This window comes from Bombyx mandarina, chromosome A1, assembly GCF_030267445.1.
Source record: "Bombyx mandarina strain Sakado chromosome A1, ASM3026744v2".
In the NCBI taxonomy this organism is placed as follows: Eukaryota; Metazoa; Arthropoda; class Insecta; order Lepidoptera; family Bombycidae; genus Bombyx; species Bombyx mandarina.
The window spans coordinates 8,691,604-8,806,842 of NC_143234.1; the positions used below are offsets into that span (position 1 = coordinate 8,691,604).

The 115,239-nt window shown below is 39.1% G+C and overlaps 2 protein-coding genes and 4 non-coding genes across 8 annotated transcripts; 3 read left to right on the forward strand and 3 right to left on the reverse strand.

Moving 5' to 3' along the window:
* Positions 1-22,235: 22,235 nt before the first annotated feature.
* Positions 22,236-34,355, forward strand: daw (activin beta chain dawdle). Its single transcript, XM_028188458.2, has 5 exons — positions 22,236-22,666; positions 30,474-30,580; positions 31,337-31,555; positions 32,402-32,677; positions 33,284-34,355. Exons 1-5 carry the CDS (start codon positions 22,342-22,344, stop codon positions 33,440-33,442), a joined length of 1,086 nt encoding a protein of 361 aa, XP_028044259.2. The 5' UTR covers positions 22,236-22,341; the 3' UTR covers positions 33,443-34,355.
* Positions 34,356-38,480: 4,125 nt separating this feature from the next.
* On the reverse strand, positions 38,481-114,129 carry ClC-a (chloride channel protein 2). 3 transcript variants are annotated; one of them, XM_089739552.1, is made up of 23 exons: positions 113,751-114,129; positions 64,663-64,825; positions 63,560-63,682; positions 62,561-62,689; positions 61,738-61,871; positions 60,701-60,857; positions 60,058-60,146; positions 58,731-58,852; positions 57,669-57,770; positions 56,547-56,649; positions 55,778-55,906; positions 54,223-54,385; positions 53,269-53,360; positions 51,807-51,945; positions 49,124-49,227; positions 47,851-48,045; positions 46,780-46,873; positions 46,073-46,229; positions 44,560-44,686; positions 41,981-42,097; positions 41,532-41,627; positions 40,990-41,076; positions 38,481-40,632 (listed from the first exon to the last, which is right to left on the reverse strand). In XM_089739552.1, the coding sequence occupies exons 1-23, from the start codon at positions 113,817-113,819 to the stop codon at positions 40,468-40,470; spliced, it is 2,856 nt and encodes a 951-aa protein (XP_089595678.1). In that variant the 5' UTR covers positions 113,820-114,129; the 3' UTR covers positions 38,481-40,467. The 3 variants fall into 3 exon arrangements, with proteins under 3 accessions (XP_089595678.1, XP_089595677.1, XP_089595679.1); XM_089739551.1 differs by lacking the exon at positions 113,751-114,129 and adding an exon at positions 90,195-90,410; XM_089739553.1 differs by lacking the exon at positions 113,751-114,129 and adding an exon at positions 74,438-74,577.
* Positions 43,869-43,950, forward strand: TRNAS-GCU (transfer RNA serine (anticodon GCU)). The gene has a single exon. It is a non-coding gene; the product is annotated as a tRNA-Ser (tRNA).
* TRNAS-GCU (transfer RNA serine (anticodon GCU)) lies at positions 50,424-50,505 on the forward strand. Its single transcript has one exon. It is a non-coding gene; the product is annotated as a tRNA-Ser (tRNA).
* Positions 51,142-51,223, reverse strand: TRNAS-GCU (transfer RNA serine (anticodon GCU)). The gene has a single exon. It is a non-coding gene; the product is annotated as a tRNA-Ser (tRNA).
* TRNAS-GCU (transfer RNA serine (anticodon GCU)) lies at positions 55,048-55,129 on the reverse strand. Its single transcript has one exon. It is a non-coding gene; the product is annotated as a tRNA-Ser (tRNA).
* Positions 114,130-115,239: the final 1,110 nt, after the last annotated feature.

Below are 115,239 nucleotides of genomic sequence, written 5' to 3' on the forward strand. Positions count from 1 at the left end.
GAAAGAGCTTTTGAAAAATTAAAACAGATTTTGTGTGGTTCACCAGTTTTACGCATTTACGATTCGAATCTCGAAACAGAGTTACATACAGATGCAAGCATAGATGGCTACGGAGCCGTTTTATTGCAGAGAAACCCAAAAGATAACCAGCTGCACCCGATATACTACATGAGCAAAAAGACTACTCCTGCAGAAAAGAAATATCACATAAAATATAAATATAAATACCCTGTTAGCCTGATACTTACCGAAACTACTGCACGCCTGAAAAGAGCACAAGATGATGACCTGAAAATAAAACTATTAAAGAAGTTGTTAGAAAGAGAACCTTATGAAGATTTTGTACTAGAAAATGGAATATTGTGTAAAGTTAAAGATGGTACTAGACTTATTGTTGTACCTAAGAGGATGATAAATGAGATAATAAGAAAATGTCACGAGAAAGGCCATTTCGGAATTATAAAGACGGAAGAATTACTAAACCGAGACTACTACATTGAAAATAGCAAAGAGAAGATACGATCAATTATTGATAATTGCGTGGAATGCATATTAATTTCGCATAAAAAAGGAAGGAAAGAAGGATATTTACATCCGCTTGATAAAGGGGACACTCCATTGTCTACTTACCATGTTGATCATCTTGGTCCTTTGACATCTACGAATAAGAATTACAAATACATTTTTACTGTTGTAGATGGTTTCACGAAATTTACGTGGATCTACCCAACCAAAACTTTATCGACGGAAGAAGTACTACAAAAACTCAGATTGCAACAGGAAACTTTCGGTTCTCCAGAGCGAATTATAACAGATCGTAATGCTGCTTTTACTTCTAATGATTTCAAAACATACTGTAACGAAGAAAACATAACACATTATGTAATAACTACCGGTCAGCCGAGAGGAAACGGTCAAGTTGAGAGAATACACCAAATAATAATAAACGTGCTGAGTAAACTCACATCAGACGACCCTGCAAAATGGTACCGACAGATTGGCAAAGTGCAACGTTGTTTAAATGGGACTTACCAAAGAAGTATTGGGATGACACCCTTTGAACTGCTTACTGGAATCAAAATGAGAGACAAAAGTGATGATATTCTAAAGTTGATAGAAAAGGAGAATTTAGTATACTTTCAAGACAAAAGATCAGAACTTAGAGACAGAGCAAAGCAAAATATTCAGAAAATTCAAGAAGAAAATCGAAAAGTTTACAATCGCAAAAGACGAGAAGCTATACAGTATGAGATCGGAGACCTAGTAGCGATTAAGAGAACACAATTCGTTCAAGGCTATAAGCTACATCCGAAGTATTTAGGACCATATCAAATTATACAGAAAAAAAGGAATGACAGATACACCGTGAAGAAGATAGGAGACGGTGAAGGACCTATTAACACCACTAGCTCCGCTGACATGATGAAACCATGGTCTAATGGTGATGACGAACAAGAATCGCATTCATCCGGGCCAGATGAATAATGCAGGATAGCCGTGTGGGATTCTGATTGTTCTTATTTTCTTTTTATGTCACTTTTATAATGTTGATAGATGTCAATGTGAAGTAAAATGAGATGATGGGGAAGTTGTCAAAAGAAGGAGTAAAGAATCGTACGACGTTAAGATTGTTTTAATTATTTTGTGTGAATTTCTGCGGTAATCTGCACCCTGCGATTCATAAATCCCACATATATATATTAAATTAAGACGATTATAATATATTTAACGATCGCTAGGAAAAATCATTAGCACAAATACGTCATATCATGCTAAGTTCGTTAATAAGTTAAATAAATAAAAAAAACTTGTGAAAATTTGCATTGCGGTTTCCTGTTCGCATCTGACGCAATACAAAGTTAACGAAAATAATAATTTTATTATGTCAAAATTATAAATTAGCTTTAATTAAATTTTAATTAGGGATTCGAGCGATTACATTGTATGAATGTTTTCGGCATTATTGTTTCAATCACACGGACCGCTTGATGTTAAGCTGTTAGTTCATAAAAACTAATACGTAAATAGACATCGTCGTGGCCTAAAGGATAAGACGTCCGGTGCATTCGTATGTAGCGATGCAACGGTGTTCGAATCCCGCAGGCGGGTACCAATTTTTCAAATGAAATACGTACTCAACAAATGTGCACGATTGACTTCCACGGTGAAGGAATAACATCGTGTAATAAAAATCAAACCCGCAAAATTATAATTTGCGTAATTTTACTGGTGGTAGGACCTCTTGTGAGTCCGCACGGGTAGGTACCACCATCCTGGATATTTCTGCCGTGAAGCAGTAATGCGTTTCGGTTTGAAGGGCGGGGCAGCCGTTATAACTATACTGTCTATTAGAACTCATGTCTCAAGGTAGGTGGCGATAAATACTTTGTAGATGTCTATGGGCTCCGGTAACCAGGTGGGCCGAGTTTGTCCACCCATCTAAGCAATAAAAAAGAAACTTACATACACAAGAAATAATAAAGCGGATTCAAAACGTTTAAAATAAAATATAATAGAATTACTTTGCTGTTTACTAAAAAATTCAAATAGATTTTCGTAAAATGTTTTTGGATAATGTCTATTTACCTATAGTCAATCAGAAGTCGTGAAGATACTTCCATCGGTTTTAGCGCCACGCTGAATAATTTTAATTATTGTAGATAACCCTCAATTTTTTTTTTATCGGAATTATGCATCACACGACTCACATTTTTTTTCTAATTGTTTACTCAATGATGTCACTTGGATTGATTGAAAAGTTTCTTGTTTTTAACGCATTTAAAGCCAAAGAAAAAAGAAACGGATCACCTTCTTTAATATATTTTTTTCGTAATGTAGATAATATGAACGATAATAGTTCTTACCAGGTACAGAGTAAAGTTGCATTTGTGTCTCTTAATAAATAATTACCTATAATAATGTATTGTCAGTGGGTTTAATTGGACTCAAAAAGCTACAAATACAGCACACACGGAGGAGGTTTGAGGTCGCCCTAATTGTTGACAAACTCACAGAGTCTTAGCCTTGTCTGAAAATAGGCACTGAAGAGGGCGCCTCCGGAGACATGGTGGTCAAATATGACCTCAAGCACTTAAAGAGCTTTTTGTGTCAGGTATGGTTGGACTGGATACCCTAAGCCACAGGCGAAGGTTGCATCTACTCGTAAATTACTGTTCTTTATTACAGAACAGAGTCAATAATCCCTTGGCACTACGGCAAATGACACTATTCGTCCCGCAACAGTACGCGCAGGCGGGAGTGCGCCGCCACCACCACTTATTCGCGGCGTTGGCGGGGCTGAGGACCCGTAGAGCTATGAACTGTCCAACGGCCAGGGCAATTGCGCTCTTAAATGAATTTCTGTCCGAAATCCAGGACGCTGACGTGTTTGCCGATAGTTGAGGAATACTTTTGTCTAAAATAATGTTATTTTTAGCATAATAATAGTACTTCATAATTTTAATAATGTTTTTTGTGTTAACGAGTTAGGCGTTTTGGTGCAAACTGTAAGCCTGACTTTGTATTGAATGGAATAAATAAATAAGAGACCTAACTGAACAGTCTCAGGATAGAAATTCCTGGCACGGAAGAATTAGAAAAGCCGATTCTAACAAATAATTCTATATATAATTCTAATAAATAATTACCTATAATAATGTGGGACCTAACCAAAGTGGGACAAGCAAATTAGAACTAGATGTGTTACAAAACGTATCAAATTTATAACAAATAAAACATATCAGTCAAATAAATATATTAAACAAATCATCAAATGTCAGGGTTAAGTTATTGGTCAATCTGGTAGGTAAGGGCATACGTCTGTTATATCTATAACCTTATTTGTTGGTCTTTTTTTGCGGAGATAGGTAAACGAATTGACGATCCACTTGATTTAAAACGAATCGTATTATCGCGGCAGAAATAAGCAGGTGGTTCATTCCTGCACGTGCAAGTTCTGAAGATTCCCTCTCACTAGTTTTACGCAAATTAAGTATATTTTGCCGGTTTGATTTTTATTAAGTTCGTAGTGCCTCAATCGATAAATAAAAAACCTAACTTTTGACTTTTGTATAAAATAAATTTAAAACAAACAAAAGAAATCCGTCCGACGGGGGACACATCAATGGGAAAACAAAATTGTTATTTTTATTTAATTCCGAGCATTTTCATATTTATCTACCTTTTCAACCTTCTCTGGACTTCCACAAATAATTCAAGACTAAAATTAGCCAAATCGGTCCAGCCGTTCTCGAGTTTTAGCGAGACTAACGAACAGCAATTCATTTTTATATATATACATAGATTTCTTAACTCATTCCTGAGCATATGCTCTGTAGGTTTTCCATTCGAACAATTGGTACATATCCACGTGATTTGGACACCGGCGTTGCTCGATATGAATACATCTATTTTTTATTTATTTATTGGCTAGATGGGTGGACGGGCTCACGGCCTGCCTGATGTTAAGTGGTTACCGAAGCCCATAGACATCTATAACGTAAATGCTGCGACCTACATAAAGACATGAGTTCCAAAGTCTCAGTTTTTACAGTAGGTACAACCCTTCAAACCGAAACGCATTACTGCTTCACTGCAGAAATAGGCAGGGTGGTGGTACCTACGCGTGTGGACTCACAAAACGTCCTACCACCAGTAAGTCAGGATGACTAAATAGATCAGATATATTTCAGATAGATCATTACTAAACGCACTTAATGTTTTAAATTCTAGGTATATGTATTTCTACAAGAGATTACAGTGTGGCTGACACATTACGCCGCCGAGATATAACGTCCGACAACTTAGGACTAGATTGTAAACAACAAATAGGTCGGGCGAAGTTTACAATCTAAGAACGACTTAAACTTGAAAACAACATGTAAATAAACTTAAGAGTTCAATGTAACTACGTGGAACTGGGGAGATTGTGGCTTCGTGGTAAATGAGCGTGGACTGTATTTATAGTTTTCTGAGATGTTTATTTGTTCTTTTATTACAAATTAAAGACTGAATCTATATATTAATACGTGAAGCAAAAACTTTGTATCCCTTTTTACGAAAATTCTGCGGACGGAGGAGTATGAAGTTTTCCACACTTATAGAGAGTATAGAGAAGAAGCGCATAATGATAATATTTTTTTAAAATAATGCATAAAAGATACATTAAATCCATAAAGAAAACTTTACACACACTACATACCATGTATTTGACGCACACACGCATGCATACTATTTATTGTCAAACTTTTGTTCTCGTTTGTTGTCAAATTGAGAATAGATTAAATATTGTTTGTCTTTATTAATATTTTTTTATAGCCTTGCCGAAATTTGTAATTATAGAAGTATCAAATACAATCATAATAGTGTACAAACTTACAATTCCAATTTATTATAGTCGAATTTCGACTACAGCGGAACCTCTAGTAAAAATAATTAAATAATCGCTGCGCCACTCTTGGCGGCTAAATTTGAAAGAGAAAAAGTGTCATGGCGGACGTCGCTCGCTGACACGTTTTTTTTCAGAAACCCCGTCAGCTCATCTTCCCGCCCGCGTGAAGTTGGAAAAGTCCCCGAGGCTATCAGCGAATAGAAAACTGAAGTTTTTTTTCTTTTTGGAAAATACTCTTTTATGTCAATATCTAAACAAAAGCAAAAATATAGTGCGCAAAAAGTTTAATTTTTTTTTTTACAGAAAATATTGTTTTAAATGAATCAGAATTCATTAAAACGAAATACAGCTACAAATCACTACAATGTTAATGTTTAATGAAGATAAAAACGATCAGAATTGTAATTGAGCGAATCCAAATAAACAATGACCCTGGTTTGTCACATAACGACGCGTGGTGAGCACGTGCTGCCATGATAATCGACACCCGAATTATTAGGAAATAATAGAGAACAGTTTTTAGTACATATCAATTATTATCCGTATTGAAACGGTTATTGTGAAAGTGAATTTTTACGCTCTTGCTGTTTTGTCCGGCCGAAGCCACTATTTTAGACAGCTTCAAATATTTGAGAGGTAGATCGCGAAACAGCTCCCCAGGTATTAATAATACTTAATTAACAAATATTCACGATTGACTTTCACTTTTAACCCACAGACACAGCCCACTGAGTTTCTCGTAGGACCTTCTCAGTGGGTCGCGTTTCCGACGCGGTGGTAGATTCTGCGAAGCACTGCTCTTGCTAGGGCCAGTGTTAGCAACACTCCGGTTTGAGCCCCGTGAGCTCACCTACATGTTAGGGCGAAGCTGAAATAGCCTCTCAAGGCTATCAGTATAGATAGGAAGAAAAAAAAACTTCCACGGTGAAGCTACCTCAAGCACCGGTCATCGTTCTCGTCGAACCTCGAAAATTACCATTTAAATATCTTCTTCTTCAGTAATAGGCTTCAGTAACAGGCACAGCGATTTTTCTATTCCATTCTCTTCTGTCATTTGTCTTCTCAAAAATTACTCCTCTGTGTGTCTGTGGGTTAATTTACTCACCGAGCTCTTCGTCGCAAGCGACGGGTTCGACTTGAACGATGACCAGTGCTTGAGGTACCTAGAAGCACCGTTAGTGGATCGGGAGGATCCCAAATGACGTGTTTTGGGCGACGTCGACTGCTTTCTATTCTGTCCGCAGGATCGGGAATGTAGTTACTGTCGGCCACGGTGAGAGGGTTCTTGTGTTGTGCCACTTTCTTGAAATGTAATTACAACTTAAAAATACGTATTTGATTTAAAAACATTATTATTTTTTATGATCACGGCGCTTGCAGCAGTAGCGAAATATTGCGAACTCATTAAATGTGAACATAATAAGTGTAATGTCGATGGCGGCCGACGTTAAAACATTTACATATGAATTGTTAGCGAGATTTATAAAAAAAAATAGGCATATAGGTATGACCCGCGGCTGGCGCGTACTCGAGGGGGCGGAGACGCTCTCGGACCACAGATACGTCCGATTCCAGCTCTCCGCCTCCTCCATGCCGTCGTCGTCGCCGTCTTCGGCGTCAGCCGCGGACGCCCGCGGTGAGGAGGAGCTCCCGCAAGGTGCGCCCCGTTCGTTCCCTAGGTGGGCCTTGAAACGGATGGATAAGGAGTTGCTGATGGAGGCGGCCGCTGTTGCTGCGTGGGCGCCAAAACCCACGCGGCTCGCGTCAACTGGTTCCGGGGCACCATGGCAAACATTTGTGATGCCGCCATGCCCCAGGTCGGCCCCCGAGCACCACGTGGGGGTGCGTTCTGGTGGTCGCCCGAGATCGCAAGACTCCGCGAGGAGTGCGTGAGGGCGCGCCGCCGGAGCGCACGCCACCGCCGCCGCCGTCGTCGCGACGCTACGTTCGCGGAGACGACGGCCCGGCTGCACGCTGACTGTCGTCAAAAGCAGACGGCGTTGCAGCTGGCCATCGGCGAGGCCAAGAAGCAGAGCGTGAAGACTCTCCTGGAGTCGCTCGACAAAAATCCCTGGAGGCGCCCATACAAGATGGTTCGCAGGAAACTGCAACCGTGGGGGCTCCCGGTGACCGAGCGGCTCCAGTCTCGGCAGCTGCGGGAAATAGTTTCCACGCTTTTCCCGCCGCAAGCGGGGGGGGACTTTGAGCCCCCCCAGATGGACGCCACGTGGGGCACGCCTCCGCGTCGCCCCAGCGGTCCCGCTGCCGAGGAGCCCCCTCCCCCATCACGGGGGCGGAGGTCCATGCGGCCGTGTCCAAAATGAGAGCGAAGGACGCGGCCCCGGCCCTGACGGCGTTCACGGCCGGGTCTGGAGCTTGGCCTTCGAGGCCCTAGGGGACCGGCTCGGGGGGCTTTTCGAAGCGTGCCTCGAGTCGGGACGGTTCCCGTCGAAATGGAAGACGGGCAGTCTGGTCCTTCTGCGGAAGGACAGGCGCCCCGCGGATTCACCCGCGGGCTATCGCCCCATCGTGTTGCTGGACGAGGCGGGCAAGATGCTCGCGAGGATCGTCGCGGCCCGCATCGTCCGGCACCTGACCGAGACGGGTCCCGATCTTTCGGCGGAACAATACGGCTTCAGAGAGGGCCGCTCGACGATAGACGCAATTCTGCGCGTGCGTGCCCTCTCCGACGAAGCCGTATCCCGGGGCGGGATGGCGATGGCGTTATCCTTAGATGTAAGGAACGCCTTCAACACCCTGCCCTGGTCGGTGATCGCGGGGGCGCTGGAGTATCACGTCGTCCCCGCATACCTCCGCCGACTGATCGGCTCCTACCTCGAGGGCAGGTCGATCCAATGCATCGGACACGGTGACGTGATGTACCGCTTCCCCGTCGAGCGCGGTGTTCCGCAGGGGTCTCTCCTGGGCCCCCTGCTGTGGAACATCGGCTACGACTGGGTCCTGCGGGGCGTCGTACGGGGTTCCCTCCCTGGGCTGAGCGTAATTTGTTACGCGGACGACACTTTGGTCGTGGCTCCGGGGAGGGACTACCGGGAGTCTGCCCGTCCGGCGTGCGCAGGCGTGGCACATGTCGTCACAAGGATCCGACGGTTGGGGCTCGAGGTGGCGCTCGACAAAACCCAGGCCCTGTTATTTCACGGACCGGGACGAGCGCCGCCTCTGGGTGCCCACCTCGTGATCGGAGGCGTCCGCGTCGGAGTCGGGGTGACCGGTCTTCGGTACCTCGGCCTCGAACTGGACGGTCAGTGGAGCTTTCGCGCTCACTTCGAAAAATTGGGCCCTCGGCTGATGGCGACGGCCGGCTCTCTGAGCCGGCTTCTTCCAAACGTCGGGGGTCCCGATCAGGTGGCGCGCCGCCTCTACATGGGGTTGGTGCGGTCGATGGCACTATACGGCGCGCCCGTGTGGTGCCACGCCCTGACCCGCAAGAACGTAGCGGCGCTGCGACGTCCGCAGTGCGCGATTGCGGTCAGGACGATCCGAGGATACCGCACCGTCTCCTTCGAGGCGGCGTGCTTGCTCGCCGGGGCACCACCCTGGGACCTGGAGGCGGGGGCGCTCGCTGCCGATTACAGGTGGCGTAGCGACCTCCGCTCTAGGGGAAAGGGTCGTCCCGGCGAAGGTGTAGTTCGAGCGCGGAGGCTCCAATCTCGGCGTCCGTGCTGGAGGCGTGGTCTCGCCGCTTGACGGACCCGTCGGCCGGCCTCTGTACCGTCGAGGCGGTTCGCCCGGTTCTCGCGGACTGGGTAGGCCGCGACCGCAGATGCCTCACCTTCCGGCTGACGCAAATGCTTACCGGCCACGGTTGTTTCGGCCGGTACTTGCATAAGATAGCCGGAAGGGAACCGACGGCGCAGTGCCACCACTGCGTGGACCGCGACGAGGAAGACACAGCGGAACACACATTGGCGCGTTGCTCTGGATTCGACAAGCAACGCGCCGCCCTCGTCGCGGTCATAGGAGAGGACCTCTCGCTGCCGCGCGTCGTGGCTACGATGCTCGGCAGCGACGCGTCCTGGAAGGCGATGCTCGACTTCTGCGAGTCCACCATCTCGCAGAAGGAGGCGGCGGAGCGAGAGAGGGAGAGCTCTTTACTTTCCGCACCGATCTGTCGCCGTCGAGCCGGGGACCGGAGGCGGGAATACGCCCGTACGTCCCGGCCCCTGTAGGTAGCAGCCTCCCCCCGGTGAAGGTCAAGGGGTGACCTGAGGGGGTGAGCTACCGCGGCGCGCTACCAGCACTCTAGCGCGCTGCCGTGGAGTGAATAGAGCTAACGGTCGACGGTGTATCGCGTCCCGACCCGGCAGGCTGGTTCTGGTCCAGCAGGGTATTCCGGGACACCAGCGGCACCGTCTGGGCGGCCCGACGGGCTGCCGTACCGAGACAGCCGACGTTCCAGAGCCTTCGATTCGCCTCGAAGGCTCCGTCGGCTGGGCGTCCTTGGGGTGAGCCGCGCCGTCTGGTTGTAGTGTTGACCGCGGTAGCCCCCCTACCTCATCCGGGTTCTGACCTCGGAGGGGATCGGACGTCGGGTGTAAGAGTGCAGGGGAGTCGTTTGAGTCGTTTCGAGAGGTGGGCCCTAAAATCCTTGAGCCCGCGGTCTGCTCACAACACCATGCAGATCGTTGAGTCTCACATACCCCGCGCGCCCCTTTTGCGCGGGGACCTCGTAGGAGGTTCGGCCGTCTACCCAAAAAAAAAAAAAGGTATGAGCAGACGAGCTCCCTGCTTTTTTTTATTGCTTAGATGGGTGGACGAGCTGACAGCCCACCTGGTATTAAGTGGTATTAAGTATCTCGCTGGCGGGTACCAATTTTTCTAATGAAATACGTACTCAACAAATGTTCACGATTGACTTCCACGGTGAAGAAATAACACCGTGCAATAAAAATCAAAGCCGCAAAATTATAAGTTGCGTAATTACTGGTGGTAGGACCTCTTGTGAGTCCGGACGGGTAGGTACCACCGCTTTGCCTATTTCTGCCGTGAAGCAGTAATGCGTTTCGGTTTGAAGGGTGGGGCAGCCGTTGTAACTACGGCATACGTTGAGTTATGAGTCCTTAGAACTTATAACTCAAGGTGGGTGGCGCATTTACATTGTAGATGTCTATGGGCTCCAGTAACCACTTTTTTTTTTATTGCTTAGTTGTGTGGACGAGCTCACAGTCCACCTGGTGTTAAGTGGTTACTGGAGCCTATAGACATCTACAACGTAAATGCGCCACCCACTTTGAGATATAGTTCTAAGGTCTCAGTATAGTCACAACCGCTGCCCCATCCTTCAAACCGAAACGCATTACTGCTTCACGGCAGAAATAGGCGGGGTGGTGGTACCTACCCGTGCGGACTTACAACAGGTCCTACCACCAGTGAACCGGCTCATTCGGTTTTCGTACCTTCGCTTTGCCATTAGTTAGTGCAATAGTATAGTTACCTATAGTTGTTAGGTTCGGTATCTTAAGTCCCTAGTTCATCAGGAAGTCAGTTGATGAAATCAACTAAGCCACCGAAACGCAAGGCAAAACAGCACCTACATAATTCCCCTATCCGATAGCGAAAGTACTATTACGCCAGTAAGAGCAACGCCATCTATTGTCGAATAAGTATCAAAAGAACTAGTAAAACCCGAGAACGCTCGAGAAGTACAACGCCATCTATTATCAAATTGCGAAAACACATATCGAAACTACACGACTTGTCAAGAATGTTCTCAATCATTCTAGGGATGTCGTATCGACTATAACAGCGTTGCAGAGATGACACGAAGTTAGCTATTAAGCGGATCTACTCGAAGCGAAACAGCGAACGGGTCACCCGAAGCGAAGCGGAAGAAGTGAATTACGATTTGTAAAGTGTTCTGTGAGTGTTTTAGGTGTTAAATAGAGTTTTACTCTGTACTTCGGTAGAATTTTTATTTATGTCGAACGCCAGCGCGTACATAAGTACAGTACATAAGGAACAAATGAGAAACAAACGAATAGAGTTACATTTTGAAAAACAACGCTACCATCTGACTTAGGAGCTAAAAGAAAACTGTAAAAGATCTCGATTAAAAACAAAAACAAAAAAATTAACACGCTTATATTTGCTAGCCGAACTAAAAGTAGTTAGAAGATAATTTTCTAGAAGCTATTTCTAGAAAAAAAAGAATGATAAAAAAAATATAATTTTGACGTTAAAGTTTTTTTTTTATTGCCCTTGTAGGCAGACGAGCATACGGCCCACCTGATGGTGAGTGGTTACCGTCGCCCATGGACTTCAGCAATGCCAGGGGCAGAGCCAAGCCGCTGCCTACCGCTAAAGTGTGTGCTAGATGCCATTTTATTGACCGATAGAACAATAGGCAAACGTAGAGTTATTTTGTAATATATCAAACATCACCCCGCCCTAATTAAAGCACGTTATGAAGCGGTTTTTTTCAACTGCGACTTCATCTTTTTGAACTAACCGGTCACGTGATTCGCATAAAAAACTGAGTGAAAAACACGACATTGTAGATTGACCACATCTTGACATAACGTAAAAATGTTGCATCATTAGTTCAGTATTAAAATAACTATATCGGCTAAGTATTTTAGTCAACTCCAAAGAAGGCGGAGGTTCTCGATTCGACTGTATTTTTAAGTGTATTTTTTCCCTAAGAACTTTTTTCTAGGTGAACCGATCTTAACGATATTTTTATTTAAAAAACAAATTCGGTGAAATTCCCATTTTGTTCAACCGTGTAAGAGCTCTTTTCTTCAAATAAACATTTAATTATTTTAATTTTAAATTAAGCTCATATGATTCTAACGTTATATCACTTCAATCCGACTGTCGTGTGTTTTAGCCTCAAACGACATCACCTACGGTGTGTTGTGTGTGCATATAAAGTTGAGTACTTAACGGTAGGCAGCGGTTTGGCTCTGCCCCTGGTATTACTGACGTCCATGAGCGACGGTAACCACTTACCATCAGGTGGGCCGTGTGCTCGTCTGCCAACTCCTCCTTCTCACTTCGATTTCCTAAACGCTGAGGGCCGTGACTAGCTATGATCGATATTAGAAAAACATCAATGTTGACATCGATTTAAAAGTATCGATGTACGATAAACATCGATGTCTAAAAACATGGATGTTTTTGGTAGGAAATAAAACTGTCTATTTAATTTATTATACGTGTTTATTAATTAAAACTACGTTTTACGGATTATGAGCGGGCGTTTAATTATTGGACTTTATTCTGACGTCACACTTCACAATTTACATTTTCTTAATTTCACACACATTTGTGTAGTAAGGCTTACTTCGATTGCGTTAATCAGTGTCATCTATCTACTCACTAGTTAGAAAATACATCCACCGTTAGATGGCCCTGAAAGAAATATGGACGTTTCGATAATTCAATATTTTATTCTCATAACATCGATGGGTCGATGTTATCGAAACCAAACATCCCATGTTTATTTAACAACGATGGATATCGATTATCCCTAGTCGTGAACATCACTATACGCCATTTTCTCCTATCTACCGCCGAGTGTAGGGCATCGTGGAATGTGGGGTCGAGAGTAGAGCGGATCTGGTCAATCCAAGGTGTCGGGTTTCTACTTCGTGGTATATTAGGCAATCAAAATATAAAAAAAAAAACCACTTGTATTCTTCGCTCAATGACAATCCAAATATTATCATTTTTAAATCGGGAATGCTGATCAGATGCCTCAATTCTCGAACTATGGAGAACATCTGTCAAGGGTTTAATAAACCAGGATTCCACACAACCACGACTGCTCTGCCAAGAGTAACCGGCTATGATTGATGATGATCAGATGCGTAGAGCAACCCAATTTTACATATTGTACTTGGATCAAGAATGCCTAATAGATTGAATTTTCATTAATAATATTGAATTGTTGATAATCCTGATCTCATGCTGCGGTGGAAACTTTCGAACCTAAGACATAAATTCACTTTTGTATCGTCTATTTCTTAAAAAGCCCTTTAAGGAAAAGTTTGGGATGGGCCCACCATTTTCTTACACGAACGCTTCTCCCAACACCGGCGTGCTCTTCTTTAACAATTTTAATGTCCTACGTCTATCCAAACTGCTTTCCAGGAGACCAGTTTTCCACGTGAAATCCGGTAACGAATGTCATAGCACATGAAAGACTCTTTAATTGAGGTTTGGTAAATGTCTTTACCGACAAAAAAAAACCGAACGGACAGTAACATAGATCGTCAGCTGTACCGCTAGTATTGCTGACGTCTATGACAAAACTTGTTGTCATTTAGACTGTGTAATGGCAAGCGCTGTGTGGGACGGCCACCTAACAGATGGACTAAGGACCTGGTGAGAATCGATAGGTCACGTGGAGACGAACTGGCCGCACTGTAGATCGATTTCAGAGATTTCGATTTCGAACGTAAACGTTAACTCAGATTTGTATGCAGTTTTCGCGAACTGCAACGCACCACCCCTAGCGGCAAACGTAGGCAAACGATCCAACTCCATATAAATTTGAGTTAACTTTTACGGTATCGAAAACGTTAAAAAACTCGCACTAAGCACAAAGCCGTCGGCAGCTATATATATACTGAGATAATGAGACTGTCTATCAAACGAGCAACATAAAGTGTGTTTTATTTTTATTTTGCGATTACGTAGCAATAAGAAGGGGCATAAAAATAAAAATAAATCTCCGAAAATCAACGAATCTCCTTACAAGGGTCGAAAACAGAAATCGCACGTTACAAAGTCCATTTAAAATCAATAGTGATCACGCTATCATCATGTTGGACTTACAATCACACACCACAACAACCATTCCATTATAAGGTAAAACATTGTAAGCTATTGGATCGAATACAATATTAAATTAATGCTTAATTAACGAATGTTATTTTATCTACTGCTTAATTAATATAATACTGAAGTCATGTACAAGAAATATGTAGATCCGTGTGTGAAAATGACTCAGAATGATTCGAGCGACAAAGTTATGTGCGTTTGATAAAGCTAAGTTAATCGGAATTAGCTGAACACAAAATTAAATGTATCAATCCCGATTCTGCAGGATAGCCGTCGGAGCACCATGGTTCCTGAGGAACGTGGATCTCCACGATGACCTGGAGCTCGACTCGTTTAGTAAGTATCTACAGTCGACATCGCTGCGCCATTTTGAGAAGGCGGCACGACATGAGAACCCTTTCATCGTAGCCGCTGGAAACTACATACCCGACCCAGTAGACCGAATGGTAAACCGTCGACGTCGTCCAAAGCACGTCATTACGGATCCTCCTGATCCATCAACGGTGCTTTTAGGCACCACAAGCACCGGTGGTAGATTCTGCGAAGCACTGCTCTTGCTAGGGTCAGTGTTAGCAACTCTCCGGTTGAGCCCTGTGAGCTCACCTACAAACGTTAGGGTGAAGCTGAAATAGCCTCTCAAGGCTATCAGCATAGGTAGGAAAAAAAAGTTATAGTACATTTTTTAATTGATGATTTTAAATGATGAAAGGCGATTGCATGCAGCTGAGATGCGAATGTTGCGATGGATGTGTGGAGTTGGATAGAATAAGGAATGAATATGTTAGAGGAAGTCTGAATGTGGCACCTGTGACAGAGAAGCTGAGAAGTGCGCGTTTGGGATGGTATGGACATGTGATGAGACGAAATGAAAATGAGGTTGGTAAGAAAATGTAACTATGAATGTGGAAGGATATAGAGGAAGAGGTAGACCTAAGAAGAAATGGGTGGATTGCGTGAAAGACGATATGGTTAAGAGGGGAGTGAGCGAATAAATGGTATATGTTAGAAGAGTATGCAAGGAGAAAGCATGTTGCGCCGACCCCTGGGAGAGGGGCAGGATAATGATGATGAATGATGAGTACATTTTTTTATTTTTAATTCAGGTCTTTTGTCAAAAATTAATAAATTAAGTCAGAATATTTGTGATTTGAAATAAGTTATTTTGGTGAAAAACAAGCATAACATTAATTAATGTTTCTATATACCTCTTATACTTAGTCTGGCCATAAATACTGTTACAATTAAAAATAAACAAAATATTACATTTGAATTTGGAATCTGTCATTTTTATATGATTGCTCATTGAGTTTTCTCATATTGGCGCCAATACATTGTACAATATTCTGAGATATTAAAATGGAGAGGGGTGATAAAGAGAACCGAATCGCTGTGATTGCATTACACAAAGTAGGTATGGAGCCAAATGCAATTTTTAAAACTCCCCATAGGTACGCTTGGTATTAGTAAAATGCTTGTGTACCGGGCTATTAATAGGTGCAATGAGATCTCCTCTGTTTGTGACAGAAAAAGATCTGGCCGTCCACGTAGTGTTCGTACGAAAAAGGTGGTCAAAGCAGTAAGGGAAAGAATTCGAAGAAATCCTGTCCGAAAGCAAAAGATTTTATCTCGGGAGATGAAGACCCCATAGATAAGCACCTAGAATCAGGTCGCGTATTTTAAATTATGACTTAGGACTTGCAGCCTATAAGAGACGTACTGGTCATTTCTTAACTGATCATTTAAAAGAGAACAGGGTGGTGAAATCGAAACAACTACTGAAGTGGTACGCAAAGGGAGCTCATAGAAAAAAATTGTTTACGGATGAGAATTTTTTTACAATTGAGCAACTTTTTAACAAACAAAATGACCGTATTTATGCTCAAAGCTCTAAGGAAGCTTCCCAATTAGTCGACAGAGTGCAACGTGGGCACTATCCGACTTCAATGATGGTTTGGTGGGGTATTAGCTATGAAGGAGTGACTGAGCCATACTTTTGTGAAAAAGGTATCAAAACATCGGCACAAGTGTATGAAGATACCATTCTTGAGAAGGTAGTGAAGCCCCTTAACAAGACCATGTTCAATAATCAAGAATGGTCCTTCCAGCAAGGCTCGGCGCCAGGTCATAAAGCTCGGTCTACGCAGTCTTGGTTGGAAACGAACGTTTCGGACTTCATCAGAGCTGAAGACTGGCCGTCGTCTAGTCCCGACCTTAATCCGCTGGGTTATGATTTATGATCAGTTTTAGAGAGTACGGCTTGCTCTAAGCACCACGATAATTTGGTTTCCCTAAAACAATCCGTACGATTGGCAGTGAAAAATTTTCCCATGGAAAGGGTGCATGCTTCTATTGATAACTGGCCTCAACGTTTAAAGGACTGTATTGCAGCCAACGGAGACCACTTCGAATAAGCTTTTTATACTTTAAATTGTTTTATATTTATGTATTAAACTAACACACTGTAAAAGTAATAAATGTTATTTGCAATAGATTTTTTTTCCTTTGTCTCAGTATTTATGGCAAGAATAGGAATATATATAGAATCATATTCGTATATCTATACTATCATAAATTAGAGTAAAACCTTTTAGTATAAATTCAATTGACCAATCAGTATTTAAATAAATAATACATAGTTTAAAAAACTAACAAAATACGCTTTTATAGAAAATCCCACTAAAAAATAGAAAATAAATGTTAATAAGTTTGAATTAAAAGGATGCTTTTCAGGACATTATCAAAATAACCCTTCTACTCATATCTGTTCATAAAATATTTATAACTTCTGATACTATGCACCCCACACTTTTTTTACAATAAAATCATTTTTTCTTACACTATTTTTAATTCAAATTTATTAAGATTTATTTTTTGTTTTTTTAGTGGGATTTTCTATAAAAGCGTATTTTATTATTTTTTTAAACTATTATTTATTTTTAATTTTTTAGTTGTATTTCAATTTTTTCAATATATTTTTTTCAATTTTTTTAAAATATTGTATTGTCTTCGGTTCATAAGTATACCAAATTTTGAGTTAATCCGACGTTTTGAAGGGTCGAAATCAAATTAAAATATTTCGTTACATAGGTAATAACATACATACGTCTGAAGCTAATAAAAGCGTATTAAAAATACATTTTCGATTTGAACCTCGCTTTTGTTATTACAATTATTTTTCACTCTATTCCCGATGTTCCTGTTTTACAATTATCATTCTCACGAACGACGAAGATGTTTTTCGACGATATTTCTCGTAAAATATTACCTTATTAATTTATGTAAAAGGTTTATCTCTCCACAACTTCTTTGACATGGGTTTTCAGAAAATAATATTTTTATTTATGTTTAAGACTAGTGTAAATTAAAGAAAGTGCAATCTAATGTTTTTATTTTATCTTTATTGCCCTTGTAGGCAGACGAGCAGCATACGACCCACCTGATGGTGAGTTGCCAAGCCTCGTTTGAAGAAGGATATGTCATAGCGCTCGGGAAACACCGTGGAGGGGAGCTCATTCCATAGCCGGATGGTACGTGGCAAAAAAGATCTCTGGAAACGCACTGTGGACGACCGCAGTGGCTCCAGGAGTGGATGAACTCTACTCCGGTGGCGGGCGGTGCGATGGTAAAAGCGAGATGATAATTCACATTCGTATCTCTTTAAAGAAAAGAAACTGTTGAAACAGGCGTAGATTCGCTCACGGCTTGCGATGAATGTATCACGCGTTGCACGAGACGTACAAAATGTACAAATAAAAGAACTTTGCACCGAAAAGCCATGACCAAATATATATCAGAGGCTATTCTTACACCGTCCCTGATGATAACTCGATATCATTTCGATTAATTAACATAATTAATTAACTGCGTTCTTTGTTTACAATGTAACTAACGAATTATGATAGGTATATGGCTGTTTATATTCGCGTGATGAGGCTGATCAAATGGCGTGCTAAATCTATATATTAATACGTGAAGCAAAAACTTTGTATCCCTTTTTACGAAAATTGCGCGGACGGAGGAGTATGAAATTTTCCACACTTATAGAGAATATAGAGAAAAAGTGAACAATGCCAATATTTTTTTAAAATAATGCATAAAAGATACATTAAATCAATAAAGAAAACATTACACACACTACATACCATGTATTTGACGCACACACGCATGCATACTATTTATTGTCAAACTTTTGTTCTTGACGTCTGTTGTCAAATTGAGAATAGAATATGGTTTATCTTTGTTAATATTGTTTATAGTGTAGTCTTGGCGAAATTTGTGATTATAGAAGTATAAAATACAATCATAATAGTACCGGAGTAGAGTTCATCCATACTACCTGGAGCCACTGCGGTCATCCACAGTGCGTTTCCAGAGATCTTTTTTGCCACGTACCATCCGGCTATGGAATGAGCTCCCCTCCACGGTGTTTCCCGAGCGCTATGACATGTCCTTCTTCAAACGAGGCTTGTGGAGAGTATTAAGCGGTAGGCAGCGGCTTGGCTCTGCCCCTGGCATTGCTGAAGTCTATGGGCGACGGTAACCACTCACCATCAGGTGGGCCGTATGCTCGTCTGCCTACAAGGGCAATAAAAGAAAAAAAAAAACATAATAACTTACAATTCCAATTAATTATAGTCGAATTTCGACTACTGCCGGACCTCTAGTGGGTGTAATTTTTTATTTCTGTTTCATAGTTCAGCTCCCGACGACCTGAGATAGATGACATTTGAAAAGGAAACAAAATTTATTAAATTGTATTACTGTAACCTTTGTCTTACTATGTGGTCCATACCTAATTCAGATTTTCCGACTCTCATCACGGTGAGATAAACAGTCTAATATTTTTTTATATTTGTTACTAAACTTTAAACAGAGATAGTTTAATTAAAATGTTGATGGTAGTTATATTGGATTCTCGAATTAATAGATACATATAAATTTGTACATATTGACAAAAATACTCTGTAAATTATTATCTTCTAAGCAGCGCATCACAATCTTCTATAGACATAGACGCTTCTACTACCATTTTATATTTAAAAATATATACATTGTTCTTTTACGAAATTATTTGCAATATGTGAGAATATTAGAGAGGAGAATTCACAGGAAAAATAGATAGTCAGAGATGATTTTTCCACGCGCTATGAAAAAAGTTCTCACTGAAATAAAGTTCCCTCTACAGTGTCTCCTTAGAACTTAGAAAGCAGTTTGACAATGACCCTTGCATTAGTAATGTCCGTTACCATCGGCAGCCACTTACCGTCAGGAAGATTATTAGATCGTTAGAATTAAAAAGAAGAAACAAACAAGAGTTGTTGAAGAAACCTTTGCTATTAGAGAGAGCTCATCTAACTGAGCCATGAAAAACAAAACTGTATTTATACTAGTGGACCCGACACACGTTGTCCAGCAAAGATTAATTCAAGTCGATCCAGTCGTTTAGTTTTAGTATAGATAAATAACCTAGATACGGACTGCAGCGCTATCTGCTGGGCTGATTTGTGAATCTAAACCATCCAGGGCGCCACCCAAACGCATACAAAAAAAATCATTCAAATCGGTCCAGCCGTTTAGGAGGAGTTCAGTGACAAACACACGCACAGAAGAAACAACAGTTCATCAGTTCAGAATAACAAATAAAAAATAGTTTAAAAAAAATACGCTTTTATAGAAGTAGTAGAAGTATAGAAGTAGTGTTTTTCAGGATGCAATACCATGCACCCCACGCTTTTTTTTACGATAAAATCATTTTTTCTTATACTACTTTTAATTCAAATTTTATTAAAAAATTTTTTCTACTTTTAGTTGGATTTTCTATAAAAGCGTATTTTGTTAGATTTTTTAAACTATTATTTATTTTTCAATTTTTGGTTGAATCTCATTTTTTAAATTTTTTTGTCATTTTCTTTTCATATTGAATTGTCTTTGGTCCTTAATAAGTATACCAAATTTCGAGTTAATCCGACGTTTTGAAGGGAGTCAAAATCATGTTCAAAGATTCCGTTACATACTAACATATATATATACGTCTGAAGCTAATAAAAGCGCATTAAAAAGAAAACACTTGTTTTATTTTAAAAAATCAGCTAATATTCTCAATAGAGAATGCGGAGCACGCGCCAAAGGCATTCTGAAATTCGAACTTTGTACCTTATGATTGCGTACACAGCTACTCATGTTCCAACAGGTGAGTTACAGCGTACAATCATTTTAAGTAGTTTAAGAGAAATATGGTAAAGTAGTTAGTAGTATAGTATATAAGTAGTATAGTAAAAAAGCCGCCTTCAAATAAAAAAATAATAAAATAAAAATGAGTTGCTCGCTCCGGGCATTTCAATATTGCAATAATTGTTACGTTATAACACTCATTTTAAAAATTAATATATTAAAAAAATCTAATATTGAAAAAAAAAACTATAATAAATAAAAAAAAAAAGAAAAGACATGCCCGCTGAGTTTCTTGCCAGTTCTTCTCAGGACGGAGGCTAGTTCTTGTGAATTGGCGGTAGTTCTTTTTGACGTTCAACAAGTATGTACTTTCATTTATGTTGAATAAAATTTCAAAAAAAAAAGAATGAGGTGATTAAAAAATTGAGAATGTTGTTTGGTAAATGTAGCATACGCTGTCATTTTAGCAATTCTTCAAATATTAGTTAAGAGCGGCGTGTGTAATTAATAGCTTGAAAGAGGGTCCCTTGGCACGTAGCAATTACTATCGGTACTTATATTAGGAGGAAACGTATGTTGGCTGAAAAATAATAACAGAAAAACATAGTGGACTTTTTTATTTTTTACTATTTTTTTTTTGTTGTACCCAAGAATAAATTCACGGCTCGCCTGCTATTAAGTTGTGACCGGAGCTCATGGACATCATTACGTGGATCATGCCGCCAGCCTCGCAATACTTATTACTGATACCAAAGCGATACGAAGGTGTTTAAAGGAAAAGTCCCACAGACTTTTTGCTGGTGGTAGGACCTCTTGTGAGTCCACACGGATAGGTACCACCCTGCCTATTTCAGCCGTGAAGCAGTAATGCGTTTCGGCTTGAAGGGTGGGGCAGCCGTTGTAACTATACTGAGACCTTAGAATTCATATCTCAAGGTGGGTGGCGGCATTTACGTTGTAAATGTCTATGGTAACCACTTAACACTGGGTAAGTTGTGCGCCCGTCCACCCATATATGCAATAAAGAAAAAAAAAATCCAATTTTTTGTTTTTGTTTTGACTGTATAGTTCAAAGACTTCAAAGTGACAAAAGATGAACGAGTGTTTAAAAAAATCAAGATCAAAACATAAAGGTGACGTCATTTGGGGCTAAAATGTACGCCGAGCCATATAATGATCTATTAAGTTGTTTTGTTTATTTTCGAATTACAACCACGATTTTGTTCCACAAAACATTTCAAAAAATAAGGTGAATAATACATAGAGAGCTTTTTTAATTTTTTTTGTGATAAAATATTTTTCAATGTAGTTTTACGTTAAAAAGAGGTTTTATAGTTTTAAAAAAAAACATCTCTCATGAAAGTTATGGAGTGTCATAGCCAATAGTAGTCCTCATAGATTATACACTTAATATATTAGGTAGTCCTTGTCAACGGAATGTGACTTTTGCTGTTTAAATAGCATAATAATTATTATCAAGTTTTTAATTTTTTTGGACACAGCTCAATTATGATATTATATTATTATATGAAACGAACTTAAAATAAGAAAAGTAAAAATAATAAAATTGTATTTAAATACGACTCTCAATGCTTTCGTATTAACTAAAAAAACCATAAAACATTCTAAGATGGAAGATGATGAAATATACGTGACATTAAATCATATAAGTGGTTTTAATGAAGACGGTATATATTTAGATGTTACGGAAAATCGACATTAAATTAACGAGTTTAATTTTTATTAAAAAAAAAACAAACGATAAAGTGTAAATTCCTCGGCGAAGGGTATCGCGTAGATCATCGTCCACTATCATTCACCGGACGGTGGAAGCTTCAGGGATCCCGCTCGCTCCAATATAAGGAGTAGAGCATATCTGCGCGCATCAGTCGCTAGCTGGGACACTAGCCGATCGCCCGTATGCGGCTCGATCTTCTTAGCTACTTCAACTGCCTCCGCCGAAGAAACTTACCATGATCGCGTGGAGCACACGCGCGTTAGTGTTCATTCTAGTCGGTAATTTTTTAAGTTTGGACGGCGAGATGCTGGGCAGCTGCGCTAATTGTGCCAACGCGGACCTCAGTGTCACCCAGCTGACGGAGGCCCGGATCGAGTTCGTCAAGCAACAGATATTGAAGAAGCTTCGCATGACCAAGAAGCCGGCTGTCGCGCTGCCCGTCAATAGCTTACCGATGCCGGTGGCGCAAGGACAGACCCTCAGTGAAGGCACTGATAAGCCGCCAGAGTTTGACGACTACTACGGCAGAACCGAACAAAAGATCATCTTCCCTGTCGAGGGTAAGTCCCGGGGTTCTATTAATCTATGTCGTATCTGAAAACGAAGGATGAGGTGTCATTGAATGCCATTACGATAAACGGTAATGTTACCAAAAATAAAGCTGCGTTGTTTTTTGCACGGCCAATGTACGTGGTAATAGCATCGTTCTTAGCGGATGTCATCCAATTGAGCCTGGGAACCCGTTTTGTTTTATTGTGAACCAACTAATATTATATGACGCGCATCCACTGCTTTCATACGACAAAACGATGCATTAGTTCCAAAGAGAAAAAAGTCCCACAAATTCCGTATTTATTTAGAAGTCAATTTGCTAATTATAATTTCACAAGCGTATTCTGATTACACTTATTGAATGAATGTAACGTTATCCTCTTATCTTTGAAAAGCGAACATTTTTATTTTTTTTTGTTGCGGGAACAAAACCTCTTTTTAGTTTCCCTGCTTTTCAGATATCTTACTTTTTACAATTGAGTTATGATTTTTTTCTAACTAGAAATGTGTATGTGCACATAAACATTATTTACCACATATGTGTGTTTGTAAGAATTTGAGTATTCGTTACTGTCTTCTTTCTTACACAGTTTCCCGTAATTATTAATTGTGAGATTACAAAGCTAATTTAATAATCTAATTTATGAATAAATCATTCAAATAAATGTCCTATACAGATCGAAGCCACAATAGATCCGGGTGAAACAGTTTTAAAAGTGAAATCATTATCAGTTTAATTGTCTCAAGTTTGTTATGAGAAAAAAAATAAACAATAATAAGAAATTGATAAAGTTCTCGGACTGCTCACCACAATAAGAGCATGCGCTCGTGAGATGCCGAGATTTGAACTTTGGACTCGGGTGTAAATGAACGCATCATACTATAACCGCGTGTCGCGTAGCACGGTAATACAGTGAATTTTTATTTATTATGAGTGCGCATGCAAATTTATCGCTTGGCCTAGTTTTTACCGAAACGCTCCATTACCTACCATTATTTAGCGATACACGTGCGTATTTTACTGGTGGTAGGACCACTTGTGAGTCCGCGCGGGTAGGTACCACCGCCCTGCCTATTTCTGCCGTGAAGCAGTAATGCGTTTCGGTTTGAAGGGTAGGGTAGCCGTTGTAACTATACTAGAGACCTTAGAACTTATATCTCAAGATGGGTGGCGCATTTACTTCATAGATGTCTATGGGCTCCGATAACCACTTAACACCAGGAGGGCTGTGACCTCATCCGCTCATCTAAGCAATAAAAAAAATTGTGGTTATTTTTTTGAATTTTAGAAATTTTTATTTTATATCTTCATAAATGCAGTCGGATCAATTCATCTATATCAGGACCTGTGTAGGTTTCCGAACAAACATCAAGCAGTCCCTACAGACCGGGCGTAATGTGTTTTTACAATGTCTAAATTTTTTAATTTTTTATTACTTAGTTGGGTGGACGATCTCACAGCCCACCTGGTGTTAAGTGGTTACTGGAGCACATAGAAATCTATGACGTAAATGCGCCAACCACCTTGAGATATAAGTTCTAAGGTCTCAGTATAGTTACAACGGCTGCCCCGCCCTTCAAACCGAAACGCGCGGATTCACAAGAGGTCCTACCACCAGTAACATTCTTTCGCCTTATTAATAAAAGGAAGAGTTTAATATCAAGCACTATATACTCCTCCTTGTATCGTGTTCTTCAACCCTGAGGGTCCTGACTTTTACGGAGTACCTTAGTATGTTCTATGTTCCTCCATTTATTCCTGCCCTCTGCGCAGTGGATAGCGACATTGATGCTGGAGTCCAATATTGTCTTAATTTGATCGGATCAGCGCGTGGGACTACGTCCTTTGGTCTCTGTCCTTCCACTTTACCGGTAATGATATACAAATACAGTCCATTTGATGGTAAGTGGCGACCGTTAATGGACATCAACAATGCAAGGGGCACAAACAAACCGCTGTTTATCGATAATAATTATAATGTCCTTTTATTTGTCAACAAATACCTCTGTTCCTTCGCCGATATTCTTTTGAGGACTGAGAGCTATTTAGAGCCCATATGATCAAAGGCCGTTTTCCAATTACAGCACAAGAGCGCATTATGCGGCATAATGCTCAACTAAGTTTCAGCATAATTCGGCATTGTGCGTCACTGAGTCGCATTATGCTCTGTAATTAACCATTACTTAATGGTAGTTTTAAAATTAAATAGCATAATGCGACTCAGTGACGCACAATGCCGAATTATGCTGAAGCTTAGTTGAGCATTATGCCGCATAATGCGCTTTTGTGCTGTAATTGGAAAACGGCCATATTCATCACATCAATTTAACCGAGAACTTGTCTGTCTGCTGAGAATTAATTGGGTTAGAGAATTTAGTGGTGAGTTTTCGTTTAACGTATAGCAAAGTAATTTTTTTGTCATTTAGCATATAATTTATATCGTGTAAAATTTATTGTTTTTTTTTGTTTGTTTATATTCGACTTCCTGTTTCGTAAGCTAAAAATTTTAAATTTTCGTATATTAATTAAACTTAGACATCGATAGTGAGTGTGTTAAGATAATTAACGTTTTGTACGTCTTCCATTGCTAGTTACTAAAAATATTATCGTGAACTTTGAAAAATAAGTTTAACGTACCGCGTTAGAAGTGTGGGAAAGCTCTTGGCCCGTTTAATGTTAAGTTTACCACAGCCCATAGACATCAGATAACGAATCCCCAGGAAGGCTAAGGACAATCATCAGAGGGCCTCTCGATCGATGAGCTATCCAAAGCCCGCCTAAGCAGAGCTGTCAACTAGTACTCACCCCGCGTATCCGGGGCTACACCCATGGAAGCCGCGAGTAGAGCAGGCTATTCGTTCCCAAACTAGTATACGGAGGTGACCCTATCGGGTGTTTCCACTTAGGGGGCCAGAATTCTGGCGAGACCGCCCTCCCCAGGCCCCCGGGTCGACGGCCTGGAATTCCACAATGATAGCCGATAGGTCTTATATGCTACAAAATAATAAACAAGCTAATGTCAAAACAGATACATAATTAATCCATTAAACTTTCTACGTTACATTTTTGTTGTTGTAAACAGCGCGTAATCATTTGTTTTGTAGAACTATAATAAAAAATACTGGAAGGATGAAATACAGGTCTCTTGTCTCTCCACACGACGTGTTGCTGCCGTACCAGGGGCAGGAGGAGGGATTTTATTTTATTTTATTGCTTAGATGGGTGGACCAGCTCACAGTCCACCTGGTGTTAGGTGGTTACTGGAGCCCATAGACATCCACAACGTAAATGCGCCACCCACCTTGAGATATAAGTTCTAAGGTCTCAATATAGTTACAACGGCTGCCCCACCCTTCAAACCGAAACGCATTACTTCTTCACGGCAGAAATAGGCAGGATGGTGGTACCTACCCGTGCGGACTCCCAAGAGGTGCTACCACCAGTGATTACGCAAATTATAATTTTGCGGGTTTATTACACGATGTTATTCCTGCACCGTGGAAGTCAATCGTGAACATTTGTTGAAATACGTACTATTTCATTACAAAAATTGGTACCCGCCTGCGGGATTCGAACACCGGTGCATCGTTATACACGAATGCACCGGACGCCACGACTACTCTATGCTATCTCGCTTTGCGCGTTGTCAAAACGATAAAACAGCCTCTAGAAATAGAAAGCAGTTGTTCGATTTTCCTCGTCAATGGCGATTATGTATCCAGCGTTCCGTGGTCTTGAGGCGACGGAGGAAGATGCACTTTGTGCTATAGCTTTCCTTCTCTGCCTTATTAATTCGTATTTGAGTTTCGATGGTGGATTGTGGCGTGATGACGGTAACAATCAGTTTAGCCGAATCATATTCGAAATCAAATTAATGGCGTGATTTGTACCCAGCTATTCGGTGTCCTCCTTGCCAGTCCTCAAAACACTAAAGAAGAGCTACCAAGCTGGCGCACGTTATTGTGTCTATTGTTGTTTTTCTGTCTCTTGAAGTGTTAGTAGCCGGTAAAAAACTTTTTTCTTCGTTCTCTTTCTTCTTCTTCTTCCAGTGCCTCTTCAATCCTGAAGGTTGGCTGTTAGCTTCCTGTATTCATTTCTATCAGCAGCTAGCCGGAACAGCTGTTCGACGGAGGCAATACCGATCCACTCCCGGATATTCCGAAGCCGTGACTTCTTTCTTCGCCCAGCCAGTCTCTTTCCGTCCACTATGCCCATCATTATCATTATCGTTCTCTTTAAGAAAGGCATAAAATACGAATCTACAAGAATAATATAATAAAATCGTGTAATTTGATAAGACACGGCAAGAAACATTCGATCTAATTATAAGAAAATGATTGTTTATAAAACAATGTCCGTTTATTGTAAAAAAAAATCAGTATCACTTCCCACACGGTCAGGGTTCACGAAAACAAGGAAATGTAGCGATAATTTTTTCTTCGAGCGATTACAAATCTACTTGATAAATTTAAATTTAAGTTAAAAATCATGAGATTGTTTTATTAAAAATGAAATTTCGTTTCGGATATTTTGATCGTTTAAAAATTATTGATTGTCAATCTATACCTGTAACAATTATTATTTATTTGTGGATTTTATATTTGTACGCATGGCGCGTTGTCGGTGGGCTGTGAAGACATTTTTTTTATTCCCTACCGATTCTCTGCTAGCTATTCGACCTTTATTGCTTAGATGGGTGGCCGAGCTCACAGCCTACCTGGTGTTAAGTGATTACTGGAGCCCATAGACATCTAAAACGTAAATGCGCCACCCATATTGAGATATAAATTCCAAGATCTCAGTATACTTACAACGGCTGTCCCACCCTTCAAACCGAAACGCATTACTGCTTCACGGCAGAAATAGGCAGGATGGTGGACCTACTCGCGCGGACTCACGGGAGGTGCTACCATCAGTAAAAAAGATGTTAGATGGTCTACTAAGCAATCAAATATCGCTTTCCATAGGTATATTTTTGTTTATCGCCCAACCTATTACAAACATAGATATCTATATATTAATACGTGAAGCAAAAACTTTGTATCCCTTTTTACGAAAATTGCGCGGACGGAGGAGTATGACATTTTCCACACTTATAGAGAATGTAGAGAAGAAGTGCACAATGCTAAAAAAATTTTAAAATAATGCATAAAAGATACATTAAATCAATAAAGAAAACATTACGCACACTACATACCATGTGTTTGACGCACACACGCATGCATACTATTTATTGTCAAGCTTTTGTTCTTGACGTCTTTTGTCAAATTGAGATTAAATATTGTTTGTCTTTGTTAATATTTTTTATAGTGTAGTCCAGTGTAGTCTTCGCGAAATTTGTGATTATAGAAGTATAAAATACAATCATAATAGTGTAGAAACTTACAATTCCAATTAATTATAGTCGAATTTCGACTACTGCGGGACCTCTAGTCTCTATAAAGATCTCTGTGATTATTTAAGACACGTCGAGCGACCAAAAACGAATATTATGACAGGGATATCGATGCGTCCAGTCTCGCGTGCAAAACGGAATCAGCTTGACACTATCGTCATCAATTAATGACATAACACAAGCAGTTTGCGATAAGATATAATTGCGTTGAACGTAGTTTGAAACGGGTGAGTCAGCTGTTAATAAATAACAACCCTTTCTTCGCACACGGAACCGCTATGTCGTGGATTTAGGGCGCCAATGCTGATATTTAATAAAAAGAGATAATGTAACCTTACGAATGGAAGTTATTATATCCAATGTAATAACACATTAGTGTGTTTTGGCTATAAGAGCTGTTTTAACTCAATTTAGAAAGAAAATTGTTTCTGAACTTGATGTGCAATAATCGTATAGATATTTTAATAGACTTTTTCTCTTTCTTTTCCTACCTATCCTAGTAACTGCGAAGGGTTATACTAGTCAGAAGATTTTTCTAACACTAGCTCTAGCAAGGGCAGTTCTTCGCTGAATCTACCACCGGATCGGAAACGCGACCCAAGAGCTTCCGGCGAGAAACTCAGTGCTAATAGTCAATATTCTAAGCTAAGTGTAAATGGTTTACGTTATTTAGAAGTCTTCGAAAAACTCTAGATACAATCGAATGTTATGATGTTTAAGCATCAACTAAATGATAAAGACGATGAAAGAGATAGTAGTGTTGTTCCCGTTGTGTTTTTATAAGCTCACATAACACCAACTGGGGCGTCACCTCGTTCATTTACCGATTAAGCAATAAATAGTGAAAATTGTCTCGTAATAATTTGCCTAGTTGCTTTTGCTTGAATAAACAAAACAAAAAGAAGTCTTACTAAAATGCAACATGTAATCGGATATATAATAACATAGCTAAATCTATTTCCGTAAACATTTTGAATGAACACACGGAATTTTCATAAATAGGTTTTTTTTTTGATTACAGATAATAAATAAACTTTGATTTTGGTGTCACGTAAACATAAAAATGATAGGTGTTTAACGAATATTGAACTTAAGACGTACTAGATGATGGTTTTTTTTTTGATAACGCCATCTTGTTGTGTCTTTAAAGCGGTTAGTTACCCTCAATTAAGAAAAATAGTATTATTATTCGCCAATAGATGTCGGGAAGAGTTGATTATTGAAAACACGAATAAAACAACATTTTCTGAAAATAAATCGTAGCTAGATCGATTTATCACCCCCGACATCCCCTGTATACTAAATTTTATTAAAATCGTTGGAGCCGTTTCCGAGATTCAAATTATATATATACAAGAATTGCTCGTTTAAAGGTATAAGGTATAGGTGTTTTATGGATATTGAATTTAAATTTCTATAAATACGCTATTTTTTTAATTAAAAATAATAAATAAGCTTCGATTTTGGTTTGACCCAAACATAAAAATGATAGGTGCTTAACGTATATTGAATTTAAGACGTACTTATATTTAAGAGCGGCGTGTGAAAAGATAACAAACACCTCGTGAGGCGTTATCTTGCCGGGGTCGATCCTTGCTCTAATTACGAATGGGTCAAACACGTATAGTACGAGAATACGCTGTGTGTAAATGTGTATGTATGTAAGTGTGTATGTATGCAAAACATTGACATTTTCGTAACAAAGTCCAGGTCCATCCGGGATTTAAATAAATACAACATCAGTTCTGTTTGTTGTGATATATGATATTTATATTACGAATTCGATAGACTTTCGTGCTTGACGTTACGTGTGCTTAGTGCGAATTTCTTAACGTTCTCGATAACGTAAAAGTTAACTTAAATTTTGTATGCAGTTGGAACAGTATGTCTTTTGTGTGTGTCCCTCCCTCACTTTGTATGCAATACGCCGCACGTTGACAAAAAGACTGTTAGCATTCGAAAAAAATGTCTTTTTTTGTGATTGTGGTACTTAGCATTTAGCGCGCGAATTTTAATGCATTTTTGCAAAAAACCTTTTGACGTAATTCAGATTTTTTAAATCTTTTTTATAGTATTTCTCGTGTTAGACTTTAAGTACTGTTTGATGAAACTTTAAGCGCTACAACTGAGAAAAAAAAACAAATTTATTGATTAGTGTTACTTTTGGTTCGTAGAAAATGTTGCTTTTTCCTATTCTGGCGATAATAGTGTAACTTTTGCTCTCTCTGTTTAATGTTTTTAAAGAATTAAACAATCTTACTTCCCAAGTTTTACGACTCGTTTGTAAGGACTCTTCTGTGGCATCGAGAATTATTTAGTTTTGAATTAGGTGGATTTTATTGAATTTTTAATATTCATTTTGAAAAAGTTATACTTAGATATCATGATTTTGTTGATTAGTGTTCTATTGTTGTTCCAGGAGAATGCTTAACGTCAGGCCGGTACCCATTCAAGTGTTTGCAGTTTGAGTTACCTCCGGACGTGGAACCTGAAGAAGTATCTGTGGTTGAACTTTGGTTTTATAAGGTAAGGAGGCTTGGACAAAAGCTTAATCATCTTTTTATTTATTTATTTTTTATTGCTTAGGTGAATGGACGAGCTCACAGCCCACCTGGTGTTAAGTGGTTATTGGAGCCCATAGACATCTACAACGTAAATGAACCACCACCTAATCTGTAATTAAGTTTAGCATACTCGTTATATGATGAAAGAGGCTTGCGGAGAGTACTTTTTAATTTTTATTTATTAGTTACTGGTATTTATAGCTATTATTACTTAATGGTAGGCAGCGGCTTGGCACTGCTCCTGGTATTGCTGACGTCCATGAGGGACGATGACCACTTACCATCACGTGGGCCGTATGCTCGTTTGCCTACAACGGCAATAAAAAAAAAACAAGAGTTGGTTATTATACGGTAGCCATAGTTTATGGACATAGACAAAACCAGAGATACAACCAAACCGTCCGCACGGGTAGGTACCACCACCCCACCCATTTCTGCCGTGAAGCAGTAATACGTTTCGGCTTGAAGACTGTGGCAGCCGTTGTAACTATACTGAGACCTTAGAACTTATATCTCAAGGTGGGTGGCGCATTTACGTCGTAGATGTGTATGGGCTCCTGTAACCACTTAACACTGGGTGGGCTGTGAGCTCGTCTACCCATCAAAGCAATAAAAAAAAGACAAGTATGGGTAGCATGTGTCCTTCCAGCTAACTGTACTTACTAATCCAGTAGACATCACTATCGAATCTGGTTCTCATATATTTGTTTCGTTTTAGGAGCGGGATCCCTTTGACGAATATAATCAGACGTTTGTGATATCGGAAGCCGCTCACTGGGACAGCCAGCAGCAGTTCAAGAAGACTAAGCCGATAGCCATTAAGGAGACTGATGTGGGCGAAGGCTGGGTGAGAGTAGAACTCGCCTGGGCGGTCAGAGTTTGGCTAGAAGGACGCCAAAGATTGCACACATTACACGTCGCGTGCAGGACTTGTCAGGTGAATATCATTAATGTTTCGATCGGACAAGATTGATCAATCACAACATAGTATAAAATAAAGTCGCTTTCTCTGTCCCTATATCCCTATGTATGCTTAAATCTTTAAAACTACGCAACGGATTTTGAAGCGGTTTTTTTTAATAGATAGAGTGATTGAAGAGGAAGATTTGAATGTATGATAACATCCATTAAATAGTGCAGAAATCAATAATAAATTAAAGTTTCCGAAGCGAAGCGAGGGCGGGTCGCTAGTTTTTAATACGCTTTTATTAGCTTCAGACGTATGTATGTTTGTAACGGAATATTTGAACATAATTTTGACCCCGGACGTCGGATTAACTCCAAAATTGGTATACTGATTAAGGACCTATGACAAATCAATATTTAAAAAAATATATTGAAAGAATTGTAATTCAAGTAAAAAATGAAAAATAAATAATAGTTTAAAACAAACGAACAAAATACGCTTTTATAGAAAATTCAACTAAAAAAGAGATAATAAATTTTAATAAATTTAAATTACAAAGAGTGTAAGAAAAAATGATTTTATTGTAAAAAAACCGTGAGGTGCATGGTATCAGTAGTTATAAATATTTTATGAACAGATATGATGAGTAGAATGGTTATTTTGATAATATCCTGAAAAGCACCCCACGCTTTTTTTACAATAAAATAATTTTTTCTTACACTTTTTTTAATTCAAATTTATTCAAATTTATTTTCTATTTTTTAGTTGGATTTTCTATAAAAGCGTAATTTGTTAGTTTTTTTAAACTATTATTTATTTTTTGAATGATGGCCGTATAATGATTGTGGTTTTTGATTGTTAATTACGTACTAACAGCTACGTCGTGCACCTCTCTCCTTCCACGAGAAGCATCGTCCTTTTCTTGTGCTGTATACCAAATACGCGGGAAAGCGTCGTCGAGGGAGAGCTCTGGAGTGTGATCCTAACACCAACGAGTGTTGTCGCGAGCCCCTATACATCAGCTTCAAGGACCTGGGCTGGGATTACTGGATCATCAGACCGGCTGGCTACCACGCGTATTTCTGCAAAGGAAGCTGCGCCCCTATATCTGCGGTCACAACTTCCAAGAGCTATCATCACGACATCATCAGGGTGAGTTTCTAGATCCAATCAGCTAATTATCTTCGTTCGTGAAAACGAAAATGGGTGTACGAGCTCACAGCCCACCTGATGTTAAGTGGTTACTGGAGCCCATAGACATCTACAACGTACATGCGCCACCCACCTTGAGATATAAGTTCTAAGCTCTCAGTATATAGGTAGTTACAACGGCTGCCCGACCCTTCAAACCGAAACGCATTACTGCTTTACGGCAGAAATAGGCAGGGCGGTGGTACCTACCCGTCCGGACTCACAAGAGGTCCTACCACCACTAATTACGCAAATTATAATTTTGCGGGTTTGATTTTTATTACACGATGTTATTCCTTCACCGTGGAAGTCAATCGTGAACATTTGTTTAGTACGTATTTCATTAGAAATATTGGTACCCGCCGGCGGAATTTGAACACCGTTGCATCGCTAGATACGAATGCACCGGACGTCTTATCCTAAAGGCCACGACGACTTGTCTCTATCTGCCGCCTAGTATAGAGCATCGTGATTTGTGGTGTCGAGGGTAGTGCGGATCTGGTCAGCCAATAAACACAGAAATAAAACTCCTCAAATATCCACTGATCGCTGGATTTTCTTTAACAGAAATACTTCTACACTGTGTCGGAACGAGTGGCGGAGTTCAAGCCTTGCTGTGCCCCGACGACCTTCAGCTCCTTACAGCTACTTTACATAGACTCGACGAATACAGTGACGCAAAAGACCCTACCTAATATGGTGGTCGAATCGTGTGGTTGCATGTGAAAATGAGTTTTAAGACCACTTGTCTAAGATTTAATTTTTAACAAACACTTTCTACCGGTTGCTTGCCGAGTCATCAAATGAACCATCATTTAAGTAATTGAACTCGTTAGTCTGAAATTCATTGAAATTGCCAATTTATTATAGCAAAAAAAAAACGGTCTTTTACAATATTTTTTATTCCCTCTCAAGTCGGATACGTTTATTAATCCAATTTAAGTTGTTTCGAGACATTCGTTAAATGAAATATTAGATTTAATTTATTTAAGCGTAATTGTGATATGGCATCCAGTGTTTAATAAAATTTAGTTAAGCCTTTATTATTGCTTTAGTTTTTAATTGTAAAATGCATTTATATAGATTAAATATTAATTTAGGCTATCAGTGATGATTTTAAGATTAGTAATTTTAAAATTAGCTCTCGGTTAATTAATTTATATTCGAAACAAATTTGGTCTTAATGTAAATTGAAGGGGTGTTTTGGCGGCAATAGGACGCCATTATGTTTTTAAATTCAATTACTACTCTTTTTAGGTTTTTCGCAGTGTCTGTCTGATTGGGGAATGACTAAAAGCTAAAACCGAGTGATTTATTTTAAATTTATTGTTAATGGTGTAAAGTTTATTTCTATTTTTTCTATTCGACTCAAAAGAGCCTATTTGCTATCTTACGGGCAGACGGAGTGGAGGCTGTATCTCACCATACCTGAACCTCTCGCAACTCACCTGATAGTAGATGGCGACTAATTGCATGTCAGAGGCTGAAGAAAAAAAAACTATAAAAATTTTTTTTTTTGGGTTTGTGTTTTCTTGATTCGGTGATCTTTTTTCTAACACAGAAAAATCTAAAGTTGTTGACTAGACGTTTTATGTGAAACGTAGGTACGCAAATCTTAATGAAAAAGAAAAAAAAAACACCCTTTATTATACATGTAAGCACTGTAATTTGTTGTTTTACAAAATTGTTTACTTATTTAAAGTAAAATATTTGTATGATAAATTATCAAAATTAGGTTAAACGTGTTTTCCGAATGTTGTTATTGTTTCGAGTTTTTTTTGTTTTGTTTTTAATTGTAGAATGAGTATTGAAAGCTCTTTTGAATATATGTCGCTATTAAAGGTGAATAAAGATAGAACAGATTTTTCGAAACACTAAAGTTTGAACAAACATGCGTTTATAAATACTAACTTTTGAATACAACTTCAATACATTATTTTTATTTTCTCGGGTCTGCGAATATGCTAGACATAATTAAATTTATTATTACGGTTTAATCTCGGTGTTTAGAAATTTTTAAATATTCGTAATGTCGGAAATAATTAACACGCAATTAATCGTAAAACAACCGTTACAATTAAATCTCAAAGCATTGTTCTTAATGCCGTGTTGACTGACGGCCATTTCGACAACAATCAATTCTTAAAATCTACTTTAATATAATTTATATTTATATTTATAAATAACAGATTTTAAGGATTTCATTTCTTTAAGAAATTATTGTAAGTTTTATCAACAAAATGTAGATATTTTTTTCCGTTGTTTTTTGATTTAATATTGGTTACACCAAAACTCATCCTGAGATTTTACTATTACACTCTCTCACGATGAAGCTGAAATTTAATATTCGATTAAATTAAATAAAAACTACTTACATATGCAAATTGATATTACCATAAAAATTAATTTGCGGTAATTAGGTAGTTTTTTTTTTTATTTATTTGCATGGCAGCACTCGCACGACGATTACTCTGACACAAGATTAATCTAGCAAATGTGTCTTTTTGTCTATTTATCGGTCTCAGCATCAGACCTGAAGTTTCGGCGCCAACTTTCCACCACGCTCAAGCTAGAATTCATCTTCTTACTTGAATGAGTTGCAGCCCATAGACTTATGCAAAAGATAACCTTAAAATCTCGTTACCCGCGCATCAACTTATTATGTACTTAAAAGTTAATTATTTGTTAAGTTTATTTTGTACAGTTGATAAGTATTATAGATGTTAAGTTTAAGTATTTTTAGTTCGGACGAAAAGGGGAGGAATAGAAAAATAAAATATTTTGAATTTGTGAAATAAAATATTTTGAATTTGTACCAATTCCGTTGTTTTGTTTTTAATTATTTTTCTGTGTGCTTAGTTTGAGTTTTATAACTTCTCGATCGCGTTAAAGTTAACTCATTAACTCCAATTTGTATGGAGTTAGAACAGCGCCCCTACGTTTGTCGCCAGTTTTTTAGCTTTTACGCGATCGAGAAGAAAACATGTACTAAGCACACTGCTTTCGTCTTGCCACGGCACACGTTGGATGGCATGGGACTTCCCCAAGCTTACCGGTCGACGACTAGTCTTAAAGTTAATCAGCTACTCGCGTATCACTATGCACCTTGACACCCGAGATAAAAATCTTCATTGTTTTGTAGGAACATGTTTTTTTTATTACCCAAGTCTTTGAAACAGATTGAGAGGCCACCAGCCGTTAGCTGCACAGCGGATCCAATGGATATGATATACTCGAACAGTCACCTTGAAACATTAAGTATAAGGTCTAAATTCCAATTGTATAGTGTAGGGGCTTTGCCATATGACTGTTTTGCGACAGAAATAGGAAGGATGGTGATACTTACCCGTTCAGGCTTACTATACCCCCACTTACTGGCTTACTGCCAGTAATAAAATCTCTTAACGTACATTTCATTTAGTTAAAAGTGAAAAAGCTATGGAATACCGTAATCGTTAACATTATTCTTGAAATTTATAGATTAATATTGGCCCACCCTTGACACTTGTGCATTAAGCGTCAGAACGCTACTTTGAAAAAACGATGCTACACGATAACCATTTTATCGTGGCCGTTGCTAATCACTTTAACCGACCCAAACATGTCGTGTCGGATCCCCCGAATCCACTCTTGGTACATTTAAGCTCTTCAAGCACCGGGCGCCGTCCTCGTCCAACTCGTCGAATGCGACAAAGAGTGCGACGAGCGAACTAACCCATAGCTACTAACACAGCCCATTGAGTTTCTCGCTGGATCTTCTCAGTGGGTCGCGATTCCGATCCGGTGATAGATTCTGAGAAGCATTGCTCTTGCTAGGACTAGTGTTAGCAAGCTCTCTTTTTTTATGATTGAAAAATTTCTAGTGGCCCGAAGGCCTTTCCAGTTTCACCAAGACAGGTGGGCGTGCAAAGGCTCAGCCAGGAGGGGTAGGATTTGCTAACAACTGCCCGAGTGCCTCCGAACGAGACCTAACAGCTCAAAAGCAATTGCTTCGCGAATGAATCTACTACCAGATCGGAATCGCGACCCGCTGAGAAGATCCGGCGAGAAACTCAGCGGGCTGATGCATGGGTTAGGTTGCACGTCGACCTCTTTGTTGAGTTCGACGAGTACGATCCCTAAGCCTGTTCATAGTGTTAGAGCTGAGGGCGTCTAATGCAAAGGTTATTGGATCTGATGTATCCGTAAGGACCTGTGCCAGCTCTCTCAGGTTGAGTCCCGTGAGCTCACCTACGATTCACAGCGTAGCTCTAGGAATAGCTCTTTAGCACCGAATAGACAAGGAAAAAGAAAAAGCAATACGTAAGTTGGAAAACCACCTCTACAATTGAGACTGCAATACACTTATATCGAAATCACGTCACCTCCAGCCCAACGACTGCAGGGGAATCCCGAACAATAAAACAACAGACAACGACACAAAAAATATCGTTTATAGTTCGACAAAACAAGATCACAATAAAAAAAAAAGCTCATCATAATACTAAAATGGCGTTTCGTAAATAACTTAATACTAATTATAAGTTCAGCTCGAAATAGATTTTTAAAGCTACCGCCCAATGTCGGACAAACAAAAATCAGCAAAGGTCAACGACCCGCGCACGTGACACGAAAAATACGAACTGATAAATTAATATATCCGTCGTTAATTAAATATAAATCATATTCCGTTTACATTAAGGGAGTATTTTGTTAGTACTCGGGTATGATTTACTTGTGGCTTTGTTTTGTGTTGACCATTGCGCTACTGTACGTGATTGGGCAGATAAATCCACCGCGCTTCTTGAGCTGTGAAGTCTGTCTCAATGGCATAGAAATTACAGCAATTCTTTTCCTCAGCGGATTTATCGAAGTCTGTCTGTTACCAAGCGCCTACTACAATTTATAAAACAGAGATAAGCAATTTACTTAGGGAGAAACTTATTAAGAGCTTCACGTTGTATAATTACGCCAATCGGCCATATTGTTCAGTGTTGTCAACATAAAAATAACAGTTTCTAATATATAAAAATAACAGTTTCTAATATATAAAAATAACAGTTTCGCCGAAACAACAATAGGTAGAGAAACCGTAGATTTATTTCAGTACTAGCGACCCGCCCCCGCTTCGCTTCGGAAACCTTAAATTTTATTATTGATAGCTGAGTCCTGCGATGTTACCCGCGGTTTTTGTCGTATCGCGGGTGACGCCGCGGAGCGAAGCTAGTCTAAAAAAGTAGCCTAAGTTACTCCTTATATCATCAGCTATATATCAGTGAAAGTCTCGTCAAAATCGGTCCAGCCGTTCCAGACATTAGCCGCAACAAACAGACAGACAGACAAAAATAAATAAAATATACAGATTTTGGTATATGTACTGTGGTGTACATATTTACGCATTTAGTAAAAAGTGGTTATTTTATTATTACAAACAGAGACTGCAATTATATTTATTTGTATTGATTAAAGCATTTACCTTACATTATGTTTGAATAATTAAATTATTTTTATTATATATTATTATGTATTTTGTTCGCATTTAAGTCTTGAAATACAAATTTATCAACTAGTTTCACTATCTAAAGTCAGGTTTAATTAACGAGTCATCAACAGTGCGAGAACATTGTTAAAAGATATATCTCGAGATATGTACGTAGGGTTCAGTGACCCCGGACACAGAGGTCAGTATCGACTAATATTATTAAAAGGTATTTTTGTATTACAGTATTCACACTTAGATCAGCAAATCGTACTTATAGAATTAAAGTGGATTAATACAAAATTCTTTTTTTTTTTTTATAAACTCCAAAAATTTTATTAGAGAATTGTAATTTCTTTCAGTTTCCATTTTAAATACTTTAAGCCTTATAGCGCTTACCTTAAAGTTTAAAGTATGCGCTTGATTTAAAACAGACGGAAAATATAAATTTAATTTTTAATTTAAAAACTTTAATTTTATTATCTGATAGAATAAATACATGCTTATAAGTCGTACCAAATATGAAAACTGATTTTCTTAAAATTTTTAGTTATGCCTCTTTAATTTTAAAGGTGCGAAATTAATATTATTGACTAATTACATTAATATTGTTATTGTTGATTTAAGAACATACTATTCATATAACAATCATTATACAAGGGATTTATTCTGGCAATTATTATTGTTTTTTTTTAATAATTTACTTACATGGCATTTCATAAAATTAAATATACAGTGATGGTCGTATAATTAGAAACACTACCAAGGGTCTTTGACCTTATGTGAGATACTTCACGGCAATAGTTATTTTGAAATTAAACAATAAATAGGGCAACATTTGTATGTTGAAGTTATACTTCCTTTATTTATAAGAAGTGTTTCTAATTATATTACCGCTGTATATAATAATTGTGTTTCACTCTTATTAACTAATAAAATATATAAAGTTGGAATGATTTGGACGATCACAAGCCTTGATTACTTATAATTTGGCGATTTGTATACAGGGCGTTGCAATTTGATTTTAAAAAGAAAAATGCACGTGCAACTTCGTGCACGTGAAAGAAGTGAAACTTCTTATTAGATGTGTAGTATTGTGATTATCTTCATTTTTCAACCTTAAATCAGATTGCTCTTGTAATAGGGAATGCTGTGTATAAGGGAAAAATATCATGAAAACAAAAAAAAAAATTTCAGCTATTTGACTGGTATAAGCATAATTGAACTTCGATTAAAAAATCGATCTGTTCATGTTAATACTAAAGAAAACGGACTTTTAAATACAAAGATAAACGTCGCGTATTAAACGAAATGGCCCTTAATATGATTTTTTCTGAGCGATTTTTTTTTTCCTCAGAAAAGGCCTGTATATTGCTTATATACACTAATAAGTTGTACTCGAATCAATATTAAACAGTGGCCAGAAACGAAACTGACTTAAAAAAAAAATCACTACATTTGTATATTTCTACGAAGGAATATGTATCTTTTTGCTGGAAAAGATTTATCATTAAAATTCTAGTTAACAACACCGTCACTGGTGCCCTCCGCAAAACAATCACAGATTTTAGTCTGCACTTTAAGATTCACTAAACAAAAATCATTGTCTTCTATATATATATACACATGTACACTCATATTTATTTTAGCTTAACTAAATAGCCACTACGTTAATACTAAAGCAATAAATACAGTTAATTAACGAGAAACAGTCAACTAATTACTTTTTTACATATAATAATATAACGTCTGTACCGCAGATTGGGGGGAATAGGGACAAATTTGGGTTGTCAGTGCTTTTGTGAGATTAAAATTTGTTGAATTGAAAATAACTTTTATTTGGTGTTTAACGGTTTAGATAGTTTAATTTTGTCATCAGAGTTTTGTAACTGATTAATGATATTGAAAAGTTAATTACCTAAAGGTAAGTACATATCTAACAACTAAACAGTGCCAGCCCTAACGAAAAACTCTATTGTTCCCATACGTGACCCGATTCACCCCAAAGCCAAGGTGAATCGGGTCAAGCTAGTTTTTTAAGCTTTTGTATATATTTTTCAATGAACTATTTATAATAATGCATCGTATATTATTAACATTTAACCTCCGGAACAGTTTTAATCTCAATTTTATTGGTATTAATTACCCTAAGAAAAACCGCTGAAAATTTGTGTTGGAATTGAAAAGCGTCCCGATTCTCCCCAATCCACTGTACTACGTATAGTACAACAAAAGGGTCAATGTTTCTCAAACAATTTCACAGCCAGTGGCTCTCAAATTTCGTTATATTAATTTATGCCTTCTCTGACGTCGTTAGTTTGGCGGTCTCGCTGTCGGAGGGCGGCGCCGGCTGGGTCGAGGGCACCTTAATGATGGTGGGCAGCGGGGTGGTGGGGGGCGAGGGCCGGGTGGCGACCGTCAGCACGCCGCTGTTCACGTCTTCGATCGCTTTTCGGAGCTGGAACGTAATGCGCCCGTTAAATTACCAATAGTTTACTAGATAAAACCTGTATAAATAATAGTTTAAAAAAACTAACAAATGCGCTTTTACAGAAAATCCAACTAAAAAATAGAATAGATTTTAATAAATTTAAATTAAAAATAGTGTAAGAAAAAATGTTTTTATTGTAAAAAAGCGTGGGATGCTTTTCAGGATATTATTAAAATAATACTTCTACTCATATCTGTTCATAAAATATTTATAATTACACACATGGTATCACCATGTACAGGAGGGGGCGCAGTAGGGGGGGGGGGGCAGTAGGGGTGGGGCGCAGTAGGGGGGGGGGGGGGCGCCCCCACACGAGACACGTACCTCTTTGAGCGCGACAACCCCGATGAGTCTGCCGATGGCCGTGACGTAAGCGCGGCTCACCCCCAGCGTGGAGAACAGTGAGTGGACCTGTGGACACGGGGACGCGTCAGTAGACCTTTTTTTTCTTCTACCTAAGCTGACAGCCTTGAGAGGCTATGTCAGCGTAACCTTAACTAGTAGGTGAGCTCTCGGGGCCCAAACCTCATGATCAGTGGACCTAGGAATGCTTGCCTCAAGCCACCTTTGAGGAACACGACACAGCAGTCGGGAAATATCATGGAGGTAGGAGACGGAAGGACAATATCCCGAACAGTTCCTCAGAGCATCGCCCGCTGGACATTAGCGGGTGGTGGTTTTGTGGGGTAGGATTAATATAGTAGTTATGCCTATGCAATTGTAATACTGATCAATGAGGCCGTCCTCACGATCCGTGTTGTCCGCGGGCCGTACTCCTGACCGGCTACGCTATGTGGTTAACTGAAAGAGAATCTAGTCATTTCTGTTTAGCTTGGCTATTAGCCTTCCTTGGTTGAAGACAGTACCTTGAGTAGAGAAGTCCTCTCCACCAGCTGGAAGGGCGCCGGGTCGATGTGGCAGATGTACAGCGTCTCGTCCTCGTACTCCGAGTCCTCGGGCAGCTGTGGACAGATCTCGTGTCTTAATGGTTCTCTTGGTTATTGTGAGGACGACGCTTTCGGGACTTATCCTAGTGCTTAAAGTGGGAGGAAGGACCGGGGTCCCCTCCTACCGTGACACCACCTACCCTGCCTATTTCTGCCGTGAAGCAGTAATGCGTTTCAGTTTGAAGGGTGGGGCAGCCGTTGTAACTATAGTGAGACCTTAGAACTCTTATCTCAAGGTGGGTGGCAGCATTTACGGTTGTAGATGTCTATGGGTTCCAGTAACCACTTAACACCAGGTGGGCTGTGAACTCGCCCACCCATCTAAGCTATAAAAAAAAACACACACACACACACAAACGTATTCATACCAGATCTCGTTTCCGGGCGATGCTGAGCATCCGATCGAAGTCAATTTCTTTAGCCATCTCTAGTTGCTCCCAGGCCTTTTGGTCCTCGGGGGACATGTCGCAGACTCGCTCGCGGGGCTGTTGACGGTAAGGCATATTAACAAGAGACCAATATTCCTATTTTAAAATATTCATACATACATTGAAAATAAGTTATATGTTAAGAAATAATATGTCGTATTGTGTTTTGTAATTTGCATAAAACATCTGCACACTGTTAGTTTAATGCAAATAAATAAATATAAATTTAATTAAATTTATATATATATATATGTCGTGGATAACGACTTTTAGTTGTCGTGGATAACGACTTTTAGTAATATTAAGACGGTGGTTTTGATTATTATTTTAAATGATGAGATGTTGTTTTGATAAATATCACAAAATGAAGGGTAGACTACGTAACGCCACAGTATAAAATGGCGGTACGTGGACAGAGTCGTGGCATTCCGTGTCAGACAGTCATGCAGGCCATATCGGACGGTCGGTCCGTCTCAGTCAGTAAGTCTCTGACAGACAGTCAGTCAGTCAGTCAGTCGGTCAGTCGGTCTGTCGGTATGTGCAACGAAACTGTCGGTTTATCCTGTCATTGTGAAAGTTGTGTGTGTTGAGTTTCAATAATTATTATTCAAAAGGTTTTATTGACTTTTTATAAACTGTGTTCAACGAAATACGAGTGATGGCGAAACTACCGCTCAGCCATCCCTGACGTGAGCCGACATATATATATATATATATATATATATAAATAAATGAATTGCTGTTCGTTAGTCTCGCTAAAACTCGAGAATGGCATTACCGATTTGGCTAATTTAGGTCTTGAATTATTTGTGGAAGTCCAGAGAAGGTTTAAAAGGTAGATAAATATGAAAATGCTCGGAATTAAATAAAAATAACAATTTTGTATTTCTCCTTCCTACGTCGAAAGTTCGGTTTTCCTCCCTCTGTACAGGGAAGAAAGTGTAACTTTTCCTCCCGCTGTACAGGGAAGAAAGTGTAACTTTTCCTCCCGCTGTACAGGGAAGAAAGTGTAACTTTTCCTCCCGTTGTACAGGGAAGAAAGTTTAACTTTTCCTCCCGTTGTACAGGGAAGAAAGTTTAACTTTTCCTCCCGTTGTACAGGGACGAAAGTTTAACTTTTCCTCCCGCTGTACAGGGAAGAAAGTGTAACTTTTCCTCCCGCTGTACAGGGAAGAAAGTTTAACTTTTCCTCCCTGGGTACAAGTGCGCATGCGCGTTAGTGTCTACATCTGCTCTCACGCACCTAAAATTCTCCGCCATTGTTGTGCTCGGGTAATTTGCAATATTTTGTTTAGTGTAAAAGTGAAATAAACAAAAGGCAATAAAATTTAATAGTGAAGTATTAAACCAAGGAACTCATCTTGGTTCAGACAGTTCTTAATCAATTAGTAGTAGTTTATTTAAAATTAAAAAAACAGTTAAATTGTTGTTTTATGAGGTTGCGGGGGCTCCGCCCCCCTACCCCCGACCAGGGCTTCGCTCCTGAACCCCGGCTCGGTACTCCACGAACTTTCAGCCTGGTAGGAGAAAAAATAGTATGTGCACCGCATGAAAAAAGTAGGACATCTCATCCCGCGTGTTTGCCAATTTCACACGCGGGAGGAAATGTTCTACTTTTCTCTCTTGGTGCACAATGTACTATTTTGTTTTGATCTGTCCAACGTCGGACGGATTCCTTTTGTTTGTTTTAAGTTTACTTTATACAATAGTTTAGGTCTTTTATTTATCGGTTGCGCACTGTTAGTTTAATGCAATTAAATAAATATAAATTTAATTAAATTAAAAATAAAATGTCGTTGTTATCGTCTGTTTCGCTGCTTACAGACAAGACGAGGTGGCCGAGTGGTTAAGGCGTTGGACTGCTAATCCAATGTGCTCTGCACGCGTGGGTTCGAATCCCATCCTCGTCGAATGTTTTTTTGATAATTATTTACACCAATTTCTGTTTTCATTTGCATACTAATATTTCTTAATGCTATACTGTGGCCTGGTTAGGCAAGGAGCATTTTACCAGATCACTATCTGGTAATGCTCTAAGTGGAGTCTACGGAATGGCTACGTTTTGTACCAGAACAAAGGTGGTCGCTCGCTCACCAGAAACTCCTCAGTCAGTTTAGTCGTCGTGGCCTAAAGGATAAGACGTCCGGTGCATTCGTATCGAGCGATGCACCGGTGTTCGAATCCCGCAGGCGGGTACCAATTTTTCTAATGAAATACGTACTCAACAAATGTTCACGATTGACTCCCACGGTAAAGGAATAGCATCGTGTAATAAAAATCAAACCCGCAAAACTATAATTTACGTAATTACTGGTGGTGGGATCTCTTGTGAGTCCGCGCGGGTAGGTACCACCACCCTGCCGTGAAACAGTAACGCCTTTCGGTTTAAAGTGTGGGGCAGCCGTTGTAGATGTTTATGGGCTCCAGTAACCACTTAACACCAGGTAGGCTGTGAGCTCGTCCACTCATAAGAGCAATAAAAAAAATCAGGAGGGAATAGAGCATGTAACTATGATTACCAGTTGAACTTTCTTGTTGATGGAGGGACTCCTCGGCAGTCCGGGGGTGAGCTGGTCGGAGAGGCCTCCCTCCACGTCCTGCAGCAGCGTCGACCTCCTGAAGATGGCTTCGAAGGCCGCGCGGATCCTGCGCCGGCGGGGTACCGAGATACAGTTTGGATTCTCCACGGGCACACATAGAAAATACTTGCTTCATACTAACTACGATCAATAAGTAATACTGATATGTAAAATTATACACACACTAGCTGATCCTCAATCGATAAATAAAAGACCTAAGCTTTTGTATAAAGTAAACTCAAAACAAACAAAAGGAATCCCTCCGACGGGGGACACATCAAAGGAAAAACAAAATTGTTATTTTTATATAATTCCAAGCATTTTCATATTTATCTACCTTTTACCTACTACCTTCTCTGAACTTCCACAAATAATTCAAGACCAAAATTAGTCAAATCGGTTCAGCCGTTCTCGAGTTTTAGCGAGACTAATGAACAGCAATTCATTTTTATATATATAGATAGCACCTAATGATCTCTTAACACTAGTCCGCAGCATCTGTTCACGACTTAACCTAACCTAATCTATCTTAAGAAGGAGGGAGCCCGGAGATCAGTAATACAGGTCTTTGAACCTAGTACAGACTTCAGCTCTTTCAAGGGCTTACAAAATAAATTATAAGGTTAATTTCCATTTGTATTTGTACTATACCTTTATGAGAGAAATAAATTATTATTATTAATTATATTATTATTATTACATTATACGTAACTTCTTTGTTACTGTAGATTAGGAGGAATCGGGACCCTTCCCAAATACAACACAAATTTTCAATGGTTTTTCTTAGAGTAATACCAATAACATTGCGATTAAAATAGTTCCGTAGGCTTCAAATTTTATATACGATGCGTTATTATACACAATTTATTTCAAAATATACACAAAAACTGAAAAAAACTAGCTTGACCCGATTCAACTTGGCTTTGGGGTGAATCAGGTTACGCATGGGGACAATAGAGTTTTTCGATAGGGCTGGCACTATTTAGTTGTTAGGTAGGTACCTAACTTTAGGTAATTAACTCTTTAATATCTTTAATGATTTACAAAACTTTGATGACTAAATTAAACTATTTAATATTCTTAAACACTAAATAAAAGTCATTTTCAGTTCAGTTAAATCTAAAAACTCAACAGATGTTTTATGACGTCCCAGATTTATCCCTATTCTAACTCTAGTCTCTATTCCCCCTAATCTACTGTACTTTGAGATTGTTTCATAATGTGTTGAGGCAGAAAATTCAGTCGATTCAGAAAAATTTTAAGAGCTAATGTCCAAAAGGTTAGATGGAAACTGGACGCCACAGCCAATACCTCTGATCTAAATGTTAGGTACACAAGCCACACCAGCTGCAACCAGCTCGGTCCCTCGCGGCGCCCCGGGACCGCAGCACGCCGACCCCCCAAAAGCTACGTTCATATAAGCCCCGATCAATATAAGGCTTTACAGTCATACCTGGTTTCGGCTCCGGTGACGGTGCTGTACACTTGCGCCGGGGAGGACGCGGGGGAGGGGGTGGTCGCCTGCGGGGGCGGGGAGGCGAGTCCGCGCGTCAACGTGAACGAGTTCGTCTTCTTTAGGATGGACTTCGGCCGGAACAGCTGACCGGGAGCTGGTGACAACACACAACAAATACTGGGGGACGAGCCAGCGGCGTAAAACGCAGTCGTGTTCGACAATCGACAATTTGGAAGTCGTCGTGGCCTAAAGGATAAGACGTCCGGTGCATTCGTGTTGAGCGATACACCGGTGTTCGAATATCAGGCGGGTACCAATTTTTCTAATGAAATATGTACTGAACAAATGTTCACGATTGACTTCCACGGCGAAGGAATAACATCGTGTAATAAAAATCAAATCAGCAAAATTATAATTTGCGTAATTACTGGACGTCTTGTGAGTCCGCGCGGATAGGTTCAACCACCACCCTACCTATTTCTGCCGTGAAGCAAATATGCGTTTCGGTTTGAAGGGCGGGGCAGCCGTTGTAACTATACTGAGACCTTAGAACTTATATCTCAAGGTGGGTGGCGGCATTTACGTTGTAGATGTCTATGGGCTCCGGTAACCACTTAGCTTCGACCAGTAGTATCTTCTACTAGAATGCTGCAGTACTGCTTTGTGTACACAGTGTAGATTACTTAGAGTCCCCCCACACGTACATGGCAGTAGTCCTCCTTGGTCCTTGGTGGTGAGCGAGGACCCTCGCGTCATGCCGGTCCCCGGCGCGTGTAGCATGTCCGGAGCCGGGGTCACCTGGAAGATATTACAAAAAATAACTTTATTACTCGTTTGTTTGTCATCGATATAATGTTTTATTTGTATTTAGTTATTTTTTTTTTTATATCTATTTATTGTTAGGCCAGGTTATTTGTTGTGATTTGTGTTTGTTTGTAGATTAGGGGAATAAGGACTAGAGGTAGAATAGGCACAAATCTGGGATGTCACAATACTTTTGTTGAGTTGTTAGAGATTTAACTTTGTTGAACTGAAAATTACTTTTATTTAGTGATTAAGAATATTAAATGGTTTCATTTAGTCATCAAAATTTTGTAGCTCATTAAAGATATTAAAAAGTTAGTTACCTACCTAACAACAAAATAGTGCCCGCCCTATCGAAAAACTCTATTAACCCCTTAAGCGACCCGATTCGCCCCAACGCCTGGGTGAATAGGGACAAGAAGTTTTTGTAACTTTTTATGATTATTCTTTAATAAACTATATCTTAATGCATTATAAATGAAAGTTAAAACTACCGGAACAATTGTGATCTCCGTTTTATTACTATAACTACAAAAAAAAACGATAAAGTCAATGTCGAACTTAAAATGTGTCCGGGTTCCCCCCATTTTACAGAACTTCATTCTATTGAGCCTGTGATTGATCGATGACCTATCTGATTAGCGCTTATGCTCGCAGCGGTCACCGCTGACCCGGGGACGCCCGCTGCGATCAGCTTTACATTTATATAACTAAAGTTTGATTAACAGTCGGGGTGTGGTTGGGGTTCTGTTTTGTATAACACGAATGAGGAACGTGAGTGAGGTGAGTGGATCGTTGAGTGACCTCGAATCTGGAGGGTCTCCTGGTGCGGGTTCTGTTTTGTATAGCATGAAGGAGGATGTTGAGTGAGATGAGTGGAGCGCTGAGAGACCTCGAATCTGGAGGGTCTCCTGGTGCGGGTTCTATTTTGTATAGCATGAATGAGTGAGGTGATTAGAGCGCTGAGAGACCTCGAATCTGGAGGGTCTCCTGGTGCGAGCGCGGGCCTCGTCCTGCAGCGCACGGCGATGCCACTGCGCGGCCACCTGCAGCCGCCGCGAGCGCCCCACCTGTCGCTCGATGACGCGCACCAGCTCCCAGCGGTGGATGGACCCTAGCAGCACCATCGACGCCGGGCTGTCCACCAGCGGGAAACTCTTTATAGCCTGCAAAGCCGAACAGCAAGTTATGATCCTGAAGTCTTAAAGCTTGTGTCTTCTTACAACGGAGGGAAACGTCTTAAATACATTTAAAATCACCATGAACCGATCACATCTCGTCACAGAGGTCAGTGCCCACTTATAATCCTAACGGACACAAGTAGCATTATTGAATCTAATATGATAAATTGACTCGTCCAAGTTTAGAACCAATTTTATTATCTGTGCCGTGTCTAGTGTCACGCGTTACGTTACGGTGTTACGCCGCGAAAGAGACGGAAGAGGAGCTCAAATTGTGAAGAGTGTACCTCGCCGCCTTGAGACATCAGATCGAAGTTCCAATGAAGCACACGGCTGTCTAACAACTCAAACCTAATAATAATTAAGATGACGACTATGACTATTCGTGCGAACTCACAATACTCTAATAGAAAGAAGCACATTTTGGTGCAAAAGCTCCAGAGTATGAGATCAAAGACAAGGACGATGACACTGGGGCGACGTTAAAACAAAAAAAAAATATCACATTTGGTCTTGACAAGCTAATAATGCATTAACTGAAATCATGACTGATGGGGGGAGGGGGGTCGTTACGTTGTAGGTGTCTATGGGGTCCGATAACCACTTAACACCAGGTTGGCCGTGAGCTCGTCCACAAATCTAAGCAAAATAATCATATATACACAAGTTCCGGACATTCGGACCGTCGGTCGGCAATATCACCCGCTCAGTGGAAGGTCTTCCTTTCGTCGTATAACTTTCCACAACGTCATTCATCATAACAAATATTTTTTTTTTAATGTTTAGATGGGTGGACGAGCTCACAGCACACCTGGTGTTAAGTGGTTACCGGAGCCCGTAGACATCTACAACGTAAATGTGCCACCCACCTTGAGATATAAATTCTAAGATGTCAGTATAGTTACAAAGGCTGCCCCACCCTTCAAACCGAAACGCATTACTGCTTCGCGGCAGAAATAGGCAGGACGGTGGTACCTACCCGCGCGGACTCACAAGAGGTCCTACCACCAGTAAATTTCTCGGGTGAAACATGCATACATTATATTATACGTTGGTAACGAACCTTGTTCTCTTTCAAGAGATCCTTCAGTTGTTGGAAGGTCATTCTGTTCCATATGTACTTGACCTCACGCACCATGAAGTCCTCCACGCAAATGTCGTACATACCTACAAGGAGAAAAACACATGTAAATCAATTGATAATAGAGAAAGCGAAAACGTCTTTAGCGCCGTTGAGAAACATAAACGGCACACCTAAGCGACACTAAAAAGAGACAATGTTGTGATCACAAGTTTTTATTATTTCTTATTGCCTTGTAGGCAGACGAGCATACGGCCCACCTGATGGTGAGTGGTTACCGTCGCCCATGGACTTCAGCAATGCCAGAGGCAGAGCCAAGTCGTTGCCTACCGCTTAATACTCTCCACAGGCCTCGTTTGAAGAAGGACATGTCATAGCGCTCGGGAAACACCGTGGAGGGGAGCTCATTCCATAGCCGGATGGTACGTGGCAAAAAGACCTCTGGAAACGCACTGTGGATGACCGCAGTGGCTCCAGGTAGTATGGATGAACTCTACTCCGGTGGCGGGCGGTGCGATGGTAAAAAGGAAATGATGGTATCATCTCGACGTCCGGTGCATTCGTATCGAGCGATGCACCGGCGTTCGAATCCTGCAGGTGGGTACCAATTTTTCTAATGAAATACGTACTAAAGGTTCACGATTGACTTCCACGGTGAAGGAATAACACCGTGTAATAAAAATCAAACCCGCAAAATTATAATTTGCGTAATTACAGGTGGTGGGACCTCTTGTGAGTCCGCACTGGTAGGTACCACCACCTCGCCTATTTCTGCCGAGAAGCAGTAATGCGTTTCGGTTTGAAGGGTGGGGTAGCCGTTGTAATTATATTGAGACCTTGGAACTTATATCTCAAGGTGGGTGGCGCATTTACGTTGTAGATGTCTATGGGCTCCGGTAACCAGTTAATACTAGGAGGGCTGTGAGCTCGTCCACCCACCTAAGCAACCGAGCACCGAAGCGCATTACTGCTTCACGGCAGAAATAGGTAGGGCGGTGGTACCTACACGTACGGACTCACAAGAGGTTCTTATCACCAGTGATTCTCTCAGGTTGAGCCCGTGAGCTCATCTACTGGTCCGGGCGAAGCTGGAATAGCCTCTTAAGGTACCAGCGTAAGGTAGGGAAGAAAAAATCGGTCGGTACCAAGGTTCATGTTGTGGCCTATCATATTAGATCAATTGTTTAAATAGTTCACATTACTTTCATTAGTTCTGTTTGAACAGTTGTGTTGGAAAAGATGTTAATTTAAATGGTGCATTATTAGCACGTTTCCCGTACATGACGAGGTGGCCGAGTGGTTAAGGCGTTGGACTGCTAATCCAATGTGCTCTGCACGCGTGGGTTCGAATCCCATCCTCGTCGGATGTTTTTGGTTTAATTAAAAATTCGTATTAGTTTCTTCTTGCTTAGATGACATAAAATGAAAAATATTGTTTAATATGCAATTCATGAAAATGAAAAAGTTACGTCCTTATGTGACAGTGGATTTAGCCTGCCAAAGAATTAGATAGACGACAGCACACATGTTTAATTAAATCATTAGTCTATAATTAATTTATTTTTTGGTGTAGATAAAATTAAGCTAGTCTTGATTGGGTGTGACTAGCATACACCTCTCTATGCAAGACCCCACCTGATGGCACTGGTGATGGCAAAAGAAGATGCAAGGGACGTAACGACAAAGTCAAATAATTAAAGTCAACTGCAGGTCTTAACAGGAGGAACGCAAAAGGCAGAAGGAAATGGAAACTCTTAGAATTAATTTCTAGAAGGCTCAAAGACCTCTGAAACGTTGGGAGAAAATGAACTCCAATAAAGACTGTAACTCTTATAAAAGGGTTTTATTTTTCCTATAGTCCAAACAGCTATTCCTGATTGCTTCGTGGCAGAAATGGTCAGGAGGGTGGTACAGACGCGTGCGCCCACACAGCGCCCTCTGGTACCAGGCTTTCACATGTTCTTATGACCCCTAAAATATTACTTTTTTACAAAAACATTCGACGAGGATGGGATTCGAACCCACGCGTGCAGAGCACATTGGATTAGCAGTCCAACGCCTTAACCACTCGGCCACCTCGTCTTGTCTTTAAGCAGCGAAACACACGATAACAACGACATTTTATTTATGAATTCATAATAATTATTATTTATGTGCATTAAATAAATAATATGCACGTGTGTTAATATTTAAAGATATATATGCAAATTATAGTTGGCAAGTATACGTTCACAGGCCACGTGATGATAAATGGTTAGCGGGGCACACGTGAACTCGGCCCACTTGAGACATGAAGTTCAATCCTGTTTTGCTATAAAGCCATCACAGGTTCAGCTCAAAAGGGCGAGGCAGACTATGCAATTCGAAAGGTAGACCTTAATAATATCTCAAAGTGGACTGCAGTGGCTGTAAGTGTCAAGTTGAAAAATGCTGAGCCTGGTTATTTTGAGGTATTTATAACTAGTATATTGTACTCTCAAACCAGAGTTTCTCGCCGGATCTTCTCAATGGGTCGCGTTTCCGATCCGGTGGTAGATCCTGCGAAGCACTGCTCTTGCTAGGGCTGGTGTTAGCAAACTCTCTCAGGTTGAGCCCGTGCGCGTACCTAATGATTAGGGCGTAGCTGGAATAACCCCTTAGGCTACTTAGGGAAAACTATACTTACGACTAGCAGAGGAAAGCAGATCGGGCAGGTAGGGTAGCTTCTTGATGAGGATGATACTGTCGAAGCAGGAAGGCCCAAGCAGAGCCGCCACTGCATTTGCAGCCAAAACCGCCGCCATTATGCCGAGGAGATGAGTTACCTTGAAATTCGTACTCAACATGACACTAAAATTCAAAATCGTAGCAAATTTTACCATACTTCGCTAAGCACACCTTACATGTGACGTCATTTGGGGCCAAAATACGATAGGCTTAATATGAAAGCGTTTAGCCACATATGACGTCACGCGTTGTGACTGCATGTTTGTTTTGATATGAATGTTTGTGATTGATGAACAAATGGCATTCATTAAATATAACAATGTTAGCATTAAGTAAGTTACCGGTGATCTAGCGTATAATAATAGGCCCACCCGGATTGGTATTACTGTCGGACTTTTTTCTAGCGCGAAGCAGTCATGCACTCCAGTTTGTAGGATGAGACAATGCGTTACACTATAGAATTGAGGATTCGACCTCTTAAATTTGATGTCTATGGATTCCGGTAACCACACGGTCACACAAAGTGGACTAAGAGCTCGTTCATCTATTTAAGCATTAAAAGAAATAAAGGTAAACGAACTAGACAAATATGTGATAAAAAATCAAGTTATATTATGATAGTATTTTATACCATAAATATTTTTAATTTTTTAAGTACATCTAGGGTTGTCACCACCCCAAATTTCTAAAAACAGTTAGTAGTTACAGTTGCAATAAAAGACAGAAAGTCCAAGTGACTTCTTAACGGGTTTTTTTCCCCCTACCTATTCTAGTAATCTCGAGGGGTTATACTAGATTCGCAGAACGAGTAGGCGAGCTTACGGGACTCTATCCTGACGACGTTGCTAACACTAACCCTAGCAAGAGCAGTGATTGGAAACGCGACTCACTAAGAAGATCCGGCGAGAAACTCAGCGGGCTGTGTCTGTGGGTTAGTTCGCTTTGTGCGACTATGTTCAAGTGACGGGTTCAACCAGAACGATGACCGGTGCTTGAGGTACCTAAAAGCAGCTGGTGGAAGCACTTCTTGTGAATCCGCGCGGGTAGGTACCACCACCCCGCCTATTTCTGCCGTGAAGCAGTAATGCGTTTCGGTTTGAAGGGTGGGGCAGCTGTTGTACTATACTTGAGACCTTAGAATTTATATCTCAAGGTGGGTGGCACATTTATGTTGTAGATGTCTATAGGCTCTAGTAACCACTTAACACCAGGTGGGCTGTGAGAGCGTCTACCCATCTAAGCAAAAAAAAAAGCGTTACTTAGTGGATTGGGAGTATCCGTGATGACGTGTTTTGGGCGACGTCCGACTGTTTACCATTCGGTTCGCAGGATCGGGGGTTAACGGGGACAACCCCAGACGTATTCTGAGAGAAGAGCTGAATTAGCTATGTCTGGTTTGTTTGCGACAACGAAACACTTACCTGTCCGGTCATTTCGCTGACAATGACAATGGTGGAGACGGTGTGAGTGACGGCGCCAGTGAAGGCCGCGGCTCCGACGACCGCGTACCCTCCTGATTGGTTTACAAATAATAATAAAAGCACACGCCTTCACATGTGACGTCATCGCGGCCCAAAAGACAAGACATCGGGCGCGCTCGTCGCGCAAGCCTCAATATGTCTCAACTCATATTCAGGAATTACTTGCACACATCAATTGAAGAATTCGACCCTGTATCATCTCACGGTCGGTGGTGGTGGTGGTAAGTTAAAAATCGTCTATTTAAACTTTGATTTCATTTTGAAAGTCGAAGAATTCCCCTTCAACCATGACGTCATAAGCCATTAATCAGATTTGTATTTCTGAAAGTACTTCTAAATTATTTTCATTATCAATCAGATCAAATGAGCCCTATAATTGTTCAAGCCTAAGGCCTACCAGCTACCAGGAAACCATAAAATAAGGGTATTAATAAGGCTATTTGTATCTACTACTGGTCCCGGAGTAATCGAAATTCGACTATAATTAACTTAAATTATAAATTGGAACATTATTATCATTCTATTCTCAAAGACTTATAATTATTTATTCACAGATTTCGCCAAGACTACACTATAGACAAATAATATTAGAGACAAACAATACATACTTATCTATTCTCAATTTTACCACAGACTTTAAATAATAAAATTTTGAAAATAAACAAAGTATAAATGTATATATGCGTGTGAGTGTCAAATAGATGGTAGGTAGTGTGTGTGATGTTTTTTTTATTGATTTAAAGTGTTGTTTATGCATAATTTAAAAAAATATTAACATTCTGCACTCCTTCTCTACATTCTCTATATGTGTGGGAAATTTCATACTACTCTGTCCGCGCAATTGTCGTAAAAAGGGGTACAAAGTTTCCTTCACGTATTAATATATATATGTACCGGGTAGAATCTTCTGGATGTGTCCTCCATAAGCCACGCCGAGCGGACAGAAATAGTGCATCACTTCGCCTGTGAACCGTCCCAACGAAGCTCCCATTTTGAAAGCCGGCACGAAAATGCCCGCCGGAACTGGGAGAGTGCAAGATACCATACTCAGGAAGAACTGGAAATAAACAAATAGATTCTGTTCAAGGATCGTGCAAATTCGTGGATGATATATACGGTATACAAGAGTGCGATGCTAACACATGGTGAATCGTATGCTAACCGTACTCGTCGAACTCGACAAAGAGATCAACGTGCAACCTAACCCATGCATCGACTATCAACCCGCTGAGTTTCTCGCCGGATCTTCTCAGTGGGTCGCGATTCCGATCCGGTAGTAGTATTCATTCGCAAAGCAATGGCTCTTGAGCTGTTAGGTCTCATCGGAGGCGCTCGGGCAGCTGTTAGCAAATCCCACCCCTCCTGGCTGAGCCTTTGCTCGCCCACCTGTCCTGGTGAAACTGGAAAGGCCTTCGGGCCACCAGTAATCTTTCAACCATAAAAAAAATAACCGTATGCGCACCTGTAAAGGATGTATTTGCTACAGAAAAAAAAAACGGTTTTTTAATATCTGTGTTCACAATGTAACGGCACAATCTAGGATTTTCTTAATTATCATTTCACGGCGTATAATCATAACAAAAATAAGCCACTTCATTTTCATTATTTTCATTGTTTTTATTTTGTACTATAACAACTACAGGTATTTTTTTAAATTAATAATATCTATAATTGTTGATTAATGTGATTATTATATGTATTTGAACAAACAAAAACATCCGACGAGGATGGGATTCGAACCCACGCGTGCAGAGCACATTGGATTAGCAGTCCAACGCCTTAACCACTCGGCCACCTCGTCTTGTTGTAACACATTCAAATATTACCTATTTTTTCAAGTAAAAAGAAAGTTTATTTACCCAACTGCAGTTATGATCTATTTTAACTTGAATATTATTAGCAAAAAAAAACATAAATATGTAGAAATATATTTTTTTACTAGCAAAGAGAGATTAAGCATTGAAATAAATAATAAATAGGAAAAGTGTTAATACTATGGAGGGATAATCAAAAAACAGGTGCAAAGAAATGCACAAATATAGTTACAAATTGGTGCAAAGAGAGTGATTAAAAAAAAATATATTGTGTTTCCTTGATTACTTATCAATTGACCAAATTAGAAGGAAAAACCCTAATGACCGATATGGTTTTTTATAAGCTCACTAATTTTTATGCGTTAGGTTATTAATGAATAGATCTATCATTGTTATTGCATCCGATTCCTTCATAGTTCATTCGAAAAAGCACTAACTGGACCTTAAATACTAGCCTATTTTATACCTCTACTTAATTTACAATGAAATAGAGATATCGACCTCTCTTAAGTCCAGACGTTTGTCTCGTCTACCCCTGGGCTATAAAACGTGACGCCCTAATGAAAGCCTCGCCAACGCCTTTAACCAGTACGATGCTTTTATCTCTTCACCAGCAAAACAACAAAAAAACTCACAATAGAAAAGAAGAAGATGATGAGGCACCCCCAATATTCAACTTCGGGTGTCCTCCAATGAGACACTATTGAGGCTTGTTCCGCGGTCAACTCATCGGACCAAGTGAAGTTCGCGAAAAGGGACAGCACCTGGAAAATTTAGAAGAGTTTGGCACAAGATCTATTAACGTATTTCATTTGCAATACCAGAAATTGTGACCCTAAGCCCCGTTTGGTGACTTGTACCATTTGAGTATTTTATGAATAGCACACATTTTATAACAAAATTATTATTATTTTACACTTCGACATTAGTGAGTCGAAACATTTTGGACTACGCTTCGAATTCAATGAAGATTTAGATAGCGTTGATTCATAATCGTACACATAGTCACCTTAAACAGATCTCTGACTAGTGCTCAGTATTACAGATTTGCTTCTTCTAGCTATCATCATTTTAAGTGCCGATCTAGAATAAATTCCTAATTCGTTGTAATAAACACAATGTTATATTAGGAAAAAGCAAACCTTTACTTCCTTGCCGATTCCTTTTAGTGTGCATTTACATGCGATACATTCTGAGCAAGGTGGTGAGTGTTGCTAAGCTATGACGGTCAGAAACTGCGTGTGCAGGCCAACTCTAATAAAACTTTGATATTTTCCTATTAATATTAACGTTTCCTAATAGGTCTGAGTATAGTCATGATCTAGACACCAGAATGCGAGAATTATTGAACTAAATAGACCTCTCATAAGTCTTTTGGTCGTTTATTAAGAAGCGCCATAATACCTGTTCCTGATTCCCTAGATCTGCTGCCATGTACTTCCCGATGCCTGGCGGGAACAGTATCGACATCACGGCCAGAGTTATGAAGCCGGGATATATGAAACGGCTGAAATTAAGTTGAAGTTCTTAGTGGATGTGCCAGCACAGGTAAGGTACGACCTTCCTACCGTTATGAGTTCGATTTTAAATTATGTGTACGGTAATTACACAGTATAATGGACTTCTAAATGTTGTCTTTAGGTGATGCCATTATTTTTTACACTTTTATTAAAGCCCATAAGACGTTGGTAACAAAAACTCTCCCAACTCTTTGACTATACCACAGAAGTGTAGTCTATCTCTTAAGTTGTATACACGAAGACGCGTAGAAGGCCTTAATATTTATTAATCGGTTATGAACTTCTTTCTTCTTTTCCCGTATGGCAATCGGCAAAGCCGTTATTGACAATGTCAAGTTTGTAATAAATTATCTTCAATTGTTAGATACATAAATATTATGGTGTTATATCAAAATTCCTACGGAGCGAATTGTATTTAATTTAATTTATTTGAGACTGCCATCAATTAGGACTAAAATTAAATCTAACGAGATTAGATGGAATGAAAGAAAAATTCTCAGTGCAATGGCGGTATTTACTGAAACTTCAATGGACTTTTTGGAAGAACTTGTGCACTTTCATAATAAGCTACTATTATTACACGTCTAAACCTGAAGGTACACTAAATAAATAAATAAATATTTACTAACAATCACGCCACGTTAACTGGTCCCGTGATGAGTTCGTAAAGAACTTGTGTTACAGGTACCAGATAACGGATATAAATGTAAGATTTTTTATTATACACATACATATATTTAATATACATCCATAACCCTGGAAAATACATTTATATTTATCATACAAATATCTTCCCTTAGCGGGATTCGAACCCGCGACCCCCTTGTGTAGTGACCATGTCACTTACCACTACACCAGACGGCCGTTAAATTAACAAACTAAAACACTTCACACAATTAAGCTCGAGACTTTCTCGCCAAAATGTCTCGATTAAGCACTGGAGGTCAAGCGAACAGCCGCCCGACACTTCGACCCGTAGGATATTTTTATATCATTAGGTACTTACTTCTTCTGCAAGAAATTGCTTAAGGTTTTTGTGTTTCGCATAAACAAAACGTACTGCCGATGCAACCAGATCCATAACGAGGCTAAGAGACCGCACACCACACTGTCAAAAATGGTACTTATTTGTATGTGCACAGGTAACATAACGGTTCGAGAGAATTGGAAACCGAACAAAACATCAGTTTATTTGTTTAAGAACCACTGGATAGGACTAAGAGAATTTTAATAATTGAAGACATTAGTGGATGAAGGGGATATGATACAATTTGTTAATTTTATTATTATTATTATATTTATATTTATTTAAAATCTTATTATTATTATTATTAATACTTTATTTCAGTTTTTTTTTTTAAACCATAACATTTTGTTAGTAGTAATTACTTATAATCTATGTTAGTAACTTAAAAAAATCTAACACTTAACTATCATTATATACATTTTATACCATTACATTTTTTTTATATTTTTTTTCTCGCTAAGTGCCTACTGGAAAGGCTATTGATCAGCAGTCCCTCGATCTTGCTCGATATGATTCTCAAAAGACTTGAGAATTTTGAGGAAACGGGCAACAAGCTTATGTTACTTGTACTTTTTCTTGGTACATAACTCCTTCATCACATGCAATTTCTAAAACAGCCTTTAAACCCGGAGTTTTAAGGTCTAATATGGTTTATAGGCACATGACACCATCATTCAATGTAAAACTCAAAAATCTTAAAAATTGTACTTAACCCTATCATCCACTCATGTCTTCAATTGGTATTGTTGTGATAGCGTATTATATTAATTTTGTATTGATTCCAACATAATCTTTATTCGCAAATCCATATAATTTATTTTAGTGTTTCGCTTTAGTTGAGTTTAAGAGTATTTTGATAATTTGCTTTATTTTGCTGACTTTAGAAGTTACTTTTGTTTTTCCCTTTTAATTTCTTTGTACCTCCAACATATCTTTGGCATACGTTAATCTATTGTAACATTACATTATTGTTTTGATTTCAAAATAAATTGTAAGTGTTATAGCACTAAAGTGGACAAAGAAGATCTTTCAGCAACTTACCCAAGAAGAACGAAGACGGCAAACTCTTGAGGGTCGAAAGGAAAGTCCTGTGGCAGATTCGTTGGGAACAGAGGTTTGATCGTTGGCATAGCGCCAGACCAAACCGACAGAAGCCTGAACATCTACGAATAATTTAAAATCAGGATTGTATTTCCTTAATTTACTAATAATAATGAAGTCGTCGTGGACTAAGGGATAAGACGTCCGGTGCATTCGTGTCGAGCGATGCACCGGTGCTCAAATCCCGCAGGCGGGTACCAATTTTTCTAATGAAATACGTACTCAACAAATGTTCACGATTGATTTCCACGGTGAAGGAAATAACATCGTGTAATGAAAATGAAATCCGCAAAAATTATAATTTGTGTAATTACTGGTGGTAGGACCTCTTGTGAGTCCGCGCGGGTGGGTGCCAACGCCCTGCCTATTTCTGCCGTGAAGCAGTAATGCGTTTCGGTTTGAAGGGTGGGGCAGCCGTTCTAACTATACTTGAGACTTTAGAACTTATATCTCAAGGTGGGTGGCGCATTTATGTCGTAGATGTCTATGGTTTCCAGTAACCACTTAACACCAGGTGGGCTGTGAGCTCGTCCACCCATCTAAGCAATAAAAAATAAAAATCCAGTTCAGTTCGAGGAAGGAATAATAATTCTCCTTCAAACCGTTTAAAGAAAGTTCAAATCAGAAGCTCGCGGACAAGCTATCATAACATTATAACTGTTCTTCGCCACCACTCGTTTAGTTGGAAAAGGAAAAAATAATCACTTCCATTAAGATAATTAATGTAGGATGGGTAAGAACGGAACGTATGAAAAGAGTGTGGAACGGAGCGTTAAGATGTGAGTGAGAGAAAACGGAAAAAGAAAGGGTGATGAGAATGACAGATAGAATAACAGAGAATTGGACGATGGCGAAGACGGTTGAAAAATGAGCAAGACACAATAAGTGTTCATTATTAATTACTAGCGACCCGCCCTCGCTTCGCTTTGGAAACTGTAATTTATTATTGATTTCTCCACTATTTAATGGATTTTATAATACATATAAACCTTTCTCTTCAATCACTCTATCTATTAAAAAAACCGCGTCAAAATCCGTTGCGTAGTTTTAAAGATTTAAGCATACATAGGGACAGACAGATATAGGGACAGAGAAAGCGACTTTGTTTTACACTATGTAGTGATTATTATAATAGAAGATTCTGGAACAGTGGAAGTTTTATTTTATGCGCTGCGATCCCTATTCTACATTAATACTGGCCAATCAAATTTGAATAGTCGCAATCATTAACCGACCGTTGGTACCGGTCTGGTGAATTGTTACTTACGATGGCCCCGCAGCAGGCCGCAAAGAATCCCCTCCAATAGTTCCTTACAGCGAAGTACGTCGTCGTGACCTCTATGGAGAATAGCACGCCTGCCAAAACACACAAAGATATGGAACTTATCGAGGCTTTTCGCAACACCAATAGCGCCAAATCAGTTTGTAGCAAAACTACATTTGGGTTTACAATTAAAACTAAATTACTGTTAGTATTCATTTAGAGACATATTCGATTTTTTTTTTTATATTGCTTAGATGGGTGGACGAGCTCACAGCCCACCTGGTGTTGAGTGGTTACTGGAGCCCATAGAAATCTACAACGCAAATGCGCCACCTACCTTGAGATATAAGTTCTAAGTAAGTAAGTATAGTTACAACGGCTGCCCCACCCTTCAAACGGAAACGCATTACTGCTTCTCGGCAGAAATAGACAAGGTGGTGGTACCTACCCGTGCGGACTCACAAGAGGTCCTACCACCAGTAAAAGTCGCATCGGAAGTGACGAAAAGTAACCCCAGTAAATAAAGCGGAAACGTATATTTTCCCCATTTATTGAAAGTCTCATATATGTACGTTTAGCTTGTCCGAAGAATATAATTGAAGCAATCTGATTTGGGCCAACAAAAGTTATAGAACGCCAATCTTACCGCCAACAGGTGCGGCAAAGCACGAGGCCACGCCAACAGCACAAGCTGCGGCCAACATCTCGCTGTTCCGAGACTCGTTACTGTAGATCCCTTGGAAGGTGGTCACCAGCTTGGAGAGCAGTGTGGCCACCATTGAGGCTATATGAACTGACGGTCCCTAAGAATTATTAGATCGATGAGCAACAAACCCACTTTGGAATTATCGCTAGTTTATTAATACGCTTTTATTAGCTTCAGACATATGTATGTTAGCATGTAACGGAATCTTTGAACATGATTTTGACCCCCTTCAAAACTTCGGATTAACTCGAAATTTGGTATACTTATTAAGGACCGATGACAGTTTAATAATAATAAAATAATAATAAAATAAAATAATGGAAAAATTGAATTTCAACTAAAACATGTCTGTTTTGCAGCAGAAAAATGCGACTCTTGCGACATTTTTAACTGCACTGCACATAATGTAGCACGAATAAAAATGCCTTTGCTTTAATTAGAATGGTTAAAAAATGGAAGGTTCCTTAAGTTTGGCTAATCAAATAAACTGTTGCAAGCAGTTGAGTACTATAGCTTTGGGAATTTTTCAAAGTTGTCAATTTATCCTTTGATTACGCTATTGCTATTCTAAAGTGGTGAATTTAAGCTCCAGTGGGATGTTAATTAGTATCTCATTTTAAATTATTCTTCATTATTAACTTTGACGTTGACGATTTCTAAGTACTATAATATAGTAGATCATTTACAATTAATGAACGAAATTATATTAACTACTAGCCGCACTCGCCCGCTTTTCGCTGGGCATTTAAAATTAACATTATTATTTATTTTCATTATTATTAGAGAGTCCAACACTCATATAAATATTAGCCTATCCATTAAGTACATGTATTTTCTACATGGATACCAAGTTTTAATTCAATCGGATGCATGGTTCAATAGTTATAACGGAACATCCGTAAAAATTTTAACCACTGTAGATTTATATATTAGTATAGATTATATTGCAATATTGGTGGTAAAATGTTATTACTTACTTCTTTCCCTAGTGGAAGACCAGATCCTAATGTGGCAGTGAGACCGATCAACTTGGAAATGAGTGCTCTGAAGGTCAAATATTCTTTTAGGTGGACACCTCGGAGAATCGTCTTCATTTCCGGTATGCCTGAACCTGTCGCCGAATGTTTTAATTAATTAATTATTTTTATGAGCTCTACGGCAATGAAGCAATTTATATTTAGAATCCGTTTTTACATAAATACAGAAGCAAAGATGAATCAGTTTGTCAAACGATTTAAATTTATTATTTTTGCCAGTTTTAGTGTAATCAATAAAAAAATTGTGGTCGTAGTTTTTTTTCTTTTTCGAAAAGACAAATAGTTTAATTGTCCATCTCTCTTCTTTTCGACCAATTTCTTTTTTTTGGGTCGTTATTAAAGATATTTTGTATTATCAAAATATGTAAAGCTCTTTAAAAACGGTTAGCTGGTAGATAACTCAATTGTTGAGTTAAGCTCGCCATTTTATAACTTTTCGCAATTATTGTATTGTATTAACTGTGTGTACAATAAAGAATAAAGAAAAAAAAATATATCATTAAAAAATCATGGAATAGTCGGATTTTTTTTTCAAAATGTCAATGAATAACTTTTAATTATATAACGAACTCCAGTTGGTACGAATAAGCAATTTAATTCGATATGATTTAGGAACGACAATAAATTGCAGTATACAACACCAAATATAAGCTTTAGTGGTAACACTATGTAAGAACATTCTCTATGTGTTTCTAACAAAAAAAAATATCTTTTTTTTTGTCGATCTAACAATTGCATATATTATGGACCTGTTGTCACTTACCTATGCTCTGTGCAGCAACAATATGCACGAAGCCAGCAGCGAATAGTATCAGGCATACGGGCAGAGACACCCAAGCCACATACTGACTGAACGTGGACGTTGCCAGGTCATTGTACATCCACATGCGAGCTGTGAAGTTAGTTGTTTTAATAACACAGTGCTTTCAGAATAGTTTTTTTCCTACCTAAGCTGAGAGCCTTGAGAGGCTATTTCAGCGTAACCTTAACTAGTAGGTGAGCTCACGAGGCTCAAGCCTGACGACGTTGCTAACACGAACCCTAGCAAAAGCCGTGCTTCGCAGAATCTACCACCGGATCGGAAACGCGACCCACTGAGAAGATCCGGCGAGAAACTCAGTGGGTTGTGTCTGTGGGTTAATTTACTCGCAGAGCCCTTCGTCGCAAGCGACGGGTTCGACGAGAACGATGACCAGGAATAAAACACATTTGCCTAAACTGGTCGAACCTTGACTTTATTAGTTAGTTGCCTCCCTTTGGACTTATCAATAGATAATTTAAATCGTATTATTTGTTTGAGTGTCGACATCTTTAGATTGATTACTTACTCTGAATCCCATTCGGTGCGATGAAAAAAAAATAAACATTACATTTTTAATCATTGTTCAAATAATAAATAAAGAAGGTGAAATTTGTCATACGAATTACATTATTTTACAAGTACTGCTTTGTTCTATGTAATCAAAAACTTATTTTTTTCATAGTCCATTTTTAATTGCCGTTGTGGGTAGACGAGCGTGCGGCCCACATAGTGAGTGGTTACCGTCGCCCGTGGACTTTAGCAATGCCAAGGGCAGAGCCGCTATCTACCCTTATAGTTCCGTAGGCCACTAACGATTACGTAGGCGAAGAAAATAAGCTATTGAATTTGGATTTTCTGTAGGCGTCTACGTCTTATCTCGCCACAGATCCGTCTAATCCCACCTGAGGTCGTGCGATCACGCTGACCGGCCCCCTTAGCTGAAGTAGATAAATAACTCACCATTATTGCAGATAGCGATTCCTCTATCCATGGCGAAATTAAGTATAGCCGTGATTATACCGAGAACGGCGAGAAAGATCCAGTCTTCGCCTAAACGAGCGAACGTGTGTCTCCATATGTAACCTGCAGAGAAAACTAACATTATAAACAACCATCGAAAAAACTTACGAAACAAAAACAAAACAAAACAAAAACAACGAAAAAAAAAACTTTTCTATTAAAGACTTTTTTTTATTGCTTAGATGGGTGGACGAGCTAATAGCCCACCTGGTTTTAGGTGGTTACGGGAGCCCATAGACATCTACAACGTAAATGTGCCACCCACCTTGAGATATAAGTTCTAAGGTCTCAGTATAGTTACAGCGGCCGCCACACCCTTCAAACCGAAACGCATTACTGCTTCACGCAAGAAATAGGCGAGGTGGTGGTACCTACTCGTGCGGACTCACAAGAGGTCCTACCACCATTCTTGACGTGAATGTATGTTTTTTATTGTATAGAATGATGAACAAGCTCACGGTCTAACTCATGTTATATGATTATCGGAGCAAATGCCACAACACAATTATCTATATCTCAATTGTATAGCAATTACGCAAGTAAGTCGTCCTGGCCTAAAGGATAATGCAAAAGGATAGAGGATAATGCGTCCGGTGCAATCGTGTCTAGCGATGTAACGGTGTTCGAATCCCGCAGACGAGTAGCAATTTTTCTAATGAAATATGTACTTGACAAATGTTCACGATTGACTTCCACGGTGAAGGAATAACATAGTATAATAAAAATCAAACCCGCAAAATTATAATTTGCGTAATTACTGGTGATATGACCTCTTGTGAGTCCGCACGGGTAGGTACCACCGCCCTGCCTATTTCTGCCGTGAAGCAGTAATGCGTTACGGTTTGAAGGGCGGGGCAGCCGTTATAACTATACTGAGACCTTAGAACTCATACCTCAAGGTGGGTGGCGCGTTTACGTTGTAGATGTCTATGGGCTCCAGTAGCCACTTAACACCAGGTGGGCTGTGAGCTCGTCGATCCGTCTAAGCAATAAATAAAAAAATAAGTATGTTTAAGACTGCCGAAAATCAAGGATTTTTTTACCTAAAACTTTAAAGAACTTCCCCCTGGGTCGCGGTTTCCCGGTAGCCTCCAGCTCCTTTTGTCGGAGTTTGTCGTCTCTGCGTCTCTTCTTGCGCAGTCTACGGAGTCTCCTTGCTTCTTCTCTTGCCGCTTCGCTGAGGTCGCGTTGATAGCGACCATACATCTGTAAATTGATAAACCAGTTTAATATTGACTAGCAAGGCTCTCGGTTCCGACTGTATATCTAACCGCGTTATTAAACTTCTACCCGTCCAACTCATCGTGATGTTGGCATCTATTTTCAATGCCGCTATGGCGAACTGTATCTTTCCCGCGGTGTGGAAAGAAGCGGACGTTATCGGCATACATAAACCCGGTAAACCAAAAAATCATCCGACGAGCTACCGCCCGATTAGCCTCCTCATGTCTCTAGGCAAACTGTATGAGCGTCTGCTCTACAAACGCCTCAGAGACTTCGTCTCATCCAAGGGCATTCTTATCGATGAACAATTCGGATTCCGTACAAATCACTCATGCGTTCAACAGGTGCACCGCCTCACGGAGCACATTCTTGTGGGGCTTAATCGACCAAAACCGTTATACACGGGAGCTCTCTTCTTCGACGTCGCAAAAGCGTTCGACAAAGTCTGGCACAATGGTTTGATTTTCAAACTATTCAACATGGGCGTGCCGGATAGTCTCGTGCTCATCATACGGGACTTCTTGTCGAACCGCTCTTTTCGATATCGAGTCGAGGGAACCCGCTCCTCCCCACGACCTCTCACAGCTGGAGTCCCGCAAGGCTCTGTCCTCTCACCCCTCCTATTTAGCTTATTCGTCAACGATATTCCCCGGTCGCCGCCGACCCATTTAGCTTTATTCGCCGACGACACGACTGTTTACTATTCTAGTAGAAATAAGTCCCTAATCGCGAAGAAGCTTCAGAGCGCAGCCCTAGCCCTAGGACAGTGGTTCCGAAAATGGCGCATAGACATCAACCCAGCGAAAAGTACTGCGGTGCTATTTCAGAGGGGAAGCTCCACACGGATTTCCTCCCGGATTAGGAGGAGGAATCTCACACCCCCGATTACTCTCTTTAGACAACCCATACCCTGGGCCAGGAAGGTCAAGTACCTGGGCGTTACCCTGGATGCATCGATGACATTCCGCCCGCATATAAAATCAGTCCGTGACCGTGCCGCGTTTATTCTCGGTAGACTCTACCCCATGATCTGTAAGCGGAGTAAAATGTCCCTTCGGAACAAGGTGACACTTTACAAAACTTGCATAAGGCCCGTCATGACTTACGCGAGTGTGGTGTTCGCTCACGCGGCCCGCACACACATAGACACCCTCCAATCCCTACAATCCCGCTTTTGCAGGTTAGCTGTCGGGGCTCCGTGGTTCGTGAGGAACGTTGACCTACACGACGACCTGGGCCTCGAATCAATTCGGAAATACATGAAGTCAGCGTCGGAACGATACTTCGATAAGGCTATGCGTCATGATAATCGCCTTATCGTTGCCGCCGCTGACTACTCCCCGAATCCTGATCATGCAGGAGCCAGTCACCGTCGACGCCCTAGACACGTCCTTACGGATCCATCAGATCCAATAACCTTTGCATTAGATGCCTTCAGCTCTAATACTAGGGGCAGGCTTAGGGACCCCGGTAACCGTACTCGTCGAACTCGACAAAGAGGTCGACGTGCAACCTAACCCATGCATCAGCCCGCTGAGTTTCTCGCCGGATCTTCTCAGCGGGTCGCGATTCCGATCCGGTAGTAGATTCATTCGCGAAACAATTGCTCTTGAGTTGTTAGGTCTCCTTCGGAGGCGCTCGGGCAGTTGTTAGCAAATCCCACCCCTCTTGGCTGAGCCTTTGCTCGCCCACCTGTCCTGGTGAAACTGGAAAGGCCTTCGGGCCACCAGTAAACTTTCAATCATAAAAAAAAAAAAAAAAAAAAAAAAAAAAAAAAAAAAAAAAAAAAAAAAAAAAAAAAAAATATTGACTAGCAGCCCGCTCCGGCTCCGCTCGGGTCTTTAACAAAAATTTCAACGATATGTGACGTTGTTTTATGTTTTAAAATAAAATAACATTTATTGCGACATAACTATAGTAGTCAGACATATGCTGTCGCGACACTTTTTGTAAATAATAATGTGTTCTACAAAGTCGTAATACATTATTTTATTCTATCATCAATAGTTTCAGTTTAGTAGTATAATAGTTCAATAGTTAGTCAGGGCACGCGATGTAAAAAATATTTTAGGTAATTTATTACACCTTGGGTTACATTATTAGAGCTTGAGTAAGGATCCCTATTTTTTTTAAAAAGATTATAGCCTATGTCACTCGGGAATAGTGTAGCTTCCAAACAGTGAAAGAATTTTTCAAATCGGTTCAGTAGTTTCGGAGCCTATTCAATACAAACAAACAAACAAATCTTTCCTCTTTATAATATTAGTATAGAAGTATAGATAACCTGAGCGTGGAAGCCAAAAAGTGCATTTCACACGCGGTAAGAGTGAAATATTTAGAAGTATTCTATCTCTTTCTCTCGCAACCTAAAACCTATATCGTCTTTTCGCATTAAAAGTGTACAATATCCAAAAATATCCGAAATTCAGTTAATATGCGGAATCATTTGGTATCACCAATATTTTTGACATAAATACTGTCAAAAGAGCGTAGTTTAGTTTTAGTTTTTTTTTTTTAGTTTACCTACGTTTTGACTACTATTAACAAAATTAATACATAATTTTATCTTACTTTAAAAGACAGATAATGTAACTGGTAAAAAAGAAAAAAATAATATTGCAAATATGATTATTATTAAAAATATCACATGTTAAACACTCTTCTGTAAAATTAGTAAGTTTTGAGATTATAGAGTTTTAATGCGAGAAGACGATATATGCTTGTCTCTTTCAAGCGTCACTAGAATGTCATCTCCATTTCAACGGGCTTCAATTAACAACGGCCCCTAAGAAGTTTTCGCTTCGATACAAGTTCCAAATGCACTACATTAGTATTTTCTCTAGAATATTCCCCCATCTAGTTCAGAACTACTGAATAATTTAAAAAATTAATTGTATCCGACCGGAAATTAAACCTTATTGACTAAGTAATAGAGCATAGAGGTGAAATTATAGTCATTCGAAAATACCGTGTCGATGCAGTCTACCTACTTCAGTTTAGTAGCAACTAGCGACCCGCCCTCGCTTCGCTTCGGAAACTATAATTTATTATTGATTTCACCACTATTTAATGGATGTTATTATACATATAAACCTGCCTTTTTAGTCACTCTATCTATTAAAGAAAACCGCATCAAAATCCGTTCCGTAGTTTTAAAGATTTAAGCATACTTAGGGACAGAGAAAGCGACTTTGTTTTATACTATGTAGTGATAATGTGTTTCAGTTAGGTGCAGGGCCGGATTTAAACTTAATGCCGCTCCTGGGCACCTGAAAAAAATCCGCCCCAATACTGCAATTTTACTTAAACTTATAGTTTACATATTTTATTTTTCAAAATTAAAATAAGTAATTTATCGCGGAAAATTTATTATAATATGTCATAAATTCCAAAAATATAAATAAATATTTGTTTTTTTTTCTAACAATTATAAATTTTGACTAAGGGTGGCACATAATTATCATAAAAAAATATACATAAAAAAAAAACTAATTAAATTTCTTTAAATATAAAAACCGATTATTATTTTAAATCTCCAAGGAAATGAATTTATTAAATCATTTTGGTTATTAATTTTTACTTTTCAAAGTTTTGCCTTTCTAAAAAATTTGCCACCCTGGGTACTTGCCCCGACTGCCCCTAGTGTAAATCCACCACTGGTGAGGTGGAATAACCATCGTACACTACAACCAGATTTTCGACAAAATCAGAGTTGGCGCCGGCAATGTCTGCGTACTCTGGTAACTAAACAGCCACGCAGATAGAAGGTGAACTTATCTGTCCATTGACATCAACAAAAAGCCGACCTACAGAGTTCTGTTACAAAAACATGTCTCCTTGAAATAAACATAATATACAAGACAATTAATAATACTTGAAAACGAAGTTCATTTTAATTTGATCACTCCCTAAAGTCCCTTACGTACCACAACTCTCTTTCCCCGTTCAATAACTTCCTCCTCTTCCATTTTATTAATCATGCGACATCGCAGAAAGTAAAATTACTACTGAAAACCTAATTAGCTAAAAATACCCTTGAATAATTGTTGTGTTTGTTGAAGATATCAGATTATCATACAGTGGTCTGTTTGTTTAAGATAATATTGGGAAGAGTCTTGTTTCAGCGAGGTAATTAATTCTCTTTTTGGGTCTTCTAAAAATGTTTGTCATGTGATATTTTTTCCTGGAATCAGTTCGAAGATAATGTCCCACAACATAATTTTCGAATTATAAATTTAAGTATTGAATACGTATCAAACGTATTCCTAGCGAAGAAGAAGAACACAACTATCTAAAATTACTTGCAATTTTTATTGTGAACGCGGCCTCTAATTCTTTTATGGCGCCTGCACATTTTGTACCTACAAATTTGTAAATTTTGAGGATCGCGGTATCAACGCCGCGCCCGGGCATTCGTTGATCCGAGCATCAGCTGTTTTTCATTTAGTGTTTCATTGCTGGTTTTTTTAGCAATGTATTTCTTATGAAACTATCTTTCATTTGGCTGTACTAACATGACGGAGCGTAAATAATGCTAATAAAACGTTTTAAAAGTATGTTTTTTTTTAAATCAGGCTCGATTTTTTTTTCCATCCCATCATCAAAGGTGTCATTAGTACTATCATCTGTCTTTGCTTTCGGAAGCGGTCTCCTAACACCCAGCATATAAAAATAATACCCATAGTATTGTATACACTATGGACATTTTTCTGGTCAGATTCTTCACTGAAAATAGTCTATTTGACTATACATTAAGAACATGGATATATCTCGACCTTTAACTGCTGCTACTTCGTTCTTGTACTGTATTTCTCGCGTGTAATAAGTCCACGAGAATGGGGTACCACTACCTATTTCTGTTTCAAAGTATTCGCGCGCATCTCCCTCGAGTGTAAATTATATTAATACGTATAATAATATATCAATTTAAGAAAATAATATGTGAATATTTATTTTACATAACGCTGTTTCATGATCATTCAGTTTCTGAAGTCTAATTGTTACTCCTTTTTCCCTGCATAACCATTGGCCCCAACAAGAGCAGTCAGTGCTTGTTTTTTTTTTATGGTCGAAGTATTACTGGTGGCCCGGAGGCCTTTCCAGTTTCACCAGGACTGGTGAGCGAGCAGAAGCTCAGCCTGGAGGAGAGTCAGTGCTTGTCTGAATCTATCATCAGATCGGAATCCCGATCCACTGAGAGGATCTGGCGAGAAACTCAGTGGGTTGTATCTATGAGCTAGTTCGAAAGTAGATATCTTCGTCTTAATTGACGATTTGTTACCATATTGAAAGCTTTCTCTACCCGTGCGATCGCTATAAATTCGAAAATCAACGCTTTCGACAAAATAGACAAAAACAAAAATACGTTTGAAGAAGTTGAAGGATCCACTCCGTTTCCGGCAGTTCGCGAGGTCTTATACGAACATTTATGCAGAATGTTTTCCGGAGAGCCCAGAAAAGTCGCCAAACTTATGTCCACGCTTAGTATGCGTTGAGGCCAAATAAATAACCGTAAGAGTCGAGGCTACTTCGGCTAAATTAACCTCATTGTTTCCATAAGTGTTGTTTGCACATGACAAGATATTGAAACAATGATTAAACGACAAAAATAAAACAACGAAAAAACGTAATTTTTTTGTGCAATTCATAGTTTCTCATAAATTATTAGATAAATAACTTAAGAGAGTGCCATCTTGCTAGAGCGCCTGCCTTCAATGGACAGGCACATGTAAGGTCTGAACACAAAATCGGTATTAGGCCTAGTGAGTTTCTCGCCGGATCTTTTCAGCGAGTCGCGTTTCCGATCCGGTGGTAGATTCTGCGAAGCACTGCCCTTGCTAGGGTAAGTGTTAGCAACACTCCGGTTTGAGTTCCGTGAGCTCACCTACTAGTTAAGGTTACGCTGATATAGCCTCTCAAGGCTATCAGCTTAGGTAGGGAAAAAAAAAATCGGCATTAGTTGTAAACAAAAAGGCTAGCCCGACCGAGCTATTTATTGGCGGACTGGGTTATATTTTGTAAGCGGTGGTAAGGACAACGAGTTTTCATATTCCAAACAGCAGGTCCTGATGAGTTCAATTTGAATTATCAAAAGACATCGAAGGTTGGTAGGCAGCGGCTTGGCTCTGCCCCTAGCATTGCTGATGTCCATGAGCGATGGTAACCCCTCACCATTAGTGCCGTATGCTGGTCTTCCTACAAAGGCAATAAAAAAATAAAAGCTTAAGACTAAAATAATGCGATAACGAGAGAAGAAGACTACAAAACAAGGTTAATCATTTGGTGTAAGGCAAGCATCAAGTTTACATCACGCATCGTACAAAATAATCACCGTCACATGACTTTAAGCCTTCATGATCTTGAAATTTTCATTGTCAAGCCAGTCAAAATATATTATTACCGGTTCGACGGGGAAAAATATGTTCCAAACGTATCCAAATATATACCTATATTTTACATATTTATTGTTTTGTTTCAAGGGTGACCCCAGAATATAAACATGCATTAAATAAATCTGGTTTAATTAACTGTCTTCTTGACCTACCTCACTAATATGGTTGAGATCATGAACTTATTGCATGTTTTTTTTTGTTTGTTTGTTTAATTTATGCCAAAGTAAACCTTCCGATAATAAGTGAACAATGTATTTTCTTTCTATATTTACAATTTTTTTTTTTTGGTTAGCAAAATTAAAACTTAGGCTTTTTTGCTTCCACCATCACGTTGTTTTTTTTTATTGCTTAGATGAGTGTACGAGCGCATAGCCCACCTGGTGTTAAGTGGTTACCGGAGCCCATAGACATTTACAACGTAAATGCCGCCACCCACCTCGAGATACGAGTTCTAATATCTCAGTATAGTTGCCCCGCCCTTCAAAACGAAACGCATTACTGCTTCAAGGCAGAAATGGGCAGCGTGGCGGTACCTAACCGTGAAGACTCACAAGACGTTCTGTTTGTGTCTAATTAAAACCATTTCTCTCTGCAAACTCCACCAACTTCTGTATCTGTCCATACTAAAACATCCTCAGATTATGTCCTACATAAATTCACAATTTGAGCTCTGATTGTATGTGCGCGCATAGAGCACTCTCATAATGTCATTTCTAAGGCGAGATACATTGTTCGTATAAAAAATTAGCCATTATTTCAAAGCAACCAATTCGCTACAAGCGTGTCTATGCCACAGCCGTCCAGAATGAAAATTGTCCAATTTTCGAACGTCGAACGAGCTTGGACTGTATTTATTGTTTTGAGATATTTATTGTACCTTTATATGACAAATTAACGACTTAATGAGAAATATAAAACTAATACGTTGCTCTTGGCGGCTGGATTTGAAAGAGAATTCGTCTCATGGCTGACTTCGCTCGCTCACATTTTGACGTTCAGAAACTAAACAAAGATATATTTAATTACTAGCTGACCCAGCAGACTTCGTAGTGCCTCAATCGACAAATAAAAGACCTAAACTTTTGTATAAAATAAACTTAAAACAAACAAAAGGGGACACATCAAAGGAAAAACAAAATTGTTATTTTTATTTCATTCCAAGCATTTTCATGTTTATCTACCTTTTAAACCTTCTCTGGACTTCCACAAATAATTCAAGACCAAAATTAGCCAAATCGGTCCAGCCATTCTCGAGTTTTAGCGAGACTAACAAACAGCGGTAGGCAGCGGTTTGGCTCTGCCCCTGGCATTGCTGAAGTCCATGGGCGACGGTAACCACTCACCATCAGGTGGGCCGTATGCTCGTCTGCCTACAAGGGCAATAAAAAAAAAACAGCAATTAATTTATATATATATAGATAGATAGATAAAAAACGGGCACAGAAGTCATTTTGCTGTCTGTGCGCAGCGTTTTCACTAGGCCAATATAATTCCTCTATTGTATGTGCAAATAAAAACCCACAAATTTCGTAAGCTCCAAAATCAATATTTAAGCGACTATTTCGTGTGGTTTACCCCACTATCTTAATAACGGCTATCTCAAACAACGAAGAGAGCATATATGAGATAGGATTAACTGAATTTACAGCACTTAATGTAATCTCTTAAATCCTTCGAAGCGTTTAGATAAAAAGTAAACATTGAATCTATATCGAAGGCTAATTAAGGTATTAGAACTATCCAGAAAATAAGGCCCCGAATCAAGAATGAATTGCATGGGTCTATTGACGCATCTAACGATTTAGGTCATCTTCGAAGGGGATGTCATTGTACGAACTCAATTAGAGCTTTCAATTGTTTTTATATTAAATTCAATCATTTTTTTTGAGCACGCGTGGTAATGTACATACGAACTCAAACAAACATTCCATTACTTTACTACAATTACAGCGATTATCACAATAACGAGGATTAAGAAGTAAATAATCCAAGTTATTTTTAATCTACTGGTGGTAGGACTTCTTGTGAGTTCGCACGGGTAGGTACCACCACAACGCCTATTTCTGCCGTGAAGCAGTAATACGTTTCGGTTTGAAGGGTGGGGCAGCCGTTGTAACTATACTGAGACCTTAGAACTTATATCTCAAGGTGGGTGGCGCATTTACGTTGTAAATGTCTATGGGCTCCAGTAACCACTTAGCACCAGGTGAGCTGTGAGCTCGTCCACCCAACTAAGCAATAAAAAAAATAAAATAATATTATTGATTCTGTCGGTGGATGAGTGAGTAGATGTGAGCTCACGGACCGCCTGTTTTAAGTGGTCACCGTAGCTCAAAGACATCTGTAGGTGAAATTTCGCCTTAAAATGTATGATACTGCTTCACACCAGGTATGAACAGGATAATGGTACCTGCTGGAGTGAACTCACAATACGCTTGTTTGGTTAATTATTTCAAAATAAGCAAATAGGAAGAAACATGACATATTATCCCAAACTCGAGGAGTTTGGTTTGGGCAGCGGCAAAGCAGAATACTAAACTGACATCGCGAGTTTAAATTTATCAGACCAGAATTCGTAGAGGTTATACTATATTAGATTAGATTAATATATTAAACTAGCGACCGACGTAAGGGGCAAAATTATGTTCAAATATTCCGTTACAATCATACATACGTCTGAAGCTAATAAAAGCGTATTAAAAACTAGCGACCCGCTCTCGCTGCGCTGTGGAAACTGTAATTTATTATTGATTTCTCCACTATTTAATGGATGTTATTATACATATAAACCTTCCTCTTTAATCACTATATCTATTAAAAAAAACCGCATCAAAATCCGTTGCGTAGTTTTAAAGATTTAAGCATACATAGGGATATAGGGACAGAGAAAGCGACTTTGTTTTGTACTATGTAGTGATTCATATTAGTGGTCATATTATATTATCGCCATAGTCCCGATCTTACAGTTAGGAATATTAAAAAAAAACTGTATTGCAGAATAGTAATAATATTTAAGAGACGACAATTGGCGTTCAATTAACTGTTCTTAAAAAAGCAAACACAAACATAAAAAATCAACATTGTATTACAAATTAGAAGTCGAACACTGACTTAGTCCTGAAACAGCGGATCATATCTAGTACAAAACAAAAGACAATACTCCAATTGATTAATACGACGAACACACTCATAAATAAATTACCTGAAACTTTTGAAGTTGCCACGTTCGCAAAATCTAAACAGCATTCAACATATAGTTTCCCACATCTATCATCACCGAATAATCTTTTAAAATCAGTAAGTAAACTGTTTATTATCACATTATCACGGGACACCGCGAAATCAAATACAAGCACATCCCCTCTCAGGAAAACGAGACTGAATATCTAAAAATACCCAATGCCAACGCATACACGTAGTACGCGTATAATTGATGCGGACTTTAATTGATTGTGACAAAACGGAACTTTTAATATTAGATTCGGTTCGAGGCTGTAATCACTTATCGTTACTGGTTCTCTCTCGAGATTGTACTGAGGAGGACGCGTTTGGGGACCGTCGGTGCTGCCAGGAGTCTCTTGGTCGAGAAGATCTAGCCGAGATAGGGCATGTGCGTTCTTCTCCCACTGAGTTTCTCGTCGGATCTTCTCAGGTGGTCGCGATTCCGATCCGGTGGTAGATTCAGCGAAGCACTGCTTTTGCTGGGTCTAGTGTTAGCAAATTCTTCAGTTAGAACCTCTGAGCGCACCTCCCCGTCCGCGCGTAGCTAGAATAGCCCCTTTAAACTGCCAGGGAATAGGTAGGGGGAAAAAGTCAGAGCGTTGCTGACGTCCTTGATCAATATTGACCATTCATCAGTAGATGAGCCGTATACTTGACTATCTTCCGAGGTAATTAACGTTAACGTTAGTCTTGAAAAATTAAAAAGTTTAAAATACTACTATAATGATAACAAATCAAGAATCCCTTTACAGAAAAATCAAAAGTTGATCCTTGTGATGTTCTTGAATAAAAACAACCCTAAACGTTTGTAAGCTGAAGAATATACTTTTTTCCCTTTCTATTTTGCTTTATTGTCACGTAACTGTCTGTTTCAATTAACAATGAGCTATTCCTTTGGCTGATTTTCATCTTATTCATGATATAAACAGAGTCAGATGTCCAATGCCATCTTCATCTTTTATCGTAGACTTTTATTGAAAAAAATAAACTATTTGCCATTTTTAAATTTAAATCCAACAAAACTGCACTAAAATATAATAATAAAATACAATGTAGAGAGGCGATGGATGTGACTAAGAGATGTATAGAAATGGTAGTGCAAGGTAAAGGGGAAAGAGGTCGACCGAAGAAGACAAGGATGGAGTGTGTGAATGACGATATGAAAGAAAGAGGAGTGAGGGTTGAAATGACGGCTGATAGAGGAGAATGGAATAGCAAAATTCGCTGTGCCGACCCCACCTAGTGGGATAAGGTGGAGGCAAAGAAGAAGAAGAAGAAAACAAAACTGTACTAAAAATATTTTACAAAATAAATCGAATTCATTATCTGCCCGTATTGAGGGCACACGGTGACGCCACGAGAGTTCTGATACGGAAGAGAATGGAATAGAAAAAATCGCTGTGCCGACCCCACCTAGTGGGATAAGTTGGAGACAAAGAAGAAGAAAACAAAACTACTAAAAATATTTTACATTACAAAATAAATGGAATTTATTATCTGCCCGGATTGAGGGCACACGGTGGCGCCACGAGAGTTCTAATACGCAAATTTGGATTAGATACAATGGCGCATTGATATCTCGATCAACGAAAACGTGTAATCCGTCGAACGCCCAAATAACCTTAGCGAAATCGGTCCGAAAACACCGAACGATTCCACTGGACATATTGGGCACGACGTGATAACCGAAAAATAAAAAAAACTGTAAAGATAATTTTCATGTTTTTTATTCGCGCAAACAATAGATTGCGGGTGCGATCCTTGTAATACAATTGAATGTCTTGTTTACAAGTGTTATTCGTTCATATCAATCTAGGTCGACCGGTAGCAAAAATTTATATCATTGTAATACATACATTTTTTTTTAAATAAGGGTATCAGCGTTCACAAAATATACCTATAGTTCAGTATATGATTCAGTGGTAGATAAATCGAGTGGGTATTATGAGTTTACAATAGTAGGTACCACCATATTAATTGCTGTGAAGCCATCATTTTTTTTTTTTTATTGCTCAGATGGGTGGACGAACTCACAGCCCACCTGGTGTTAAGTGGTTACCGGAGCCCATGGACGGCGGTGGTAACTACCCGTGCGGACTCACAAGAGGTCCTACCACCAGTAATTACGCAAATTATAATTTTGCGGGTTTGATTTTTATTACATGATGATTTTTATTACATGATCCTTCACCGTAGAAGTCAATCGTAAACATTTGATAAATACGTATTTCATTAGAAAAATTGGTACCCGCCTGCAGGATTCGAACACCGTTGCATCTATAGATACGAATGCACCGGACGTCTTATCTTTTAAAGCACGACGACTTATTTAAAGTTACTATTATTATTATTATTTTTACCTATATAGGTCGATCAACATTACAATAGTATTATTGTCTGATACCTATACCATGAACATCATGGCTACGGCATACAAAGGTATCGTTCAAAATTCACACCAGCCACAGTTAATCTTGACGCGCTAACAGTTTCAACAAACATGAATGTCTTCAGAGATTGCGCAATGTCAACACACATGTGAATCAATGCTGCCATGCCCTAATATGCGAGACACGACGCGATATAAGCTTGCAATTCGAGATTCGAATTAATATTCGCATCGGTATGTTGGCACGACTGTCTGTCAAACAATATTAGGGCTAGCTTTATTTTTTTCTATTCCCACGTATCGCCGCCTATTGCTTTAAATGACTGAAGACGGAGTAGGATAATTGTTCGAAATCAAAAACAACTAAATTCACCGTTGGTGATTACAGATATAAATAAACAAACATTGGAATTAAAAACGCGGTTTTGTTGGCTTCATTTTCGTATAACATATGATTTTTATCAGCTTAGAGACAAAAAAAAATGTATTGCTTAAATGGGTGGACGAGCTCACAGCCCACCTGTTGTTAAGTGGTTACTGGAGCCCATAGACATCTACAACGAAAATGCCACCACCCACCTTGAGATACCAATTCTAAGGTCTCTGTGTAGTAACAACGGCTGCCTAACGCTTCAAACCGAAACGCATTACTGATTCCCGGCAGAAATAGGCGGGGTGGGGGTACCTACCCGTGCGGACTCACAAGAGGTCCTACCACCAAAATCTTCCAAACAACAACATTCAAACCGTCGGTCTGCCAAGCGATATCACCCATTCGGTGAAAGATCATCCCTTTCTTCCCTAAGCCTCCCAATAGAACCGTAAAAGACATCAAAAAACAATAGACATCAAAATCGGTTCACCTAGAAAAAGGCTAGGTAACACACTTAAAAAAATACAATCTAATTAATAACCTCCTTCTTTTTAAATTTGGTTAAAAAATACAGCACACCTTGAGATATTGTTATCATATCAGCACCCGAGATCAGAAACAATAAATCACAAGACAAATACTTATTTAATGAGCAACATTTAACTACTGTATTCAACGCATAACAATAGTGTAGAATGGATTGCTAAGATAATACTGATTTTTTTATAACCGAAGTTTGGGAGAGACGAGGTCATCGGTCTTAAGGGCTTACTGAAAATTCATTTTGTCAGTGTTTTTTAGAATTTGGTCGAAGTCTCAAATGAGCGGGAAGGTAGGTATGTGGCAGAAATATGCGATATAAGTACTGCCCATTATCTTGGGACTCGACATGATGTCTCAAGGCAGGTCAGGTGGAAACATTAAAGCTGTGATGTCAATAGACTCTAGTTACCGCTTAATATCCGGCATGCCGTAGTTAAGTACGCCAAGAGCGTGTTATGAACTTCACATCATGCGGTCTCCCAGACATGAATTATGGAAGCTCATAATTTGGGTCGTATAGAAGGCATGCGCGCCGTGGACATAACACCAGCCAGATGGTCAGATCTGGTTAAGAGAGCGGATAGTGGTAGTCTATACCATGCGGTTCATGCCACCCATGACGGAACGCTGTGGAGGAAAGTCATACGCGATCTTCAGCAGTTAAAGAACAATGAAGTAGAGAAGAGAAATGGCTAAGTTTACACCTTTACGCCATATATGAGGCCATCAGCGTAAAAGTGTCCTAAAACAAAATTTTTCAAAATTGCTGCTTCTAAATTGCAAAATTTTGACGCAAAACCGGCCTATCCTTAGTTTCAGCGATAGATAACAAATGGCTTTGTAAACATTATTTTCGCGCGTCTTGTTTTCCCTACGAAGCAGTGTAATGGTATTAAGTCCGCCTTTATACTTTCTAGTATATGAAGTTATAAAAAAAAAAAAGTAAATTCAGACCTCGATATCTCCATACTAACTATGGTAAGCTTAGGCCACTTTTACGTTGACGGCCTCATATAAATGTGTTTACATTTGGCTTTTATATTGGTTCACTAAAAAAATTAATGTGTTTGCTCAATATCTGGAAACGGAGGAAGAATTTGTTGAGTTCTAATGGTTCTTAGTTCTTGTGCCCTTCGTCACTAAGTAACACGGAAGATTCATCTTCAGACTTAAAACGTTTTATATACGGAAGAATTGTTTTGAATTTACTTAAAAGGACATATTTTATTAACAAATTAAACCGGTCACGAGACAGATTTGGTTGCACGCTACGCTCTATCTGGACGGTGACCGGTAAGCTTATTGTAAAAACCGTTAATTTTATTTTCAAATTTGTTGTTAAAGATTTAAAAAATTATTAGTCAAATTCAAAAGTCCTTTTTGTATTAATTTAATAGGATTATAGTCACTCATCACATGAAAGACGAATTTTGGTTTTTTATTATTTATAACTTAGGTGGACGAGCTCAAGTTATTAATTAGTATGGATGTTTCAGGTGTTATCTTAATTGCGTTGTCGTATTGTATGGATCAAAGCGCTAGGCTGCTTATTCTGTTGGAATAGTTTTTACTGGTGGTAGGACCTTTTGTGAGTCCGCACGGGTACGTACCACCTCCCCGCCTATTTCTGCCGTGAAGCCGTAATGCGTTTCGGTTTGAAGGGTGGGGCAGCCGTTGTAACTATACTGAAACCTTATAACTTATATCTCAAGGTGGGTGGCACGTTGTAGATGTCTATGGGCTCCAGTAACCACTTAACACCAGATGGGCTGTAAGTTCGTCCACCCATCTAAGAAATAAAAAATGCTGGGTATGGAAAGAATCCTTGCAGCTGCAATGAGAACGTTGAGGTCGATTTTTAAATAAAAGGAAGTCTGAAGCTAGCGCCAATGACAAAGAAAATAAAAAGAGAAAGGTTATCATAGTATGGGTATGTTACGCCAAGAGAGAACGATCATGAGTCCAAAAAAACTTGAGTATGAAAGTAGATGGTAATGTGAGGAGGGGATGTTCTAAAAAGGCTTGAAAAAGGATGTGAGGACAGAGATGACGTATGATAGGCAGAATGGAAAAAACATATACTGCGCCGACCCCATTTAGATTAGGGTATGGCAAAGAAGGACAAGATAGCGGCGTCGTCTATGAACTCACATAATGCCCCTTACCATAGGTGAGTAATCTGATGAAGGAAAGTATCTGGCGTTTATCGCATTGCTACGAATTCACTGAACGTCTATACTATATACAAGCGGCCCGCTCCGGCTCCGCTCGGGTCTTTAACAACAATTTCAACGATATTTGACGTTGTTTTATTTTTTTTGATAAAAGAACACTTATTGCGGCATAACTATAATAGTTAGACTTGTGCTGTCGCGACACTTTTTATAAATAATAATGTGTTCTACAAAGTCGTAGTACATTAGTTTATTCTATCATCAATAGTTTTCGCAGGGCACGCGATGTAAAGAATATTTTAGGTAATGTTTTGATACCTTGGGTTACATTATTTATTGGAATTTCAGTAAGGATCCCTAATTTTTTTCAAAAAATATTATAGCCTGTATCACTCGGGAATAGTGTAACTTCCAAACAGTGAAAGAATTTTTCAAATCGGTTCAGTAGTTTCGGAGCCTATTCAATACAAACAAACAAACAAATGTTTCCTCTTTATAATATTAGCATAGAAGTATAGATTATAATATTATATTAGTATAGATATCGTTCCTCGGAAACTTTGGTTGAAACAGGAATTCGCTAAAACCGTCCATACCCTACTAAAAACTCTGTGGAAGTCAAGATCATTAACCACTTAATCGGAACACGAGTCCAGCAATTATGCGTAATTTACCCGGGTTCGCGTTATACGAGAATTCTTGCTGTGACAAATTGTAATTTACCTCATTAGACGGGATTTCCTCTCACTCCCACAGGGTTATGTACACCGCGAGTAAACCACAATTGCGTAATGACAACGGAAGATTTAAAAAGGTGTTGTGTTGCATTTGAAGGACTATATTAGGGATGTTTTAAGGATCGCTCTTAAGGAATTCCATGTGCCGAAAGATTGGTCTCTCCTTAAAAAAACCTTAGGCGATCCCAACGCAGAGACTGCATAGTACTAACAATGAGTAAATTCCTTTTTGTATTGGTTAGACTGTTAAGTGGTTTTTGGAGCCTATAAAAGTAAAGAGAGTATAATATATCGGCTGACCCACCCTTGAAAACGGAACGCATTACTGATTTACGGCAGAGTAGTGGAACCTACCCGTTCGGAGTCACAAGACGCCCTATCACCAGTAATTTTTTTAGAGAAGGTAGAAATTAGTAAATTTGATTTATCCTGATAAGATTTTATTTATCGTAGTGGAAAACCTAAACAAATAAACAGTTCACGTAGGCACAAAAATCACGTGGCTGGAAACTGAGTGGGTAGATATTAGTAGAGACGCACCGATGCACTACAAAGATAAGATCGAAACAGCATGCCAAGTGCATGCGAATGATTACACACAATCCTACGTGCTGTTACGATTTGTTACACTGATTCAGGGATATCTCTTGACCTTGGGATTAAATTTAAAGTCCTTCTTCAACAAGGTTTGCGAAGAGTTCTTAATAGAGGCAGCGGCTTGGCTTTGACCCTGACATTGCTGGCGTCCATGAGCGATGATCACTACTTATCATCAGGTGTGCTATATGCCAACAAAAGCCCCAACCAGACAAGACGTACGCTTGTACGACCGCCACGTTAACCAGTTACCGGAGCTCATGACACCAACACGTGAATACCGTTCTTAGATCAACACACAAGATCGATTTTGAACTACCCGACGATTCTCCCTGCATTACTACAGTACTGATATTTCACTATAATTAAAATGAATTTAACGTTTTTGTTTATAGTAACTAAGTATATTATTACCGGCATTTCGTAAAATTTACAGTTTTCGTGGTCACAGACGACCAAGGTTGTTTTATTCGTCGATATTCGAATATTGTTCTAACTACCCTCTATTTTTCTATTAAAAAAAAATTCTAGTTTTGTACGTTTGATTTGACAGAGAACGAACTAACAGCATCTTATTGACTATATATTGGTAGTTACTAGTAAATCGAAGATAAAATACTATAGTGGTATACGCGTGAGTGCTTATAATACGACCTATCAGTTAATACAACGCAGGGGTGTACTATTTTTTTTTGTTACTCCCAACCCTAACACATGACTCAGACGTTTACAAATTAGCTGCACAGTTGAATTCTTCCAGCTATTTAATTGAATTACCAAGTACCTTTTTGAATTTAAACACACGTGACATAAAATGCCTCGTAGCTAAGTGCTCGGGTCTGTCCTGAACACGTCGATTACGACGAAGAGTTCGACGAGCTGTTACGGAAATTTACTCTGAGGTCGTTTTAAAAAAATAAAAAAGGAAACTTTTAGGATATGAATTACTTGATTTATACAAAATGGATGATATACGTAACTCTCAGAGCAACACCGGCAGTCGCATCCGTATTCTAAGACAGTTCACTCTCTACTGACTGTTCTCCGGTCTCCTCTAAAGTCTCCACCTCGGACCGTCTAGTCAACGGTTCGAGGGTATCAGCATTTTAGGGTTCAGTGCAGTGATATAATAGAGCGAACTAATCCAGACATAGTTTCTCGTCGGATCTTCTCAGTGGGTTGCGATTCCGATACGGTGGTAGATTCTGAGAAGCACTGCTCTTGCTAGGGCGAGTGTTAGTAATTTCTCTCAGGTTGAGCCCGTGAGGTCATCTAGATGTAGCTGGAATAGTTCCTTACACCACTAACGAATAAGTAGGATAAATATAGTCAGTCCTGATGGCAGTTTTACTTTTTTATTTTTGCTTTTGACGAGTTTCGCGGCAGAAATAGGCAAGGGGGTTCTACTTAGGCGACCAGTCTCACAAGATCCCCTAACTCCAGCAATTCATCATATTATAACAAACGTGTTTCAATGAATGTCATGCACGCAGAAACATTAAAATAGTATCTCTCTCTCTCTTTCTCTTCGATCGGTTCCTCAATGCTGAGGATCGTGACTCCGTCCGATTTCGTCAACCAACTGTCTCCATCGATCCCGCCCTGCAGCCCGGTGGTATAATTAAATAATATAATTAAATTATAATTGAAGATTTCATAGTAAATCGCAGCTTGTTTTAGACCATACAAACTTATATACCTTTGTTTGTTTTTTGTTCTCAATAGCAACTATAGCAAATATTAATAGCATACCTACAATATAAAGTTGTCATATCCTTAAGCTATTTTCTTTAACGAATGTACTTTTTTAAACTTTAAAAAACTATCACTTAATTTTTAAGTTATTTAGCTTCATTAATTTTTGAATTGTCTTTAGTACCGACTTGCAACGTGAGTGACTCTTCAATAGCGACACTAAAAAATCCAACACTTTTATATAGGATTTAGCCTGCGAGAGAATGAGATACATACTTCTGAAATTTTCACTTTTAATGCGTGTGAACTGTGTACATATATGTATGTGTCGTGGATAACGACTTAATTAATATTAAGACATTGTTTTGATTATTATTTTAAATGATAAAATGTTGTTAAATTGATAATGTTGTGATAAAAAATTTATTCACTCTGAAATATGCCATACATTGCGGAAATGAGAGCGATTTTTTTTGTGAGAAGACATAAGCAAAAGAACTCGTTGCCCCGTCTTATGTGACTTTAATAAATAGATATCAAAATGCCGATTCGATTAATATTCGGCTTTTGTCTGTGTTCTAGAGTTACAAAATATTGTAAACCAAATTTTATCTAATACGTAACACGCGTTCACGAACGACTTCCATGACGACATGAAAATTTGACACAAAATGATGGATACCGTCTAACTCAGCCGCGCAGAAGCCATACGTTAGATAACACGGGCTAGTGTGCTTAGTGCGAGTTTCTTAACGCTCTCGATAGCGTAAAAGTTAAGCCAATTTTGTATGCAATTGGAACAGCGCCCCTCGCGGCAAACGTACGCAAACGATCCCATTCCATACAAACCAGATGATGAACGAGCTTTGCTCGTTTTTTTTTTTTTTTGATAACGCCATCTTGTTGTGTCTTTAAAGCGGTTAGTTGCCCTCAATTAAGAAAAATAGTATTATTATTCGCCAATAGATGTCGGGAAGAGTTGATTATTGAAAACAAGAATAAAACAACATTTTCTGAAAATAAATCGTAGCTAGATCGATTTATCGCCCCCGAAGTCTCCTGTATACTAAATTTTATGAAAATCGTTGGAGCCGTTTCCGTGATTCAGATTATATCCATATATATTAATATACAAGAATTGCTCGTTTAAAGGTATAAGATATGAGCTAACTTTTACGCTATCGAGAACGTTAAAAAACTCGCACTAAGCACACTGAACGTCAAGCGTGAAAATCTATCGAATTCGTAACGTAAATGTATCGAGTTCTCCATACGAAAATGGATCGTTATATTAGACGGCAGCACTCGATAGTCAGCCTTCGAGATTTACGTTACCGCATGTTAAAACAATTTTTGTACGCAATCGGAACAACGCCCCTAGCGGCAAACGTACGCAAACGATCCCATTCCATACAAATATGAGCTAACTTTTACGCTATCGAGAACGTTAAGAAACTCGCACTAAGCACACTGAACGTCAAGCGTGAAAATCTATCGAATTCGTAACGTAAATGTATCGAGTTCTCGATACGAAAACGAATCATTATATTAGACGGTAGCACTCGATAGCCAGCCTTCGAGATTAACGTTACCGCATGTCAAAACAATTTTCGTGCTCTCGATTATGAGTATAAGTAATTAACTTCATTTGTGCTGCTGAAATTAATCCTTTTCAAGGACGATTGGGGCGCTGTTTCAATCCTATACATCCTATCCTGTAACTATATTTGAAGTCGTCGTGGCCTAAAGGATAAGACGTCCGGTGCATTCGTGTTGAAGCGATGCGCCGGTGTTCGAATTCGAGGCGGGTACCAATTTTTCTAATGAAATACGTACTCAACAAATGTTCACGATTGGCTTCCACGGTGAAGGAATAACATCGTGTAATAAAAATCAAACCCGCAAAATTATAATTTGCGTAATTACTGGTGGTAGGACCTCTTGTGAGTCCGCGCGGGTAGGTACCACCACCCTGCCTATTTCTGCCGTGAAGCAGTAATGCGTTTCGGCTTGAAGGGTAGGGCAGCCGTTGTAACTGTAACTATACTTGAGACCTTAGAACTTATATCTCAAGATGGGTGGCGCATTTACGTTGTAGATGTCTATGGGCTCCAGTAACCACTTAACACCAGGTGGGCTCGTCCACCCATCTAGCAATAAAATAAAATAAAACATTTTTTCTCGAAAGCGATACGAATACTTTTTCGATAGTCATTTGTGCTCGGCCCTCTGATATCCAAAACTGAGTGACGTCTGGACTCTATCGACGGCCCATTTAGTGCAATAAAAATATTTTAAAAAGCGCTACAATGCAAAAGGAATCGCCGCGTAAAATAAACACTGATAACTGATTATTAATAGAACATAAACATACAATGTTAATTGATGAGTACAGTGACTCGCAGGTCGGAGGGATCACATGATTATTATCTTGGTAAAGACAATATGTACCTTGGGAATATTCAGTATCCTTGTAGGAAATATAATTAATAAATGTTGACAAGTTGAACTGACCGACTTTGATAGACGGGCCTTACTCCATCTTGGTTTCAGCAAAATAAAATGATGAAATAAAATAGTAGTTCAAGTCGTCATGGCCTAAAGGATAAGACATCCGGTGCATTAGTATCTAGCGATGCAACGGTGTACGCATCGCGCAGGCGGGTACCAATTTTTCTAATGAAATACGTACTCAACAAATGTTCACGATTGATTTCCACGGTGAAGGAATAACATCGTGTAATAAATATCAAACCCGCAAATTTTAATTTCCGTAATTACTGGTGGTAGAACCTCTTGTGAGTCCGCACGGGTAGTACCACCACTCCGCCTATTTCTGCCGTGAAGCAGTAATGCGTTTCGGTTTGAAGGGTGGGGCAGCCGTTGTAACTATACTAAGACCTTAAAACTTATATCTCAAGGTGGGTGGCGTATTTACGTTGTAGATGTCTATGGGCTCCAGTAACCACTTAACACCACTTAACAAGTATACCTTAGAAATAAAAAAAATGCGCAAGATATTGCCTCTGAAGGCAACATGCATACAGACCGTCTCATCATCACTGACGTTCACGGACGACGCTAATGTTAGCCAAGCCACTGCCTATCGCTACGGTATAGGTCCCTCAAAACCATGTAAATTGAAATAACGGACGGTTTCAATATTTTCAGAATTGCGTTAAAAAAATCTATAGGAAATACGTGCAGACCTTCGACGATAAGGTGATAAGATATGTAATGTACGAAGATGATGAATATCCCTTCACAACAAAAGAGAATCAACAGGATCGTCCGCATCTTCATATAGAAATCCTTATGTCTGTTATCTTTCACCAGAAATTTTATTAATAGAGCTGAATTAGATGCATATTCAGAAGACCTACCTAGAATGGTGCAACAAGAAGTACGGAGTAAGAAGCAGGAAGATTTTTTCGAAGTTACCTAACTAGTAACAACAGGTCTACGGATCCCGACCTGCTAAACAGCCACCGATCAAAAGAACAATATAGCCTCTTTTCCAATAAGTTTGATGTTTGTTCCAAATATCAATCAAAGATCAACGGTACACAGATAATCGTCAGCCAGTCAACTAAAGCTAATGAAAAACCAATCTATATCCAACCGGTATAGTCACGATGACTTGGGACTTTTCCAGTCAAAGTGATCGGCTTTAGTCTTATTCAGTTTACTTAACGTGTTCAATCAATCATAGCTACAAAAGGATGATTATCATTACAATAATTAAGTACGAATTGAAGCAGAATCAATAATCATCACATGAAATCTAAACGTACAAATTGGTAATTAGGGTAATTTAGTATGGTACGGTCTGCAGGATTCGATTCGCGAGTTATAATTGAAGAGAAATTAGGCTGTCACGACGAGTGCTCAAGGTTGTTTGAATCATTGGAACGTCATTCTCAGACAATACCGTGACGCCTTTGCCCTTTTTCAGATTGCCCTCGGGAAAGCTTGGTAAGGTGCAACAACGGGAGTTTAGTTCAGAAAAATTGATTATCCACACAAAATAGGGATTTCAACTACTAAATAATCGTGAAAGTTTAACTTGGAAGCTGTCAGTATTGGTTCTTGCATAGCTTGAGATTTTCATGATGGAATGATCCCTTTTTCAGTTAGGAAAGTAGCATGAGTGCCGATTTGCTAAGCGGAAATCATTGTTTAAGATGCAATAGGAACTGGACAATTATATTCTAAATAAGGTGGTGGTAGGATGTAGGATGTTTTGAACGGGTAGTTAAAAAAACTGGGACATCTCTTAAACAGATTGAGACTTCGACTGTGTTCTAGGTTAGCTCATCTATCCACCACCTACGATCCAAATTAAGTATTTCCTAAACAGGCTAGACTATACGAAAGACCCAACTAAAAAGGTATTCAATAATAACTCACTGATGGGATTGCGCAAAAAAAACACATAAATATCTTGGGTCTCACATAACACCAAACCGGTTCCCCACAGGCCCCGTACCGAAATTCGTCGACTGACGCAAATCACGAGGAAATTATTGTCCACGTTTATTTGTTTACAAACGTGACTGTTTCCTTCAAAAAAATTCATCACATTGCTACCAATGTGATCGAATGCTGACGGAAGGCAGTGGGTACGTTGAACTCGTGTGTGGGAATTTGCACAAATTTCTAAGTTTTTGTAACATAAAATGGGTTGTGGTCGCAATGTCTACTTTAGATAGGTGGCAAAAATTGTTTGATTTCTGCGTCGAAGCCATCATTCGTTATAAGGGGTGGAACAGACGTTAAGATATAATACAATGAAAATTTCATATTGGTGCGAATTGTTTGGCGACCTCCTAGAACGAGGCTAAACTTACTTAGTTTGAGGATCTTTCATACAAAAAGCGTTTTTTATGAATTCTGATGTTATTTACTATGGTTGCGAAATTATTTCCTTTCTTTTTCATATCACTCTTGTCAGAGCGGTCGTGGTCGTCATACCGGTCATCGTTCTCGTTGAACACGTTGCTTGCGACGAAGGGCTCGACGAGTAAATTGACCCTCAGACACAGCACACTGAGTTTCTCGCCGGTTCTTCTCAGTGGGTCGCGTTTCCGATCCGGTGGTAGATTCTGCAAAGCACGGCTCTTGCTAGGCTTCGTGTTAGCAACGTCGTCAGATTTGATCCCCGTGAGCTCACCTACTAGTTAAGGTTACGCTGAAATAGCCTCTCAGATCGTCATTCAGTATCATTGCTGTGGGCAGATGTTATGCGCCTCACGAACAATCACTTCTTCTCCCGGTTTGTGTTGAGCCTGGTACTCTCATGCAAAAAACCACCAACTGCCGACTTGACTTGTCCGGTCCATCGCATGGACAACCTTCTATTTAGGTATTCGAAAATAGTCGTAGCTCATTTTAAAATTGAAAACGATCTAGCCTCAGTAATTATTTTAGGCGTTTTGATCGATCGTACGTTTTCTGCCGTATTTAAGTATGTGAACAACAAAATTAACATTAGGGAATTTCAACAAAACTTCCATTTTAACATTTCTTTTTTTTTAGGTTGCACGTGATATTATTACATAGATTACGTAGGTACATTACATTGAAATACAGCAAAGAACTTTCACTCCCACTACAGAACCCTTCGAAATTCATTGCAGTTGATTTCTTATCTATATAATACGTGAAGCAAAAACTTTGTATCCCTTTTTACGAAAATTGCGCGGACGGAGGAGTATGAAATTTTCCACACTTATAGAGAATATAGAGAAGAAGTGCACAATGCTAATATTCTTTTAAAATAATCCATAAAAGATACATTAAATCAATAAAGAAAACATTACACACACTACATACCGTGTATTTGACGCACACACGCATGCATACTATTTATTGTCAAAATTTTGTTCTTGACGTCTGTTGTCAAATTGAGAATAGAATATGGTTTTTCTTTGTTAATATTTTTGATAGTGTAGTCTTGGCGAAATTTGTGATTATAGAAATATAAAATACAATCATAATAGTGTACAAACTAATAATTTCAATTAATTATAGTCGAATTTCGACTACCGGGGGACCGCTAGTTTATATAAATACAAAAGAGGACAAATGATAAGAATTCGTTTACGAATATAATTCCACAATTCTCCAAGGCGTTTTACAATACGTCAGTCACTATACGAACACTTAATATTATGAATTTTATTCGACATGACCTAGTAAAATAAATGATCTTACGAAATACACCGTGTATAAAACATTTAAAGTATTTACCCCAGTTGTGGATGCATACGTACTAGTATGCTAAATCAATCAGGTTTAATTTCAGATAAAATTAAAGTAAAATTACTTAATATCTAAAAAAACCCGCGAATTTTTGTTTTTATAACCTTCAACAATGCCATAGACAACCAGACCGCTAGCAGTAACATATTACAATAAATCACAATAAATCACTGTTTTTTTTATTATAATTATTAAATGGGAATGAATATTTGCTAAATTATCAATGAGTTTTACTTCTATAATGCCTTTCAATAATGTTTCCTGTTTGAAAGACGTAACAAAATGTTCCACAATAAAATCCAGGCTTCGTCTAAAAATGAATAAGGGTCTTCATGTTTTGATTTCCATTTGATTCAGTGATTAGTTAAAACCTGGTGAGCCGTGAGCTTTTCGCACCCACTTAGATTTATTTATATATTTACTTTGATAAATTATACAAAATACCCCAAAAAGTTACATTCCAGATATCAAACCCGATTTCTTGATACACGATTTTAGAGCAGTAAGATCCAGAATTACTTTTTGCTAAAACACTTTTATATATTTCTGCCCAGCGCTTTATTATATTTTTAAGGTGATTATTTAAGTAATGCGAAATCTTTGTGAAATACTATATAATACAAAAATTATAGAAATACTCTAAGCCGATAACAGTGATAAAGGTTTTTACAACCGACGCTACAAATAGATAGGAGATTCGAACCATTTAGAACATTCAATGTCCAATTTTTATAGTTCCGATCTTATGCTTCTAAATGAAGATTTAAAAATATTCAAGTCAAATAAACTAATGTTGTTTGACATACATTTTCTTCCGCGAACTATTTAATTTATTTATTATTTCATTTTAATTGTTCCAGCGATCTGGTGTTCATTTATATGGAATATTATGGAATTTATCTTCTTCTAATATTAAGTAGTGTGTTTATATTATCAACGAATAAAATGATCTATGGAACACTTACCAAAGTACTCAGATAATTATGTCCGATCTCCTCTTCGGAAGTGTCTCCCGAAACCAGGGTCTGTCTTTTGAGCTTCATTCTAACACTTTTAGTGAAGCGATTTTTCGATATGTCGATATATTATGAGTATTCGATAAAATAAACAAAATTTACTCGCTATTATTATTATTGTTTTGCTATATCCGCGGAAAACGATCGTATAAGTAGGTCGGTCGATGTTTTAATATTTCATTAAATCAAATATTCATTTCACGTATGTATCCGAGATACACTTTTTTTTTAATCACAGAATTTAAATGAAATTTGAAAAAAATCTCAGAAAGTGAAATAAAATTTTAGACGCAATTGTTTTATTGTTTTACCTAAAAGCTATTGTGTTTCGTGGGAGAGTCTTTTTTGTTTTGTTTTTTTTTGTTTTTCGTATTTTACGGCAAACACTGTCCGGTCCGCGATACGTTCGACCGGTTCACGTCGACTAATCGACTAAGCGAGACGCTCCCGCGCATAGCGAACTGAAAATCTGAAAACTTAACTAGCGCTTCGGCTGGCTTCGATTGTGACGTCACTATCTTACTGACTATCGCTTCTGCCTCCAAAGGAAAAGGCATCGTCATTATACCATAGGTCGTTGTAAGGACGCGTTATATAAAGGACTGTTTGGAATCGTTGGAGATCTTCACATTATATTCACCTTTGTTTTGAAAGCATTGTTCATTTAATTGGGTAATCCTTCAGTAAGTACTTATTCTACGAGCTATATTTATATTGCAAGCAGTAGGACTCTCGATCCTGACAGATCGTAATTATTTTGCGATACTGCCCGTGTGGATTTAACTATTAAGAGTGTTTTAGGAAATAACATCCAAAGGATTACAGCTTTTACTCACTTCAGTTCCTATTGGAACAGTTCGTTTATTACCACCTACTGTAAATTATAGCAGTCATTAAATTAGTATTAGATTTTCTCTTGTATAAATACCGGATAACTTAGCCACCAATAACGTGAATACCGCTGCCTCTCATGAAATACAAAATTGAAAACTCAATAGTTGTTCCGTCTTCAAAATTGAAGCGCAGGTTTTATTCGCGACATAAACAGGCCCAGTTTAAGACTTATAATTAAAAAGGCTTGGTGCGACCTTTTTGAAGTGAAACTTCTCTAGGCGCGTAGCTCGCGACAGATTCGTTACGGCTAGCGAGAAAAGATACAATTTAGGAAGAGCGAGAATGAGAAAATAGACAGAGCGTCTCGGTAACCACTTGACCGTGGACAGAGGGAAAGGACAAAGCTAAAGGAGCTAGGTCATTTTTCTTATACATAGCATTCCCTATGACAAGAGAAATTTGATTTAAGGGCGAAAAATTAAGGTTACCATAATACTACATACCACAAAAGAAGTTTCACTTCTTTCACGCTGCATCAATTTGCACGCCAACCATTTTTTGTTTGTTGCGAGTTTGACTGATCTTGAAATTGAAACTTACATTGTACAATAGTTATAACCAAAGTAACTTAATTTTTATTCGTATATTTATATAGTATGCATGGGTCACCTAATGTTCTTGTTGAGCTTGCCTTTTTGCTATGTTATGTGGGGTCGACGCACCATGGCGAGTATTACAACCAGCTGCCCTCCTATTCTCCTAAATAAACCCACATAAATCCATTACAACGCGTATCACAGAGAAGAACTTTTTCTGTTTCTTATTTCTGTGTATCTTCTAATATTTCATTACAATAAAATTTAAATTTCGAAATAGCAAAAGACCAATTTTTTTTTTGTATTTTCTTAATAACACGTGTTCAGTTATTGTAGTAGTATGTATTGATAAAAAAAATATGTACGTTTCTTTTTAACATTCTAAATGAGCCTTAACCAATACTCCCGTCCGACGTCCTCCAACGTCGATAATATTAATAGTTATCGACTTGCCCAACACTAATATGGCGATAATTGCGAAGTGATCAAGCGTTTCACGTGATTTTTGCGTTACCATATCGATTTATTTGTTAGACATCCTTTTGTTATTCTATTTATTTAGCAATAATTGGATAGAGGAGGTCACGGCCCGCCATGTATGTGGTCCTGAACCTATTTCGAGACACGAGTTTGAAATTACAGTTATATAGTACTAGCTGTACCCGCTCGCTTCGCTGGGCATTTAAAATTAACATTATTATTTCTCACTCTCACAAAGATTCTCATCATTAACGCCCCCGCAACTGGTGTAGGGAGTCCAACAGTCATACAAATATTAGCCTATCCATTAAGTACATGTATTTTCTACACGGATACCAAGTTTCAAGTCAATTGGATGCATGGTCCAGTAGTTATAACGGAGCATCCGTAAAAACCACTGTAGATTTATATATTAGTATAGATTAGTATAGAAAAGCGCTCTTACCTTCTAACCAATGACCGTTTCGCGCTAAAATGGCGGCACCTACCCGTCTTTTAATCTACGATCAGTAACAACGTAAATGTGAAATTTTCGGGGGATTGTTTTTTTTAATCGCCTTTTTTTATACCGTAATCTGTCGTTAGACTTTCAACCGTAGTTTTGAGAAAAACAATTTCATAGGCTGTGCCTACAATGGGTCTAGTAGATCTTGAAGCACTCTTCTTCTGAGCCTTCTTGTAGTCATTTCGGTTGTCCATTAGATGCTTAGCAAAGTTATTTGGTTGGGCTTCTAATCTTTCAGAGAAGGTTTTAGCTCTATGGATTACTTCATCTTTGACTTTTCTTATGGCGAGATCGCAATGGATTCCTTCATTTATAACATACCATGCGTTCACTATCATTCTGAGCGTTTTTGATTGAAATCTTTGAAGGATTCTTCATTCTTACTGGTGGTAGGACGTCTTGTAAGTCTGCCCTAGTAGGTACCACCACCCTGCCTATTTCTGCCGTGAAGCATCAATGCGTTTCGGTTTGAATGGCGGGGCAGCCGTTGTACTGTTAAAAGTGAGACCTTACAACTCATGTCTCAAGGTAGCGGCATTTACGTTGTAGATGTCTATGGGCTCCAGTGAACATTAACACCAGGTGGGACATGAGCTCGTCCACCCATCTAAGCAATAAAAAAAAGGATATATGTAATTATTTGAGTTTGACGCGATACCCCACAATTGGATACCATATAAAACACCATTATCACTTATGGTGTAAGTCACCCCGGAACACGGGTTTGCGTGATAGCAATCAATACACCAACAATTACATTTCAATCGCCGATGTAACTAAAGACATAGTTTATGTCGTCTCCGCGCTATTGTAATCTTCGGCTTGAGTAACATTTATCATTTCCTAGTTAAGAAATGAAAACTAGATTTATTAATTACAAAGCGAAAACGCCTTTGTTTTATTGTTTTAATCAAAAGAATAGGTCGCATCTAAAAATTAGTACTGATTAGGAAATATATTTTTCACTGAACAGAATTTCTCTAAGGAATCGAGTGGGAGAAATTGAAATTGTATCGTAAATTGTGACTTTCGCGGGTCGGGAGGAAATTTTGGGACCTTCGCTTCGCACTGTTAGAAGTGAGAAGGTCGAACTCTTTTTAATAAGATATTTATTCAACACTAGCCGACCCGGCAGACTTCGTAGTGCCTCAATCGATCAATAAAAGACCTACACTTTTGTATAAAATAAACTAAAACCAACAAAAGGAATCCGTCCGACGGGGGACAGATCAAAGGAAAAACAAAATTGTTATTTTATTTATATTCCAAGCATTTTCATATTTATTTTAAACCTTTTAAACCTTCTCTGGACTTCCACAAATCATTCAAGACAAAAATTAGCCAAATCGGTCCAGCCGTTCTCGAGTTTTAGCGAGACTAACGAACAGCAATTCATTTTTATATATATAGATTACAAAATGGTTATAATTATTAATGAGTGAGGAAAATCAGTAAGCGTCCCGCTTTGGTGAATGTCTGACCCGAACTGGGACTGATATGTTCTAATGAAAACATTATAAGAGGGTTTATGATGAGTAAGGTGTTTTGTAAGTATCTCTATACAGCCTAGAGATGTAACAGTATGTTCGCTCTGTATGGTCGTGTGTACGGGTATAGTTGTTCAACGTCACTGAAACCTTACTAGTCCGTGTATTTTTTCATTCGTTCCGGGATCCCGCCAAAATGTTCTGTTACCTAATATTTTTTCCATATATTTTATTCAATGCCGACACAACACCCTTTGGGCGTACTTTTAAAACCTAACAATGATACCCTCATTGAGTCACAACTCTAACAGGACTTGGGAGTAACAGGTTTCAACGCGTCAGGTTACAAGACGGGCAGTCTTTTCACTAGTACAGAGTGCTGTCTATCTGCCTAGACAGGGTCATTTGATATTACTAGGTCTGAATATCTGATTACTCTAGCTACGATAAGAGACTCCGAGAACGGTGCATTTTCAAGCAATTTTCCTGGATCATCCAATGTTATTCCGAAAGCCCTTCGATATGGCTGCTTTTAAACAAAGGTTCAATTTAATATTTTAGGATAAGCGGCGGTAAGCATGCCTCTGAATCTACCATTGCCGTTGTTCACCATTACTGTGATTAGCAGTGACCGTTTTTCCATCGCGCGGATCGTATGTCATTGTTCATCTACCTAATGCGGCATTAAAATGCGTGTAAATAAATAACACATACTGGTAGTGCATTTTTTTAAGGCAGCTTAGCAGCCTTGCGTTTTGCGGGTAGGACAGCCTTTATACCAATGCAATTTGGATTTAAATTGAGCCTGTGATCGTCTATTGATCCGCGAGATTGTTCGTCTGAAAAAACGGTTCACTATCTGTGTCCACATGCGAAGACGGACAATTATAATTAATTTCATGGAAATTTTCAGCAACGAAACGCGGTTTCTAGTTCACGTTCGCAACTAAGTAGCTAACTCGTGTGTGATAGGCTTTGTTATCAAGTTGAAAGATTACGTGACTACATACAAAAAGGTTGAAGTCCGAAAAAAAACATAATAAAATGACTTGCTTAACCTATCACAGTACGTTGGAGTAACTTAGCTTTTTCGGTCACCGTCCTCGTCGAACCCGTCGCTTGCGACGAACGGCTCGACGAGTGAATTAACCCACAGACACAGCCCACTGAGTTTCTCGCCGGATCTACTCAGTGGGTCGCGTTTCCGATCCGGCGGTAGATTCTGCGAAGCACTGATCTTGCTAGGGCCAGTGCTAGCAACACTCCCGGTTTGAGCCCGGTGAGCTCACCTACACGTCAAACAGAAGCTGAAATAGCTTCTCAACACATAGGCAGGGAAGAAAATAAATGGAGTGATGATAGTCTTACAGTTTACCCTTAACCAAAAGAACGCATTTTACAATTCGAAATCGAACTTGATTCTCGATTCTCGACAAATGAATGCAAGGTTTTCCTCATACGTAAAGACAGTTTAGGAGCCCTAAGCTGGCAGGTGGAACGTCACCTGGGACCCGTGAACAATGACGTGCGGAAATAATCGTCGCACAGTTGCTCTTCAATACCGGTTGAGGAATTGACTTACATTGTATGACGCGACACGAGCGTACTAAGTTTCTCGCCGGATCTTCACAGTGGGTCGCGACTCCGATCCGGTGGTAGATTCTGCGAGGCACTGCTCTTGCTAGGGCTAGTGTTAGCAAATTCTCTCAAGTTGAGCCCGTGAGCTCACCTATCCGTCCGGGCGTAGCTAGAATAGCCTCACGCTACCAGCGAAGAGGTTGGAAAAAAACGACACGAGAATTAAACACGCTATATTTCGGAGCGGGAGTGCTCTGAGGAATTATTCGAGATGATACCGGCATCTCGTTTTTACCATCGCACCGCCCGCCACCGGAGTAGAGTTCATCCATACTACCTGGAGCTACTGCGGTCATCCACAGTGCGTTTTCAGAGATCTTTTTTGCCACGTACCATCCGGCTATGGAATGAGCTCCCCTCCACGGTGTTTCCCGAGCGCTATGACATGTCCTTCTTCAAACGAGGCTTGTGGAGAGTATTAAGCGGTAGGCAGCGGCTTGGCTCTGCCCCTGGCATTACTGAAGTCCATGGGCGACGGTAACCACTCACCATCAGGTGGGCCGTATGCTCGTCTGCCTATAAGGGCAATAAAAAAAAAAAGCGAGCTATCGAGTATTAGTGGTAACACCCAAAAATGGACTAGAAATAAGGTTTGTTTGCTCCTAACATCCTACCCATAGTCTTTGGTCTAAATGTCGTTAATGTCGCTTGCAACAACGACGAAATATCAAGTATTGATTAAAACTAAAGAACTATTAAAATATACTTCAATTAATTGCATTATTAATAATATATAACAGAAAAAATTGATGTATTGATTATTATTTTTTATTGTCCTAGTAGGCAGATGAGCATACGGCTCACCTGATCGTGAGTGGTTACCATCGCCCATGGGCTTCAGTAATGCCAGGACCCGAGCCAAGCCGCTATCTACCGGTAACATTAACAACAATCATATGTAAATCACATGTAAACAAACAGCGTGAACTTCACTGGAGAACACTATTGTCGTGTCGTATGAAGCAATGGAAACGTACAAGACATTCCCCCAGGCATCAAACGAGCAAACAATTACCCATTAAGCACACTCCTTGCCGTTTGGGACGCGTACCACAATGACAACATCTCGATTCAGATCTTACGTAGCACAAATATTCGTACTCGACGGCAGTCTGGCGAAGCTCATTGATCGCGGATAAGTGATGCCGACAGCTTTGATGTGCACTTTTTGATGTGACAACGTTTTATAATTCGATGGAGCCGGCAGCACACACGAAAAAACATGACTCATTGAGGCGTTCCATTTAAGGCTTGAAGTGCAAGCGAGAGCGCGCAACGAGCGACAAAGAGGCACAAACGGCCCCCGCGTTCGGCAGCGTTCGACATCTGTCTCTCTCCTACTTGAGTGAGCGATGCATCCGCGTGGACAGCTGCTATACAATAATACATTTACATGTTTTCGTCAAATATGAAGTTCAGTGAAAAGTGAATGTGGCGTCAATTGTCCATACAAAATATCTATCAAACAAATATAATTAAAATATCCTTTTGAAAAATGAAACCATTCCATCAATATTTTCTTATGACGTCGTCACGTTTAACTATCGTCAAAAAACCAACTTTACAGACAACCGATTTTTTTAGGCGTCCTTTGCCCATAGTAAGCTCAAAGGTAAGAAATATGTATTTAGATAGTCTCAAGTTTTTATTTATTTGTTTTCATTGCTTAAATGAGTGAACGAGTCAATCACGCTTACGCTTCAAAAACCAGACTTTATAGGGGCGCTAACTTGAACGCTAGGATCGAAAACGCTGATCACAGGTGAGTTTGCGCTACATTCTTGTTTCCCAGCATACTTAATTGCATTGGTATTATTCTTGGCAACTTTGGTTACCATCATACTCTCTGTCTCCACTATTTTATTATTATATAAAAAGATTGGTGGACGAGTTCACGACCCACCTGGTGTTTAAGTGGCGATCGGAGTCCATAGACCTCGATAACGTAAATGCCGCCACCCGCATTGAGATATGAGTCTTAGAACTCTCACTTTTAACAGTACAACGGCTGCCCCGCCCTCCAAACCGAAACGGCACGGCAGAAACAGGCGGCGTGGTGGTACCTACCTGTGCGGACTCACAAAAGCTCCTAACACCAGTAATAGACTGTTTTTTAATGTTAATTGTGTTTAGTGTGCAATAAAGTATATTCTCTCTCTGTTTCTTTCTCTCTATTTGTTGGTTTCAGTATCCGAACACCAGGTCGGGATTTCAACTAACAGCAACAGCCAAAAGAACACAAGGCTAATAGTTGCCAACATCAAATTGAACGGCAACCGAAAATCTCTAGAGAATAGAAAAATTATTCACTTGTTCATTTCAAACTCTCTTTAGGGTGATATGTGCAAAAACTAAACGTGAATATATGAAAATCTCACATTAATTAATTTACTGTAGTATCACGTGTTACGATGGTGATTAGATAAATCTTTTAATTATATGTTAATAAAATTATTAAAATTCAACGAGAAAACGTGTTCCACAGCTTTGTTACGTCGATAAAAGAAAAAAAAAAGAAAAAAAAAACTCGAAAGACTGGTTAAAATACATTTTCGGATTTTTATAATTTATAACGCGCTGTTAAATCTAATGAATGATTTTGCTGAACGAAAAATAATTGAAAACAATTTGAATTTTTACTTAAATCCAATTTATTTTATGTAAGACTAGCGACCCGCCCTCGCTTCGCCTCGGAAACATTAAATGTTACTATTGATAGTTGAGTCCCGCGATGTTACCCGCGGTAACTTCGTACCGCGGGTGACGCCGCGGGGCAAAGCTAGTCTAAAAAAAGTAGCCTAAGTTACTCCTTATATCATCAGCTACCTGTCAGTGAAAGTCCCGTCAAAATCGGTCCAGCCGTTCCAGAGCTTTTTTTTTTTTTATTGCTTACATGGGTGGACGAGCTCACAGTCCACCTGGTGTTAAGTGGTTACTGGAGCCCATAGACATCTACAACGTAGATGCGCCACCCACTTTGAGACATAAGTTCTAAGGTCTCAAGTATAGTTACAGCGGCTGCCCCACCTTTCAAACCGAAACGCATTACTGCTTCACGGCAGAAATATGCAGGGTGGTGGTACCTACCCGCGCGAACTCACAAGAGGTCCTACCACCAGTAGCCGGAACAAACAAACAGACAGAAAGACAGACAAAAATTGTAAAAAATGTTATTTTGGTGTATGTACCGTATATATATATATTCATATGCATGTAGTAAAAGCGGTTATTTCAATATTACAAACAGACACTCCAATTTTATTTTTAAGTATAGATTGGCAAAACGAGTTGAAGACGTCTCACGTCGAAATCCTAATCCAAATTAATGGAACGATTAGCTTTTTTTGCCGTAGACGCTGAGACGAGATTGAAGTCTAATCTTTTTATTGGTTGTAAGAAATCGGTCCATCGAATTGTAGAACGTATGGAAGTGTGGAAGAGGTAGACCTAAGAAAAAATGAATGGTTTTCGTGAAAGACGATATGTGTAAGAGAGGAGTGAGCGAAGAAATGGTATATGATAGAGGAGTATGGAAGAAGAAAACTTGTTGCACCGACCCCAGGTGACTGGGAGAAGGGCAGGCGAATGATGATGATGATGAATTATGGAATGAAGCTCCATCCAAAACATAATTGAACAATCCACATTTTTCTTCTTAGTTCTTTTGGTTCCCTACCTAATGTTTTATAGTCTAAGGGTATTTTTTCGGGTAGATGGGCCGAACCTAATATATGAGGTTTCCGCGCCTAGGGGACGCGCGGGGACTAGTCCTCAGATGTTGGGAGAGCAGCGGGCCCAAGGATGTTTTTAGGGCCTTATCCATTAAACAACTCCTCTTGCACTATCTCACCTGACCTTCAATCTCCGCCCGAGCCTAAGGACAGTTAGGAGAGCTCATAGGCTCAACTTGAGAGAATTGCATAGCACTGATCTTGTTAGGATCACTTCCTAGTGAAGTTTCTTGAGTTCTTGGCACCCCGCGAGAGATCAAATACGGAGTCGACAGACCAATGGTATTATTGTATAAAGACCCAGAGACAACTGTAGGCTGATGGCGACAATTAACTATTAGCACCATGTAAATAGCAACTTAATTTGTACATCTTGGATACTCACGGACTGACACGGCGGTGCATTAGTGAAGCACTAACCGATTGCTGGGTGGAGGGTCGTGGGTTCGACTATCGGGCAAACATTCGTGTGATGAACAACTTTGTTCTAATATTTAATTACAAGTATGTATTTTTAATACAAGGAATCCTAATTTGGGGCCAAATAATCGTGTGTGACTGTGTGTGTGTGTATTATTATTTCTATTACATTACTAAAAAATACAGTAATTTTAAATGAAATTAAAACAATTAGCGAACAAACGTGCATTACTCACTTTGAATACCGCATAATTTGCGCGTGTAATTTGTAGCCAAATTGATAAAGATCTTGTCGTCGTCGTGGTCTAAAGGATAAGACTGAAGTCCACGTCATGACTCACGTGTGTGTGGTGTTCGCTCACGCGGCCCGCACTTCTTCTATGACTCTCCAATCCCTACAGTCCCGCTTTTACAGGCGCTAACCTGCTCCAGTTGGAGCTCGGTGGTTCGTGAGAAATGTTGACATACACGACGACCGGGGCCTTTTTTTATTGCTTAGATGGGTGAACGAGCTCACAGCCCACCTGGTGTTAAGTGATTACTGGAGCCCATAGACATCTACGACGTAAATGTGCCACCCACTTTGAAATATAAGTTCTAAGGTCTCAAGTATAGTTACAACGGCTGCCCCACCCTTCAAACCGAAACGCATTATTGCTTCACGGCAGAAATAGGCAGGGTGGTGGTACCTACCCGTGCGGACTCATAAGAGGTCCTACCACCAGTAATTACGCAAGTTATAATTTTGCGGGTTTGATTTTTATTACACGATGTTATTCCTTCACCGTGGAAGTCAATCGTGAACATTTATTGAGTACATATGTCATTAGAAAAATTGGTACCCGCCTGCGAGATTCGAGCACCGGTGCATCGCTCAACACGAATGCACTGGACGTCTTATCCCTTAGGCCACGACGACTACACACTACACTAACTTCGCGAGTTGTAGGCATAATGAAAAGTACTTTTACGGTTTAATCGCGCGTTTTTTTAAATAATAGTATAATAACGGGAAACAAATCACACACGTATGATTGTCTGCCTACAAAGGCAATAAAAAATAAAAAAAAGTATAACAGAAACTCAATTAAGTCTTTTATTATTTATGGCTAACCCAGCAGACTTCGTAGTGCCTCAATCGATACATAAAAGACCTAAACTTTTATAAACATCAAAGGAAAAACAAAATTGTTATTTTTATTTAATTCCGAGCATTTTCATATTTTTTCAAACCTTTTAAACCTTCTCTGGACTTCCACGAATAATTCAAGACCAAAATTAGCCAAATCGGTCCAGCCGTTCTCGAGTTTTAGCGAGACTAACGAACAGCAATTCATTTTTATATATAGATATATAGAATATAGATATATAGATTCACCTGAAATACTCCATATCATGATATGGAGGATATTCCAGAGTTCACTCCATACCATATCCATATATTTTACATAAATAGACATTGAACACTCAGACCAAAAAGCTAACAAATCTGTTAATCAAACGAACATTCGCCCGTTTAAGAATTGAACGCTCGACTCTCGATCCACAATCAGATGCGCTTACTAATTCACCACCCAGTTTGAAATTGACTGAATTTCAAATACGGGTAGCGCCGTAGATACGTTCCTGCAAAGTCCCAAATTGCGAAACCATGTTATATGCGACTAGAAGCTAGTACAAAAAGGGAGAGTATTTTTTCTGAATGAATCATCTCGATTATTCCCACATCTTGTGAGTTCATAGTGCATAATGTAATTTTCTAAATAATTAAAAAAAAACCGTTATCGTGTTGTAAAAGTACCGTGTTATAAGAGGATTTAAGGGATTTTTTCTTCTCGTGTTATTGTGGAACCGTGTTGTAAAATACCGTGTTATAGGAGGGTTACCTGTACTTTAGTTTTCGCGGTAAGTTCGTGCTAAGTACCGTTATCTTTTTTTGGTACTTACATAATTGAAATTTCGTTAAACTTGTCGCCTCATATCGGAATTCCTTTGGACCGTTTGTTTTGATAATATCCCTAATCTGGACGGAAACGGTTTCGACATTGGCGCGTTGACTTAAAGTTGAATACAGTAGGATTTTAATTTGGATATCGACGTGTTTGTGGCACCTGTCAAACTGAAGTCTTCTTTATGTCAAAGCAATTACTGACATGTCTTCGGTGACCGGCCATTGACGTTGGCCAACAAAGCCATTATAATTTCGCGTTTATATCGTGTTTAGTTAAGTTAGACCTTCCGGGACCTATAATTTTTTTATTATTGCTTAGATGTGTGGACGAGCTCACAGCCCACCTGGTGTTAAGTGGTTACTAGAGCCCATAGACATCTACAACGTAAATGCGCCACACACCTTGAGATAGAATTCTAAGGTCTCAGTATAGTCACAACGGCTGTCCCACCCTTCAAACCGAAACGCATTACTGCTTCACGGCAGAAATAGTTGGGGCGGTGATACCTACCCGTGCGGACTCACAAGAGGTCCTACCACCAGTAATTACGCAAATTATAATTTTTGCGGGTTTGATTTTTATTACACGACGTTATTCCTTCGTGACGTGAACATTTGTTATGTACGTATTTCATTAGAAAAATTGGTACCCGCCTGCGGGATTCGAACACCTGTGCATCGCACGATACGAATTCACCGGACGCACCGGACGTCTATCCTTTAGGCCACGACGACTTCATCTATCATAAAAACACGACTATCATAAAAAAAACCTTCACAGCACCACGTCCGAAATGACGAATACGCTAAATCAAACATAGTGCACATATTAAATACATATTAACTCTTAAGACCTTATGATTCCTGTTCAAAAATTTCCTTTTGCAAAATTTTGTTATTCAGGGCTTAAGCTCCGATCTGTCGAATGTCATAATTGAACAATGAATCGATTTGATTCCGGGGTCAAATGGAAGCGTTAGATGAATTAATTTGTTAAACACAATAATTATCAAACCATTGTACGTTTTTGTAGGTGTGCCTTGCCTATTAAAAACGCCACTGTCAATTTTAGAATTCCTTAAAACACCACAAGGAAAGGGAAAGGTTATGTTATTTTCTCTTCAGTTCTTGACTTGGTTTAGTTCCTAGCCTCTGCCCTCAATCCTTCAGAGGTGGTTGGAATTCCCTTGAATTTATATGAATACTGTATCTCCTAAAACTTTATTATTGTGCATCTGAGTATAGCTGACATTTATAGATGATATTATATTATATTGTACCATAGCTAACGCTTCAGGTTCTATAGCCAAGGTCACGGGCAGTTTAAAATAACAATAGTCCAATTAATAAATAAAAGCCTTGATATTATTCATATATGACAATTACACAAATTTATTGCTAAACGAATATGAAGTTTCTGCGGAACCAGTTTTTTTTTATTGCTTAGATGGATGGACGAATTCACAGCCCACCTGGTGTTAAGTGGTTACTGGAGCCCATAGACATCTACAACGTAAATGCGCCACCCACCTCGAGATATAAGTTCTAAGGTCTCAGTATAGTTACAACGGCTACCCCACCCTTCGAACCGAAACGCATTACTGCTTCACGGCGGAAATAGGCTGGGTGGTGGTACCTACCCGTGCGGACTACCAAGAGGTCCTACCACCAGTGATTACGCAAATTATAATTTTTGCGGGTTTGATTTTTATTACACGACGTTATTCCTTCATCGTGGAAGTCAATCGTGGACATTTGTTGAGTACGTATTTCATTAGAAAAATTGGTACCCGCCTACGAGATTCGAACACCGGTGCATCGCTACATACGAATGCACCGGACGTCTTATCCTTTAGGCCACGACGACTTCAGTTTTCGCAACTACGAACTTCTCGATATTAACAATGATTCTTATTAGCTTACCCCTCAGACACAGCCCACTGAGTTTCTCGCCGGATCTTCTCAGTGGGTCGCGTTCCCGATCCGGTGGTAGATTCTGCGAAACACGGCTCTTGCTAGGGTTCGTGTTAGCAACCTCGTCAAGTTTGAGCCCCGTGAGCTCACCTACTAGTTAAGGTTACGCTGATATGGTCTCTAGACCATCAGCTTAGGTAAGGAAAAAAAAACTAGCTTACAAAGTTGAATAAATCGCAAAAATATTGTAAGATTATCTTTTATTCGGAATCGGATTTTTTTTTTTAAATTTTGTTATATGAAAAAGCTGTAATGTCGTTAGCGCGATTCAGGTTTTCAATTTTTATATATTCTTCTATTCTGTGACGGTCAACGAACAAGTGTTAAGTGGCTCTCGGCACATGGAAATCACAACGAGAACCCTTGAGAAACTCACACCTTGAGACACGTCTACTGCCCACTTTGAGAATAAATTCTTTTTGAGCGCCTCCATTTTTTAACCTACTTAAAAACCACTATAGTGAGAGCTCAGTCGGTGTCTAAGAGTCCTCCTAGATGAAATTACAAATCGCCTCCCAAGCCTCTACACAACGCGTCCATTTTTTTTCTGGGTCTCTTACTGAGACAAACAATATTTAATCTATTCTCAATTTGACCACAGACTATAAGCAATAAGAAAAGCTTGACAATAAACAGATAGTATGCATGCGTGTGTGTGTCAAATACATGGTAGTGTGTTTAATGTTTTTATTTATTGATTTATAGAATTTTTTATGCATAATTAAAAAAAATATTAAGATTCTGCAGTCCTTCTACATTCTCTATAAGTGTGGGGAATTTCAAACTCCTCCGTCCGCGCAATTTTCGTAAAAAGGGGTACAAAGTTTTTGCTTCAAGTATTAATATAGAGATTATTATATTTGATCCTACTGCTCCTAACGCATACTGTGGAATACTAGCGGTATCATGTTGATCCACTAAAAAGAAAAACATCACTACTTCGGAACATTAAAGGCGATAACATTTGTATAGGTTGGAACAGTAACACACAATGTTAGCGTCTAGTAAGGACAGATAAGTGAAACGTTTAATCCTTTTTATCTCTCGACTGTGACGTTATCGCGCAAGATATGTATTTGGATGATAGCGAAAAGGATAAGATATGCTAATCCAACCGCGGGCACAATTTCGTTTTAGATTTAATGGAAACTTTAATGATTCCAAGTCAGTTTGGATGTCGTCGGGATCTAGTTCATAGGCCCAGCGAGCTCGTATGGAGTGATGCGATACACACCGGGATTCTAATCCTGCAGGTTTAGATTTGTATAAATAAATAAATAAAAAGCCTCTTATTTCATACAAGTTTTTACATTACTGGTAGTAGGACGTCTTGTGAGTCCGCGCGGGTAGGTACCGCCACCCTGCCTATTTCTGCCGCGAAGCACTAATGCGTTTCGGTTTGAAGGGTGGGGCAGCTGTTGTAACTATATTGAGACCTTAGAACTTATATCTGAAGGTGGGTGGCGCGTTTACGTTGTAGATGTCTATGGGCTCCAGTAACCACTTAGCATCAGGTGGGCTGAGAGCTCATCCTCGCCTCGTCCAGCGCCTCCAAAGGAGACGTAACAACTCATAAGCAGCTGCTCCGCGAATGACTCTACTACCGGATCAGAATCGTGACCCACTGAGAAGATCTGGCGAGAAACTCAGCGAGCTGTGTTCCACTCCTATGAAGTGGTATTAAAGAATGTGCATATTCTAAAATGAACGGATAATTTTGGAATACGCCTTGCTGTACAAACATTCATTAACTGCTGTGTTAATCTATGAACGGGTACGCAAGGGATCAAGATTCCGATCCCGTGGTAGATTCTGCGAAGCACTGCTCTTGCTGAGGCTAGTTTAGCAAATTCTTTCAGATATAGTTCGTGAGCTAATCGTCCGCCCTGGAATAGTCTCTTAGGCTACCAGCGAATAGGTAGAAAAAAAGGGTAAGGACTTAAATGTTGTTTGGGATCGTGCCAAAAATATACACACATGTTCCGTGATTACTTATAAGCGTATTAAATTTATTTAATGTCAACTATCAAACAGGAAATTCAGGTAGCTGTTTTAGCCGACAAAAACACAATCTTGCAGTTCAGATATTATGACATAGATTGACATTCGAAGATCGTCAATTCGATATTTACTTGTGTACTAGCGACCCGCCCTCGCTTCGCTTCGGAAACATTAAAACACACAATAAACAAAAAAATAAAAATAAAAAAAAAATTAAAAAAAGTAGCCTATGTTCATCAGGGACAATGTCAGCTTCTAATGGTAAAAGAATTTTTCAAATCGGTCCAGTAGTTTCGGAGCCTATTCGAAACAAACAAACAAACAAATCTTTCCTCTTTATAATATTAGTATAGATAATTTTGTTCACGCAGAAATGTACACACTTGTATCGGCAGATATGATTTATAACTTGATCGATTGCATACGATTGCTTACGTTGTTAGGGAATGGATTGTATTTGTAATTTTGAGTTCATCGTCTTATTTTTTTTTTTTTGCGAGCTGCGTCCTATATCTGTATATTAATACGTGAAGCAAAAACTTTGTATCCCTTTTTACGAAAATTGCGCGGACGGAGGAGTATGAAATTTTCCACACTTATAGAGAATATAGAGAAGAAGTGCACAATGCTAATATTTTTTTTAAAATAATGCATAAAAGATACATTAAATCATTAAAGAAAACATTACACACACTACCATGTATTTGACACAACACATATATATATAAATATACTCTTTGTTTATTGTCAATTATTGTCAAACTTTTGTTAGTGTTTTAAGTCTGTAGTCAAATTGAGAATAGATGAATATTGTTTGTCTTTATTATTATTTATGTATAGTGTAATTTTGGCCAAATCTGTGATTATATCATATAAGTATAATAGTATTTGACAATAGAACCATAGTAATGTTTAAATATAAAATTTCAATTGATTCAACTCGAATTTCGACTACTGTGGGACCACTAGTAAATAAAGTTACTTAATAATAGCAGTTACTTACTTAAAAGTTACTCAATAACAGAGTATTTTCAGAATAAATCCATGTGTCCGTGAGCTATATTTTGGTTTTATTTTTATTTATTTTTTTGTTTAATACCAGGAGAACCAACAGCCAACTAACATAGTATAATAATATAACAAATAATAGAAACAAAAAGCCAATTTAAGGTCCTCATCAATATAAACAAATTAAAAACACGAGAGAAACAAAAGCATAGAAACAAAAAAAAAATTAAAAACAATCAGCAAACAAGAAACAACATAAGTACATTTTATTGCTTATATTTTTTTTATTGCTCAGATGGGTGAACGAGCTTACAGCCCACCTGGTTTTAAGTGGTTACTGGAGCCCATAGACATCTACAACGTAAATGCGCCACACACCTTACGATATAAGTTCTAATGTCTCAGTATAGTTCCAACAGCTGCTCCACCCTTCAAACCGAAGCGATTACTGCTTCACAGCAGAAATAGGCAGGGTGGTGGTACCTACTCGTGCCGACTTCAGAGGTCCACCAGACACCAGTAAAAGACTGTTAAAGTTAAGACTACGATTGTGAGATGTATCTGATTACATTGCGTAGAAATCAGCTGATTTCGATACGTAATACGTCACTCTCTTCTCATTTTCAAAAGACAGGGACAGCATATATTATTATGAGTTTTATCTTTGTTTTATACATTATCAACAATCAACATCGCGATTGTTATGCGGATTTGTTTTTCCGAGTTGAATATGTAATTGAATATATTTTTTGTGCGACACTGAACTCTATGGCCTTAACATTGAATCAACTTGTACCTTACAATTGTGCCATCTGAATTTAAAAACTTTTATGCGTATTGTTTCTCTGATATAGTTTTAAACTTGTGGTATATTATGTGCTAGTACGGGTCCTTAGCACTTCTCTACGTATATGAGTACGTACCACGAAGCGGGCATTCCGATATGAAGCGTTTTTGGTTTGGAAGCACTTATCTTCCGGCTATGCGTTAAAGGTGAGGTATATTGCCCACTGGATTTCTCGCCGGGTCTTCTCATTGGGTCGCGATTCCGATCCCCTGGTAGATTCTGCGAAGCACTGCTCTTGCTAGGGCTAGTGTTAGCTTTCGGCAAGCACTGCAGTACCGTAGGTCTGGTGTAGTCGGTGTGTTGGAGCTCGATGGGGTTTAGTCGGTAGTTGGTTTTGCGGGGCGAGCGCCTCGCGCGCCTTTTCAAGGCGTAGTCTCCTGCGAGGAATTCGTGGAGGTGGAGGACCTTGGTCCTCCTCGTCTCCCTCTTCCTCTCGGGAGGCGTCGGAGTCCGACATAGCCCGGTTCGTTACCCCCCTTAACCGGATATGCGTAAATGGATTCCCTAGAGTTAAAAAAAAGGGCTAGTGTTAGCAAATTGTCTCATATTGAGCCCGTGAGCTCACCTACCCGTCCCGGTGTAGCTGGAATAGCCTCTTAGGCTACCTGTGAATAGGTAGGGGAAATAAGGGGAAAAGGACATGTTGGATCTAGTAAAAGTTGAAGCCGCTTATCAATCCGCTTCCGAAGCTCGGATGAGACATATTAAGCCAAGGCAGGCAGGGTCATGGCGCGGACCGCATCTTTGCCTCTCGATTGAAAGGTTCCACGCTATTCTCATGCAATTAAAATGTAGACCTCAAGCCCTATGAGCAGCGGAATTCGCTTTCTGGTATCTATAGCCTCATTTATCATCAGGTAAGCGCTGTAAGCTTTTCAACAGAGAACGCACATTCAAAGATTTTGTATCGGTTGATATTTCACAAACAAAATGCGACCGTAACACTGAAAATTACGCTTCCTATGATTTTATCTATCGACTTCTGATAAGATAGTGCATTACATAATATGTTATACGTGTTATTGAACGAAATCCTTAATACAGAGCTATATGCCCTCGAGTTCAGAACAAATATATATTTTTGTAAGGACGTATTACAATATGTTTTTTTGTTTATAGAATTAGAATTAGGATGACGTCACGCATCGTGTTGATATTACGTTTTTTTTTCTCTGCAAAAGACATGCATTTGTTAATATTACTTATAATCTATCTTAGTAATTTACAAAAACATTACAAATTAATATCAAACCCTTTTTTTTTTTTTTTTTAGTTTTTCATAAATGCCTACTGCAAAGGCTATTATTGACTAGCAGTCACTCGATCCTGCTCGATATGATGTTCAGAAGACTTTGTTTAATGTTTGAGGTATAACTGGTGGCCCGGAGGCCTCTCCAGTTTCACCAGGACAGGTGGGCGAGCAGAGGCTCAGCCAGGAGGGTTGGGTTTTGCTAACATCTGCCCGAGCGCCTCCGAAGGATACCTATCAACTCAAGGGCAGCTGCTTCGCGAATGAATCTACTACCGGATCGGAATCGCGACCCGTTGAGAAGATCCGGCGAGAAACTTAGCGGGCTAATGTTTAGGTTAGGTTCCACGTCGAACACTTTGCCGAGTTCGACGAGTACGGTTACCGATTCATAAGACTGCTGCCACTGTCACGCGCTCGACGCAATAACGATGCACTTCTCTTCCGCATTATTGCAAAGAAGTCATCTGTGTGAGATGTCGCTAACAGTGGAGATGCACTACCAAAGCGCGGCGTATGACATAGATGGCTCAACCAGCTCACGGCCTACATTGTGTTAAGTGGTTACCAGAGCCCGCAAATATCAGAATGTCAATGAGCTCAATCTGTGAGTTTGTCTTTTTAGCATTGTTATACGGCCGGAATGGGCAGGATTGTGGTATTGAATCGTGCGGCTTAATAATACGTTTCATCATAAAATTTGGAAAGAGGAGTGCGACGCCTTAGGCCTGCTTCCTACAGAAGCGAGGGCCATCGATGATCGAAGGTTAAGCGTCCCATCAGACCACTCCTGAGGTCGCCCACCCCAGAACCGGAGGAGATAGGAGAGACGAAACAAAACATCATACCATCAGTCAAGTTTAATCTATACTAATATATAAATCTACAGTGGTTTTTACGGATGTTCCGTTATAACTACTGAACCATTCATCCGATTGACTTGAAATTTGGTATCCATGTAGACAATACATGTAATTAATGGATAAGCTAATATTTATTTGAGTGTTGGACTCCCTACACCAGTTGCGGGGGCGTTAATGATGAGAATGTTTGTGGGGGGTGAGAAATAATAATGTTAATTTTAAATGCCCAGCGAAGCGGTCGGGTACAGCTAGTTATAATGTAAAATTAAACGAACATATTAGATAAAAGGAGACATTGACAATTTTATTTGTCGTCTTGTAAATAATACCTAAATGCAACAAACAAACAATGAATCCGTACAAAGTGCAGTTTGATAAAAACTTTAATTGACCGAAAACATTTTGGTGTGTGAAGGATCGTCTAATTAATTTTACCTAAACGTGAAATGATTTTTTTTTTATTGCAGAGATAGGTGGATGAGCTCTCAGCCCACATGGTTTTAAGTGATTACCGGAGCCCATAAACATCAGCAACGTAAATGCCGCCACCCACCTTGAGGTATGAGTTTTTTAAGATCTCAGTATAGTTACAACGACTGCCACATCCTTCAAGCCGAAACGCATTTTAATATTTGCATATGAATATATATACGGTACATACACCAAAATAACATTTTTTACAATTTTTGTCTGTCTGTCTGTCTGTTTGTTCCGGCTAATCTCTGGAACGGCTGGACCGATTTTGACGGGACTTTCACTGATAGGTAGATGATGATATAAGGAGTAACTTAGGTAACTTTCTTTAGACTAGCTTCGCCTCGCGGCTTCACCGGCGGTACGACAATAACCGCGGGTTACATCGTAGGACTCAGCTATCAATAATAAAATTTAATGTTTTCGAAGCGAAGCGAGGGCGGGTCGCTAGTTACTTTAATATAATTATACTATAATTACTTTAATATATTTATTTTAACGTATTTTAATACATTTTTTTGCCTACCCATTCTAGTAACTTCGTGGTGCTATGCCAGATGCACCGAACCAGTAGATGAGCTCACGGGGCTTAGCCTGGCAAATTTGTTAACACCAGCCCTAGTAAGAGCGGTGCTTCGCCAGAATCTACCACCGGATCGGAAACGCGACCCACAGAGCAGATCCAGCGAGAAACTCAGTGAGCTGTGTCTGTAGGTTAGTTTACTCGTTGAGCCCTTTGTCGCAAGCGACGGGTTCGACGAGAACGATGACCGGTGCTTGGGGTACCAACTTAAATTAATTTGGTCCGCAGGATCGGGAATGCAGTTACCGGCGGCCATGATGAGAGGGTTCTCGTGTCGTGCCGCTTTCGCGAAATGTCTCACTGATGTCGACTGCATATATTTACTGGTGGACGTTAGGTCCAATCTCGAGCGTTGTTCTACTCAACAATGACTACCGTGTTACTGTACTGTGTTGCTTATAATATTTTGTATTCAAGTTTAACAATATTTGCTATGTGTATGTATGTGCATTACTATAATTCTCATGTTGTATTTATTATTTTAGCTGTTCTGCACACACTCATCACTTTTAATTATTATTCTCATAATCCTCTCGCAGGTCTGCTGGAAGAGATTTCTATTACTCTGTACTATGTCTTCTTTTTTGTGTGTACATAAATAAATAAATGAAATGATAACCGCTCGGTGGAAGAGCTTCCCTTCGATTACCGATAATCCTCATAATAGCAACATCTTTTTTCATACTCGCCCAATCCGCCGCGGTCTTAAGTTTGCCCGATCCAAGTTTTAGCTCCATTGATGGACAGTCCAAATATTGTTCGGAATTTTAATGTACGGAAAGTTATCTTAAAATATAGAATAATACAAATATAATTCATTGAATAAAATAATTTGCTTAATGAACTAACTTTTGCTTTAATTTATTATTTGATGTTAGGTATATGTGTAGACTTAAATTTAAATATACAATGGGATACAGTAATGTAAAAACAGGCACTTCCAAGAATTTCCACTGCGCAAACAAATCGATTTAATTTGTTAATCTTCTATTCAATTAAATTATTCATGAGTACGTTCTGTTTTCAAAGAAACTATCAAAACATTTTACGAAGCTAAGCTATAGGTGTGTCTACGTTATAAAGCATGGCCGTATAGTTTTGATCAAAAGAAGAGGGAAACTAGTGAGCGTAAATAGAAATTTAATGCGGAAATACTAAATGTAGCTCGAAATCTCCGTGACCTAAGGAGTAAGAAGCTTGATGTGCTCGTATTTAGAGACGTGAATTCTGGCATAGATCAAATGTTGAATTAGGAAATACCATTTTTTTATAGGAAACACGTGCTATACTCATGTGTGTAGTTAGCAAGAGGGAGAGTATAAGGAGGGCACAGCCCACTGGCCAAAACTCATTGCACACTCAAAAAATATATAATTTTCGTAATTAGTCGTGGTAGAACATCCTACACGCTTATAATTGTGGCGTGGTAGACCTGTTTTACTATTCATACTTAGATTCAACTTAGCTAAAACTTAGATCCATGTCTCAAGGTAGGTGGCGGCATTGACATAGTGATGACTATTACCCCTTAACACCAGATGCACAGATAGGGTCATTCAGAATAAAATTTTAAATGAAAAAATCGCTTTATTAGTTTCTCAGTCTACACATAGTACTGAGGTTTGTGAGAAGCTGCATAACATGAATTACTCCAGACTAATTTGGTCAGATTAATGACCGATGGCTGTTCTCCTGGTAAAAAGGGGCTAGTGGAATCCATACATATCATAATACGCCACTACCTACCCTGATCCTAATATATAACAGATATGCCATCTTTCATACAGGTAAGCATGATTCACGGTAGGCAGGATGCTGCTTGCTACTTGTGCCGAGTCACAAAAAAACTGAAAACCGATTGAAGTAGGAATTGCTCTTAATCGTAACTGAAAATTATGAAATTAATAAAATAAGTAGGAGTTCATTTTTGTCTTGTAGAAACCGTAAACCGCAAAAAAAAGCTCTAAAATAACAGATTTTTTATGCACAGAGATGTCTTTCAAAATACCGATTTTAGAATTATTTAAGGCAATTTATTTCATATTCCTGTTATATTTAAATATCTCATAACATTTAACTTAAATCTTAGAAAATATTAGAAATAATTAAATGAATAAAATATTAGATAATTTAACTTTATATTTATATATTTGTGGGGCTAGTGATAATACATTTCGTTTAATTTATTACCTTGAATTATTTGTCATAAAATGTGGCTAATGCATGATAATCTTCTTATTATTATTTTTTGAGCTCTTTTTGTGCTTTAATTATACATTTACATGTATTTTTCATACCTACATAACAAGGCTGACAGCAAACTGAATTAGTATCCTCATATTAATTGTACCCTTAATAATATTCATATGCACTAAGGGTTAATCATTTGAAATCTATATGTGAAGATTAAAATATCTAAGTCTGTTACTTTACAATAGTAATTATAATTTTATAATTTATATTAAGTTGACCAAATCATGTTTGTGCCTATATCAATATATTGTACACAACACTGTTGTTAACAATAATGTTATATTTAATATAAAATTATAGAATGGAAGACTTTTATGATTTAATCTTGCATTTTTTATTGTCTTTTCGTAGTCACGGACTGTTTTAAGTTAATTTATCTATTAGATTATTATTATGTCGATATACCTCTTGAGCTTTGCTCTTGCTAAATAGTTAAAGTTTAGTCGATATTTTAGCGTAATTAAATCTTTAAAGTACGAGATTTATGAATGAAAAACGTCGCGTTGCTACCATAATTATCGTCTTCTTGCACCGACAACGAAACCCAGGTGATCTAGCAGCGCTCGGTTAGTCTGAGCTATTCAAGAAATTAGAAAGTTACGAATACTCACCAATGTGTTCTGGTATCCCAGTCCCGATTCTTCGTCCGATCCCTCTTCTTTATTCTGTATCGACTTCATTTTGAGAATTCTTTAATGCACTTCGAAAATAATAACAAAACAAAATAAGCTTAGCAAATAACAGACACAGACCGTTGACTTCAAAACTATTTTTTACTATAACAATTTACGAATCAGATCGTTAGAACAGCCATCTTCTTAGTATCAACACAACAGTTCAGAACACACAAGGGCCGAACGTCCGTAATAAGATAATTTGTAATTGAATAAACGCGATTTCATGCAAATTGCTTGTGCGCAAGCGACGGACGAACGTTCTGCTCAACCGTTGTACACTGACCGACTGTGAGTCGGACCGCGGACGACACTGACACACGACAAAAAATTGACAATTCACGCATTGACTTGACAATCCGCGTTCGTAATATTGCAAAACAATGACCAAAGACTGGACTGTCAATAAATGCACTAATTACAATGAACTTAAACTTGCTATCAGTGGCTTGAAGTTCACCGTGTAAAACATTATTAATGACTTCAATTTTTGTTTTATTTGTTATTTGAAAAACAAATCTTATGCAAATAATTATTATTGCGAATTGCAATCAATACATGTGCTTATGACCACATTTTGGATGCGACTGGCTTATGAATTTTATCCATAATCCACAACGCAGATTAAATCAATCACATTATAATGATTACCCGCTTATTTATTTACATATTATGTAGTTCTGTATTTGTTTTCTGTGCTGTAGGTGGGTAGTGTAAATAGCTCTTGACCACTTGTAGGAGTTGTAGGCTACTCTTCTCAAAACATTGAGTTCATGTTCCAATTACATCGTCTATCATATCCCTTTGCGACTATAATTGAGAGAATAGTGGCCGTAATACTTTTACTGATTAATGCCAGGTATGTGATTGGGCCCGTTTATCTCCTAATCCAATAAAAACATACCATCATCATCAAAGTTCAATGATAAATTCTTGTTTTTATATAGTAAAAGTACTTCAGTCTCTCACTTTGTATTTATAGGACAGAAGTCCTTGATCTTGGATCACAGCTGAGCGGTCACGGTTGAGAAGTTAACAATCTTCAAGAAAAACCTGCGTATTTTCGTTGCCAAAAACTTGAATTCAGTTCCAATGAAATGGAAAATTAAATGTGGAATAAAAATAGATGGGCTTAAAAATACGATTATAAAATCGATTGATTGATTTTTTATGTTTACACGTCGTTGATATGCCGAATGTTATCCCACAACCATGGCACAGGCTAACCGAAGCATAACTGAAACTAAGACTTAGGCATTCGCATCTTTGGTATCTTTTTACTAGTGGTGGGCGTCCTCGTAACACCACCCTGCCTATTTTTGCCACAAAGCAGTAATACGCTCTGTTTTAAAGGATGGGGCGGCCGTGGTAAAGAACTGAGACTTGAAACTCATTTCTCTAGGTACATAGCAGTATTGTTGATGTC

Bases quoted from the DNA above. Each gene is read 5' to 3' on its own strand.
- daw (XM_028188458.2), top strand. From the start codon at position 22,342: ATGATCGCGTGGAGCACACGCGCGTTAGTGTTCATTCTAGTCGGTAAT. The intron at 22,667-30,473 runs GTAAGTCCCGGG...TTGTTGTTCCAG, and splicing joins GATCATCTTCCCTGTCGAGG to GAGAATGCTTAACGTCAGGC. The intron at 31,556-32,401 runs GTGAATATCATT...ACGTACTAACAG, and splicing joins TCGCGTGCAGGACTTGTCAG to CTACGTCGTGCACCTCTCTC.
- ClC-a (XM_089739551.1), bottom strand. From the start codon at position 90,272: ATGAAGCTCAAAAGACAGACCCTGGTTTCGGGAGACACTTCCGAAGAG. The intron at 56,650-57,668 runs GTAAGTACCTAA...ACTTAATTTCAG, and splicing joins AGCAATTTCTTGCAGAAGAA to CCGTTTCATATATCCCGGCT. The intron at 40,633-40,989 runs GTACGTGTCTCG...ATTACGTTCCAG, and splicing joins GGGTTGTCGCGCTCAAAGAG to CTCCGAAAAGCGATCGAAGA.